We start from the raw sequence: 144,179 nt of genomic DNA, 5'->3' as shown, positions 1-144,179 counted from the left end.
TAGTTGGAATCCCACGTGGTGTTTGCCAATGTGTGTAAAAAATCCCCATTGTCCTTTACGTATGAGCTTATGTTTTTTACCATGGGTGCCAAGACGTAATCCACATATGATGATATGGTCTCATACAGGGAATCAAAGGAAGAGACTATTGGTCTCCCGGGATGGTTGATTTGTGTTTTATGAATTTTCGGCAGAAAATAAACAGTAGGTATTGTTGGATATTCTTTGAACAGATATTGTCATTCATTTTCACTGATTAGAATCTGCGCATGCCATTCATTTATGTTCTTTTGTATCTCCAAGAATATTTTGTTAATTGGATTGTTGCTCAGTTTTTTGTATTTCATGGTGTCTTCCAATTGACTGTACGCTTCTTTGACATAATCTGTTGTGCTTTGGAACACAATATTTCCCCCTTTGTCGGCCGGCTTTATTATTATTTTAGTGTTTTCCATTAGTGATTTTATCGCTGCATTTTCTTTGTAGGTTAAGTTTTAATTTTTCTTGATTTTACATACTTTCTCTATTCCATCTAGATCATTCATGATTGTGTCTGAGAATAGATCTATTTTATTTCCAGGTACTAGTTGTAGGCAATATTTGGACTTGTTTTTCATGCCACTTCTGATATATTTTTTTGTTTCTATCCCCAGTTATTCTAAAATTTGGCCTTCTGATGTTTCTTCCTCATTCAAATCTCTAGCCAAATCAAAAAGTGTTTTTAGATCCAGGATTTGATCTATGGTTAGACTGCATTCATCTGTGTCTTCTTCTAATGTTGGTTCAATTGTTACTTTTGTCTTTTCTTTACTAGCATGAATTTTGGTGAATTTCAATTTTCTTATGTATTTACATATGTCAATTTTCGTGTCAGTGTATTCGTAATGTCTCTCTGGACAAAATGACAGTCCTTTGTTTAATACTGAGCATTCCGCTTGAGATGGGGTGTAGTCTGAGAGATTCATTATCACATTTTTTTCCACATTTATTTCCTGTGTGTTCGATTCCGCAAGGGTTACTGTGTTTTGGTTGCTGTAGTTGCGCTTTGATCTTCGGGTTTTTCTAATGGTGGGAAAGACCTTGAATTGCCTCTTCCACGTCCTCTGCCTCTCCCTTGTCCCCGATTTCTTGACAGACTTTGGTGTACAGTTACCAGGCGTATTTCTTCTAAAAAACTTGTCTTTTTTAAAAAGTTTGTTCCTCCAGCGGTTTCATTTTCACTCACATCTGATTCCCTTGTGGTGTTGCCTACTCGTTTTGGTGGATTTCTTGCATAGTTCACTTTCAGCGTATCGAATCTTCTTGCAAATGTGAGAATCCTTCCTTGTTGATAATCGTTCTCATCTCTTATGAATTTCCTATGTTTTCGCTCTTGTATCTCATCTTCATGTTTTTCAAGCTAGATTTCCATCTCCTTTCCTAATTTTATTGACTCATCCTTGTTCATGGTTCCCACTTTACTTTCTAATTCTTTTATGAGAATGTGCATTTCCTCTAGTTCCAATTCTGCATATTTTATCAATATCCTCATCATGTTCTTAGAACATTTCTTATTGTTAGCCCCATTCATTTAGCATTTCTGTCTTTGTTTCTGGGTGCATTGGCATGGTAAAAATCCTTAAACCTCTTGGAATATGATCGATTTCAAGATATTTTTTTAAAGCCATGTTTTCCCAGCTTTTGCTAATTTCCTTTTTTATATTGTCATTTTAGCTGTAAAAATAGTTATTTTAAAGTAGGATTATGTTTGCGCTGCATATCTGCCCCTTCAGTTGTTTCAGCGCATTCTCCCGTCTTTAGTTGAAACATTGTAGCCATTTTTAGTGCTCGCTTTGCTTTTCTTGCCTCCATTTCCTATTTTTTTAACCCACCACAGTGTATGTAATCTTTGTATTGTTGCATGTTTGGATTATATTGTTTTGGTGCTCTGGCTCAGGTTCTTTACCTTTTGTGAGCTTTATCTGACGCTGACTGAAGGATTTCTACTATAGTGCAACACTGAATGCCGTACCTTTGTGTTTCGGCGGTTTACCAGTGCAATTTTGCCTTCTCACTCAAGTTGCTCCGATAGAGATTCTCCGAGTACAAATTGCGATGTAGCTCCACTCACCTCTCTGGGAGACTCCTGTCCAGGTGGGGCTCCTCTGCTCCGTCCGTCAGCGCTCAACCCGATGGGTGTCTGTCGGTGTCAATTTCCTCCGGTGTACTCTCGTACGGGCACCTCCGACTTGGTTCAAACTGCAAGCAATATTTATCACGAGTCGGAGTGCTCAGCAGCGGGTGCAGACTATGGGTCGGACCATCGTCCGAACATCAATTTTAAAACAATTATTAGTCGCACACAGATTTCCTTCAACTCAATAGATTTATTCTTCAAAACAGAGCCAGTATGCATAACCGACGCATTTCGGCCAGCACAGGCTTTGTCACAGTAGGGAGACACTACTATTACTCGTGTTTTTATAGCGTTTCTTTTTCCTACCTTCCTATCGCATTCCGGGAATGGTTGTTTTTCAAAAATTCAGTAAAAAGCACTTGTAACCCATTGACAGAAAGCACATATTGTTGTATACAATTATCTCACAATGTTTGTGCATATGTTCTCCCTGTTATATGGTGTTGGTTCAAATATGTTTAACTCCAATGTTTAGTACACCGGTGCACTTTAAAACAAAATTATTACAGATTTTCTTGCATTTTGCAACTTACCACTATTTACCTATATACATTTTACACATGTTTGTGTTTGTGCTTGATATTTAGTATGTCTGTGTTCGATCTCATATCCTTTGACTGTGCCTATAGTGGTATATATGTCATATATCAATGTCATCTAGATATGGTGTGCATTTTAGTGTTTTGAGGTCTAGTACCTGATCGTGACCTTCAAGTTACACCCTTAGAATTCTGATTCCTGGATTAGTATCTTTTTCTAGTGCTAGAATGTTTGGCTCTGTGTGTGAACAAGGCAGGGGACCCTGCCGAAACACGTCACAGCACAGCCGCCACAGCTGCGCTGAACTTTATACCTCATTCCCCACCCTGATGGGACTTTCAAATGCAGGAAATTTGAGAGCTGTGGGGGCCAGAGTGGAGATGGAGTACCATTATTGCAGGCATGAACACTTATGGGACATTGTTGCTTTCCTCTGTGTGACCCACTTGGGGATTATTTTAATGCACACAGCACCGGCTGCGGCTACCACTTTGGACATGCACGAACTACTGAACCCATAATGCATTTGAAAGTCCCATCAGGGAATGAGGTATAAAGTTCAGCGCAGCTGTGGCGGCTGTGTTCATAGCCAGTGAGCATGGGCATTTTGCCCGAAACGCGTTTGGCGCTCCATGGAGGAGTAAATGCGCTTTCTCTCAATCTGCAATAAAGAAAGGATTTTTACCTTCACCTGAGTTGGCATTTCCATAGTAAGAGCAACCTTGTATTTGGAATTGAAATGCGGCGAGCCTTCTTCGCGGGAATGCCCCGCCACACAACCTGCAGACCACGGCTCTCAAATTTGGGGCCAGAGTGGAGTTGGAGGACCATTATTGCAGGCATAAACACTTATGGGACATTGTTGCTTTCCTCCATGTGACCCACTTGGGGATTATTTTAATGCACAGAGCACCGACTGCGGCTACCACTTTGGACATGCACTAACTACTGAACCCATAATGCAATTGAAAGTCCCATCAGGGTGGGGAATGAGGTATAAAGTTCAGCACAGCTGTGGCGGCTGTGTTCATAGCCAGTGAGCAAGGGCATGGTGCCTGAAACGCGTATGGCGCTGCATGGAGGAGTAAATGCGCTTTGTCTCAATTTGGAATAAAGAAAGGATTTTTACCTTCACCTGAGTTGGTGTTTCCATAGTAAGTGCAACCTTGTATTCGGAAGATATATATATATATATATATATATATATATATATATCAACAAAGAGAGTTGTCCCCTCAAAGCACCACAACACAGGTAGGTAAAACTTCGGGTTTATTCGGCAGAAGCTACAGCAAAAATGGTCAGAGCACCGCTCAGTCTTTCTCTAGCCGACGCGTTTCGTGCTGTCTCGCACTTCATCAAAGGGCTGAATGACTTGCAAACACCACGCTAGAAGCGAGCACCTGATATCAAAGGAGACCCGCCCTGATGGGCGTAGACAGCGCTGCTGCCTGACGGTCTCTGTAGTGCTCGCACAATTCTCTCAAGTGAGTCCCCTTGGGTGCAGCCTGATAAATGTCAATAAAACCCCAGTGGGTGAGTGGATGTCCTGTACTCATATTGCTGCACCATGTGACTTGTGCCTCCACACCTCCTGGCCAAATCATGCTCCATCTCGGTTTGTGTAGAGCCTTGGTCCGCTTCCATGCGGCGGGGCGCTTTCACAGCAGGACTGGCCGTTACATACCAACAAAGAGAGTTGTCCCCTCAAAGCACCACAACACAGGTAGGTAAAACTTCGGGTTTATTCGGCAGAAGCTACAGCAAAAATGGTCAGAGCACCGCTCAGTCATTCTCTAGCCGACGCGTTTCGTGCTGTCTCGCACTTCATCAAAGGGCTGAATGACTTGCAAACACCACGCTGGAAGCGAGCACCTGATATCAAAGGAGACCCGCCCTGGTGGGCGTAGACAGCGCTGCTGCCTGACGGTCTCTGTAGTGCTCGCACAATTCTCTCAAGTGAGTCCGCTTGGGTGCAGCCTGATAAATGTCAATAAAACCCCAGTGGGTGAGTGGATGTCCTGTACTCATATTGCTGCACCATGCGACTTGTGCCTCCACACCTCCTGGCCAAATCATGCTCCATCTCGGTTTGTGTAGAGCCTTGGTCCGCTTCCATGCGGCGGGGCGCTTTCACAGCAGGACTGGCCGTTACATACCAACAAAGAGAGTTGTCCCCTCAAAGCACCACAACACAGGTAGGTAAAACTTCGGGTTTATTCGGCAGAAGCTACAGCAAAAATGGTCAGAGCACCGCTCAGTCTTTCTCTAGCCGACGCGTTTCGTGCTGTCTCGCACTTCATCAAAGGGCTGAATGACTTGCAAACACCACGCTGGAAGCGAGCACCTGATATCAAAGGAGACCCGCCCTGGTGGGCGTAGACAGCGCTGCTGCCCGACGGTCTCTGTAGTGCTCGCACAATTCTCTCAAGTGAGTCCGCTTTGCGTGGGTAGCGCCCGGTACGCGAACCGGGAAGCGTTCTGGGCAGCGTACTACAATGAAAAAAGAATGAGAGACTTTTCAAATGCAGTATGTTAATTGATTGTTGGTTTTGTTGATTATTTTTTCTTTTCTTTATTTTTTAAGCATTTTTTTTTATTGTGATTGTGTTTCATAATTTATTAAACTTTCTAACATTTCATTGTCAGAAATTTCATAATTATCATGGAATATACATTGTAGTCTCTGAGGGTGTAAAATGTCCTCATTTGCAAGGAGGTTATCTACTGCTTGTACACATTGCAGTAGTTCATTGTCCCAAGTTTCATCGAAAAATTCAATGTCAATTTGATCAATTGTATCAATCAATTCTTGGCTGCTCTCTTGCAGGTCCATTTCAAAAGAAACTTGGTTTTCGCCTTCCATTTTGCCTGAAATTTGGATTAAAAAAATATATATTAGTAGAGATAGGGCAATGTTGGGAATAATTTTAGATAGGCATTTTTTATCAGTGAATTTATCTTTGGGCAGTGTATAGTATCAGAGTGGAAGTAGGAATTTAAAAAAGTGTATGTGATTTAACGTAAGTAAATTCATAATTATACAAGAGAAGCCTAACTCCATCCATAACTATAACAGAGAAGTCTCTCTAAATCTATAACTACTACAGAGGGATAGTATATATCTATCAGAAAAAGTTTACCATATTAACTTATAGTGCACAATATACTTCAGTTTTAAAAATAAAAACTTACCTTTAGAAAGAAGTTGAAGGAATTAGTGAAAATACTATTGAAATGTACAGCAAGAAGTAGTAGTCAAAATGGCTGTGTTTTCTTCTCTTCCTTTATATATATTCAGGTATATAACCAATGAAATGTCAGGTAAAAAAAGTAGAAAATGAAAGTAACATTTTCATTGGTTGTCAATTCCAACACTTCAGATGTGTTTTGTGAAGTAATTTACCTCAGGGTATTTAGAGAGGTCTACAGGCTAAATGACTAAATGGAATTCCAATCAAATTTGTGAAAATGGTAGGGATTGGTATGTAGTATGAGCTAATCTATATTTGGTGAAATTGTCTCCAGTGGCTTTTCTGTGAACTACTTTCCCACCTTTTTTGATGGTGCGCTTCCCAGGGAGCGACCCGGTACGCGAACCGGTGAGCGCCCCGGTACGCGAACCTTAAGCGTTACGGGAGTCCACCATTTTGTGTTTCGGTCGAATTAAGATACAAAATGGAGGGCAAATAATGTTCAGAATGGGTAGAAGGGGGCACGGTAGACTTATCTTGACACCCTAGGTTTTGTGAGGGTGGCTGAGGAGGCTTATATGTGCGGAAAAAAAACATTTTTTTTTTAAATTTCGCGAGGTTAGCTCCCGGTTCGCGTACCGGGTAGTGCCCCGGGGAGCGTACTTTGTTGAAAATTAGTGAAAAATGTTAGAGTAAAATAATAATTGTGAGTGATTAGATGTAGGGTAGCTCTGAGAAGAGCTTTTGGGTTTATGGTACATTTAGGTACTTATAAGTAGGTACCAATGCACATTCTTAATTCAGAGTGAAAACTCTGTTGCCCTCATCTGAGAAGTGAACTCCATCTCCTCTGTAGATATCTTGCATGTAGTAACGCAAGTTATTGTTGTACAGGGAGCCCATTCCATGGTCTCTCATGTAAGCTGAAACAGATTTGTTTACATGCTTCCTCGACTTCTCAATTTGTGGACAAAATTGGTTTGACCACCTCCATTTCTGTCTTTGGCATATATTTGAATATACCAAGGCAGTCTGAGGAAAAAGTGCCATCAATTGCTCAAAGGTGTCCTTTAAAAGCATTTCCAGACCTACCCCAGTCAAAGTGCCCAAGTCATTACCTCCACAGTGCACAATTAACAGGTCAGGTTTGGGCAAATGCATAAAGGTTTTCACCAATGGTATCAATTGGTGACATTTTAATCCTCTGTGGCCAAACCACTTAATTTCCACATCTTGTAAATTGAGGTTAGGTAAATTCCTGTTTTCAACGTACCTTTGAGCCCAGTGAATATAACTATGTCCAACAATCCAGACAGAAAACATGGTGAGAGAAGGTTCTCCTGCAGTCAGATGAAGTGTGGCAATGAAATGGCAGTTGAAAAAATGAGAGTTTAAAATGAAAAAAACTGTGGAGTTTCTGTGTTCATGAAGCAGTAACAGTGATTGGTGGATTTTGATTGCTGAAAACAGAAAGTTAGGGTGCACGGATGTGTTCTTTGAAAGATGTATTTTGAATGGTCAATAAAAAATCATTAAATGAAAGAATGCACTGGATATGCAGGTGCACTGAGAGTTCAGAGTTCAATTGCAACAAAGTTGTGTGAACTTGCAAACACCAGAAGTCTTCCAATGAGGTGGTTGCCATGCAGAAAAGGCATGAAATGGCAGAGGGGGGAAGGGTTTTCATTTGAAAAAAAGTGAGGGAAGAGTTTTGATTGGGTGACATGAGAGATATGTGTGAAGATTTACAGCATTTCTGTGCTTTTGATAGCTGCAGACTCTGGAGTGCATACCTTTTGCTCTGCTGAAGACAAATTGGTGTGTTTCTGAGACTGTTTTCAAACTCAAAGTATTTGCTAAGGTGAGAAAATATTTCTTTAATTTAGATAGAGAATAGTGTGCTTTAAGGAGAAAATTATGAATTATGTGGCGCAAATTGCTTGTAAATATGATCCCACATGTGCATGGAAAATTTAGATTTTGAATGTTTGTGTTACATAGCCATGTTAAAAGTGATACAAACATGCTGCAAAGGCAATCAAAAAACGCTTTTATGTGTCTTAAGGACATTTTAAGTAATTTTCCCATGTGCGGTGTTTTGAAATTATGATTTGAAAATCGTTTTTGGGGAAAAGGAATTGTTTTTAAATTTATGACAAGGACATAATGGTGTATGCTTCTTTATACGGCAATTGACTGTCCCTGATGTTATTTTTCCCATTTTAATGTAAGACCTTTCTCTGTGGCGCAAGTTGCTTGTAAATATGCTCCGACCTGTGCATGGGAAATTTAGATTTTAAATGTTTGTGTTACATAGCCATGTTAAAAGTTACCCAACCATGCTGGAAAGGCAATAAAAAAACACTTTCATGTGTCTTAAGGACATTTTAAGTAATTTCCCTGTGGGCAGTGTTTTCAAATTATGAATTGAAAATCGTTTTTCAGGTAAAGGAATGTTGTTAAAATTTATGTGCGCCATATGCCCACAAATTTCGTTTTCAGGGGTGCAGCAGGGTGTTCTTGAGACACCCCTGCACCTTTGGAAAAATTCCTAATTTGCGATGAGCTAATTGCTAATCGCAAATTGCACCTTCATTCCTATGGGCCTCCTGCTCCATGGAAATGAATGGGTAATTTGCAATTAGCAATTTGCTCATCGCAAATTAGGAATGGTAAAGAATCGCTATTTATTCCTTAAAATTCGCTATTTTGGAAATGCAAAATAGTTATATGATACATATGGCGGTTAATGTCTAACAAGATAAGAAGCTTAGGGATACATTTATGATGACTGGCGCAATGAAGTGGACATCACTTACTTCATTGGTAGAGCTTTACATGTATTATGTCCTCTGTATTCTTCATCAAGCGTAACTTTAATCTGCAATCCTGAGTAGGCCTCACCTTAAACAAACCTCTGGATAGGCCACACCTTATCGTCATCCTGAATTAATCATTTAAAATGCTAGGGACAGATTTATGATAGGTGTATGCCTCTTTTGTGCCACTTACAAAACACTGTCCACGGGGAAATGACTTAAAATGTCCTTAAGACACATGAATGTGTTTTTTTAAAGCGTTTGCAATTTTTTGGGGTGACTTTTAACATGGCTATGTGACTCAAACAGTCAAAATCTAAATTCACCATGCACAGGTGGGAGCATATTTACAAGGAATGTGCTCTATGGGGAAAGGTCTTATAATGTAATATGGGAAAAATGACATCAGAGACACTGAAATGCCTTATAGAGAAGCATACACCATTATGTCCTTGTCATAAATTTTTAACCATTACTTTTCCCCAAAAACGATTTTCAAATCATAATTTGAAAACACTGCACATGTGGAAATTACTTAAAATGTCCTTAATTCAAAATTTGCTATTCCTTATTTTGCGATTGCACTGAAGGATTTGCAAATTTTGCGATTCCTTAAATGCAATGTATCAAACAAAAAATATGTAAAAAATGATATTAAGGATTTGGAAACTACCACCAACTTCTAGTTTGTGGTAATTTGCGAATTCTTTTCAAAAAGCATTTTTTTCCCAAAAACAAAAGGTGCCATATGACGCCTATACATGTCCTTAGGGCATGTATGTGTGCCATATGCCCCCAAATTTCTTTTTCAGGGGTGTAGCAGGGTGTTCTTGAGATACCCCTGCACGCTTGAAAAATTTCCTATTTTGTGATGAGCTAATTGCTAATCGCAAATTGCAACCTTCATTCCTATGAGCCTCCTAGCCCATGGAAATGAATGGGTAACTTGCAATTAGCAATTTGCTCATTGCAAATTAGGAATGGTAAAGAATTGCTATTTATTCCTTAAAATTTGCTATTTAGGAAATGCAAAATAGTTTGATGGTACATATGGTGGTTCATCTGTAACAAGATAAGAAGCTTAGGGATACATTTATGATGACTGGCGCAATAAAGTGGACATTACTCACTTCATTGGTAGGCCTTTACATGTATTATCTCCTCTGTATTCTTCATCAAGCGTAACTTTAATCTGCAATCCTGAGTAGGCCTCACCTTAAACAAACCTCTGGATAGGCCACACCTTATCGTCATCCTGGATTAATCATTTAAAATGCTAGGGACAGATTTATGATAGGTGTATGCCTCTTTTGTGCCACTGTGCGTCACTTTTATGATGCAGCGGCGGTGCTAATTTGCAATTAGCAATTTGCTCATTGCAAATTAGGAATGGTAAAGAATTGCTATTTATTCCTTAAAATTTGCTATTTAGGAAATGCAAAATAGTTTGATGGTACATATGGTGGTTCATCTGTAACAAGATAAGAAGCTTAGGGATACATTTATGATGACTGGCGCAATGAAGTGGACATCACTTACTTCATTGGTAGAGCTTTACATGTATTATGTCCTCTGTATTCTTCATCAAGCGTAACTTTAATCTGCAATCCTGAGTAGGCCTCACCTTAAACAAACCTCTGGATAGGCCACACCTTATCGTCATCCTGAATTAATCATTTAAAATGGTAGAGACAGATTTATGATAGGTGTATGCCTCTTTTGCGCCACTGTGCGTCACTTTTATGATGCAGCGGCGGTGCAAAAGATTTGCTATGAGGCGACAACATTACAAATTGATGCATTTAGGCAGATATGTCATGGTGTAAAAAAAACGTACCACATGAAACCGATGCAGCAGTGATGCAAAAGATGCACCATGTCGCAAGACAGGCCTCAATTGGGGCCATATGTATCAAGCTAATTAGCATTCGCAAAGATCAAAATTCTACGAATTTCGGCCTTTGCGAATGTTAATTAGACAAATGGTATGTATCAAACAAGTTTGATGCAAAATAAGGAGTAGCAAAATTTGCTATTCCTTATTTTTCAATTGCACTGAAGGATTTGCAAATTTTGTGACTACTTAAATGCAATGTATCAAACAAAAAATATGTAAAAAATGACATTAAGGATTTGGAAACTATTGTGGTAAATTGGTGGTAATTTGTGAATTCTTTTCAAAAAGCTTTTTTTCAAAAAAACAAAAGGTGCCATATGACGCCAACACATGCCCTTAGGGCATGTATGTGTGCCATATGCCCCCAAATTTCTTTTTCAGGGGTGCAGCAGGGTGTTCTTGAGACACCCCTGCACCCTTGGAAAAATTCCTAATTTGTGATGAGCAAATTGCTAATCGCAAATTAAACCTTCATTCCTATGAGCCTCCTAGCCCATGGAAATGAATGGGTAACTTGCAATTAGCAATTTGCTCATTGCAAATTAGGAATGGTAAAGAATTGCTATTTATTCCTTAAAATTCGCTATTTAGGAAATGCAAAATAGTTTCATGCTACATATGGCGGTTCATCTGTAACAAGATAAGAAGCTTAGGGATAGATTTATGATGACTGGTGCATCACCAGGGATGTGTCAGTCATCCTGCGCCGCTGTTCCGCCACCCATGGTGTGCTGCATTTAGAATGCGGGGCATCATGGGGCAAAAATGGCACAGATGCGTGACGTATCTGTGCTGTAAAGGTAGTGATTGCTGGAGTTGTATCGCAAGTGCGATGCAGGCCAAGCAAGGCTCAGGGGTGCCCCATCTCCACAATGTTGCGTCAAGACCTATGCCTGCTTAAAGCAGGCGCAGGGTTTTGACGAAGCTTTCTCCTATCTGATTGTAAATACGGCACACCATGGGTGGCAGAGTAGTGGTGCACGTTAACTGGTGCATGCCTGGGGATGTGCCATTTAACATAAATCTGCCCCTTTACATTTAAGTATGTGCAGGACACACAGAGTCGGTGAGGCTTATCCAAGGTTAAGAAGAGATGAGTCCTGTTCACTGAAAATTTAGACATAGTCTTCACCTGCTCAGCATTGATGGACATGGCTAAATAATAGCTGCAAAATATTACTCTTGTTAAACAATTTTACTATTATAATCTCTGAGATTTGTCTCTTACTCTGCAACATCTCATTGTTGTTATCTTTCTTTAAAGATAAAGACAACCTCAACATGAGCGACAATCTGCAATCAGTTGATTTTGACCTCATCATTGAACTTGTAATTGAAACATCAGTGGATGTTGATCCCTTGGATGATTTAAATCCTGAGGATGAAGAAGAGCGTGATGAGGATGCAGATTTGTCCGAATTATATGACATAGGATGGGAAGCTGACCTGCTTGAGCCTATGGAAATATAAACATTTATTTTTAAAATTTATAAAAAGTAAAAAGGTAAACCGTTTAATTTAAAAATAAAGACACCTTCAAAAGCAGGTTATGTGTAGTGTCTTCAATAAAATATTAAAATATGCTCATAAAATTAGATCAGATTCACATATAAAATAGCACAGGTAACATAAATATAAATGTCATTTCTTTTCTGCTATTTCTGTATTGTAAATTTGCAAGGACTAAAAAATCTTCTATTTAAAATGTCAAGTAGTGTGTTAAGTTTTTGATCACTGTTATTGTTTTACTGTTTGGTAATAATGGTTAATAACATTTTTTATTATATTTTACCACAGATTCAACTGCAGATCATTTCAAGATTTCACCATGCCAACAATAGAAAGACAGAGAAAGGCTGCAAAACGTCAAAGACAGCAGGTGAAAGAAAATAAGCAGCAGTCCTCTAACAAAAAGATTTGTCAAGTCACGAAGAAAGCACCGGGTAAGAGCACAAAATATTTCATAAGAAATATGTGTAGTAAAAAAAAATTACTACAGAAAATGTTTCAGTCCATAAAACGAGAAGGAATTCAAATGGAAAGGAAAGGCCAATGAAAAATGTTACTGCTAGAGCAAGAGATAACTCTGTGCATGATAGTAGAAGGAAACAACAGTTTAGGGAGATTCGTAAACGAATGTTCTGCAACAGGATAATTGGCAATTTGTTAAAAAATATTAAGAAAGGTCAACAGAAACTGGTTTTTTATAAGAGAAAAAAAAAAGTTGAGAAAGTTATTGATCAGGCATTTGAAATTAAACGTAAGTTATTTATTTTGATAATCAATAGAATTAGGAAGCTAAACAAGGCAATTTATGATTTCAAAAGAAATAGTAGATGGAAGAGAATAGTTAATCGTAGTAATTTTTGTGAAGTTTTTTCTGGAGAATGGATGCATAGTTCAAGCTGTGAGGCATTTTTTAATGAGGAGAGTTATTTCCAGGATAATGATTTGGTGCATGCAGTTGACACCAGTGGTCGTGCTTATGAAGTGAAAGATGGTTGTCCAGTTGAAAAAGAAAAACTTGTGACAACAGAGGCAGAAGAGGTGTTAGGTAATGAGGTTTTAGGAAGACGTGCTAAGGGTCCTGTGTACACCTGGAAGTGTAGTAGTATTTGCAGTGTGCGACAGGATTCCATCAATTTGCTTTGTGATTTTGTACGGTCATTTAATAAGAAAAGTTTGAAGCAGAAAATAAGGTTGTTGCAAGAATTAGATCCTTGCAGAGTAAGAGAAGTGACAGGTTTGCATGGTCATTCACTGGCTTGTCTTTCCAGGAGAGTATGCCAGAGTGTTTTTCATCATTTCAGGATGCTAGCAGTGCATCATAATAAAGTGAGGAAATTAGTTAGAATGTTGTATTATGCTAAGAGTCCAGCAATTATGCTTAAACAATTATGCGCTGCTCTTTTGCATGGTTCTGAAATAGATGTGAAGAATATATGTGAAGAAATTGAGTTTTGTTACTTTGGAAGTAAAGAGGAGAATGTTGAAATTGAGCAAGAAGAAGAGGGTCATGTGGAAGATAGTGTACAGGTTTCCAGTACAGATAATTTCCAGAGGGAAATTGCGACGTTTGAGGTGAAATCAAGTGAGAGGCCTAATTTCACTTGTGTGTGTTGTCGACGCACTTATTATAAGAATCAGACTAAGTTAGTGGATTTATATGCAAAAAGTGAAAGGGAAAATAATAGTGAATGGAAGGATTTCGCAACATACTTGATGGTAGAAAATTGTTTTGATTTGGGATTGGATCAACGTGTGTGTAGTTATTGTTGTTGCAAATTAAATCAAAACCAGATGCCTGCTAGAGCAGTTCATAATAATCTGGAATTGGTTGAGATTCCTTCTGAATTGAAGGATTTAAATACTTATGAATCTATTTTGATTCAAAGTATCCATCCCTTTCAGGCTATTGTAAGAATGGAGCCAAAGACAGGGAAATTGCCTCCATCAGATTTACAGAGAGGATTAAAGGGAAGAGTTGTTTATTTGCCTCTAGATTTGAAGAAAAACATTAACACAATTGGAGTAGAAAAAGTGGAAGAGGAACCTCTGGTTATCTTAGTTAATGGGGTTCCGACAAAGAATAAGAAAATATGGCAAGATTTAGTAGATGTTAGGAAAGTTAAAAAGGCAACATTGTATTTGAAAAAAAATAATAAATACTATAAGAATGTATATGTTGCAGAAGAGGAAGTAAGTGAGGAAGAGGATAGCGATTTGTGTGCTGGTCAAATTGAGAAAGTAGAACCCTCTACTAGTGAAGAAATATATGAACATTATAGTGTTCATCCTTTGCATTCCAAGGAAGTCAGGGGGAATGCTATTGAGTTGTTTCAAATGAAACAAGCCAAAGGGAGTCCCATTAGTGTTTGGGAGGAAAGTTTGGAAGCTCGGTGTTTCCCACAGCTTTTTCCAACAGGTCAGGGAGGAAGATATGATGAGCGACCTCATCAAATTCCTGCTTCTGAATACCGGACTTTGCGATTGTATGCAGGAGATGCTAGGTTTCGACAATGCATTCCTTATTTGTTTCATCTCCTGTTTGAAAGCGATCTGTCTGGACTGTCATATGCAGTGAACCACATCTTGAAAAGTGGTATACACATGCAAAACATCTCGGCAAGTGACTTTATGGATAAAGTCAATGTCCAAGACAGTATTTTGGATTCTCACCTGATTAATCTCATGGCGTGTCAGCGTGGTACTAATGAGTACTGGTACCGTCGTCATGGTGATTTAAAATGTATGTTGAGGAACTTAGGTACTCCCACATGGTTCCTCACTCTGAGCTGTGCCGAGTATGGCTGGGAAGACTTACTTGAATTTCTACGAGAGGCAAATGCTAACGTAGATAACATCGAATTCAAGACACCCGGAGAACTGTGCTCTTTGGATCCAGTCAATGTATGTAGGTACTTCAATCATAGATTTGAAGCTATGATGTCTTTCATCATGAATAAGAAGAATCCACCTCTTGGAGAGGTGTTGGATTTCTTCTGGAGAAAGGAGTACCAAGCAAGAGGTGCTCCTCATATACATATGTTGCTGTGGATCAAGGATGCACCTAAATTTGGAACGGATCCAGAAGACTCAGTGATGAGTTTCATCCAACAGTATTCTACGTGTGCTGTTCCAAACGCAAAGGAGAAGAAAAGCCTAAGAGAAAAAGTTCTGCGTTTCCAAAGCCATCGATGTGGAAAGTACAGCCGTCGTAAATTCCGAAACAAGGACAAGTTCTACACTAAATGTCGTTTCGGCTTTCCACGACCGGTGATTTCTAAAGGAAGAGTAAACAGTTTGATGTCTTCGCTGCGACACAATGTCATGAAGAAATCACCTAAAAACACTTACAATTTGAAGAGGAACGAAGAGTCCAAGTACATCAACGACTACAACCCGGTGATTTTGTCCATGTGGAATGCTAACATGGATATACAGTTTGTGGCTGATAACTGTATGGCTGTGGCTCGGTATGTGACGTCTTACATCACCAAAAAAGAGAAGACAGAATTGAAGGATATGTGGGAGGACATTTCCCATGAAAAGAGCCTCAGCAAGAAGTTGTACAGTTTCAGTCTGAAGATGTTGTCGCATCGAGAAATCGGAGCGTACGAATGTTCTGACCGGTTGTCTTCAGCAAGTCTCTATGCCAAGTCCAGGAGTATCGTTTGGGCGAGTCTTGGTCTTGCAGCAACGCGTAATCGAGTTCTCAAACCTGTGCGGGAAATTGAGTATTTGGCGGAAAAGGAGCCAAACAGTACCGACATTTTGAAGACAAACATGTTGGATACATATTATCCAAATCGAAGCAGTCACCTCGAGAATGTTTGTCTGTATGAGGTTCTGCAAAATTACATATTCAAGAGGAACATCAAAGAAGATACTGAGAAAGGAGTGTATGCTGTAATAGGAAGTGAGGGATGTCTGGTCAAGCAAAGAAAATGCCACTTGGTAAACCATCGAAAATTGAGTGGCGAATCTCCTGAAAAAAAGGAGTTTTTCTATTTAGCACTTTTGCAACTTTTCAAGCCTTGGCGTGCAGAAGAGGAACTGCTTGGAGATTTCCTCTGTTACGAAGACTCTTTCAATGCCGCCAAGGAGACCATAGAATGTCCTGCTTTTCCCAAATATGTAGAAATGTTGAATGCGGAAATTGAGCAGGAAGCAACGATTGCAGCCGAGATTGCCAGAGACAGTTCTCAGGACAGTCAGAGTTCTGCTTCATTGAGTCAGGATCCACTAGGAGGACCTGTTATTGAAAATGAAGCTGCCACTGCTATGAATGAAGTGGAAAGAGCCATGGCACATGCTCAAGAGGATGCGGTTAACTTAGAAGAGTTGGAAAGACAACTCAACGTTGAGCAGAGGAAAATATATGACGAAGTTACCATGCAAATTGATCATGGATTAAGTCATGATAAGAAAGAGTGCTCATGTACGTCGTTGAAGCCTGTCCGACTGTACGTGAGTGGAGAAGCGGGAACTGGAAAAAGTTTCCTCATTAAAGCAATTTCATGCTATTTGCAGGAAAGGACAGAGTCATCGCTGTCTTGTGTTGTCACTGCTCCAACTGGACTGGCAGCACATAATATTAAAGGGATTACTTTACATCGTTTACTGATGCTGCCAGTGGAGCATGACAACAAATTACAATATCACAAGCTATCTGGAGATGCTTGTTTTGAAGTTTCAAGAATCTTGAGGAAAATGAAACTTCTTATCATTGACGAAGTAAGCATGGTTTCCAATGTCATGCTTGCCTTTGTGCATTTGAGGATGCAAGAAGTTCTCAAAACAGAGTATGATGTTTTATTTGGTGGCAAACACATCATTGTTTTTGGAGATCTTCTGCAGCTGACACCAGTGAAAGGGCAACCTGTGTTCAAAATGCTCACGCATGAAGATACCAGGAAGTGCCTAGGCAGCATTGGCAACGTCAATATATGGTTAAACTTCAATTATGCTGAACTGCATGAAAATATGCGTCAGGCGAAGGATGAAGTTTACAAGACTATTCTACAAGATGTTAGAATTGGAAAAGTGACCGAGCATGGGAAAGAAGCTTTACATGCACGATTACTGTCAAATTTATATCCAGAACAAGATGTTGTGCCTGAGAATATTTTTCAGAAAATTACTGAGAAGAAATCTGGAATATGTTTGATGCCAACTCTTGCAGAATGTGCCAAATTTAACAACAAAATGTTGCATTTAGAAAAGCAAGAGATTGTGAAACTGGAAGCTATTGATAGAGTAGAGCATATGGGATCAACAATTATTTTGTCTGAGAATCTGAAAACAAAATTGGATTCATTAGAGAAGAGTATATCTAAAACTGCAGGTTTTGAAAAGACTCTGAATGTGTGCTTGAACTGCCGTATAATTTTAATAAGGAATTTACATGTTGAAAGAGGTCTGGTAAATGGATCAATGGGTAATGTTGTTGATTTTGTGAAATACAGAAATAGAGATGGAATTGAATTTTTAAAAATTAAATTTGATGGCATTGAGGAAGTACAGCTAATTGCTCGTTGTTCTGCTAGATTTTTGCTTGTAAAAGACTTATATGTTCGCCGTAAGCAGTTTCCTGTTTGCTTGGCATATGCGGTGACAATTCATAAATCGCAAGGTTTAAGTGTAGACAGTGCATTGGTGAATATTGGCAGTTCTGTGTTCAAGGAGGGTATGGCATATGTGGCATTGTCACGAGTTAGAACTTTATCGGGATTGTACTTGATTGAGTGTGATGTCACAAACATTTGTGCGGATCTAGATTGTGTTAAGGAATACAATAGGTTAAGAAGAGAGTATGCGCCACATTTGCCTCAGTATCCTTTGTTTGAGAAACGTGTGGTAGGCCGGAAACGAAGAAATGAGAACAATACTGGGGAGGTTGTAGCAAAAAGACAAAAAGTCAATGAACCTAAAATTACAAGCAGAAACAAAAAGGATTCTGTTGAAGATGTTGTTGGTTTTCAGTTTGAAAACAGTTCTGGTGTCAACTGCTATGCTAATGTAGTGGTTAATGTTTTGTTTTCTCTAAAAAATTTAAAAGAAGAGATTGTGGTCAATTCTGATCAAAGATTTTGCAGTTTGTTAAATTCTGTGTTAGAGAAATGTAGCACTGATAGAAGAAACATAGAAAGTGTGTCTGAAATTCGAAATCTGTTAGACAGATGTTCAGGCCAAACACAATTCTCTCAAAATATTCAGCAAGATTGTCAGGAGTTTTTAATGTATATGCTTGATGTATTACATGCTGAAGGTGTAGATGTAGATCAGCTGTTTGGGCTTTCTTATCAATGGCAGCATGACTGCGAGAACTGTATGGTATCAAGTACTACTAGTGTAGACTCAGAAAGATTTATATATTTAACTTTGCCAGACAGTAAATCAGTCTCCTTTAATAAGCTAGTAAAAGCAGCCGATCACAACATGGAGTGTAGCCAATGTAAATCTGAAATGATGTCCACATTATTTATACGAACATAAGGCCAGTATGTCATTTTAATGTTCCAACGATGTAGGCCTGATGGAACAAAATTGACAACTTTAATTAAAAATTTTGTAGCTTCGCAGTTGTCAATATCAGGAAGGACTTTTGTAACTGCAGCAATTATATATCATGACGGCCCTTCAATAACATCAGGACATTACACAGCTTATTTAAAGTCTAGAAATGGCTGGTCATTCTGCAATGATTCTGTTTTAATTTTCAAAAAAAAATTGCCGTATGACCTTAAAAACTCTTACCTGGTGTTTTTAAAACCAAAATTTTAGGGAAATAATCTCGGGATGTGCTCTGTGGAATTTCAAGAAGTTCTAATGGCTCCTACACAATTTGGCCTTGAGGATAAGTGTAGTTCAGAGACATAACTTCTAACCATAGGACTGGACGTCATGGAGAAATACGTGCACTTTCAATGAGTTCAGAAAAACTGTTTCTTTTTATAAGCTAATTGAAGCAGCCAATCAAAACATAGAGTAGAGGGAATGTAAGTCTGCAATGCTGTCTACTGTTTTACATTGCTTTGTGATTAAAAGTGATGTAGAGAATTAAATAATTGTAGTAGTCATAGAGGTAGTGTAAGTCTGCTTCATAGTAAGCAGTATCAGTGTCATAGGAAATGTAGAACATGACTGAGCAAGAAGGGGAAGATATTACTATTCCAGGATTGTGAAAATGATCTTCAACATTTTAATTCTGAAAGTTGCGGAAATGCCAAATGACGGGATTGGCTTACAAGAAATCCAAGAGTTATAAATGGCTCTGACCAGATTTGGCCTTGTGGAAAATTGTGGAGATGGAGATTTTCTTTCAGAAAGTGGCGGGCTGAAAGTAATAACAGCACAAAAGAGTGTAAGCTGTTCATAGGACATCCTTGGACGTCATGGAAAGTAAGTTAACTTTAAGGAGTTCTGAATTTTGATTTCTGATGTTGTATGGGTTTTTTAAACACAATCATTTTGATTGTAGTTTTTTTTCCCCGCTGTTACATGATGAATACCTTCAAGTCACTGTTTTTAGTGAAATTTGATACATTCTGAGAACAGCAAAAATAAACCATTTAACATGTATAATTAATTCTGTACTGTTTGCATTTATGATGTATATGTAGAACTGTGTAGGAGGCATGGAGAAGGTGAGGCTTCTGTAAGTGTCAAAGTTGTTGCATGCAGTGCTGCACTTCTGCGTATTCTTTCATATGCTAGACTACATCTGCACAATGAGATACCTAAGCAAAGGAAACACAAGTGATGTGATTGTGAAATGAGCAAAATAAATTGCACGTATTTCAATTACATCACCTGTGTTTCCTATCATTACGAATCACATTGTGCAGATCAAGTTTAGGTCTGTCCAGGGAAACATAGGAGATTTGGACTTTGTTGAAGAGTGCAGTGGACATGACTCACTTCATTGGTAGACCTTCACATGTATTATCTCCTCTGTACTCTTCAACAAGTGTAAATCTCATCTGCAACCCTGAGTAGGCCTCACCTGAAACAAACCTCTGGATAGTAGACATCTTATTGGCATCCTGAAGCAATTATTTAAAATTTTAGTGTCTTGCGACACTTTTCTGAAACAACAGCAATGCAAAAGATGCACCATGTTTTAAGATAGGCCTCACTTCATCTGCATCAAGATACTGTTAGTTTAAAATGTATATCTTTAGGACTGTGTAGGGGGCCTGGAGAAGCAGAAGCTTCTGTAAGTGTCAAAGTTGTTGAAAAACTGTTTGTCCTTCAATCTTTTCCCTTGTCTTTTCTAATTTTTAAATACATTTTTTAATATTTTTCAAATGTTTGTTCTCTCTTTCACAGATTGAAAGTATAAAAACAAAAAGTGAGTAATTTAACGACAATTATAAGGTAAATATTTTGTACTGTTTTCGTTACATTTCTATCACATTTAACTACTATTAGTTCCACTGCTTCATTTCTTTAACCCTCAGTTTCCTGCCTTTGCTACTTCCCTCATTCCTTTCTCTATTACCTACTTACTCAACTCCTTCCACTCTTTTTCTCAGTCCCTCTCTTCTCATAGTTCCTCACTCTTGTTCACTCACTGCGTCTCTATTACTCTTAGTGTCTTTGACTGATCACTCTATCACTACTTGTTCATAATGCTTTCTCTGTGTAGTTGAAGCACACTAAGGGGAATATTATGAACACAGCCAATAAAATTATTGCTCTTTTTATTGGCAGAAAACTGGTGCAAAAGTGGTTTTAGTGGCAGTTTTCTGCCACAAAAGCAGCTTTAGCGACACATTTCTGCCAATAAAAGCTGCAAAACTTTTATTGCCTATGTTGATGATATGGCTCTATGTTAATTACATTTCTTTGCTGTTTCAATTAATCTTTTTCTGTTATTTTTTGTTTTCTGTTTTCTATTTTTTCTCTCTGTTATTCCTCATGTTTTAATCTTATTTTGAACATTCACTCACATTCTCCAAGAAACTCTTCTTTGTTAATGTTATACTCTCTTTTTTTTTCTTTCACTTCGTTATCTATTTTGTTTTTCACAATTATACCCTCTTCTGTCTTTTCTTCGGTAAATAGATCTATTAAACAGCATCTCTTCTTTACTCCCTATAGCTGTCTTTCTTTTAACATCACTCTCTGTTTCCTTTCCTTATACTTACACTTTTTTTTTGTAAAAAATTTTTTGGGTTAGCTCCCGGTCCGCGTACCGGGAAGCTAACCCGGAAGCGAACCAAAAGAAATAGAGCTTGCCAGAGTGCTAAACATTCTAGCAATTTTTTTGGAAAGGGAAGGTAGTTCTGAAAAGAACTTTGTTTTTTATATTTTTGTTGTTTTATATTTTTTTTTTATTTTTTGAACATTTTTTTTTTTTTTTTGAACGATTTTATATTTTTTGGGGGTTTTTTGGGGGGGGGGAAACAACAAAAAACAGGCGTTGAAAAGGGCTCAACAGGAGCAAAAAAAAATTACTGGGGGCGGTTAGGGCAATCATGGTGTTCATACGCCAGGTTGAGTGCATTGATGCTCATGTTGCCACAAGCTAATAATGCACGACAGTGCATACATAAGTGAATCATGTGCCCAAAATTTTCTTGAATATTTGGCACAGTTTCCCGTGCCTCTTCTGGTGTTAGAGAAACCGGTATTGTTGGTCTGGCCACAGGAGTTGGTCTTGGATTGTCGTGCATATCCCTTAATTCCGCCCGGCTGTAATTTAGGGGATGTTTCCTTGTCATGTGCCTGTGCATTGTGTGATTTCCAAAGCTATATTTTTTGTCCGTCCCTCTGGACAATTGTTCCTTGCATATCAGGCAGGTGACATACCTCGCGTTGACTTTTTTTTGGCCACGAGGTATTGAAAAAAACTGCCAGATGAAACTGGCTTTCTTTCTGGAAACCCGGGGCAACTCTTCTAAAAATTGTGGTTCTTCTCCCTCCTCATCCATTTCTTCCTCTTCCTCCTCAGTGTTGGTAAGGACCTGGGGAGGTGGTCCTCTCTTCCCATGAGGAGGTGGTGGTGGTGGTGGGGGTCCACCAGCTGAAGCTACCAATGAAGCCATTTTCCAACAAGCAAAATAGGTCTTCCTATCACAATGATGAAAGTCAGAATGAGGAAAGAAGGAGGTGTTTTCATCATTTGGGAAAAAACAATACTTCTCAACCAATGAAAAGTGTTATTTTTAAGTCACCTGACCTAGCCTTCCATCATTATGAAACCAAAAGTGAAATGAACCAATGAAAAGTTTTATTAACAAGTCACATGACCTCTCACGCTCATGTTACGCACTGCGGAACGCGCCCCGGTTAGCTTCCGGGTCGCTAAGCTTCGCGCCCCGGTCCGCGCCCCGGGACACTTCCGGGTGCGCTAACGCGGTACGTCACAAGACGCATTACGCGGCAACGCGATACGTCGCGCTTTCGCGACGCGCCCCGGTTAGCTTCCGGGTCGCTGAGCTTCGCGCCTCGGTCCGCGCCCCGGGGCACTTCCGGGTGCGCTAACGCAGTACGTCATAAGACGCATTACGCGGCAACGCGATACCGTCACTAAGTTGATTTTTTACCGGTTCGCGGACCGGGTCGCGGCATCAAATTGAGCTAACGGGAAGCTTCCCGGTTCGCGGACCGGGAGCGAAACAAAAAAAATATTAAAAAAAAATTATTAATAAACATATAAAATATATTTTGGGATTTAAATAAGAATACATTTTATAGCTATAGATATTTGCTATTAAAAAACCATTGAAATTCACTGAAAAAACCATAGGTTATAAACCATATATAGTTAGGAATTAGCATTTAAAAAACCTTGAAAATTCACTGAAAAAACCATAGGTTATAGACCATATATAGTTAGGAATTAGCATTTAAAATACCTTATTTTACTCACACAAAACCAATGAAATTCCATATATAGTTAGTTTTACTAACTATATATCACGCACCCGCAATCCACTGCTGATGATGTCACATATTACATCATTCATGACATGGTCAGTGACATCACTGATGACATCTCAAATGACATCACTGATGACATCACTGATGACATCTCAAATGACATCACTGATGACATCATTGATGACATCATACAGTGACTGTATTTTTCTGTAAAGTTAAAATATGTCTTACATATTTAAGAATGAGTGGATGTATAAGTGTCTGGATGAAGGATTTAGTAGGTGCATGACTGACTGTATGAGTGAGTGGTTAAATGTGTCTCACTGAGTGCATGGGTTAGTGACTAAACTGTCTTAATTTGTGCATCATTATGTCTGTTGTTCTGTAAACTGCTGCATGTGTTGATCAGTAGCTATATGAGTAACTATATGGGTTATTGATTGGTTGCCCAAGCATTTGTATGGGAGACTGAGTGTGTGTGTGGGTGGCTGGGAGGTGTATGACTCTGTGCATAGATGTATGGGTTCAAAAGTGCATGTGGAAACAGCTGTATGGGCGGTTGACTGTGTGCATGACTGTATTGGTGAGTGAATGGATATCTCAGTGCTACATGTCAAAGTAAGTACATATGTAAAATACAGTACATGTGAGAGTTGACATATATAAATAACTGTGCATAAGAGCCAGTGAATGTGTGAGTGGCTGTATGGATCATTGTGCTCTTGTATCCAGGATTGTATAAGTGAGTAAATATGTTTTAGTATATGTTTGAATAAGTAAGATGTGTATAACTGTATAGTTGTGAAAATGGAGGTGTGATTGAATCTTTGCATGACTGACTAGGTGTGTAAGTAACTCCATGGATGAGTGACAGTCTGTGAGTGTCTGTTTACACTGAGTGTATCTAAGGTTATATTAGAGTCTGAAGAGGTTCATCGTATTATCACATGAGTGATGTCATCAGTGATGTGATCAGTAATGTCAAATGAGATGTCATCAGTGATGTCATTTGAGATGTCATCAGTGATGTCATCAGTGATGTCATTTGAGATGTCATCAGTGATGTCATCAGTGATGTCATTTGAGATGTCATCAGTGATGTCATCAGTGATGTCATTTGAGATGTCATCAGTGATGTCATCAGTGATGTCACTGACCATGTCATGAATGATGTAATATGTGACATCATCAGCAGTGGATTGCGGGTGCGTGATATATAGTTAGTACAACTAACTATATATGGAATTTCATTGGTTTTGTGTGAGTAAAATAAGGTTTTTTAAATGCTAATTCCTAACTATATATGGTCTATAACCTATGGTTTTTTCAGTGAATATATATATATATATATATATATATATATATATATATATATATATATATATATATATATGTATATATATATATCCAAAAATAAAGTTCCCCACTTTCGAAGAGCCACATCCAGGTAGGTTTCAATCGTGTTTTATTCAAGGAAGCTGCATCTTGTAAAACAAAGGTTTATTTTCCAGGTCTCTGTTGCCTGATGCGTTTCATGCGATTCCGCACTTCATCAGAGGCACATCGTGGAATCACCGCTTGCAGCCGAACAGTTTTTAAATGGCAACCTTTAGCCTTGGTGGGCGTTGCTGGGAAAGCGTCACCTCACGCTCAGCCTCTTGGTTATAGTAGTGCCTTAATTAAACTCCAGTGAGTTGCTGCATTCGGATAAAATGTCACAAAAGCGGGGCAGACAATTCACGGCGGCGAGTGCATCCACCCACTTGGTCCCGGTCGAGAAGAGGCCCATCGCCGGTGTGCGGATCCCGAGCTTGCACCATGGGGTGTAAGACGAACAGGGAGGAAGGTGATCTAGCACCTTGCAGGGTAGTGCCCGATCGCTCCAGAATGTAAGCTACAAAGCGGGGCAGACAATTGACGGCGAGTGCATTCACCCACTTGGGAATCATTTGGTGTTAATTTTGGGGACTGGAACAGCACGCCCACTGGGGAACATTTTTTTGCGCACTACAACACCCAGAAGGCTATGCACATGGCCACGCCCACCATGGCAGGTGTTTGCAATTGAGGTATGCATGAGAACTGTGCTTCCTGCCCCTTTTTTTCACAAGCCACTGAAGAAGGGAAAATGAACTTCCTGAAACGCGTCTGGCGGCTATTTGTCACTGATGTGATTTGCTGTCCTTTTGCCTGCTTGCAAGCTGCCATTAAATTTTGTGAGCAAAAATTCAACTTCCTGTGGCCTCTTCACTTTGGGCATCCTGCTATTTTTGGATTTATAATGGCCGGCCCCGGTCGAGAAGAGGCCCATCGTCGGTGTGCGGATCCCGAGCCTGCACCATGGGGTGTAAGACGAACAGGGAGGAAGGTGATCTGGCACCTTGCAGGGTGGTGCCCGATCGCTCCAGAATGTCAGCTACAAAGCGGGGCAGACAATTGACGGCGAGTGCATCCACTCACTTGGGAATCATTTGGTGTTAATTTTGGGGACTGGAACAGCACGCCCACTGGGGAAAAATTTGAGGGCGCACTACAACACCCAGAAGGCTATGCACATGGCCACGCCCACCATGGCAGGTGTTTGCAATTGAGGTGTGCATAAGAACTATGCTTCCTGCCCCTTTTGTTTCACAAGCCACTGAAGAAGGGAAAATGAACTTCCTGAAACGCGTCTGGCGGCTATTTTTCACTGATGTGATTTGCTGTCCTTTTGCCTGCTTGCAAGCTGCCATTAAATTTCGTGAGCAAAAATTCAACTTCCTGTGTCCTCTTCACTTTGGGCATCCTGCTATTTTTGGATTTAAATCGGCCGGTCCCGGTCGAGAAGAGGCCCATCGCCGGTGTGCGGATCCCGAGCTTGCACCATGGGGTGTAAGACGAACAGGGAGGAAGGTGATCTAGCACCTTGCAGGGTAGTGCCCGATCGCTCCAGAATGTAAGCTACAAAGCGGGGCAGACAATTGACGGCGAGTGCATTCACCCACTTGGGAATCATTTGGTGTTAATTTTGGGGACTGGAACAGCACGCCCACTGGGGAACAATTTTTTGCGCACTACAACACCCAGAAGGCTATGCACATGGCCACGCCCACCATGGCAGGTGTTTGCAATTGAGATGTGCATGAGAACTGTGCTTCCTGCCCCTTTTGTTTCACAAGCCACTGAAGAAGGCCTTCCTGTGGCCTCTTCACTTTCGGCATCCTGCTATTTTTGGATATATATATATGTGATCAAGGCTATCTCTAGCCGAAACGCGTCATGGCGGACTGGTGCTGGGCTTAGAATCTAAATAAACAAAATATTGCACCATCCTGGGTCTTGCTGGTTCCTGTTTGTTCGTGTGGTCTTATCTGCTGTGCTTACGGACTCTTGGAACTTGACATATCTCATATATATATATATATATATGTGTGTGTGTGTGTGTATATATATATGTATTTATATGTATATATACATCCCGGGCGCAATGGGATACGGTGAATCTAGAACTGTATTTACCACTTAGAAATGGTGGCATACCTGACTGAAGGTATATGTCCTTTCTCTATGTCAGTCAATACATGTATTTAAAACCTGCCTAATGGTGGCGCCAGCCTCTATTGACAAAGGCGGTAGCTGAAACGCATCTAGAAGTGTGTGTTGAAGCCCAATAAAGATCTGTTGGGCTCATTCCTGTGAGTACTGTATACTTTGTAAAAACTGAGCTAAGTTCTGGGAGACCAGCGTGATCTCCGTCACCCCGCCTAAGAAGCACCCGGTCGTGAGTGAAGGAAGCTGACGGAAAGCGAGCCTGCAATACATATACATACATATAGATATATATATATAGATAGATAGATAGATAGATAGATAGATAGATAGATAGATAGATAGATAGATAGATAGATAGATAGATAGATAGATAGATAGATAGATAGATAGATAGATAGATAGATAGATAGATAGATAGATAGATAGATAGATAGATATTGATATTACCTACTGGCGGTCGCCAGTAGGTATATATAGTTAGGATTTTTTCCCTATGGGATTTTTGAAAATTCTATGTCTAATAACTTTGGCGTTTGTGGACGGAATTGGCTGAAATTTTCAGGAAAATGGCACATTTTGTTTCTGAGCAGCCCCTGAAAATTTTGGGGGGGTTCGTCAAGGGGGGGCCGAGAAAAAAGGGGGGTCCCAAAACGCGTTTTTCCCATGTTAATTTCCATAGGGCGGTTGGCCTCACTTTTAGCCCGAACGGCTGAATGGATTTGCACGAAACTTGGCAAAATTGTAGGGACTGGTAGCCCGATGTGCCTTTTGTAGGTCTCAATATATGTGCTCCAGTGGATTTTGAGAAATTAACATTTAAAAAAAGATATATATCTGTAACAGCGGACCGGGCAGCGCCCCAGGACGCGTACTTTTCGCGCAACGGAGCTTTGTGAAGCGAAGCTGATTGGTTCTCCGGCGTCTGTCAACATTCCAAACAGTCCGTAGCGGCCGCCATCTTGTCTCTCGGTAGGATCGAGAGACAAGAGGAGGCCAAAGCGAAGGGGCAAATGACCATAAGGGGGCATAGTACATTGTCGCTCACCCCCTAGGTTTGATGTGGAGGTTTTAAAAGGGCCCCGCGGGGCAAAAAAAAATAAAAATAATAATAATCGAACAGCTGAATGGATTTGCACGAAACTTGGCAAAATTGTAGGGACTGGTAGCCCGATGTGCCTTTGCTAGATCTCAATATATGTGCTCCAGTGGATTTTGAGAAATTAACGTTCAAAAAAAGATATATATCTGTAACAGCGCACCGCTTCGCGTACTTTTCGCGTTACGGAGCTTTGCGAAGCGAAGCTGATTGGCTCTCCGGTGTCTGTAAACATTCCAAACAGTCCGTAGCGGCTGCCATCTTGTCTCTCGGTAGGATCGAACAGCTGAATGGATTTGCACGAAACTTGGCAAAATTGTAGGGACTGGTAGCCCGATGTGCCTTTGCTAGGTCTCAATATATGTGCTTCAGTGCATTTTGAGAAATTAACGTTCAGAAACAAGATATATATCTGTAACAGCGCTCCGCTTCGCGGAGATAAAATTATATGTGTATTACCTAGCTGTTGCTAACACCAGTTAGCGACGGCTAGTAGAAGATAGCGACCATCTTGGGCCCCACTTTGCATGTGAGTGATATTTATCACTAATGACATGCAAAGTGGGCATGCCAAGATGTTAGCGACTGGAAACAGTCGCTAACATCGCTATCTCCTATTATCAACTTTTGGAAATATTCGAGATAAGCGCGAATATCTCCAAAAGCTACCACCTGCCCTGAGCAGTTCTTAGCCATGTTATCCAATGGGAGGTGGATAACATGGCTAAGAGCATTAGCTCAGTAATGCATGAATATCGCTGAGTTTTCAGCGATATTAATGCATTGCGGTCGTTTTTTATCGTATTTCCGATAAACCTTGATAATAGCAAGGTTTATCTGCGATAATTTCTGACGGTAAAAAAATCGTTGCTAAGCATCGTTAGGGATAAATATCGCTTAACTTTGGTAATATGCCCCAACGTCTGTTAACGTTCGATTCGAAGGAAATCAGGAAGTGTTGAAAAACATTGTCTGCGCCATCTTGTCTTTTTTCAAATGCCACACTTTTGTCGTGCACGGCAGCCATTTTAGATGCCTTGACCAGACCCACTCTGTGCACGCTGTCGATCCTTAGCATGGCTCCCCACCCTCGCAAGCATCTCCCCCAGGCAGTGGTCACCCCCGCTCTCTGTCTTATGCATGGGTAATAAACCTCCCCCCATCTGCGCTGCTCTTCCCTGAGAATCACACCCTGTGCCCGCCCGACACCTCCCTTTCGCCCTATTCACTACCGCACCCTCTGACACTCCTTTTCCTCTGTGTCCGATTGTCCAGGCTGGTCCTAGGGTATCAGCTAGCCCTGCAGATGTAGTTTATGGCCACAGCTGTAAAGAATCACCCCTCTTCAAAGGAGTTATAGTAGATCAAGGCCCACACTCGATGAGATCCGTCACAGCAGAAGCGTTGCTATTATCTGAAAACCATCCTGTATTGTGATTGGGGAGGGGACCGAGCCTGAAGCGGAAGATTCCAGGGATGACTCTTTGTACATCAAAGTTTTTACAATTATGTGTCACATTAAAAATATATAGCACTCCGACAAAGTAGTAAGATTATAAAACTTTAATAATTTATAAATATATACAAGAAAACAAAAATAGTAATAACATATAAACATTTTTAGGGAAAAACAACGAAGTAGCGGTCGGCTGTGCGAATAGTCCCAACGCAGCACAACGTCCAGATTTCCGGCGTGGGGCGTCGCGGGGGGTGGGTCATCAGTAGCAAACTGTTGTGCGAATAGTTCCAAGGCAGCAGAACGCGCTGAAATCTAGATGACACGAAAGTGATGTCTAGTAAGTTGCCACCTAGCAAATAACGGCATGGGGCGTCGCGGGGGGTGGGTCATCAGTAGCAAACTGTTGCGCGAATAGTTCCAAGGCAGCAGAACGATGGCACCAAGGTGATGTCCAGTAAGTTGCCGCACTGGTTTTGGTATCCTACAATGCTGCTCCGAATAACGGCGTGGGGCGCCCCGGGGGAGGCGGCGTGAACGGGCCTCTCCAGGTGGAGTGTCATCTGTTGTAGTGGGGCGCCCCTTTACCGTTTCAGTTGCCATTCCGTCCGTTTTTGGTCCACTGTGTCAAAAGCCGCAATTCAGCTGAGTTGCGCCCACTCTTGCGGTGCAGCGATAGGCGGCTGTCACAGGACTCTCAAAATGGCGGCAGGCTGTTTCCTTTTTGGGCCTGGTCCACTGAAATGGCCCTGGGACACCTTGGAAATCGGACGCTTGTCTGCTAGGTCTTGGACCCCATTCTCGAAATCGTCCCCTCCGCCTTGAGAATTCATCAAAAGTTTTGGGGGCTCCGACTCCTGCAGGCTTCTGGTGGGGAGCGGCTGCCATGATTGCTCGCGGAATGACCACGACTGAGCTACGAGATGGTGGTGCTCTCATGCTGACGCCAGCTTCAGTCTGAAACATCCAGAAACAAGGTGGGGCTTTCATCGTTTGGGAAAAAAAAAAAGTTTTCATCCAATGAAAAGTGTTGTTTTTAGGTCACATGATCAAGCCTTCCATCATTAGGAAACCAAAAGTAAAATGAACCAATGAAAAGTTTTATAAACAAGTCACATGACCTGTTATGCGGCATAGGGTGTAAAATGCGGAGAAAATACGTTGGCACGTGAGGCGGCGTCAGTAGCGGACCGATGTGCGAATAGGCCGAAGGCAACACAACGCGCCAAGATCCGGATGGCACCGAGGTGGTGTCCAGCAAGTTGCAGCACTGGTGTGGCCATCCTACAATGCTGAAAGTCGGCGTGGGGCGCCCCGTTGGCCTGTGAGTTTGCGTCAGTAGCGGACCGATGTGCGAATAGGCCGAAGGCAGCACAACGCGCCAAGATCCGGATGGCACCGAGGTGGTGTCTAGTAAGTTGCCGCACTGGTGTGGCCATCCAACAATGCTGAAAGTCGGCGTGGGGCGCCCCGTTGGCCTGTGAGTTTGCGTCAGTAGCGGACCGATGTGCGAATAGGCCGAAGGCAGCACAACGCGCCAAGATCCGGATGGCACCGAGGTGGTGTCTAGTAAGTTGCCGCACTGGTGTGGCCATCCTACAATGCTGAAAGTCGGCGTGGGGCGCCCCGTTGGACTGTGAGATGGGGTCAGTAGCGGACCGATGTGTGAATGGGGGCGAAGGCAGCGCAACAATATTTTCGGAATAGAAGACACCACTAGGCGCTGAGATGCCAAGATCCGGATGGCACCGAGGTGGTGTGTAGCAAGTTGCCGCACTGGTGTGGCCATCCTACAATGCTGAAAGTCGGCGTGGGGCGCCCCGTTGGCCTGTGAGTTTGCGTCAGTAGCGGACCGATGTGCGAATAGGCCGAAGGCAGCACAACGCGCCAAGATCCGGATGGCACCGAGGTGGTGTCTAGTAAGTTGTCGCACTTCTGTGGCCATCCTACAATGTTGAAAGTCGGCGTGGGGCGCCCCGTTGGCCTGTGAGATGGCGTCAGTAGCGGACCGATGTGCGAATGGGGCCAAAGGCAGCGCAACAATATTTTCTGATTTGAAGACACCACAAGGCGCTGAGATGCCAAGATCCGGATGGCACCGAGGTGATGTCTAAGTTGCGGACCGATGTGCGAATGGGGCCAAAGGCAGCTCAACAATATTTTCTGAAGAGAATACACCACAAGGCGCTGAGATGCCAAGATCCGGATGGCACCGAGGTGATGTCTAAATTGCGGACCGATGTGCGAATGGGGCCAAAGGTAGCGTAACAAGATTTTCTGTATGGAAGATACCACTAGGCGTTGAGATGCCAAGATTCGGATGGCACCGAGGTGATGTCTAGCAAGTTGTGCCACTGGTGTGGCCATCGTACAATGGTAAAAGTCGGCGTGGGGCGCCCTATTGGCCTGTGAGATGGTGTCAGTAGCGGACTGATGTGCGAATGGGGCCAAAGGCAGCGCAACAATATTTTCTGACTGACACCACAAGGCGCTGAGATGCCAAGATCCGGATGGCACCGAGGTGATGTCTAAGTTGCGGACTGATGTGCGAATGGGGCCAAAGGCAGCGTAACAATATTTTCTGTATGGAAGATACCACTAGGCGTTGAGATGCCAAGATTCGGATGGCACCGAGGTGATGTCTAGCAAGTTGGTGTGGTCATCCTACAATGCTGAAACTCGGCGTGGGTCACCCCATTAGCCTGTGAGATGGCGTCAGTAGCGGACCGATGTGCGAATAGGCCGAAGGCAGCACAACGTGCCAAGATCCGGATGTCACCGTGGTGGTTTCATAGTTGAGAGGCACTTCATCTGCAGTGGGGCGCCGAGATCCGGATGGCACCGAGGTGATGTCTAGCAAGTTGCTGTACTGGTGTGGTCATCCTACAATGCTGAAATGTAGTGGGGCGCCCATTTACCGTTTCAGTTGCCATTCAGCTGAGTTTCGGCTGCTCTTGATGCTACAGCGACAGGTGGCTGCAAGAGGACTCTCAAAATGGCGGCCTGTTCTTTGGATTTGGGCCTGGTCCACTAAAATGGCCCTGGGACACCTTAGAACTCGGACGCTCGATTTTTTTTCCTTTCCTGTACATGCAAAAAAAGGTAAATGCCCGGTACGTTACACGCTTCATCTGCCACGATGAACTCTCCAGAGGAACCGAAAAAAAATATAGTTGTGGTAACTATACCATGCATCGCATGGCACCAATTAATTATAGTGCTGCATAAAAGAGAGATTTGGAGGAGAACCCCTGACCTGCTAGTACATTCATCAAAGAAGTGGCACTGAGAGCTTCAGAGGCAAGGGAAACGGTCCCAAATATTTAGAAGAACTTTGGAAAGATTAAAATGACATGTTTAGATTGTGGTAAATTAATTTCATGTGGACAGATGAGTGTTACTCTAATAAATACAGCATATGAACATCATCATAGTCGATGGTTGGTAGAGACATTTTGACTATATCCTGGACCTGCCCGTCCTCGCCCAAAATGGCGCCGGAATAAATGGGACTCGTAACTCCTTGTTGTGTACTGGTTGCAGAACCTTGAAATCACGAGATACGTATGCAGTTTTGAAGCACATGGCGGGCGGGGACGAGAATTGATTGAATATTTCGACATCCCTATTGATATTAAGTTCTGATGTGTTATTGATTACTGTACTGTTGAAAATTCGAATTAACGTCACCCATGGTACTTGCCCGCAAATGTATATCTAGATAATTTTATTGTAACTGGCCCTGTCGTATTTTAATTATAAAATGTACGTCCACCGATTCCGTAACTGTTAGACACCTTAGTTCTTGCAACCTAATGGCCCGCCCGTTACGTTCCTCTACAGTGTAAATGTCTATTTATCATATACGATTACAGTTTGCTCCGTGGCAGGCCCACGTGGTTATAGGCTCGTATTTGTATAATGAAATTTTCACAATAAAGGTTTTTAAAAGAAAACATGGTAGTAGTATATACATTGGTAACGTTTTTAATAATAGTCACTGTTTTAGAATCATTAAAAGGCAAGTGAAATAAAGCAGACCAATTACATGAAGGGTAAAAGGTATAATACGAAGGAACGCAGTAAAGATAAATGGTCAAGGGCTGTTGTGTTTTCTATTCCTGCAACATAAAGTGATCGATAAGAATCTCATATTCAGGCGTATCGGCGACTAAGACAGCAGGTCGACCCTCTTTTGCTCAACGGCTCCGTCATGGGACGAAGAAATGCTCTTTTTCTCGAAAAAAGAATATATTTTACTTGCAGGACAGTTGTAAAATTTCCGGGAAAGTACATTAGCCTGGAACATTATAACATATATTTAAGAAAAAATAATGTTCGGAAGTAATTAAAAGCGTAATTTTTAGGTGATATGACCAAGGCTTTCATCATTAGAATAAGAAAAGTAAAATGAACCAATGAAAAGTTTTATTAACAAGTCACATGACTTGTTATGCTTACGTTACGCGCTGCGCGCCCCGGATGACTTCCGGATGCGCTAACGCGGCGCGTCATATGACGCATTACGCGACAACGCAGGTCCAGAATATAGTCAAAATGTCTCCACCAACCAGCGGTCGAAACACAACCCCTTTCAGCAGGCTAAATAGTTCTGTTAAATGACAACAGAAGGGACAGGCAACAAGAACCATCAGTCAAAGAGGGGAGGGCTAGTTCTTCTCTACCGGGTTACATTGGGGCGCTACCGGAACTGATCGAATTGGTAGTCTACAGTGTTTCTGGATGTTTCAGACTGAAGCTGGGGTTAGCATGAGAGCACCACCATTTCGTAGCTCCGTTGTGGCCATTCCGCAACCAATCATGGCAGCCGCTCTTTATCGTTATTTTGGGCGGGGTGGGTGGCGGAGCCGAGCTGTTTTGCAGCCATCATTGTGTGGAGTTCAGTTCATCTCACTAGTTTTGTATTTGTCATGAGGGGTTGTTCCTAATGTTTCTATTTTAGCGAGGTCAAAAAGAGATCCCATTAGTGGCCTACTGATTTTGCTCGATTCCTTTTCTTTTTTTTTACACGATTTTTCGTTATCTGCAAAGACTAAACAGAGTATTGCGACTCTGTGTTTGTTTGTAAATAGAGAATGAACCAAAGAGAACTAATTCTAAAACAGTAAATACTTGGATAACAGTCAATCAAATGGAGAGAGAAGCAGGCACGACGGATTACAACGGGGGCAAAGGCCTGCGTTAACTACCTTTCACTATCTGCAAAGAGAGAGTACTCCTAATAGAAATGAGGGGGGGGGCACCATTCAAAGCAGATCAGTGTGCATAAACACGAAAATGTTTTCACTTACCACGTACTTGACATTCGACAGCTTATGATATTTGCTATTAAAAAAACATTGAAATTCACTGAAAAAACCATAGGTTATAGACCATATATAGTTAGGAATTAGCATTTACAAAACCTTGAAAATTCACTGAAAAAACCATAGGTTATAGACCATATATAGTTAGGAATTAGCATTTAAAAAACCTTATTTTACTCACACAAAACCATTGAAATTCCATATATAGTTAGTTGCACTAACTATATATCGCGCACCCACAATCCACTGCTGATCATGTCACATATTACATCATTCATGACATGGTCAGTGACATCACTGATGACATCACTGATGACATCTCAAATGACATCACTGATGACATCACTGATGACATCTCATTTGACATCATTCTTGTGCTAATACGATAAACCTCTTCAGACTCTAATATAACCTTAGATACACTCAGTGTATACAGACACTCACACACTGCCACTCATCCATGGAGTTACTCACACACCCAGTCAGTCATGCAAAGAAACAATCTCACCTCCATTTCTTCAACTATACAGTTAAACACACCTTACTTATTGAAACATATACTAACACATATTTACTCTCTTATACAATCCCTGATACAAGTTCACAATGATCGATACAACCACTCACTCATTCAGTGGCTCTCATGCACAGTTATTTATATATGCCAACTCTCACATGTACTGTGTTTTACATATGTACTTACTATGACATGTAGCATTGAGATATCCATTCACTCATCAATACACTCATGCACACAGTCAACTGCCCATGTAGCTGTTTCCACATGCACTCTTGAACTCATACACCTAGTGAATAAACTGCTCACACATCTATGCATAGAGTCACACACCTTCCAGCCACCCCCACACAAACTCAATCTGCCATAGAAATACTTGGGCAACCAATTAATAACACATATAGCCTCTCGTATAGCTAATGATCAACACATGCAGCAGTTTACAGAACAACAGACATAATGATGCACAAATTAAGACAGTTTAGTCACTAACCCATGCACTCAGTGAGACACATTTAATCACTCACTCATACATTCAGTCATGCACCTACTAAATCCTTCGTCCAGACACTTATACATCTACTCATTCTTCAATATGTAAAACATATTTAAACTTTACAGAAACACACAGTCACTGGATGACGTCATCAGTGATCTCATCAGTGATGTCATTTGAGATGTCATCAGTGATGTCATCAGTGATGTCACTGACCATGTCATGAATGATGTAATATGTGACATGATCAGCAGTGGATTGCGGGTGCGCGATATATAGTTAGTGCAACTAACTATATATGGAATTTCAATGGTTTTGTGTGAGTAAAATAAGGTTTTTTAAATGCTAATTCCTAACTATATATGGTCTATAACCTATGGTTTTTTCAGTGAATTTTCAAGGTTTTGTAAATGCTAATTCCTAACTATATATGGTCTATAACCTATGGTTTTTTCAGTGAATATATATATATCTATATATATACCACAGGTTTCACACCAGTTATAGTTAGCTGAACATTTTACTCATACAAAACCATTGAAATTCCCACGTTATACTTAGTTGGACTCACTATAACTCACGCGCCCGCAATCCACTGCTGATGATGTCACATATTACATCATTCATGACATGGTCAGTGACATCACTGATGACATCACTGATGACATCTCAAATGACATCACTGATGACATCTCAAATGACATCACTGATGACATCATCCAGTGACTGTGTGTTTCTGTAAAGTTTAAATATGTTTTACATATTCAAGAATGAGTGGGTGTATAAGTGTCTGGATGAAGGATTTAGTTGGTGCGTAACTGACTTTATGAGTGAGTGATTAAATGTGTCTTACTGAATCAATGGGTTAGTGACTAAACTGTGTGAATGTGTACATCAGTATGTCTGTTGTTGTGTAAGCTGCTGCATGTGTTGATCAATAGCTATATGAGTGGCTATATGGGTTATTGATTGGTTGCCAAAGTATTTGTATGTGAGTCTGAGTGTGTGTGTGGGTGGCTGGGAGGTGTGTGTCTCTCTGCATAGATGTGTGAGCAGTTGATTCACCAGGTGTATGGGTTCAAGAGTGCATGTGGAAACAGCTGTATGGGCGGTTGACTGTGTGCATGGCTGTGTTGGTGAGTGAATGGATATCTCAGTGCTACATGTCCAAGTAAGTACATATGTAAAACACCGTGCATGTGAGAGTGGCATATATAAATGACTATACATGAGAGCCAGTGATTGTGTGAGTGGCTGTATGGATCAATGTGTACTTGTATCAGTGATTGTATAAGAGAGTAAGTATGTGTTAGTATATGTTTGTATATTTGAGGTGTTGTGTGTATAACTGTATTGAAGAGGAAATGGGAGTGTGATTGATTCTTTGCATGACTGACTAGGTGTGTGAGTAACTCCATGGATGAGTGGCAGTGTGTGAGTGTCTGTATAGGTGTATGAGTGCATATGATAGTGTTGTATTGATGAGTGTCTGTATGTATGAGTGATTGTAAGGGTGAATGAGTGGATGTGTGTGTAGACCTAGGAATCAGTGAGTGCGTATGTAGTTACTGGTATTGGTGTGTCAACAATTTCAGGAATGGTAGTTTTTATTTAACACTGGGTGTATCAAAGGTTAGATTAGAGTGTGAGGAGGTACATCGTATTATCACATGGATGATGTCATCAGTGATGTCATCAGTGATGTCATTTGAGATTTCATCAGTGATGTCATCAGTGATGTCATTTGAGATGTCATCAGTGATGTCATCAGTGATGTCACTGACCATGTCATGAATGATGTAATATGTGACATCATCAGCATTGGATTACGCGCGTATATTATAAGTGAGTCCAACTAACTATAATGTGGGAATTTCAATGGTTTTGTATGAGTAAAATGTTCAGCTAACTGTAACTGGTGTGAAACCTTAGGTTTTTTCAGTGAATTTCAAAGGTTTTTTTTAAATGCTAATTCCTAACTATAACGAGTGTTAAACCTATGGTTTTTTCAGTGAATTTCAAAGGTTTTTTAAAAGCTAATTTCTAACTATAACGAGTTTGTAACCTATGGTTTTTAAAGTAAATTATTACGTTTTTAATAGCTATTTTTTATAGCTATTAATTATTATAATTTTTATAAAATTATTTAAATAATGTATATTTTTCTAACATTATTTTTTCTATGTATTTTTCCTGTGTTCTTTTTTTATCTTTTTACCCTGGAGCGCACCCGTAAATGCACCCATACACGTAGCGAGAGCACTATTCCCGCGTGCGAAAAAATATATAATTATGTATTTAAAGTAAATAGTAATGCAAGACATTCAGTAGCATACTCATAAAAGTAGTATTTTTTATTTTTTTTTAAACGTATTTTGACTCTAAACACATTTAGGAAAATCAAGTAAAACGTCATTGTGATGCGCCGCGTAAGCGCCTCCGTAAGCGCCTCCGTAAGCGCCTACGTACATGCCGCGTAAACGCACCCGGAAGCGCTCCGGAGCGCGTAGCGTAAGCGCGTCAAGCCATGTGACCTTAAAAGAACACTTTTCATTGGTTCATAACAGGTTTTTTTTCCAAATATTGAAAGCCCCCACCCATTTCCCTCACTATCACTTTGAACTTGGAGAGATCAAGAGGTGTTCTTTGGATCATCTGCAGCATTTTTTCTTTTTCACAACAATGGCTGGAAGACAACCAACCTCCAGTGACTCAGAAGAAGATTTTTTGCCTGAGGACCCTCCTCGGCGCAAAGTCAAGGAACACTTCAACTGGAAATTTTTTACCTTCCCAGAAGGACAAAAGAAGGTGAATCCGGCAAAGGTGTGCTGAAAGATCTGTGGCACCACCTTATCACGTGGGAATCCAAATAAAAAATACAGCTTTGGGAATTCCACTTTATTAAGGCATGTTGAAAGGAGACACCCCATCAACTATGCAAGGGAGAGTGTCAGGGACCTGGCACGCAATCCCCCAGCAGATGGTGGCAGCACCTCGACTGGTGGAGCAACACCTTCGGGAAGTGAAGCTGCAAGATTGATCACGAATATACAGCCGGTCTTTGCAGGCATCAAAATTTAATGCATGGACTGCGACAAACTGCTTTGCTATGGGGAGCAGAGCATAGAACTTATTGCTCGTAAAAAACAAGACCACCGCTTCTCCACCCACCACAAATGTTTCCCTTTTTTTTTGCTCCTGTTGAGCAGTTTTGGATTCCCTGGTTTTGTTTTTCTCTCCAAAAAAAGCCAAAAAAAAGTTTTAAATCATTCTAAAAAAGTTTAAAAAAAATATAACATAAAAAAAAGAAGAAAAAAAAGGTCTTTTTAGAACTACCTCCAATTCTCCAAAAAGAGCTATATTCTTTATATTTTTTGTTATTTAAAAAAAAAATGTATGTGAAGGGGAGAAAGAGACTGAAGGAACAAATGACAGAAGGGGCGTGAGTGAGGGTGAATTGATGAAGGAGAATGAGGATGTGACAGGACAGAAGGAGTGAGTGAAGTGGAGTAAGATGAGTGAGGGAAGGGGAATGAGTGAGGGAGCGAAGGAAGAGAAGAGAGGGGAAGGGAAGTGAAGCATGGGGACTGAAAGAAGGTGAGTGTGGGAGTTGAGTGAGGGGAAGGGGAGTGAACATGGGGAATGAGGATAAGTGAGGAAAGCGGAGTAAAGCAACGGGGGTGAGGAAGGGTAAGAGAAGTGCAGTGAGGTTGAGGAAAGAGTGGTGATAGAGGGTGAATAAAGGCAAGTGAGTGTGAGATAAGGGGAGTGAGGAAGTGAGGAGACAGAGGGAGTGAAGGAAAGAGTGAGAGAAGGGGACTGAGTGAGGGAGCATAGAAAGGTAAGTGAGGGAGTGTAGGTGAGGTAAAGGTAGTGAGCATGAGGGAAGGGGACTGAGAGAGTGAGGGGACGGAGGTAGTGAAGCTAAGAGAGAAGAAGTGAGGGAAGGAGAATGAGGATGTGACAGGACAGAGGGAGTGAGAGAAGTAGTGAGTGAAGTGGAGTAAGGTGAGTGAGGGAAGGAGAATAAGTGAGTGAGTGAAGGAAGGGAATAGAGGGGAAGAGGACTGAAGCATAGGTACTGAGAGAAGGTGAGTGGGGTATGAAAGTAAAGGGAAGGGGAGAGAAGGATGGGGAGTGAGGGGTAGTGAATGAACCGGAGTAAGGGAACGGGGGTGAAGGAAGGTGAGAGAATGGCAGAGAGCGTGAGTAAAGAGGGGTGAAAGAGGGTGGATAAAAGTGAGTGAGGGTAAGACAAGGGGAGTGAGGGAGTGAGGGGATTGATGGAGTGAAGGAAAGAGTGACAGAAAGGGACTGAGTGAGGGAGCAAAGAAAGATAAGTGAGGGAGTGTGGCTGAGTTATAGGGAGTGAGCGTGACGGAAGAGGAGTGGGAGAGTGAGGCTAAGAGAGAGAGAGTGAGAAAAGTGGAGTGAGGATGTGAGAGGACAGTGAGAGTGAGAGAAGGAGTGAGTGAAGTGGAGTAAGGTGAGTAAGGGAAGGGGAATTACTGAGGAAGCAAAGGAAGGAAAGAAGGGGAAGGGGAGTGAGTGAAAGGGAAGGGGAGTGAGTGAGGGTGTATTCACAACAATAAGTGATGGAAGGTGAGTGAGGGTGAGTGAAGGGGCGTGAGAGAGTAAGGGGACAGAGGGTGTGAGGGTAACAGACAGAGTGAGGGAAGAGGAGTGAGGAAGTGAGAGGAGAGAGGGAGTGAGAGAAGGAGTGAGTAAAGTTGAGTAAGGTGACTAAGGGAAGGGGAATTACTGAGGGAGCAAAGGAAGGAAAGAAGGGGAAGGGGAGTGAAGCAGAGGGACTGGGAAAAGGTGAGTGTGTGAGGAGAGAAAGGGGAAGGGGAGTTAAGGATGGGGAATGAGGATGAGTGAGGGAACTGGAGTAAGGGAACAGGGGTGAGGGAGGGTGAGAGAAGGGCAGTGAGGTAGAGGAAAGAGGGATGATAGAGGGTGGATAAAGGCGAGTGAGTGTAAGACAAGGGGACTAAGGGAGTGAGGACATAGAGGTAGTGAAGGAAAGAGTGAGAGAAAAGAACTGAGTGAGGGAGCAAAGAAAGGTAAGTGAGGGAGTGTGGATGAGTAATAGGGAGTGAGCGTGACGGAAGAGGAGTGAGAGAGTGAAAGGACGGAGAGAGTGAGACTAAGAGAGAGGGAGTGAGGGAAGGGGAGTGAGGAAGTGAGAGGACAGAGGGAGTGAGAGAAGGAGTGAGTGAAATGGAGTAAGGTAAGTAAGGGAAGGGGAATGAGTGAAGGAGCGAAGGAAGGGAAGAGTGTCTGTGTGAAATAAGGAATTATATTTTCTAATTTTTCAATAATGTCACCTGTGTCTGCTCACAGTTTGCATCTCTTAGCTTAAAGGGTACTCTTTGCCTGTGTCTCATCTCACTCTGTGCCTTTGTCTTATCTCACTCTGTGTCTGTGTCTTATTTCACTCTGTGCCTGTGTCTCATCTTACTCTGTGCCTGCCCCATCTCTCTCTTTGTGTGTGTCATTTCTCTCTTTGCGTGTCTCATCTCATTCTGTGCCTGTGTCTCATCTCACTCTGTGCCTGTGTCTCATCTCACTCTGGGCCTGTGTCTCATCTCACTCTGTACCTGTGTCTCATCACACTCAGTGCCTGTGTCTCATCTCACTCTGTGCCTGTGTCTCATCTCACTCTGTGCCTGTGTCTCATCTCACTCTGTACCTGCCCCATCTTTCTCTTTGTGTGTGTCATTTCTCTCTTTCCGTGTGTCTCATGTCACTCTGGTAAATGTTTTATGGTAAAATGTATGGCTTTAACATTTTTGACAAGGATCACACTGAGTTTGTGTGTGAAATAAGGAATTATATTTTCACATATTTCAATAATATCACCTGTGTCTGCTCACAGTTTGCATCTCTTAGCTTAAACTGCACTGTTTCTTGTTGCATTGTGTCTCATGTTTCTATGTAATGCTGGCAAAAAAATGAATGGTGCATATTGCAAATTAACTAAGAGGCCTAACAGACATACGGCCTAAGATTCTCTACTAGTACATATGCTAAAGCATAACTGACTTCAAAAATACATGTATTCCCATATTTTTAAACACATCAACTAAGCAAATTATTCACCAGGATTCATTTAAAATCAAGCTTGACTCACAGTGTGGTCTTAGGCACATGACCAGGATGTTACATGTTATCTACCATGTCTGTCTCTGCCTCCACTATGTGTGATTGTGCTCATACTATCTCTACTGGCAAAAAACAGACCATATATATATATATATATAAACAAGACATAACATTCCTTTTTCATTTCAACAGCACACCCTGGATCTTTATTGCACAGCTTAGAGCGTATTTGTGAACTAAGAGGCCTGACAGACATGCTGCCTACGATTCTCTACTAGTACCTATCCTAAAGCCTAACTGACTTCAAGAATACATGTATTCCCATATTTTTAAACACATCAACTAAGCAAATTATTCACCAGGATTCATTTCATTTCATTTTATTAATACAGTGTGATCTTAGGCACATGACCAGGATGTTACATGTAATCTACCATGTCTGTCTCTGCCTCCACTATGTGTGTCTGTGCTCATACGATCTCACCATCTCTCACCATCTTACATGTTACCAAAAAACATGTAGCATAGTAAATCGTTTTACACACAGAGCACAGCCCATTTAAATGATCACTACATTGCAAGAAAGAAACCTGACTCATTTTCAAAATACAATTCCAATATGCACCATTCATTTTTTTGCCAGCATTACATAGAAACATGAGACACAATGCAAGAATAAACAAGCCCAATATGCTTCTTAATCTTCCCCATAGTGCATACAGCACTCTACCTATATTAAATGAATCATTACTCACCTTTAAAAATGCTTTTGAAGATTTAGAACAGTGTCAGTCACACGCACCAGATTTTCTTAAGCAGAATCTCTGAAATACACCTCAAACACTGCAACCACAAATGGCCCTCATTTCCTATAATTCTTCACACATATCCCTGGACTTAACCAATCAAAATTCTTCCCACACTATTTCAAAACCAAACTGACATTTTAATTAGTTCTACATTTCAACACTTTCAAACTCACATAATATTCACCCATCCCCCAGTGCTCATTCAGCCTGTTACCATGGTAACTCCCACCTAACTCAGCACACAGGTGAAAAGTACATCATACTATGTTGCAAATGAATCCAGCAAGGGTGTTTGAGCTCTCAACATACTAGCTAATCATGTGCAATGTTTCTTTCAATGACTTTTTCTCAACCATTAGAATTACTTCTTTCAAAAAACAAAAGCATGCACCCTAATTTCCAGTGGAGAATTTTAAAAAACCACCAATCATTTCTTCTTTTTCAAGTGCACTGAATCTCAACCACTTTTTTTTCCTTAACTCCTACTTTCAAACTGCCATTTCATTTCCACAACTCATCTGAATACAAGCACATCTACCTTCAAGATGCCTAAAGTCTGGATTGTGGGTCATAGCTTTGTTCACTGGAGTGAAAAGTATGCAGCAAACAGAGGTATTTACAACCTTGATTTACCAAATGTGGATATCATGTGGATTGGCCAGAGAGGATTGAGATGTCACCAATTGATACCATTGGTAAAATCCTTTATGCATCTACCACACCCTGACCTCATAATTGTGCACTGTGGTGGAAATGACCTGGGCACTTTGACTGGGGTAGGTCTGGAAATGCTTTTAAAGGACATCTTTGGGCAATTGATATCACTTTTTCAAAAAACTGCCTTTGTATATTCTAAGATATGCCAAAGGCAAAAATGGAACTGGTCCAACCAATTTTGTCCACAGATTGAGAAAGCAAGGAAACATGTGAATAAATCTGTTTCCGCTTTCCTCAGAGACTATGGTATGGGTTCCATATACCACAACAACTTACGTTACAACATGCAAGGCATCTATAGGAGAGATGGTGTACATTTTACAGAATAGAATAGAGTCTTCTTCTTGAATTTTAGACTCTGCATCGGTACCTACTTGTAGGAACAAAAAAACACCCACATAACACAACAGCTCTTTTCAGAGCTACCCTACCTCTAAGCACTCTAAATTCTTATTTTACACTATTTTCTTTCACTGTTTTCCCCCGTGGTGCGCTCAGGGTACGCGTACCTGGAAGCGTACATGGGAACACACCCAGCGTTTACCCCGCGAAAATTAAAAAAATTATTAGTTTTTTTGCCCTTCAGGGTCCTTCTAGGCCCCCCTCAGAAAACCTAGGGGGTGTCTACCCTGCCCCCTTTTAATCATTTCCCCCTTTTTTTTTAACCTCGTGTGTCTCGATTCTACCGAGACACAAGATGGTGGACTCTCTGGACTGTTTGGAATGTTGACAGACACCCGAGAGCCAATTAGCTTTCCGCTCGCGCACTTCCGTGTCGCGCCGGGTGCGCTCCCAGGTTATGCGTACCGGTAAGCGCTCGAAGCGCGCATATAGATATATACATTTTTTCTAAATTAGTTTTCGTAAAAATCACTGGAGCAATTTTCACCAAATATAGAAAAGGCACTTCTGCCTACTAGTCCCTACAATTTTGCAAAGTTTGATGTAATTCCATTCAACCGTTCGGGCTGTCGCCGTGTCTGAATGTCCTATGGAAATTAACATGGGGAAAACACGTTTTGGGACCCGCCTTTTTTCTCGCCCCCCGCATGATGAATCCCCCCAAAACTTCCGGGGAAGGAGCGGAGCGGAGCTGGCCTAAATTTTGGAAAATTACACGCAAATTCCTCAACCGGCGCCAAAGTTATTCCCAATAGAATGTTGCGGATTTCCTATGGAAACTAGGTCCTAACTATAACTACCTACTGGCGACCGCCATACATATATGTATGTATATATAACACTAACAAACTCACACACTTCCACCACGTGTGAAACAAGGCCTTCAATCAAGAGTGGGTAAAGTTAGATTTTTATTGCAGCAGGTATTCCAACAGCATGGCATGCCACAGCATGTTTCGACCCAGCCAGGTCTAAATTATATACACATTGCGAGGAGCAGTTACTTCTGCTTTTTAAATGTACTGCAACTTCAAATAGTGAGAAAAGACTCAAGTGCAAACATTTCTAAAGGTGCACTGTCAGTACTTCAGGTTTGCATATATATTTATATTCTTAAGATATCAACAATTAAGTTAAATATTATTCTATGTGTCAGTCACTGACATCACCGCTATGTTTTTCATTAATTTATTTTGTTTCTGTTGCACAAAGTGCAGACCTAAGTAGCGCATAGGTGCTGAACCATAAAGATGGACTACATTGCAATTGTACTTACAGTGCTAATAGATATCTTCAGCTTATAAAAATAGAAACCAACCACTGATAATGAAAGAAAAATCTGGCATAATAGTATATAGTATTAAAACTACAAGGCCCTGAATCAATATAGCATTTTAAACACTAATTATGCCTTTATTACGTACTGGCGATAGCCAGTAGGTAATTATAGTTAGGACCAAGTTTTCCTACAGACAAAGTGTTTTTTGTTTTGCTAATGACTTTGGTGCAGTTTGAATAATCTTCACAAAAATTCCAAAACTATTTTGCCACTCACTTTAGGTGCTGTGTCGAAGGTTTTTGGGTGATTTGCGAAATGGAGGCTGAGAGAAAAAAGGGGTCCCAAAACGCTTCTTTCCCATGCAACATCTATGGGGATTTTGCAATTTTTGATCACGCCTAGAGCTCAAACCACTGAACAGATTTACACCAAATTTAGAAGAAAGGTTGATCTTGGTCCAGAAAGGGGAACAAATTGTATATCTAAGCATGCAGACCCACTCAAAAGGGATCCCCAGAGTGGATCCAGAGTGAAAAGCAAGGTCCTGATTGGCGGGTCACATTACAATAGGAAAGTTGTGGCTGCCATTTTGTTTCTTGGTTGTCCGGGTTGGAAGAAAAGTGAAAATAGCAGAAGGGATCAGGATGCAGGTATCTTGACCCCATAGTACAGGTGGAAGGTACCCCAAGGGACCACTCATGGGCAAGAAATTCCCCAAATTATTTTGGGAGCCCCACGTGAGGATCCGTGGACCCACTGTGGCTTTCAGACACCCCCTAGGTTTTCTTCAGTGCGGCAAACAATGTAACTTCACAGTGGATTCGCTGATCCAGAGCATAAGGAAATAATACTACACCTATTCACACACAAAACCCCTTTTGCTCAGGAACAATCGCCATGCCCAGATTGGAGTTGACTGCATGTGGGGGGTTATCCACAGGGCCTCTCCACAGGCTAGGCCCTGCAGCCAACCACCAATGAGCATACCCAAAGGTTGTGCACAGCGGTGATTGGATTGACATATGGTAACTATATATTATTTTACGTTAAAAAATCCACGGAAATTCACAGAAAAAAAACAAAGGCTACAGGAATGTTATAGTTCGGCTCATGTCTTATGGACACAAAACCATACAAATTCAGCAGTTATAGTTATACTTATAATTATATGTATCTGAAAAAATTATATCTAGCACTGTAAAGTAACTTTAGACTACAAGTTATAGTTTCTTAATATAAGCATAAGTATAAATGCTGAATTTGTATGGTTTTGTGTCCGTAAAATGGGAACATAACTATAACGTCCCTGTAACCTTTAGTTTTTTTAGTGAATACCTGTATGTTTACCACACCAATACCTTGATATTTCAGGTAATAATACATTGAGGACCCCTGATTACAAACAAAATTGCAGTTACATGATACAATAGGCACAGGAAAACAAAGGCCGGGATTCACTGTTTTCAGATAATAGCAAAAAATGAGAACTAATTTGCGGGTTCAGGAATTAACAGGCACATTGCTGCATGCAATTTTCTGATTCTAGATACTTTTCTGCACTCATTTTGCAATTGATTTTAGCTCATGGAAAATGGGCACCACAAAGTAGTCTTGCACCCAGTACAATTCATAATGGCGTGAAGTGGCATATCCTATTGAGATACCACTCCGCACGACAAATGATTGCACACAAAGGGGTACATTTATCATTGTTGTTGCACCGCCCTTGCGCCACGCAATGAGGTGCAAGGGTGATACAGCAACAAAATCATATTTATCAAGCCACACAAGGCCACCTGCATGGACCTGCAAGGATTGATAAATCTAGAGTAACACATGGCAGAGCCAATCGCTGTGTTGCATTACTCTGCCCCAAGGAGGTGTTCCATGGGTGGAGCGTGGGTGTTTTAACAGAAATCTTGGATTTAGGAGGGTCGCCCAACGATAGAGGCCAGACAGACGGACTCCACAGATCCTGTTTGTTGTGAGTGATGACAATCTCAGTCTTCTCTGAGTTAAACTTTAATGGTTGCTATTCATCCAATCTCTTATAAACATGGTGTTCTGAAGGAATTCCATGGATTCAGGGGAGTGATTGATGGGGAATAGTAGCTGCAAATCATCAGCATAATTGTAAACTCTGACTTGTCTCTCTTTCAATGAGTGTGCTGGGGTCGAATATACAGATTAAAGAGATGTGGAGACAAAGAAGATCCCCGAGGAACTCCAGAGGTAAGCTGGACCTTGGAAGAAAATAAAGGGGATAGCCGGACAGACTGTGACTGATCCTTTAGAAAAGATGTAACCCAGGCCAATGCCGAATCCTGAATGCCTACGGCTCTGACACAGTCTACCAAAATCTCATGCTCAACTGTTTCAAACGCCACTGACAAATCTAGCAGGACTAGCGCTAGTGTATTACCTCTATCTTTCTTCACTGCACGTCATCAATGATTAAGCGGACAACTGTTTCAGTTGAATGGGCAGAGCGAAAGCCTGCTTTCTAGGAGTCATAGAATGTAGACAACTCCAGAAAAGAAAAGAGGCGTCTGGTCACATGTGCCCTTAGCACCTTTGCCCAAAAAGGTAGTAATGAAATTGGCCAGTAACTTTTCAAGGTAAGGGGATCCTCACCCAATTTCTTTTGGAGAGGGACCACTATAGCCTCTTTGAAAGTATTAGGGATTGTGCCACAACTAAGGGAGTTATTAAGTAAAGTGATAGCTATCTCAGGGCAATGTGAATAAGCCATTTTAAGAATTCTGGGTGGTCATATATCATAAGGAGAACCAAACTTAACTTTAGAGAAAAGAATCTGAAAATCATACTTTCTGATTGTGGAGAAAGTAGATAAATTGACAGAGTTACTATGTATGGTGGCAATCACATTAGTAATGGGAAAAAGAGGTATATTGCCCTTATTATCTTGATCCTCCCTACAAAAAGCATATTGAGCATATCACATAAGCTTTGTGATGGTGGAATGGATAGAGTCACCCTGTCAGGATTGGACAACTAAGACACTATGTTAAGATTTCCTCAGACCTATTTGAAGATGCTAGGATTTTAATGAAAAAGTAAGTTATCTTAGCTTGCTTGAATAATTTTGTATAATCTCTAAGAAGTGGCAGAAAATGTCTTGTACTCTATAGAATAATTTGCTAGCCATTTCCTTCCTGCACGGCAAAGAGTTGACTTTGCTGTTTTTAGGTCTTCTGAGAACCATTTAGCGACTTCATAACAACTAGCTTGTTTTAATTTTCTAATATGGGTATTCTCATTGCTGGCTGCAATGAGCCAGTCAGAGATGTTTTCCACATGGCTGTCTATATCATCCTGAAAAGAGAGAGGAGTAGAGTTTAAGGAATCGAAAAAGGAATCCAAGTCAACTCTAGACCAATTTCTGCAAAGCAGCCCGGGACCTGGTGGAGCTTTCAGAAATGTCAGGTGATGCGGGTCCCAGGACCAGGCCACAATTGTCAATTTAATTGTACCCGGCCCATGGAGGCCAGGTACAGAGTTGTCCTGTCAGTCCCTGGTGTAGAACAGGAGCAGCAGCATATCAGCTCCTACCATGTACACAGTACTGTTGTGGAACAAGATGCAAAAGTACAACAACAGGGTGGTTGCTGACATCAGTCAAAGGTCGGATGGAGTTCACTCTGGGTGCAGCATCGAGTGAAGGATTCGGTTCCCGGACTAGCGACCAACGGCAGTGCTAATCCTTGGAAAAAGGTACTTCTATGTCCAATGGTCTTGGGAAACACTGTAGCTGCCTGAAACTTAGTGGAAGAAAGGACTACACCGAGGGCCCAATGGCCAATAATCCTTCAGACCTGGAGCTTTTTTTACCTGCTGTTTGCAGAGGATCAGTGACACTAGTCCAGGAGAGTCTGAGGGTGCTTAAGCCTTCCACAGGAATCCCTCTGTCTGGGGAAAGCAATAGAGAGCCTAGGACACATTACCACAGGTCCTGTTGTAGCAGACACAGATCTCTTCTGTCCTCTTTGATGCAGGTTTTTCAGAACTGAGGTTCTGGTGTTAGGAGTGTCCCTCACGTCCTAGATTTAGGGGAGCTAGGAGTGTGGGAGCAAGTAACCAATGGACTGCAAGTCCTTACAGCTAGTCCTCCCCTGACATAACTACATCAGGTGGTGTGTGTCATCTTGTCTACCCAGAACCCTATATTCTGCCACTTCTAAAACTGGCAGAACCCTTCTTCATTGTACGGACCTGCCTGCCAACCCTGGATGTATGGCTAGTCTTTTCAGGGTGTACACCTCCTTGACTATCTTATTTCCTACCTGCTTGGGTACAAATGTGCCTGAGGCAGGGCAAATGATGTTTTCTCTTCTGAGAGTAAGCACTGGTGCATATCAGCGGTGTGCTGCCTTTAAAGCCCACCATCTTAACGTACCACTTCACCAGCCTGCCTGAGAGGGAGGAGGTGAGGTCTCCTTCCTGCCCAGGCCTTTGTTCCTGACTCCTAGGAGTGATCACCCTGCCCAGCAGGAGCTCAGACTCCTGTTTTGGCAACAGCAAGTGTGGGTTGCCACCCAGAGCACAGAGAAGCTGGGATGACCATGTAGGCAACCTCTAAGGTTACCACCTGGGTGCATGCCAAATCGCCCTCGACACAAGATGCATGTCACGGGTGAGCAGGCATGCTGTTTGATATCAAACATGACATATTTAGGTAGTACCATAATGGAGCTTCCAACGTCAGGTTTGCCCAGCTGCCAGCATATGTTATCTGATTGACCGTTTATCACTTATAGTGTCCTTTAATGGTAAAGGGCACTATAGGGACATTTAAGCTTTTACTTACCTGCCCATGTCTCTAATATAATGCACCCTGACACTTGGGCTTTAGGAGGCCTTCTTTAGAGGTAACTGATATATATTAAAGGCAGTGTCTTGACTCTGCCACACACAGGGAGGACAGAGTCGAGTTTGAGCAGTGTGCACTGCTATTGCAGTCTTCAATCGCAGGCCTGCTGTCATTAGTTGACATTCGGTCACTTAGAGTGGGACAAACAGTGATGCAGGTCCTATTGATTCCTTTACCATCCATGCCCTGGTTACCCCTGATACAATACACTAGGGACTTATAAGGGGGGTAAAGTCCTTGTCTATTGGCGTTGCTAATTAACACACATAAGTTTTAGGGGGAGAGCATTAGCACTGGAACCTGGCTAGCAGGTTTCAGTGCACTGTCAAAGTCCAACAGCATCTAGTAGTTCAAATGTGGGCATAAGGGGGGGGGGCATCTGCAAAAACCCCTGTTTCCGACAATGGGGCAATGCTGTTCCTGTTACAAGCTCCTGCCGCTGTCCCCCTCTGTTAGATTGTCAGTGGTAAACATCGTTATATTATTGCTTCTGACTGCAATCACCGCATTTGAGTTCAAGCTACAATCATTTGTCAGTGTGTTTTAATTCCTTGCAGCTAAAAGTGTTTGATTAGCTACAGTTATGGCCATTTTATTCTTATGTGTGCTTCAATAATACAATGCTGTCTCCACCTGGTACAAACTTTAGTAAAAGAAGTAGAGATTGTCTTCCTCTAATGAACTAAAGCAGATGGAGATGTCCTGACCCCAGTCTTAGACTCTAATGAAGTAAGGATTTGTTACCATGGCTGGGGAATTTATGTTAAAATGCATTTAAAATGTGTTAAAGCTTGTCCCAAAGCACAGAAGCAAATGGTGCAAAAGAAGTCTTGAAAAAAGTGTAAACTGGAGCCAAAATAAGAGAGTTTGTGCTTCCCTGATGCTGTGAGGTTAAAATGTAATTTTTTAAAAGTTGCCTGACTAGGGGTCATCATACTACATGAGGGATGACGCCATTAGAATTAGATGTCGAAACATATAAATACCATTTGTATAGTGCTGCTACTGCCTCCATAATTTAGGTACTGCCGCTACTATTTAAGTGCATCTGTGAGTAGCACGTTTACCTTATCATTTTGTTTGACCATGTGTTGAAATTTAAAGATGTGAAATGAAGTTACTTATTTTTATAAATATGATAGTTTACATGCATAGCATTTGGTGTAAATTATGGTATAGCTGGCTGCTGTCTTCCATTTCTCACTTCTTCATGTTTTTTTCAGTTTGGTATCTACTGGTTTTATGGATATTTAGCAACCTTCTATACATTACTTCATCTTTTCTTGTCTTTTGTCTAACCCTCACCTACTATATAGTCTTTTCCTCTCCTAGAATTCCACTTTTGTTTACCTGAAGTATTCATAAAAGTTTAAAATACTAATCCAGAAATTTAGGGTAGGCCAATTTACTTGATTTTGCATTTATGAGCACTGTTAACTTTGCAATATTTGCATTATATGTAAACCATGGCCCTTAACCCCTTGCATGCGGGGCTGATTCCCCCGCTGTGCTGGGGGGAGGGGAGGCACGCACAGCGCCCCGGTGCTTATGACGAGCTGAGCTCGTCATGACCACACCCGTTCCTGTAGAACGCTCGCACAGCAGGGGAATTAGCCCAGCGTGCGAGCGTTCCAACAGTCATGACGAGCTCAGCTCGTTATGAGCACACGAGCACCGTGGCTCATGACGAGCTGAGCTCATCATGAGCGTCAAAGGTGTTAGTATGAGCCTGTCGAAACCAGGCTCATATTAACACCTGTCTTAACGTCATTAAATTCTGCTTCACCTAATTCCTAGGGGTCAGTCTTTCCACAACCATTTTTTCCAGGGTTTGGAAGAACCAGACCCAGTTTTATAGTGAGTGTAGAAAATTGGTTAATTGTTGAGAGGGTGAAACTCTACTCAAGCAGCATCCACAATTCTTGTCTGGGTAAACCACAACAAACCCCAAATTACCTTGTGCTTAACCCTCAAGTAGCTTGGCACACAACAGTCACGTTTAACTTAGTGTAAAGTTTTCAATCAGAAAACAGACAGTAATAACGTAAAAACACAAGAGAATTTCCACTCTAATTAATACAAAATATAGTAAAATGTAATAAATTATTTGACAACAAAAATCCAATTAGTTGAACCAAGATATGTAATTGTAAAGATGTCGGCAAAAATAGTGCTTAAAAGCACAAAACGCTATCTGTGATTAACTGGTCATATCCGAAGCGATATGAGGTCCACATCCAAGATGTGTCGTGCAGCAGTGGTTCCTATGAGCTATGAGGGCTTTGATGGGGCCTTGTGTCCATGATGCATCATGCAACAGTGGTTCCAATGAGCTGCAAGTGCTGCAATGCTGGCTAGTGTTGAGCCTGCATCATGATGCTTTAGTTCCGATGAGAAGCTGTGAGGTTCGCGTTGAGGATATGCCATGCTGCAATGGTTCCAATGAGCTGTGCAGGCTATGAAGCTGGCTTGCGCCGGGCTGTATCAGTTGTGATGAGATCACAGCTGTGCTGGCAGAACATATTTAGCCGGCTTTCGAGGGTCCAGGAAAGGAGAGGTACCACATGGGGGTGTTAGGACTCACAGCAGACAAAGTCCATGCGTGCAGGTTGCACATTGGTTGGGGCCTTTTCTGTCCTTGAGGTTTAGATCAGGAGGATATTCAAATATCCCTTGGAGTCACTCCAGGGGTCCTGGGTTCAAGGTGCAGGTCCAGTCTTGCTCACTCAGGCAGCAGAGTAGCAGAGCAGCTGGGAAGTCCTTCTTGCAGCAGAGGAGCACACCATCCTTTTGAGTTTTCTACATGTCCAGAAGTCTACTGAGTTGGGTCCGATGGTCCTCCACTTATACCTGGTGCCCACTTTGAAGTGGGAGATGCTTCTAGAGAGGTGTCTCTTGAGAGCCTCCAGAGGATAGCATTTAATTTGCAAGCTCTGGGAGTGGTACAGAGAACTGAGAAGTCTTAAAGCAGCATTTCCAGTTCCCCAAAAATGACATGTTGTTCTTTACTGATGAAGGAATGAATCCAGAAAAACATGTATTGGCTTACACAGCACAGTCTGCACCAACGAGGGTGACAATTTAAAAACTATTACTAAAGTAAGTGTTATCATGCACTACATTTACCATGATGCATTGGGGCAAAGTGAGTGCTGGAATGTGAGCAGTGTGCTCCCGCCTTCCTTCTGTTTGAAAAGACTCCCTTGAGCTACTGAGTCGACAAGCTTGTGTTGATGCATATATGCCCAGTGAGTGATACAGAGACATGAGAAGACTTTGGACAGCATTTACAGCACCCCAAAATGACTTGTTGTTCTCTAATGATTAAGGAAAGAATACAGCAACTCATGTTTAGAGATATACAGCACAGGCTGATCCAATAAGGCTGAAAATAAAGGACTACTACTGAAGTAAATGGCATCTAGCACTGCATTCACCACGATGCATCAGGGAAAATTGAGGCCTGTGATGTGAGACTCTGTGCTCTCAACATCCTTCCACTTGGTAAATACCTTAACTTGTTGCTGAAACCTTTGGTATCAAACACTACATTTTATGTCAGAGATAGCAGGGACCCTACTAAAAATATTGAAGATTTACCTTTTAACTTTGATGAAGAGCTTTTGATCACCTTTCACATTTAATCTCTACACACCAATATTTCTCAAACTGATGCCTTTGCAGTTCTTGGGCTTATTCCTGAATCTTGACTTACCCAACAAAAGGCTCCATGGCATTCCGCTTGGAATGTGCTAAAATTGCATTGTGGGTGCGAGCCACCACACCAGTTTCATGTTGCAACACCCCCTAAGCCATAATTCAACAGCATGCCAGATTCAGAGAGGAATCCAGGTTGGGCGGTCCTGTGATGGGTTGGCCACAGAGGTTTAGTGCTAAGGCTGATACGTGAGCCTTAGCAATTCACAGCAATGGGAACATCATTGCAAGTTCCTTCAGGGCATGGACTGTTAAGCCTAAACCCTAAAGGAACTAGATATGCATGCATAAAGGGGGGCACACAATGTGCCCTCCTGCATGCATCCCCTGGTGCAGAGGCGCACCGCCATGAAAACTATGGCAGTGAGGAAACTCCTAATATGCTTGGCAGTGCTGCACTAGCACTGCCAGCATACAAGAGAAACCAAAGGGGAAGATGGACGGAGTGTTGAACATTGGAAGCACTCACCACCTAGTCAACTGATCTGGGTTTAATTCATCATCATTCTTTAGATCACTCCACCACCCCAGTTCAAGCTATCCTGGCTGAATTGGGGTAAAACCGCGAACCCGTTCCGAGGATGCTTGTTCCTGGTCCAGGGAGGACCTGGCTTGGCAGTTTAGGCTGGACCATTCCCATGAGGCACAGGGCCAAGACTGATTTGCATATGGCCAGATCTAAACTGGGGTGGGTGGCATGGTGAGCAAAAGAATGATGGATTTAACCCAGTTCTCTTGACTGGGGGTGAATATTTTGATTTGTTCTGCATTCCGTCCATCAATTGTGTGTCTTTTGCTTTCTCGCCCTAAGTGCGCCGGGTATGCCCAGACGTGGGTCCTGGGCTCACTGTGCCACTGGAATCAAGCTATCCTGGCTGAAGAGGGGTGAAACCCGAAACTGGTCCTAGGATGCTTGTTTCTGGTCCAGAGAGGACCTGACTTGGCAGTTCAGGCTGGACTGTTCCCATGAGGCACCGGGTCAAGGCGGATTTGCATATGGCCAGGTCTAAACTAGGGTGGTATGGTGAGCAAAAGAATGATGGATTTAACCCAGATTTATTGACTGGGGTGAATGTCTTGATTTGTTCTGCATTCCCTCCATCAATTAGGTGTCTTTTGCTTTCTCGCCCTAAGTGCGCGGGGTATGCCCAGACGTGGGTCCCGGGCTCACTGTGCCACTGGAATCAAGCTATCCTGGCTGAAGAGGGGTGGAACCCCAAAACCGGTCCTAGGATGCTTGTTACCGGTCCAGGGAAGACCTGGCTTGGCAGTTCAGGCTGGACTGTTCCCATGAGGCACAGGATCAAGAATGATTTGCATATGGCCAGGTCTAGACTGGGGTGGCATGGTGAGCAAAAGAATGATGGATTTAACCCAGATCTCTTAACTGGGGGTGAATTTTTTGATTTGTTCTGCATGCCTTCCATTGATTGTGTGTCTTTAGCATACACAGGGCCTCGGACCCATGCATGATTGCCAGAGATTGTGTATTCCTTGAGGTAACAGCAGCCTAGGATGGTCCTACCGCTCAAATTGTTATGAGGCGGTCAGACCTCCGGTGCGATGGTAGCCGCACTGCCACCGTGCATTTGGCTGTCCATTGGACTGCCAAACTCAAAATAATATATTTATTATTTATTTATTTCTCAAAATAAGGCCCTTTATGTGATAAGTTTGAATATAAATTCAACCATGCTAATTTGAACCTTTTCACAAAGTAGGTATCTCATTAGAGAAAAGATACATCTATTGTAACATTAAATTGATAACGCTTCCATGATTTGGAAATCTACTAAATCTGAATGTATGAATTTACTGAGTGGATAAATCATTGCACTTACAGTTCAACTTGGAGAATACCAATATAAGAACCAGTTTCTAAACCTAGAAATCAAAGGTGATAGTAAATTGATCTATACTACACTCTTTAGAAAATCTACTGAAAGAAACCCTTTACTATTGAATGGTAGATTTCATCCACCATGATATCTTGCCATATGGCCAAATTCTCAGTCTGAGAAAAAATTGTAAACTACAAGAGGACTACTTCACTGAGTCTGTGTCAGGAATATCAATATTATATATATCACTTGTGGGCAAAGTAGATGAGGATTCCTCACCAGGGCCAATTAATTCAGATGTACATAAACATTAGGCATAGGTATAGTTTTTATATTTTAGTTATTTGGTTCATAATATCTTGGATTATGAATTCATGTAGTTAATATCGAATGCAAATCTAATTACCATTTTGGGCCAGATGTAGGTAAACTACATTTACCGATTCTAGAATACCGAATTTTACCGATTCAGTATTTTTGAATCGGTAAATGCAATGTAGCTAAAAATTCGGTAAGTATTACTGAATCGGTACGAATCGGTATTTACCGAATCGGTATTTACCGATTCGGTAATTCCCATTCATTCCTATGGGCCTGGAGGCCCATGGGAATTAATGGGAATTACCGAATCAGTAAATACCGATTCGGTAAAAGGGGGAACACATTAAAAGGTGCCAAGGTGTCACTTTGACACCCTGTTGCACCCCTGAATCGTGCGTGTCTCTCATGTGGCACACATACTGCCACATGGCACAGTTGAAAATGCACAGATTTGCATTTTCAAAGGTATTCAGTATTTACCACCAACTTAGTTGGTGGTAAATAACGAATCCTTAAAGCACATAAGCACTCCTTAATGTGCTTCCTACATGCCATTTACCGAATCGGTAAATTATGATTCGGAAAATACAGAACCGGTAAATACCGATTTGGTATTTACCAAATCATCACCTACATAGCAAATGGCTCAATACTGGTCGGTAAGCCTGAAATTTACTGAATTTCGGGTTTACCGACCGGTAATGAGCCACCTACATTGGGCCCTTTATGTTTAAAAATGGAATTCGAAATGGTGAGTGTCTGATACTTACTTTTCAAACCAAGATGGTTTTCATTTAATGGTTAGTAAATGAGTCAAATGAGGAGAAACAGGAACCAAAGGGTGGCATCTATCTTTGAACTCTAGCATATCATCAGGAAACTTAACTTAAAGAACCTATCTTCCCAGTGGCCACATTGTCAGCTCATGTCTCGCTCAGTAGAAGATGAATTCATGCGTCAACTCTCCTGAGGAATCTTCTTGCTGGAGTACTTCTATCAGCTTTCATATGAACTTGAAGTTTTCCCTAAATGGCAGTATTTTTCATGCTAGACCTTAATGAACTAAAAATGCTTTCTTGAATTAGAGCCCTAATCTCTCATTCCTCGTAAAGGTTATAAACTATATATTTTCTTTCTGAATGTATTGTGAACTTCATTTAAATATTCAAGGCAGTTAAAAATTAGGACATATATCATTATACCTAGATGTCAGACTCATATTTCCCATCATATGTTTCAGCCGAACCGTTTTGTGGGCAGAAGTCACAGAGTTTCATCCTGCTGAATTCCATTGAGTTACATAAAAACTCTGTAAGATTCTGCGGAGTTTCGCCAACAGGCGGAAATATACATGTTGTGGTGCTTGCACTGCAATTTAGCTCCAGTAGCATGTTCAGCATTGAAAAATCTGCAGGAACTGCACAATGTGTTGCGCAAGAGTGTGTTGCCATTTGAGTTGATTTCACTGCCGCTGAAGTATAAAATATACATGAGTGGCAGAAAATCTACTCAAGAAGTAGCCCTCTGACCCTGACTGCTCACGACCGCCTGCATTAGAAAACAACGCCAGAGGACGGCAACTTCCACACGCAGTTCAGGAGCACTGCGGGGAAAATTTGACCATCCGGTGATTGGCAGAATTTGGCCGCAACTTTGTGTTACAAGAGTGAAGCGGAGTCACCAAATTTTTAAATTTCTGCAGGCAGGATGAAAAATGCTGACATTCCTATTCACTAACACACTTGGCTAAAAGGTATATCATATATTGCTTATTATGTAGCTCAATTCAGAAAAATAATTATTAATGTTGTTTGTTTACTCTATTTAGGATTTGAACATGAGTCAAATTTCTACCAGGTACGAGGGATGGTACTAAGCAGTGGTGTTGTTTTTAACAATTTTCCTTAGCCTCTGTGTACTGAAGAATATCTTTTAGCCACCCGGAATCACTAAATGGTCATGACGGAACAGTATCAATGTCTAGAAATCCCTCTGTACAAAACATGAGTCTAACAGACTGGGTAGCCCACATTGACGCACTGCTTCAGTGTCATGGATCTACATTTCTACTCCTCGAGTGAAATCGGTTTAGCTGTTAATGCCCTCCAAAAAGATAGCACTGAGACTGAAACTGAAAATTCAAACTTACGTTAGCAATTATCAGACATTTTTCATCGATTAAATTGCAATCAGTTAAAACCCTTCACTAGATGAGAAAGTTAATGCACATAGTTAATAGGATTTACAACTCAAAATGACTGCTTTAGAACCCATTAAGGCATTTCTAGTTCCTTCTGCGACTATTGCAGCTATCTCAACAACTCAGTATTTGACTCAAAGACCATTAGCAGCTACTGAATGTTTTTCTGGAGACCTTAAAAATGTAGGGCAATCATTCAATGTAAGTTGCATTTTTTGTCTCGTCCAGTGTTGTGTTCTACCCCTGAATCCAAAGTGGCGTTTATACTTTCTTATTTAACTAAGTGTATTGGCCCTTGTCTTTCCTGTAGTTTTCCTATATAGACAACAATTGTATGATGCAGAATATTTTAATTGTGTAACTGCAACAAATGATGGATGGAATGGAGAATGATTCAAACATTCTCCCCCAGTCAAGAGATCTGGGTTAAATCCTTAATTGTTTTGTGCCCACTAAGCCACCCCAGTTCGGACCAAGCCATATAAAAATCAAATCAGTCTTGACCCTGTGCCTCATGGGAACAGTCGAGACTGAACTGCCAAGCCAGATCCTCCCTGGACCGGAAACAATCATCCTGGGAACGGTTTCATATATGTCACCCTTCATCAGCCAGGCTAGCTTGAATCCAGTGGCACAGTGAGCAAGGGACCAATGTCTGGGCATACCCATCCCACTCAGTAAGAAAAATTGTAACTGCAACAAATGATGGGCGGAATGCTGAATGATTCAAACATTCTTCCCTAGTCAAGAGATCTGGGTTAAATCCATTGTTCTTTTGCCCACTACGCCACCCTAGTTTAGACCCAGACATATGCAAATCAGTTTTGACCCTGTGCCTCATGGGAACAGTCCAGATCGAACTGCCAAGCCAGGTCCTCCCTGGACTGAAAACAAGCATCCTGGAAATGGTTTCAGGGTATGTCACCCTTCATCAGCCAGGTTAGCTTGAATCCAGTGGCATAGTGAGCAAGGGACCCACGTGGGATGGTATGTCCAAACGTGGGTCTTGTGCTCTTCATGCCACTGGAGTCAAGCTATCCTGACTGATGAGGGCTCAAAGCCAGAAACCGGTCCTAGGATGCTTGTTTCCTGTCCAGGGAGGACCTGGCCTGGCAGTTCGTACTGGACTGTTCCCATTGGGCGCAGGGTCAAGACTGACTAGCAAATGGCTGGTGAGCACAAACATGATGGATTTAGGCCCAGATCTCTGTACTGAGGTGAATTTATGACATTGTTCTGCATTTTGTCCATCAATTGTTCTTTGTGCATGTGTCACCCCGAGTGGAACGAGTATTTTCAGACGTGGGTCCTCTGCTCTCCATGCCACTGGAGTCAAGCTATCCTGGCTGATGAGGGCTAAACGCCCAAAACCAGTCCTAGGATGCTTGTTTTCACTCCAGGGAGGACCTGGCCAAGCAGTGTGAGCTGGACTGTTCCCATTGGGTGCAGGGTCAAGACTGATTTGCATATGGCAGGATCCGAACTGGAATGGCATGTTGAGCAAAAATATGATGGATTAAGGCCCAGATCTTCGTACTGGGGTGAATGTATGACATGGTTCTGCATTATGTCCTTCAATTGTTCTTTTAGCAGAATATGTTAAGGCACTTATAAAGAGAATTTTTGGTAGACAGTCAATAGCCTAGTTCACAAGTCTAGAGATATAAGAGTTAAACAAGGGTAAAATACATTTGCAGAGTTGCTTAGCACAGTTTCAATTGTTGGTTTTAGAAACAGGATGGCCCAAGGAAAAGACAGAAAGAAAACCTACTGGTACCAAATAGAGCTCATTATTATGATGCATTATAGATTACAAATAGATCATAAATTGATAGTCCTTAAGTGTGAGAAAAGGCTAAGTGAATTCAGGCTTAGGATTTTGAAAGAACCCATCTTGATTCTCCATTAGAGAAAAGTAGACGTTTACCCCCAGAACCCATGCAGATTGGAACCAATGTCAACAATTATCAAGAGAAGAAAAAGAGCAAAGGTCTACGAATCTATTTCTATATTGTATTGTGTTTCTGATACACTTTTGTAAAAGTTGTCTTAAGAAAAGCAAGTATCAGAATCAAGAACATTATGGACCTCGGAAGAATTAGAGGTCTTTCCTCTTTTTTGACCCCAGACGAGTTGGTATTACATACAGTACACATGGTTGCAAGCTAACCTTATACTAGATGTAACATTGCAGGGTCATCAAAATTTGCACTCCCATTTATTTGCTCTTATTAATTCACGACCCAAATGGAATTTTGTTGATTGGCAGTATGCTAAGACGTTAGGTGTTCCTACACTTCAGAAAATAAAACTTAAAGAAGTTAAAGCAGTAGATGGTTCATACCTCACGTCAGTATCCATTACACAAGGAACAGCAGTGTTGATCATTACTTTTTTCCAATCCCATAAACAGAAAAAATGTTTTGATTTATTACATGCCCCCCATTTTCAATTCATTTTGGGGTTTTACATGGCTCACCATGCAACATTCATTCACAGATTAGGCACAGGGTTCTATACAGTTTACTTTCCCATAATATTAATCTGAATGTTGGGCAATATCACAATAGAATGATGTAGAGTTTGCTGCACCTGGGTATTGTTTAGTCCTAGCCACAGTTTCTGAAAATAACATTGAGCAATCAACAAAGTCCACTCTCAACACAGTGCCTCTAGTGCATTATGAATACTTGAATGTGTTCAGTAAAAAAGAAGGGAGAGACATTACATCTCATCGACCTTTCATTCGTCAAGTTGATTTGGAGCCATGAACAGCTATACAATACATTAATTAACATGTTCAGAAACTAAGAATCTGTATAAATCTGGATGAATATCTGGAAAATAGACGTATTTGACCATCACAATCGCCAGCTACATCTCCTCTTTTCTTTGTATTCAAAAATTGGCAAGTTACTCACTTGCATGAATTATAGAGCCTTGAATCCTGTGACAGTCAAGACTTACTATAATTTAACGATATTATATTATTTAATACTGGTTATGCATAATCACAGTAAGAAGAACTGAAAGATGTTCATTATGATTTATCTAAAAGGTGCAAAGAATCTGATGTGTCTAAGAGAAAGAGATGAGTGGAAGACAGCTTTTAAAACTATCAAGAAATATTTTAATACAGAAGCTATTGTGCGTCTGCCAGGTCCTGAACAATCACATTTCTTGGAAGCAGATACCTTAAATATAGCCCCTGGATAATGTCTTTTTCCACAACACCCACTGAAAGGCGGGCGTCATTCAGTGGCTACTTATTCTAGGACAATAATGGCAGCTGAATTAAACTTTACTATTTCTGAAAAGGACTTTCAGTATTATTTTCGCCTTTGAAGGATGGAGACACTTTTTCCCACCTACTTTTTACCTTTGTGTACTCAGGAGTGGATTTTGACCTCCTTGGAAATCAAAACTGGTGTTACAAAGCAGTATCGAAGTCCAGACTTCCTAACACTGGAACTGTGAGTTTCACAGTCTACTACATTATATGAATGCTTGTTTGAACATGGTTAACATATAGGTGGGCAAATAAAAGATCCTGGTTTTAAAAACAATAGGTATTATTGTCCTCTAATGTTAAAATGATGACACTAATAAACTAATGTGCATCTCTGGCTTTACTACATTGTAGGAAATAAGGTTATCAGTTGAAGGAGATTGCAGCCCTACTCAGGTAATCCGCAATCATTGTCAAGGTGAACCTCAAGAAGTCAATGCATTAACCTGTGCTGAACTCTCTGATTGCTTGGCATTAAACCGAAAGATTTTCATTAGGATGTATCTAAAAGGTGCAAAGAATCTGATGTGTCTAAGAGAAAGAGATGAGTGGAAGACAGCTTTTAAAACTATCGAGAAATATTTTAATACAGAATCTATTGTGCGTCTGCCAGGTCCTGAACAATCACATTTCCTGGAAGCAGATACCTTAAATATAGCCCATGGATAATGTCTTTTTCCACAACACCCACTGAAAGGCCGGCGTCATTCAGTGGCTACTTATTCTAGGACAATAATGGCAGCTGAATTAAACTTTACTATTTCTGAAAAGGACTTTTAGTATTATTTTCGCCTTTGAAGAATGGAGACACTTTTTCCCACCTACTTTTTACCTTTGTGTACTCAGGAGTGGATTTTGACCTCTTTGGAAATCAAAACTGGTGTTACAAAGCAGTATCTAAGTCCAGACTTCCTAACACTGGAACTGTGAGTTTCACAGTCTACTACATTATATGAATGCTTGTTTGAACATGGTTAACATATAGATGGGCAAATAAAAGATCCTGGTTTTGAAAACAATAGGTATTATTGTCCTCTAAAGTTAAAATGATGACACTAACAAACTAATGTGCATCTCTGGCTTTACTACATTGTAGGAAATGAGGTTATTAGTTGAAGGAGATCGCAGCCCTACTCAGGTAATCCGCAATCATTGTCAAGGTGAACCTCAAGAAGTCAATGCATTAACCTGTGCTTAACTCTCTGATTGCTTGGCATTAAGCAGTCAGGCATAACTTAGAGGGAAGTGTAAGGTATTTATGCAGCACTCAAACAGTATTCAAGTTAAAACATAGCACACACAAAATTCAGTAAATGTTAATAAATAAAATAACACCAAAACGAACAAAATCCAATTCGTAAGACTAGATGAATTTAATTTCAAAGTTGAAGGTAAGAGTAGCCCTAAAAAGCACAAAGTCCACAAAGTGGCCTTCTGGTCACTCCGGACAGGGACAAAGTCACAAGTTCAGGATGACCATGAAGGATAGTGGACCAGACACAGGGACCATGTGAGTCCTGCTGAGAGTTGTACCTTGTGTCCTTGATGCAAGATTGAGTTGTGTCAAGCGGCATCAGTTTCGAGTGGGAGCAGTGAGGCAATGGTCGACGTTGAGCTTCATCAGTTTCGATTAGGCCACTGAGCTGGAGGTGCAATGTGAGGTCTGCCATCCAACTGCAATGCTATGTCTGCTGTTGTGTTGTGTCACACTTTGTCGGTTCAGATGAAGCCACTGATCAGGAACTGCAATGCACGGACCAGTGTCAAGCTGCAATGCTAGGTGTGACATGTGTCGCTCTGTGTCTGTTCCGATGAATGTGGAGCTCTGATGGAGGGTCTGGTGTTTGTTGGCATCAGCTTCGATGAAGTTGCTAATCAGGTGAGAAGTACACTCTCATATTAACCAAGGGTCCGATACATGAGGAACACCTCTTGGGGATCAAGACTCACTCCAACAAAGGCCAGAAGAAGGGCTTATCAAATATTCAAAATTTCCTAGGCAACATAGGACCTAACTCTGGTTAGGTAAGGGATATGGCTAAAGGATGATCAAGAGCCTCAATGTATCTACCAAGGACAGATATCTAGCTTCATTAAAAATTATTTTTATTCACAAAATTAGCTGTGTTCCACATCAAAAAACAATATATTACACAATGAATAAAAACAAAAAGAACATTGAATCTTAAAACACATGCAAAAGCATGTGGTCGATCTAATAAAAATACACGATTAAAATATAAAACATCACAATGTCAATAGGTTTGCAAATAAGGCCACTGTTACAATTGGAAATGCAAATGTTCATAGCTATACAGGCCAAAGGGTTTCGTCGTCAGTCTCTACGCGCGTTTCGGCGGAAGGCCGCCTTCTTCAGGAGTTTAACTTGTAACTCTATAAGATAGAAAAACACTGGATGTTGCATGTGTAATATAACAGTAATACATTGAGGCTCTTAAAACTGATGCTGAACATATAAAGGTACACTCAAAGACTATGCTCAGTTGAAATTGACCAAGCTACTCAATTAATAAGAGGAAAGATTACATGCTCCAAGAAGGAAAGGAAACAGAATATATATAGTGTCACCCAGTAGTGTGCTTCCAGAAGAAGGGCTGAGCCAGTTCCAGTTGGCTTGGTCAACTGGGCAGATGCAGGTCTGGTCTCTGAAGTTTGTTGTCTCCCTGTAGCTCACACAGAATGCCGGTCTGCTAGCTCTTGGAGTCACTCTGGTGGCCCTGGGTTCAAGGAGTAGGTCCAGACTTCCTTCTTCACCAAATAGTGCAGGTATTCCAGCAGCAGTGCAGCAGAGTATTCCTTCTAAATCTTAGACATGTCCAGAATGATCCAATGAATGGGTCTTTAGATCCAATATTTAAACCTTGTGCCAGCCTTTGGAATAGGAGGATTCCCTATGCTACCTCCACATCAGGTCTGGTTCTTCCCTTTCCCCGTCAAGGCTCCAAGAAGTCTTGAGTGACAAAATATAGGGCAAGGCAGGTGTCAGATTCCTTTGTGTGTGAAGGAGGTAAAGCACTTTGAACTGTAATTAGGGCAGGGTACAGTTCTGTCCTCAGCCACCCTGGGAGGAAAACCCATCCTGCCCACTTTGTGTCACTGTCTGTGAGAAATACACAAACCCCAATAGCAGAGCCATTCAAAGTCCTGTGGCCCAAGACACTGCCAGAAGGCACAAATGGTTAGGACAAGAAAACACCAACGTTCTAGAAGTGTTGTTCTCAGAATTATGACTTAAAATCTGACTACCCAAGAGTTTTAAATAATGATTCTTTCTAGACCAAACTCAACTTTCCTACCTACTTCCAATCACTTATTAAATGTAATTCGGTAACCCAATATTTTCCCATGGAAGAAGTAGGTCCTGCAGTACTGAAAAATTAATGTAATTGATCTTCAAAACCAGGACATGTAAAACTTAAATGTACATGTCCAACCTTTTAAATACACTGCACCCTATCCTGTGGGCTGTTTACGGCCTACCCTAGGGGTGACTTATATGTATTAAAAAGGAAGGTTTTGGCCTGGCAAAAGGTATTTCGCCAGGTCGAAATTGAATTGCATACACAGGCTGCAATGGCAGTCATGAGACATGTTTAAACGGTTACTTAAGTGGGTGACAAAAAGAGTGTTGCTGGCTCACTAGTTGTGTTTCTTTTTGTTTTTTACTCTTTTTCACAAGATGATTCTACTTAATAAACATGACCTGTAAATCAATTAAGCCATATTACCATACTAACATACGTTGCTCCATTTTTGAGACAGAGAGTGATACCTTAAGAATTACAAACTACACAAAAAAAATTCTCATCACCAATTAGATCACATTAATAAACATAAGGGCACTGTAGGAAGGTAGGATCCTTCTGCACGTTTTGCCTAGTGCTAAAAATGTTTTTGGACTAGTCTGACTGGGATCCTGCTAATCAGGACTCTAGTCTATTTGCTTTCTCCCTAAATTGTTATGTTCAGCACTTAAGTACAACCCATATTGTATACTGGGGTACCCTTATCAGTCCCTAGTATATGGTACTATGATACCCAGGGCATAGGTACCCAAGAGGTCCCCCAATGGCTGAAACATGCATTCTGTCAAGCACTGGAGACCATTCATAATAGAACTACAGGCCTGCCATTGCAGCCTGTTTTTCCAATATATTATAAGTGACCCTAGATATAGGAAACCTGTATCTTTAGCTAACACCACTTACTAAAGATATAGGTTTCCTATATCTAGGGTCACTTATATCTAGGGTCATTGCACTTAAAACCTATAAGTCTCCCCTATAGAAGGCCTTCTGAATCCTGAAGGCAGGGTACTTGGTTCTAAGAGAGAGAGTGTCCCTGCGTGAGAAGGACACCCCTGCAGCCTACAGATTCTACTCTCCCTAGTTGTAAGTGAAGCAGCCATATACTATATAGAGGGGCACGGCACAACTACGCGATGACCAACTTGAAAATGGCTGCAACATATACTATCAAGTTTGCTCGGGCCTGCCCTGACTCTTCTGCTTTTGGTGAGTCCCCTGACTCGCCAAAGCTCATATGACATGCACATAGAGTTGCACAGAGCATGCATTCATGATTCCACACTGCACATGCTCTCCATGGGGTTCCTCTCTACTCACCTTGGGTGGTTCTTTGGGGTTCCAGCACTTCTAGGTCCTCTTGACCCTGTCTTGATCCAAGTCCTGGTTCTTATACCACTTTCTTAGTGGACTCCTGGGGTCCACTTTGTATTTTGTGCTATTTACTGTGTTTGTTTGCTAAAGTATTGTTTGCATTCTGTTTATCTCCATGTTGGAGATATTGGAACGTACTAGAGAGTATTATACAATAAATACATATTTTTATAAATACTTGGTGTGTTTTTTTTCACTTAATCTATACTATAAGATTGCATTCTGTTAAAAACAAGCAGCTTTACACTCCTTCTGAACTAAGCCTGAAGGCCTATCACCACAGCTACCACTCAGAGAACTTTCTAAGGTTGTCTAAGACCTCCTAAATCACCATAATGGTTGTCTGGACTGGTGCAAGGGACCCACTTACATAAGTGGACATCATATACCAGGCCAGCTTCTCACAGACACAAATAATTTTTTGGTTGACTTTTGGGGGGGGGGGGTAAAAGTGGCTCTAATTAAAGCATATTGCTCTAACTTTCTAAATTGATATGACAATACAGCCCTGCTTGTTCTTCTACAGTGTTTAGTCTTTGATTTGACTCCCTAACGAAGGATTGAAGTACAGTCAACAGCTAGGACTGAAAATCTGCTATTATTCAGGTACATTTTTTCAAAAAACGAGGTGAAGATTTCCTGGCATAGAATGAGATCCATTTGAATTGTGAGGCTCATTTATATTGATTCTTGTTTCTTACAGCTTTACATATAAATTAATGTGGACGCTGTTTAAAGAGGCTCTTCCTCTTACATAATATTAGAGTCCTTATGGTATGACACATTTTTGCTAATGAAGGGTGCCCTCCCTAAACTATGATCCTCTCTCTCTTTTGTAAATATATGTATATATGAAGAAACCGTCCTCCTTTATTATTCTTCAGTTTTAGAAATTACCCAGTTCTGGTCCTGAGAAGACCTGAAATGACTATGGTTCGAAACGCGTAGACCACTATTATGTGGTTTCCATGTCCAACCAACCAACACTAATATGGAGGATGATTAAGGACATCCTTTGAAAAGCAATTGTGTCTTTCTTTTTCCATATTGGATGCCATTGGAACCCATAGCTGACATCAAGATCATTAAGAAAAGTCGGTCTGGCTTATAATTTTGGACTGGTTGAATACTGATTTGTTCTAGTTTGATCTGTGCCCTTATGTTTACTAAAGTGATTTTATTGGTGATGAGAAAAAATGTTTGTATAGGTTTGTAATTTTTTAGGTATCACTCACTGTCTCAAAACTTGAGTAACATTTGTTAGTATGGCAATATGTCTTAACTGATTTACAGGTCATGTTTAGTAAGTAGAATGATCCTGTGAAAAAGAGTAAAAAATAAATAGGAAGTCAACCACCTATTTTTTCTTGTTCTTGCTTATTAGGCCCATGGTATCTGTAAATAAGGGCCCAACCCCAAATTGTTGTTTTTGCAGGCTCACTAGTAGCTTTTAATGTACAGGATATGGGTACTTGTTTCACCATGTTTAAAGGAAAGAACAATCACTTTAGCTCTGGTTAACAGTGGTAAAGTGCACAGTGTACTAAAATCTAACAGAAATGAGTTCAGAAAAGAGGAGGGTTAAGGCAAAAGGTTTGGAGATGACCCAGCAGAGAGGTCTAAGTCCCAGAAGTGTAAATATAATTTCCTATCTGCTCCCAACCTTACGTTATCATTTAACAAGTGTAATAAGGTAGCCCAATGTTATCCTTTGGGAGAGATAGGTCTTACATTAAAGAAAACCAACTTTAGGAGTTTTTCAATACAAGGACATGTACAACTCAACCCCACATGTCCCACATTTCAAATAGCATGTACCCTGCCCTAGCAGCTGTAGGGTCTATATTAGAGGTGACTTATAGGTTTTCAGTTCAGTAATTCTTTATTCGATGATTAAAAAACATCATAAAAGTACAAATATATACAAAGTTAAAAAATAGACTTATAGGTGTTAAAAAGGAAGGTTTAGGCCTAAAAGGAGGTTTAATTTGCTGGGTCAACATGGCAGATTAACACTGCACTAAAGGCTGTAGTGGCAGGCCTGAGATAAGTTTGAAAGTGCTACTTTAGTTGGCGTCACAATAAGTGCTGCAAGCAACTAGTAGCATTTAATTTACATGACCTGTGCTTGTAGTAGCATATACTAGGGACTTACAAGTACATTAAATGTTCCACTCAGAAGTAGACCAATTTTTGCCATGTTTTAGAAGACCTCACAAACATTGTAGCACTGTTTAGCAGAGGGAAAGTGCAAAGAGTCCTAAAGCACACAAAAACAAAAACAGCAAAAATAGGAGGGATGAAGGCAATCAGTATGGCGGACTACTACCCTGGTGTTAGGTCTAAGACTAAGTAATAACATCAAGAAAGTTATACTTATGAACTGGTTTGTGCATTATTCTATGAGCCTCAAACATGAAAGGGCTGTTTTTTGCATTTAGAAGAAGCAAAAACATACAAAGTCTATGTTGTGTATATTCACATCTCTCTATGAAACACAGGGCTACCACTATTACTGAGAATTGGGGTGTTCGTCAGCTGACCTGTCACTACAGATATGCCGCTGCTCTGAAAATGTATAATCCAGTAACAACAGTGTTTTTCAGTATGATAATGTCACACCCAAACTGATGTTGTTTACTAACTAGTAGTAATCTGAGTCATGCTAATGCGCTTCCCCTGTAACCTATATGTTGGTCAAACCAAATGAACGTTCAAAAACTGATTGATCAGCACAAAAGCAGAATAAAATGCTGTGAAGAGAATGCCCCTCTGGTTTAACATTTTATGGAAAATCAGCATCGGGAGTATGCAAGGACAATAGTTAAGGAGGTCACATTGCCTAACCATGGTGGTGACCTTGAAAGATAGGTAGTACTCAAAGAAGATCACAGTATATATAGATTGGACACAATACAGAAGGTCTTAATGGGAAACTCTGTCTTCAGTGATGTATTAATGCATTAGCTTTTGTATATCATGATATTAATTTAGTATATTTTGTTCTTAAACATTTGTTGTGTACTTTTATCGACATATTATTAGCCAATATTCAATGATATTGCTCCCCATAGCTTCTGCCATACAGTCACAGTTCGAGTTTACCTGTAAATGGAAATCAGCACTTTTATTATCATTGATACCTTAACCTGTTTCTGTTTCCATCAGGCCCGTGAAAGGTATCACTGGTCATCTGTATTATTGCTCACCATTCTACATGACTTGAAATGACTAGCCAATTTCTGCTGCAAGTCCTTACTATTACCATGCTACTGCACTTGTACCTGAGTAAATTCATTGGACCAGTATTGTTTATCATGATATGTTATCACAGTATTTCCACTGACTACACACACCACATTGTTTGGCGGTATATACATTTGCTTTTTTAGTTGATTTGATAAGGTGTGTTCAACATTGCCCACCTTTTTATCTCCACTAGTGAAAATAGTTAATAGATAATGAGGTTAGTGCGCATACCTTTTTTGAGGCACATTTTTTATGAAACCAGAAACTTTTGCAGAGTCCCCCCACTTTATGCCCCCATTTTGACTACTAGATGCTGGTTTTATGACTCAGATTGTGCAAGGTGCTCTTCTAACCAGACCCAGGGCCAGTGCTCTCTGTAAGAGGTACATGATAATTAGATATAATTACAAATGGCAGTGACAACCTACCTGTAAGTCCCTAATATATGGTAGGGCCTGTAGTTTTTAGAGTCCCAGTAGATTTATAGCACATAAGTGTGAACTGCTGTGGTGCCAGCTGTCATTTTAATATCCAGCCCTAGCTGCTAAAACTATGTCCAAAGTCAACTTTGGAACTTACCTACTTCCAAAGTCTTAAACCACTTAATTTCTACATATACATCAGCCCTAAGGGCTACCCTATGTTCCCCCTAAGATAGGGTGCCATGTAAAACTAAGCATGGACATTATAATGGATATTTTATAAGCCCTGGTGATGAAAAAACAGCTGCTAATTTTGCACCATTCTAGTAAAATTAAAAACAGCTTTATTCACATGATATGATAAAATTACCAATTCATTAAAATAATCCATTAATAAATAATAGAAAAATACATCAGACTCATGGTAACTCTATGCAAGCTTTACATTGTGTTCCTGTATCTGATGATTGCCTTTAAAAAAGTAGAGATGGACATAATAATCACTTCATTTTCTAAACATTGAAGCCTCAAAAGTGCTAATCTACATTGTCTAAGGCCCACCATCTTCAAAAATGGGAATTAGAAACCTTTTCCTTGGTAAGGCCTAGTATTTACAAAAAGGAATAAAATGTAATGTAGATTATATTGAGATGTCATCACAAGGACATAAGGACGAATTTTGAAACCAATCATTTGTTTCCGGGAAGGTTACCATTCTATAAAAAGAACCACAGCGAAAACGGGATAGGAGCATGCGACTAAAACTACTCTGCACCTCTATTAAATAAGGTTGTATACCTAAACATGTCGTCATCAAGTGGTTTTCCATGACTGTTCTTTTTTCTTTTTCAATCAGCCAACGCTTATTTTCTAGGTGCTGTAAACAATGTAATTTTAAAAATGTTCTCGATATTGTTTCCAAACTTATAGGGGAATCAAAATATTCAGGATGACCCATATCATATGACAATTGTTTTTCATAACTAATCCAAGGTATTTTTGCCGCCCCATCCAATTTAAGGCAATCCCTAATTATGTCTCTATTCAGGCCTGTTTCCATGGATACCCACACCTTATGCCACAGTAAAAGTGGATTTAATTTATTAATGTCAGATACGTATGTCAGACCAAGTTCCCTGTGGCAGCTAAAAGTCGCAGTTGATATGGGGACCGCCAAAAGATAGCGAAGAAAAGCATTTTCACAACGTTGTATATGTTCAACTTCTGCTAGGCCCCAGATGCCTGCATATTATGTCGCAGTTGATACATATTTCGATTTATAAATGTCTAATAACTCAGGGATTAGTCTACCACCTAATTTTTTTGAAAAATTAATAACAGCGCCTGGAGCTCCTGTGAAAGTTAATTTTCTGGCTTGCATGGCCGCTTTCCATGAGCCAGTCAAAATGTATTCCCAAATACGAGAATCTAGCCGTACTTTCTATTTTTTTCTTCTCAATAAAAATGTCGTACAGTTTACTCTTTTTGTATGCCACAACTCATGGTATAAGTCTTCCTAAAATTTACTTTCAAACCCCTATCTTGCATGTAGATCGCAAAAATAACAACTGTCCATTGTAGACCTATCCGTGTACGTGCCATGATAACTGCGTCATCCGCATATAATAAAATAGGGACTGGAGTATTATTAATAATATGGTAATCTTGTCGGCGATCCATCAAATATTGTCCTATACTATTAATATATAGGGAGAAAAGAAAAGGTGCGAGTATATAACCTTGTCTCACCCCTTTATTTATACAAAATTTGTTAATTTATACAACACCTTAATAAAAGATAGTAAGGGAGGGTCAACATTGATGTCTGTGTGGATATTCCATAATTTGTCATGCTTTACGCAATCGAAGGCTGAACTTAAATCAACAAATGTCAGGAAAAGGTTGGCCTCCTTGGCTAATGAATATTTACCTATAATTAATGCTAAGTTCAGTCCCTGCTCTATCATGCCCAGACCAGCTCAAAACCTGTATTAAAAATTTGATGAGACGCAAGTGTCTTCTGCCCAAATTTGTAATTTACTTAGAATAACTCTCCGAGCAACTTTCATTAGGGCTTCCAATAAGGAAATTGGGTGGTAGCAGCTTGGATCATCTCTATCTCCCTTTTTAAATATGGGGATACCAATTGCATCTGACCATGTGGGGATAAACCTATAACGATTGCAACTTATTAAAACATTGGTTAAGAGTGGTGCCCATAAGGCAATGCTTGACTTGTAAACGTCCACTGGGATGCCGTCTTGTCCTGGCTCCTTCCCTGAGGCGCTCTCGGTTATGGCCCTACTAACTTCCTCATATGAAATGTCAATATCTAGTGGGAGTGCTGTCGGTTGTACATCAACTGCTCTTCCCCCTACCACAAAGGGTGACTAGCTTTGGTCCGATGTTTTATCATTGTAAAGACCCGTGAAGAATTCAACCCACTTTTTCTCAGTAATCGCTACATTTATAACATCAATCTCCCTATTTACAAAAAGGGGAGATTTACTGCACTCCAGAAGCCAGTGTTATCCTTGTTTGTGCTTGCCTTATGGAGGGCCTGCCAGGCTTCCTTTTTCAATTGCAACTGGACTTTTTTTATTGCTAGTCGATAGGAGGATCTCGCCTGTCTAAGTTCTTCCCTACTTCTATTTCAATTTCAAAGGACATTTTTCAAGTGGGTATCTGCCTTGCTACATGCCCTATCGAACCAGCCCCATGCCTTATGTGTCCCCTGTATCTGTTCCCAGGATAGTAGTTTTCGCGCTTCCCCTGTTATTTGAAGGAAGACTTCAAAAAATGTTCTCTCGTGTCTTATTAACTAGTGTATTAAGAAAGACCACTGAGTCCACTTTAGTCCAATTTATAGAATATCCATTTGTGCTAGCGAGAAATAATGTTAAAATTATAATTAATTTCATTCTTGTTAGAGGTTCTAGCAGTCCTTTTCACAAAAAGTTCCAGGGTAATCGGATAATGGTCACTCATTTGTGTTTCACAGGTTTTACAAATACAAATTTTACAAGAATACCTGTTAGACATCAAAGCATAATCAAATATCGAATTACATCCCCTCTCATTAAATGTTGGCTTGAAGGGTACAGGGGGTGTACACAATTCGTTTGCATACCCCAGGTCAAAACGAAAGACTATTTCATTCAGTGAATCCCCCAAGGTTGTGTGAGAAAAATGGGTCAAAGTTTCTTCACAGTCCTTACCAAGACCACAAATACCATGTTTACTATATTGACATAAACAACAGTTGAAATCACCGACCCATATAATGCACTTATCCCCAGACATTGCTTCTTCCATATGGTTCAACATTTGGCACAAATCCCCTAAGACCTTTACTGTCATAGGTTTGGGGATGTTTTTGTAGAAGTTGATTAGGACTGTACTCTTTCTCCCTCCAGACTCACAGAAAATATCTGATAAAACTCAGTCTCACTAACAATCTTCACTTTAGTCACCCTCGACATGTTGGACACGTAGGTGCATAGACCCCTTTTATTTCTCCCGTGCTTACTAAAACTAGCTGGGGTGCCGAATGTTCTAAAGCCATTAATGTGTATTTCTTCGATTACCAATGTTTCTTGAAGAAGGATTAAGGAGTAGTCTTCTATAAATGTTAACCAGTGGGAGTCTCTCACCTAAGATACCAGCCCTGCAGCGTACCAAGACAGTATTTTGCACACTTTATGAGTGTTATCCTTTAACAGCCCTTCCCCTGTAGCAGTAGTAGGTATAATTGTTCCTAACTTATCCCCCGTCGAACTCAGGGTTAATATTTTAACTAGTTTATTATTACTGTTGACATTAGTTTTGGGTACCTGTCCATGGATTTCCTCATTCTCTGTTCCATCATCTTGATACACCATACAATCTCCAATCTCATCATTTGGGGTGATGTAACCACTTCCCTGTATTCTCAAGGTGTTGTGTTGTCTAAGTAGCCCTTCCTCCCTGCTTTCGCCATCCCTTCTCCCATACTGTTCATTTTGTCAATCTAGATCATCCATTGACTCTAACTGGTCAAATCGATTATAAAGTGGGATAGCCCATGGTTTTATTATATCATGACCAAGGTACCTAGTTTGAGTTTTGAAATCTCGATTGCGGGGGATAAAAAGCCCCTAATGGTAGTACATTAATTCCAGTATAGTTAAAGGATAAGTTCCCTATCCTATTAAGGATTAGGCGCACTAACCTTGGATCGCTGAACGGTAAAACTATGCAATCTCCCTCGAGGATTTTTTCTTCGTTTCCCACCCACTTAACCCATCTTGAACTTGTCATATACTACATCACTAATATCAGTATTTTTTCTCAACCAATGCAGAGATTTATTTCGGAGCTCTTCCCATAATTCTTGTTTCTGTGTGGGTATTACAGGGACGTTAGCTAAAATTACTATATATGGTGTTGCTGCTGGCGGTAAATCCAGGCGATCACCCACTATAAATCCTGATGTAAGCCCCTTCTTGGTCGACAGAGGACCATGGCTGGTCTAAGTAATATTATTATTTCCAGCTCCACACTTAATTGGACCATTATTTGCTTTCTGTCTCATTCCAGAGTGAATAGGTTTTTGGGGTGTGGGTCCAGATACGACCTGTACGTTATCTGAATCCAAAATTACAGTGGGTCTAATATCAATAGCACCACTTTGATGGTTCTCTAGGTCAGTATCTAATCGAACACCATCATCTTGCGTGCTTACACCTCTTATTATGTTTTTATTATTTCCTTTTAAATACCCCTCTAGGTTTTACACTCTGTCTATTAGGTTCCCCAGAGTTGAGACCATACAGGTATACAGGTAATCAATTTTTTTTGATATTTTTTCTAGCGCCAGGTTTTGTTCCTCAACTGGCACGTTCAAAGTGGATTTTCCTGTACTACCCATATTTGTACGTGCTGGTTTTTTAGCTGCTGGTTGTTTTCCAGTAATTTTCCTTTTCTTAGTTGTTAATTTTTTTGACCAATTTGCCTAACTGTCCCCAACGGGTTCAGTTACTGATGTACTACCCATGGTCGAGTTTTTAATGCATTTAGATGGTGGTCGGGAATCCTCCTCTAACTCGCTCACCTCTAGATGATCGGAGATTTCCTGTATACACCCGTTCTTACTACCCTGGACAGTGTGCTTCTCATTTATGGAGGTAAGAGGAAGATTTAATATGCCAGGACGGGCTAAGTCTTCCGTTTGGGCCTCCCCGCCTCCCTTTTGCGATGGTCTCCTCCACCGTGTTTATTTGATCTTCCATGGCGCCCATTGCCCCAGTCAGATAAGTCAGTAAAGATGTTTGCCTCGCTGGTTTTAAGTTTGTATTTGTCGTTCTGAGTGCAGGTTCAACTGCATGTCTCAACTTCCTTTTGCTCATGCTTATAGCAGTTTATAACACCCCAACAAAGGAAAGGTAAGGTCTTACTCGTACAGGAGGGTCCCCAGTCCACAGTCCACTTAACAGTAGCCGGCTCGGCCTTGAACGGTCTCAGACGGGTGCCAATGGGCCCGCCCTTGGTCCGGGCTTTGTTCGGACTGCGTCCCGTAAACGTCCCGCGCTGCGGTGGGAGAGGCTGCGCTATAAGCGCGTTGGCCATGCCTCCCGCTCACTCGCAGCAGCTGCGGGATGGTACGGTGCACTCTGGGGATTGCAGTGCTCCCCAGAGTGTGTGGAGCTAGACAGGAGGCGCTGTAGTGGCGGCATAGCCCCTGGGACCCACGTCCCACCAGGGGTCCACCTAGAGGAAATTACGGCGATACAGGCGACAAGTGGGCACAGCACAACAGACAGACAGCAAAGTTCCCCCTTTCTTATACATTATGTCCTTAGGCTAACCTGTGATGGTTTTATTTTGCATTATTAAAGTCTAACTATTGATAGGAAAGAGCTAAAATAATACTTCAAGGTGTGAAAATGATTGTTGCAATAAAACCAGTAACTTGCCATGGTTATATTTATTATCACTACTCTAGTAAAAAAAGTTATAGAACTTGCTTTTCTGATGTGCCTGAATTCAACCCTGTAGCAGCCTCTTCTGATTAGCCAGCCTTTGACAGGCCTAGTCGAGCACTCTTGATAAGATATGAAGTGGCGTGGGCTGAGACAAAGGAGGCATCTGCTGGGAGGAGATCTGCTGCTGCAGAGCAAAAGGCAGAAATCGGGCTGGGTAGCCAAAGTGGTCTTCAAAGTGAGAAAGACACTAAGGACAGGAACTAGGCCCATACCTACTTCATGCACCCCCAGCCAGAGGTGAGCCCCTGTAATTGAATTAGCAGAGGGGCTCAAAGGAGAGTGTTAGGGAAAGTTAGCCACTGCTGTAGGCTGCGTTATCCAGATCTGAAGCTCTAGGAGACATTTTCTCCATTTTGGTTTTTGAGAAACTGTGCTTTCTGGAACAAGAAAATGCCACACTTCAGGGAAAGGGGTCAATGCAAGCCAGCCTGACAAGGATCCTCGCTCAACGCTGAGAGAAAAGGCAAAAAAAAAGTGACGAAGTAAGAAGGTAAAAACCTGACTCGGCCCTACCGCTCCTGTATCCGACCCATGCTCCATTGCGGTTGTCTTGAAACTTTGACTTAGTCCCAGTCAAGTGCGACCGGATGCCGCAAAGTGCCACTTTTAGTTTTTAGGCACCAGAAAGCATTTATTCTTTCAAAATGTATATCTCCGGTTCACTACATTGGATTTTTGTCATGTTCATGTCATTTTAATCATACAAATGTTCTTAATGTTTTTCTTGTCTTGTGACTTACTCATTCACTTTATTGATGTTTTGAAAATGCTTTACATACCTGTTTCCTAAGTTAAGTCTGTCTGCTCGCAGCCAAGCTACCAAAGGTTGAGCAAGGATTAATTTAGTGAAATCTTGACTGGGCCTTCTTTATGATTTGTGGTAATATTGCTAACTGTAGGTACCTACCTGCCCTTACTAATAAACCACCATCCAACACATTCTTTTGAAGTTCTTTGTCTCTATCTAGCATGTTGAGTGATGTGTTTTAAAGCATACACCCACATCGTCATGCCTCATGTCTTCCCTTTTCGGAGATCAATTGTGTCAGCTGAACAATTTTTTCATTCAATTCCCATTTTGTTGGTTCACACGTGTGAATATTATTGAATGCACAACCTCCTCTGTCTGACCTGTAGTTGGTGAGCATTATGCCACTAGAGTGACTGCTAGATATATTTTTCTCAGTCATATCTTACACTCTATGTTCATTCATGCTTTGCAGCTATGTAATTTACAGCTTTTATTACAGTAAGTACACTCCCCCTTTTCCCAACACTTAGGGCCCAATTACGATGTTGTCAGGAAGGCTATCCCAGAGTCATCCGGAGTAGGACCTTCGAACCGACTCGCACTGGGATCCTGTTTAACCAAACAACGCAGTACGATGCCCAAAAACCTTTACTTACCAAACCGCTCAGTCACTCCGAATCCGTCTTCATTCTCTCAACGAAAACTCTCCGGAAGCGCAGAATGGAGTCATACCAAGGCATTTCCAAGGCCGAATCCGACCTGATAAGTACAATGGGTACTTCCCAAGCGCTCAATCGGTCGCCACAACTAACAAGTCAGAGCATCTAAAAGGGGAGTATTTCATCTCCGATTCGCGCCACAACACGATTCCTGTGAATGAGATGGTGCAGCCATGTATCCCATCTCTCACGTCATCCCCATACTGTATGCCTACGAAGAATACTACCACCCCAACTGATGCAATCATCACAGATGGTAAGTCCGACACCTACCCATACACAATAATGCAACAACCCCGCAAAAGACAATACAAGACAAAGCAGGGGTGCTACCACAGGAAAATTTGCGAGGGTGAATACTGCCAGTAATGTAGAGGCAACTTTCTGGGAGAGCAAATACTTCCTGCAATTCTGACCCAAACGGGGGGCTAATACCACCAGCAATGTAGGTTCAAACCTGAGATTGGGGGTAAATAGCCACAGCAATGTAGGGTCAAACCTGGGGTTGGGGTAAATACCCACAGCTATGTAGGGGCAAGCCTGGGGTTGGGGGTTACATACCCACAGCAATGTAGGGGCACACCTGGGGCTGGGGGTAAATACCCACAGCAATGTTTGGTCAAACCTGGGGTTGGGGTAAATACCCACAGCAATGTAGGGGCAAACTTGGAGTTGGAGGCTAAATACCCACAGCAATGTAGGGGAAAACGTGGGGTTTGGGGTTATATACCCACAGCAATGTTGGGGCAAACATTGGGGTTGGGGTACATACCCACAGCAATGTAGGGGCAAACCTGGGGTTGGGGGTAAACACCCACAGCAATATAGGGTCAAAACTGGGGTTGGGGGTAAATATCCACAGCAATGTAGGGTCAAACCTGGGTTGGAGGGTAAATACCCACAGCAATGTAGGGTCAGACCTGGGGATAGGGGGTAAATACCCACAGCAATATAGGGGCAAACCTGGGATAAGGGGGTAAATGCCCACAACAATGTATGGGCAAACCTGAGCTATGGGGTTAATACCCACAGCAATGTAGAGGCAAACCTGGGGTTTATGGTAAATACCCACAGCAATGGGTACCTGAACAATGTACCTTGTGCTCATGCAAAGTGTTGCAATACTTAGAGGAATGGGCAGAGTGGAGATGCTGGTGCTCGATGGGCTGTTGAAAAACAAATAAAGCCTCATCAACTAGTAAATGGTCCATAGAAAATGTGTGAAATACTCAGGTGTTGATACACAAACATGACAGACCAGCCACACACAGCAGCTCAAGGGCTGTATGTGTGTGTGTGTGTGTAAGCTGTCTCATTCTGGAACAACACACACAACGGGGTGGGCTGAAGTCCATAGAGCCCTATGGGTGTTGACTTTAAATAGAAAGTGCCCTGCATAGGCTTGGATTGGCGATGTGTGAAATTGGCCATTGGTCGAAGGGCTGGTGCACCAGGGTCAACTTTGTACCACGGTTGTGTGACCTCTGTAAAACACACCAAGATACTAACTTACTTCACCAGTCCCCACCAGGCCATTAGAATGTGGTGCAAGTATGCTGCCCACTCACCAGCTGTGGTGTAAATTGAGGGTGGAGGACAGCCTTTGGAGCATACTCACCAATGTGCACTGCCTTGCATGTCTTGATAGAAGCAGTGTCACCTCCCCCACCTGACCATAACTATCAGGTCATCACCGTGTGTAGGGAGGTTGCTTTGTATGTAAGGGATTTGCAGGAAGGCAAGTTTTATTTGGACAGTCTAATCTACACACCACCCTCTTTGTCAGCAGCAGTGTGCCTTTGTGAAACATCCCTTGACAGGTAAAAGCACAGAGGCTACAATGAAAGAGATGATCACAGAATGTGTGCTACTTACTTTCAGAGTATCGGAGCATCATTGTGATCTCAATCCAACCATGGGTCCCAAGCATGTTATGCATGTCCAATGAGGGAATGTCATCATCAGGTAGGTACACTTAGCCTGCCAAATACTATTAAAATCACACTTTTGACCGTGGAACTGGAATTGCCATACATACACATATGCATTTATCACAAAGTGAATGCATGACTCCAACACAACACACACTGAAACATTGCAGGGCAACATAACTCCAATGTACACACAAAAGTATGACATTGAGATGCCTCTGTGTACAATAAAGACCAAAGGATATTGACACAGACAACACACTACTCCACAGACCCAGCCACTCTGTACTGATTTCAGTGCCTCCCAATACAACAACCTAGAAGTGGTTGTGTCACATTCGTCTTTGAATAATTTGTAGGCAAAATGTATTGTGGTTTTGAAAGAAACATGGAACAACAACAAGGTGGGATACAGTCACCAGGTGTGGACTGTGGGCACTGCACACAACTCCCAATCTGTATGTGTAGACGGTCATCTTTGGAGAATGTCACTCACAGCATTTCTTCATCAAGCTCCTCGGGCTGTAGTGTGTGCCTCAAAAAAGTCCCATGTTGAATGTGCAGAATGTGTCCTGCAAAGTAGTAGGAGTACTCATGAGTCTCAGGACGGAGAATCCACCAACAGTGTTGAAGGGTCTAGTGCACAGACCATTGTGTAAGATAAGCTGCCAGTACTGGTGAGGATGCCAGGGGGGGTGGCTCAATCTGTGGCTCCCAAACACAATTGACATAGTCATCCTCAAGCCAGGGGATATCAGTACATCTTATAAGGATGAAGGATATGTGCAGAGTGAAGTCTGCTACGTCCACATTTGGCACTGAAATACTGTTTCAAAATATATGAAAACGTCAAAGACAAATTGCCATCAGACTCTAGGGCAGTGTTTAATGTTCAAAATGGGAGCACTCATGGACACACACAAGGGCTACCATTAGCAAACCAGATTAGAGGTTGCAAAATATTGACACTGCAAACACACATTGGAACTGGGTGTAATGTTCCAGTGTCACATGTGTCTTTACATACAGTTCAATGTGTTTTCCGCAGCACAACCAGATATATCATGACAATGAATCCATCTCCCCTGTGTCCCCATACCTTGAACATTCAAAGTCAGAATGCCAACAATAAACATGTTCATGTAGTCTACTGTGAAGTGTGGGGATGTGTTTCTGGAGCGGTCTGACACCAGGTTGCAGAACAAAATACATCCTTGACTTCCCACTTGAGGGGAATATAGCCCTCTAAGCAATGCATTGTCATCCAATGTTCAAGCATCATGACATTTCAATATAACCAATTACCACCTCCATCAAAAGGCAGTAGGCAAGGGCAAGAATGAACAATCAGTGACTACAACTACCTACAAAGGGTAACTCTACACAGCTGCCCATACACAACTCAGACAAGGCTATGCTAGGGGGAGGCAAATTGTCCTATGACGATAATAGGTTATGCATATTTCAGTGTACTCAGAGCGGCATGCACAACAATCAGTCATGAACATTCAGTGGCAGACAGCAAGCTGCTGCAAACACATTCCACATCTTCATCTTTACTTTCATATAACTAATTTACACATATATACATTTCTACATTACCCCATGGCCTGCATAATCCCCATTTGTGTGGTTATGACCCCTCTCAGAGCCATCTCAAAGTACATGCTCATCTCTCAGAACTATCATACACACACACGCATGTCATAAGCACACTCTGGGCCATCTAGACAGAAAATTATGTGTGCCCCACATTCTCAAGCATTGTTCTCAAACACTTCCAAACTGATTCTTACAATCTCACAGTTGTGCTGCCCTTCTTACATCTACACCTACATTCAAAGTACAACTCTTCATCACAATGTACACAACACCTCTCTCATACATGACATGTACACAATGTACTGTACTCATCACCTCTTCATCAGACGTCAAATGTAACATGTCAAATAGACCACTGTCATCACCAGTTGCACCCTCAGTAATGTCTAAGACAGCATCACAGCCCACTCTGACCTGCTCACTTAACACATCAATACATCTCACAACAAGAAACTTACATTGCTCAATCAATAGGTCCTCAGCCATTCGCATATAAACATACACACACCATACTCAATTTAAGTTCTACAGATTGTCATTTCTAAAACAAATGCATCCACAGATTCAAACACAACATACATCAAATATACAACACCTCATATATCACTATTTAGCACCCTCATTTTCACAATTGGGGCATACCCTTAACATATACTTGTCCACTTTGTTGCAAAAGACAATTTCAGCCTTGTCTCACTGTGGCCCTGTCACATCCACATATGACTTCCAGTATCCATACCACAACTGAATTTCGCACATTAACAACCATATTCAGTCATTGGAACTGCCCTGTTACAGTCATCTCTCACCCTAATGACACAGACCACAGCTCTAATCTCCTGCCTTAATCAAACCTTGTCTACCTGGTCATACCTCTATCACATCTACCTATTCCCACCATAACTTGCACAGGATTTGACCAGTCTAACAGGCTTATATGTTTAACCACTCACATTGGGTGAATGTGGATACCTCACGTCTCTTACACAAGATCTGCCTATAAACTTAACTCATACCTTTCACTCTCTGACAATCACTAAATTAGTACTGCCACCATGACGTATGATCTCGACTCTATCTAAAAATTAGAAAGGTAAGTCACTCACCTTTATCCTTGTTTAAGCAAGCTCGGCACATACAACATGAACCTTGGTTAATACATCTGTAGCTAGGCTTTACATTAAAAAAATACATCCTTCCCTGTGTGCCACCTAAGAGCATGGATGTGACACTGGCTCCTGTAGATCTGCACAGTAGATCGACACACCTCACTTCTGTGCACTCACTGTCTACTTGGCTTACCACATGTAGCAATGGGCAATCCAACAGACATAACAGCACTCCTGGTTCAGCTGTGTGTGATGTGGATCAACATCAATCATAAGCAGGAGGGCCTGAATGACATATAAAGTAGAAAGCCATTGACTATTAAGACAACAGACACCTTGCCTAACATGAATCCATGCAGAAAGTGGAGTACTTGGAGTAAACAGGGTCTGAAGACTGTGTGAATACTGCTCACCTTACACTCACCATAGGCTCAGATGAGTACACAGCAATGAAGGATGTTTGGCTACATTGGCATGCCCCCTGTGGCAAGGTTGTCATTGCCACTAGTCTATCAGATCTCAAGAAGACACAGCAATGGGGCCATCACTATCAATCACATACATGTATTTTATCATTACTCTGTGTACATGGGTGGGTCCAAAGTCACAACCATGTAGTCAAGCTCCATATGCACCCAGGTGTATCAATAAGACCCAGGTGTCCTTCTGTACATCACAAACAAATGCACCATGCTCCTCCCGAACAGTTGCACTTTGAAATACTTGCACTATGTTGACATATGAAAGCCTGACCCATGTGCAATTGTGATGTAAAAAAGGAAAGGTATGTGAATTCATGTCACTTTGGCTCAATGCCAAAACTGATGTGGACAATGACACCCAGCAAACATAGCCAAAAATCTGAATACATATTGTCAAAGTGCTCATACTACAAGGACCATATGCAAACCATGCCATACTAACATCATTGTATACTTACACTACAAATTGGACATGTTTACAGTTGACGTAAAAGAACAATTTGAAGAATAAATAAATCTGCAAACACAAATATTTGAATCTGCTTTATTCAGCATGAGAACTGAAAATAATAAATAAATATAGGACAATGGCCAGTCCAAAAATCTCTGAAACATGGGCCAAAGGAGTCATGCCCCTCAAGTCTTGCTTACACAATTTCTGCTAAGGGTCACCTCCCATGGGAGGTGCATCTTGGGGGAATGCCAGGCACCAAAGGTACAAAACCAGGGAGGACTGGGTTGGGTTTTGGGAGGGATGGGATCAGGAGGAGGGTATAGTTCCACTGCTAGTGGCTGGGTCAGATTGAGGGGGGTGGGTCCACTGCCGTGGTAGGCTCAGACTGAGGGGGGCAGCTGTAGTGTGAGGGCTCAATGGCGAATGGGATGGACTTGGTTTTACTATTTTGGGGATGGTTATGTTATGTTATGTTAGGCAGATTTGTAAAGCGCACAGCTGCCCCAGCAAAGGGGCGTCCCTGCGCAGAAACCAGATTAGTATCACTGAAGACAACAGAACAACTTATAACGAAGGAAACAGAAATTTTTGATTGCTTTACAGAAGGGCAAATAAAACTGTAGACTACAAATGGAGATGGGGAGGGAATTCCAGAGTCTAGAAGCCAGCACTCAAAAGGAGCGGCCGCCAGCAAGCGCCCTACTCATCCTAGAGACAACCATCAGGTTCTGTCCCATGGAACGGAGTTGATAGGAGGGAGTATAAAAAGAGTGCAGATCAGACAGAATGCTGGGCGATGAGGAGTTGAGAAATTTAAAAGTGATACAAAGGGCCTTAAATTCGATACGCCTAGCAACGGAAAGCCAGTGAAGGCGATGAATAGCATTAGAGATAGAGCAACGCCTTGGCAAGTCAAGGAGCGCTCGGGCAGCTGCGTTCTGAACCCTTTGAAGTCTAACAATCTCGGTCTGGTAAACACTTAATTGAAGGAAAAGCAAAAGGGAGGGACTTAAGACTGTTTGGGAGGGTTATTTTGGGGTGTGGGAGGTACTGGACTGGTCTGGGGAAGTTTGGGTTGGTGGAGGTGTTTGGAACTTGGGAGACCTGGAGAATTTGTGGGTGGGGGGTTTTGGGCTTGGCTTTTTACATGGGAGGACGGCAGGTTTAGATGTCAGGGCTATGAGAGTGGGTTGCCCCTTTTTCTTGGGAGAGGGTTTGGATAGGTTGGTAGGGAAGAGGCCAAGGTCACATAGGAAGAGTTTCTGAGAAGAGGGGGAAACAGGAGAGAAAAGGGTGGGGATTGTAGAGGCAGAGGTTTGTGAGGTATACAAAGTGTCTGTGGATGCATGTGTGTCATCTGCTGGTGTGTCTGTGGTGATTAGTGTACTGTCTGTCTCCTGAGTGTGTGTGAGGATTTGCCCTTTTGTCTGTGTGCTGCTTGTGGCTGTGGAGGTGTGTACATTTGTTGGTTTGCATGTGCTTTGGTCAGGGAGTGTAGTTGGGGCAGTGGATGGGGAAGAGGTAGGTGGGGATGGACTGCAGGAACTGGGACACTGCTGCAGTCAGTGTGGAGGCCAGAGCCTGATTGGATCTGTGTAGGGCAGATATGTCAGAGTGAATGCCTTCCAGAAATGGCACCATTTGCGTACAAAAAGTGGTATGTGCATGGAGGACATTCAGCACTGATGCCTGCACCACAAAGATCTGACTCAGGATGTCAATGGCCTCCACACTGAGGGCAGCAGGAGAGACAGGGGCAGGGGATGAGGTGCCTGGTACAAAGGAGACAAGTCCCCTGCCACGGGACCAGCCATTGACACAGGGTCTGGGAGCAGCTGGGAGGGTGGAGATGGTATTGGTGGTGGTGGACTTCGATGGAGAGGAATCATCCCCTGTCTCCTCCACCACCAGGGAGTCATCACTGGAGCTTGAGTGTCTTCATATGTTGCAGACTTGCCCTCAGAGTGGCTCCTCTCATCCTCCCCACAAGTGAATCTCTCCACATCTCACTCCGCACTGGACTCAGACTGGCAAACTGCTTCCCCTACATCCATGGCACTGCCTCGTACAATGGCCGGTGCTGATGCTGTGAACAAAATTGAAAAGGAATCACATGAGTCATCTGTATTTACTTGACACATAGGTAACTTCACAGATCCTCACAGTTCACACAACTACATCATTTGACTAGTGCTATCATCTTTTGATACATTTACATACATGGCACTTGTCAGCCGGCAAGTTAACCATTTCTCCCTCACACAAGTTGTTATCTGCAACATTGCGTGTATTAACACAATGTCAAATATCCCACTACGTAGCAGTTGATGTATTGTCTTTTGCACCTGATGGTCTTGTGTCATGACATACCTGTCTTATCTCCTACAAGGGAGTTCAGAGATCACAATGGGAATAGGATTCACACAATTGAATTGGCACCAAACAGCCATGCTCAATATCTCAGATGATATCCACAGAACCTTAGATGATGGGGAAGCCTGACTTCTCATCCTGATTGACCTATCTGCGGGTTTCGAAACAATAAATCATCCACCTTTACTTGAAATTTTGAAGGGCCGTTCTGGCATAAATGGCATAGTACTAAAATGGTTCGCTTCCTACCTTCAGCACCGTTCACAACAAATTAAAATCAACTCCTGTCTCTCTAAGCCAACACAAGTCACACTTAGGGTCCCTCAAGGCTTGATCCTCTCCCCAGCCCTCTTCAATCTCTTCATGGATCCCCTTACAATCATTCTGAAACAAGCAGGAGTTAAATATCAGCTATATGCAGATGACACTCGACTCTACTATAAAATCAAATCTCCCAGTGACATCCGACACCTCAATGTCACACTTACCAAGATCCAATCATGGTTTAATGCAACCACTTAAAACTGAACCCTGACAAAACGGAACTAATACTGTTCGCTACTAAAAGTAACCACCTTCCTATCCAAGATTGGCTCAAGAACCTGGATGCCCTAAACTGCTCTCTCACCCTAACTGACTCGAGTCACTAGGCATTACCTTGGATAAGAACTTATCGATGGACCACATCAAAAACTCTAAAAAAATGTGCTTTACTCAATAAAACACCTGAATAAAATGAAACCTTTCATTCCCCAAGACGATTTCAAGACTATTGTCCAATCCCTAGTCCTCTCCAAACTAGACTACGGGAACGCCATCGTAACAGGGATGCCAAAAGCTCATCTAGCCCCACTAAGGTCAGTCCTTAACATGGTAGCTCATCTCATAACTGGGGTAAAAAACTTTGAACGCATCACACCAACCCTCCACTCCCTCAACAGGCTGCCCATTGAAGGTAAATGTATCTACAAATTGGCCTGCATCACTCACAAAACCCTTCACTAACATTCCCCCAACTACCTATACAGCAAACTGGTTAAAACTGGAAGATACCTATCCTTGAGAAGATCCAAATCACGTCTTCTCATCCTTCTGAAATTGAAAAGGAAAACTACTCAGTTCTGATACTTTTCTGGTAACGTACCCAGGATATGAAACTCACTTCCGATTGATCTCCCATGCAACCCCTCTTTCCCCTGCTTCAAAAGGGGCTTGAAACTCCTTCTAATCCAGAAATACTGCACCAGCCAATGTCAACAAACCTAGACTTCAGTAACCTAACTGACTCCCAGCTCACTTGTCCATCAAGGATAGATGGTTACGGGACTGTTTCAATCTCTTGAGCTTCCTCCCTACCCTTCACTGTATGCCCAATCATATTGTATTGCTCTATCTATCCTCTTGCACCCTTGTATCCTGCTATGTAACATATGCCTAATTATTCTGTTTTAGTTTATATCTTTATGCATCCCAATGTCCTACTATGTAATGCAACTTGTGTTCCCTTGCATAGGTAAAGCGCTTTGATACCCCGGGTCTAGCTAGCGCTATATAAAATGTATAAATAACTAAATAAACACATGGAATCAATTCTGCAATCTTTAGTCATCAAATTGGTAACCATTGGCTCTAATGTCACAGGTCAAAGACATCCTTGTCAAACATTAAGATTGCGTACTCGTTGTATGAGTCATGTCACACAGGGGTCATGGGAAAACATGGTGGCCGGCTAGGAGTGGGTCACAGAAGTTCCCGCGGTGGTAAGCTTTATTTTGACCTCTCGCTAGGATGTTACAATGTTTTTTTAATTAGGAAAAGAACACTCACCACCTGCGCAGTTTGACGGTTAGTGCCTCTCCTTCTTTTCACCTCATTCTGTGGGCTCTTCTGGGGCTGCAACGTAGTCAGTGGCAGCCACGGAATTGCCTGGCCAGGACTCCTGCTAGGCTTGAGCGACTCTCGAGCTCGGCAGACGCCGAAAGGCGGTCACCCAGTGTTCTATCCGGGGGAGTTTTGGCAGAGGCAGCACAAGAGCGGGAAGCTCTGTGCACAGGCTGGTGAACTGTGAAGGCAGTGAAATCCCATATGTGCTGGTTTGAGCCTCAGCAAGGAGGGTGGCAGTGCATGGGATCCAGACAATTGGAGAGCTAACAGAGGAAAAAGGAGGTCGTTCTCATATTAAAAAACAAGCACTTTGAGTTGGAAAGCAAACCAGGGACAATTTGGTGGCAAGAGGGAGGTCTGCTCAACATAAAATAAGGGCATCCAGGCGTTGGACAGTAAGGAGCAGGCATGGGAGAGTAACATGCCCTTGAGCAGATATGACCTTAGAACCTAGCAGCAGGGAGCCCTCTACCGGCTCAAGGTAATGCACAGTTTAACCCCTTCGATGCAAATGACAAAGCCAGCTCGTCATGGGCGTTACCTGTGCTACGCGGATGACGAGCTGGCTTTGTCATAAACAGCGCGATTTTGAAAAATCAGCGCACAGCGGGAAAACGCGGTAGCGCGGTAGAGGTTAAAACAACTCAGGGCATCATAACAGATACCATTAAGAAATTTACGACAACTAAGCCAAGTCAGGGAGCTGGCGATGACTGGGTTAGTCCCAAGAGAGGAAAACACTGGAAGACAAAAGGGAATGTCCTAGTACAGAAGTTAAAAATCATACCCTCACTAAAATCTTTTTTAAAGAGTTGCCAAAGACTTTAATAGTAAAGAACCAGTCATATCCCAGCTAACTAATGTTTTTGTACTCCCCAGAGGGGAAGGTTGTCATGAGTCAAAATAGGTTTAAAATTTTGGCGGACAACTCACAGTCCTTAGAGGTGGCTACTCCTGGCCCCCTGAGGTTGGAGGAGGAAAGTCTATTTTCTTCCACAGGCATGGACCCCCTAGCCCATCAGGCAAGAATCCAAGGAGGATCACAGACTGAGCCAACAACACTTGGTGGTATGGATCAACAGTCTGAACGGGCGGTGGAAACCAGGATGGTGTCTGCATCTTTAACTCAATCCTCGTCCCAATCAGTCTCTGACTTAATCCAGTTATTAACGGCTGAAGTCAGGAGTGATTTGAAACCTCCAAGATGAACCAGATGGAGATCAGATCAGCCTGTAATATGTTGGAAAGGAAGTTAGATGATTTTACTCCCAGGACCTCACTGTTGGAAACCTCAGTGAGAGAATTGACTCTTCAATCTGAGATTAAGAAAGAGATCTCTCTCCTAAGGGGCAACAAAGTGGTTATCCAAGAAAAACTGGAATTTTTGGAGAATAGCCAAAGAAGGAATAACCTTCATTTGTTAAGAGTACAAGAGGGGGTTGAGGGGGATGATATACAAGCATTTGTGGAAAGACTGATTATAGCAGGACCCCATTTGACTGCCTGGAACAAGACCTTATAAATAATTTTCAGAGGGTCCATAGGGATCCCTTTAGGTTAACCCCAAACAAAACAAAGCCTAGAAAACGTTTGGTCCATTTTCACACCTATAAAGTAAAGAAATAAATTCTCATTTAGGCCCTAAAGATGAAGACCCTAACTGTGGATGGCTTTAGTTTTGAGATAAGGTCTGATGTGTCTCAGATCACAGCGAACAAGCAATGGGAGTTAGGTAAATTGATTGACCCCTTAAAGAAATTGGGTGCCACAGCACAATTGATATTTAGTGCTAGTTTGCACGTGATGCATAACAACAAGATGCAGAATTTCCAACATGTTGAAGAAGTGGAGGAATTTATTATGCCCATTTCTGAAGCAGGGATAAGTTAGAGAGTCTTGAGGTGGTGTTAATTATTAATTTCCTCCTCCTTCATTGTTCATCCCTTTTTGAGGTTTCCTTTTCTTCTTTTCTTTGCTTTCCTTCATTTCCTTTCTCCTTTTTCCATGAGCAGATTAACTGCTCTACCGGCTTAATTTGGTATTAGGTTAACTTTTCTTACAACTCTGGGGGGTCTCCATAGGCCTAGGCCATGGAGGAGGTAAAAGGAGGGTTCTCCGTGGTGGGGGGGGGGGGGCAGGGTTCACAGGAAGGGTTAGGTTCACTGGGTGGGGAGCAGTGGGAGTACATATTTTTTAAATGTCCTCTTCGACCAATTATGGGCTCTAGTTCCCCCTTTATACTTAGTTTATGGTGAACAGCATGAGTGCTTGCCAGAATGTACGCATTGAGATCTTATCTTGGAATGTGAACGGGCTGAGAGTGAAGCACAGGAGGACAAATATCTTGCAATACCTGAGAGATGCCCCTGCCCAGATTGTAATACTTCAAGAAACTCACTTGACTAGTTTGGAAATGAGAGAGATTTTTAAGTCTAAGGGTTGGGTGCAAGAGGTCAATTTTTTACCAATCAACAGTTAACTATAAAGGGGGTGGCAATCCTGGTTAAAAATATATATATATTACAATAGAGGTCAGCAGAGTGGATAAAGCAGGCAGATGGGTTATTGCCAAACTAAGGTGTTGCCATTAGATATATACAGTAGTCAGATACTATGGTCCAAATCTAGATGATCCGGTTCCATTTAGTCGGTTGTTGACAGAGTTGTTAAGTTTCCCAGATCCAAATATTTTAGCAGGGGATTTCAACTTGGTGCTTGAAGGGAATTTGGACCGATCTTCTAAGAGTAGAGCAGTAATAAACATTAAAATGCGGTCCTTACTAAAAAGATCAATTAAGCAGCTAGGTTGGTGTGACATATGGAGAGAGAAGATATGGGTTTTGAAGAGCTACACATTAAACAATTAAAGAATATGGTCATCAATCAAGAATCAACTTTTTATTATTATTCAAGAGTTAAAGGACCACGTACAAGAAGTTAGGCATTTAGGAGCGCATCTGTCAAACCACTCTGCTGTAGCCTTGGTTTTAGTTCTATCCAAAACTGCAGTACAGAGGAGATGGACAATGGGTCACACTATATTATCGGACGATGCTATAGTTGAGAAGTTAGGTATAGACTCCCAGGAGTTTCTTTGGGTTAACATGGATAATGCACCACTGGGGGCATCTAGGACACTTACAAGGCCTTTATGAGGGGGAAGATAACTTCTATCCAATCATATAAAAGTAAAAAGTATAGATCAAGGTAGCTGATATTGAGTGTAATATGCAGTGGCTGGAACAGCAGTTATCAGTGAGTGGGATAGATCTGGGGCAGGGGCCAATACAAACTTCTCCTCAAGCCCTTAAGTTGGATCTTGCAGGGGTAATTGAAGAAAGATTATGAAAAAGATGGCAAGCAAGTAAACTCGCCAACTTTGAATATGGAGAAGGGTGTGGAAAGTTATTAGCTTGGAAAGGGAAAAACGATCAGGCGAGATGTTTCATAAAGGAGCTTAACCCCTTCGCTGCTGCCGTCGGCCGTTGGACGTCACGCAAGCTACCTCCCTGGTGCTGCGCACGTCCAACGGCCGACGAGGCCGCACCCGTTTCTTCGAATGTTCAGAACTGGCGCTGAACGTTCGAAGCAGCAAACGGGTTAAGAATGAGGTGTCAGGAAACTTTCTTACGTCTAGGGAGGGAATAGAAGAGGCCTTTTTAAACCATTTGAGAAGGGATACTATGAGGATTTGTTAACAACAGAGGAAGAGGTGAGGGGCTGGTTAGGTCAGGATATCACTTGTCCAGTTACTGAAGCTAATGGAGATGCTATAAACATCACTATGTCAGAAAGCGAGATTAGGAAGTCAATCATGGCAGGGAAATCAGGTAAAGCTGCAGGCCCGGATGGTCTTCCCTCCGAGACATAAAAAACTGGGGGATATTCTCATACCGGTAATGGTGAAGCTGTTTTTCGCTATATTTGAGAATGGAAGTGAGATCCCTGTTCCTGGAACGAGGCCTTGATCCCTAAACCTGACAAACCACTAAATGTCTGTGACTCACACAGCCCCATTTCAATATTGAATTGCAACTATAAAATCTTTGCAAAAATACTTGCAGAAAGGCTAAATGGGGTAGTGGGGGTCTGTTGCATGAATAGTCGAAGAGTTTTGTGAGGGGAAGGGGGATCCAGGATCTCACTTACAATTTAATTGAAGCAATAGGCGTAGCATCTGTCCATAAAGTTCCCCTGGCAGCTATTACCTTGGATGCGACTAAGACCTTTGAAAGGGTGAACTGGTCCTATCTCTAGGAAATGTTAAGGTTGCCTAATGTGGGTAAGAACTTTTGCAGGACAAAATAATTGATATATAAAACACCAACAGCTAGGGTACTGGTTAATGGAAATCTCTCAAGGCCTTTTAAAATCTCAATGAGAACCAGACACGGGTGTCCATTGCCCCTTCTTCTGTTTAACTTATACATTGAGCCCCTAGTGGTAAAATCCTGAAGGAATACCTTCCTTTAGGATTAGGGGTTGTGATAGAAAGGTTGGTTTGTGTGCGAAGGACCTAATTATTTATATTTCTGATTTGTGTGTCTCAGTCCCCCTAGTATACGAGATATCCTCACAATTTGGGCGTATTTTTCGGGCTATTAGGTAAATGAGCACAAAACGGTGATAATGGCCTGGAATAGTAACTTACAGCACAATTGCATTAAAAGGAAAATGAGATATCTAGGTATTAAAATTATTTAAAAAATTGAGAAAGTCCCAGAAGTTAATTTTCACAATGTCAATAAGGAAATTTGTAAGTTATTATTAAGTTGGTCTCATCTGCCGTTGACAATCTTTGGAAGAGTGAATTTGGTGAAGATGACAATTCTCCCTATTCCAGAATATCCCCATGGTTTCTAAGGAATAGTGGCTTAGAAAGGTACATGCCAAGATTAGTAGCTTTATTTGGGCCTCAAAGGGAGTTCGAATCACATGGAAAAACCTTAGACGGAAGAAGGACAAGGGGATTTGACTCCCAGACTTGTCTTATTACGCCTGGGTTTTTCATTTAAAAGGTGGTTTTTAATTTACCCGATGGCTCATACATTGGGAAAATGTTTAAGGTGATGTTATCTGATGTGAAGGGGGACAAAGAAGGCTTTATTTACAAATATGGGGACCCCAGTTTTTACAAGAAAGTATGTCTTAAGACTTTACAGTGTTTTGCAGTTATGTGGTATAAAATTAGAAAAAACAAACAAATCTTAGTTACTATAGCGGGCTGGCTCGAATTTGGGACACTCTTGGTTCCCCAGAATGGACCATGGATAGCTTGGCCATCGCATTAAGGTAGGCAGGGGCATTATGTTTGGATCAGTTAGTTGAAAACGGAAATCTGATTCCCTGGGCAATGTGGCAGGAGATTACCAATAACAGGCAATCAAGCTTCAAATATCTGCAAATAAAAAGCTGGTATCACTCTGTTGGGGGGAACATTGGTTTCTAGAATGAACTAGAATCTTTGATGGTCGGCAGTACCACAAGAAGAAAGGTACTGGCTCCTGCTGGATATATATCGAATGGCAATGTTACATTACCAATGGACCTGTGGGGAAAAAGATTGCCGGGGACGCAGTTAGACGAATTATGGCAAGTATCATGTATAATCCTATACTCTACGGTGCACGCCGCAAATTTAAGGAGGAACCACTTTTTTTGTCTTCACAGGGCCTAATGGACCCCTCTAAGGCTATCCAAGTTGGGGAAAGGTGCCACGCCGAAATTTCCAAAATATGGTCAGGAAAAGGGAGATGATATCCACATGTTTCTGGAGTGTCCTGTGATCCAATGTTTCTGGACAGGTGTGAGTAACTGTATGTCTGTGATACTCGGTGAGACACTTCAGGTAAGCATTGTTTTTGTCCTTTTTGGGTCCCAGAAAATTATGAAATTATTTCAACCAATGCATGAAAGCTGGTTTTCTATTTGATGCTTCTTGCTCGCAGAGAGATTTGTTGAAATTGGATAACAACCACACCCGACCAAGGTGGAGTGGATGAATTCTGTAAAGTATATGAGTCGGTTACACAGGGAATCAGAATATAAGAGGAATGAGTTTTGGGCTCCTTTTGAGAACTGGTTAAAATCTTCTGATGGACTATAGTCTTATGACCAGGCCTTTATACCATATTAGTTCGCTACTCCGGTGGTTGTCTCCACAGATGGCTGTGTTGGATGGAGTAAAGCGTTCCACCCTTGGCTCAAAACAAAGATCTCTGGCTGGTGCTACGTCAAGAGGGGGGCCGAGAGCATCTTCTTTCTTCTGTGTTTTTATGGCAAATGCGGACTAAAAAAAACTGTGAGTCATGTCACACAGATAACAGTTACTGCGCTCATTTGTCCAGTAACTCAGTTTCTCTACTGTCGGGTCATATATCACATATCAGACTCTTATTGAGGATTCACAATGCTTCTGGTGGAATACCATGCCACTGGCTCATCTGTACAGACTATCACTACTGCCATCCTTCATGAGTCCAGTCAACAATGTGTACCAATCCTGTCTACACAGCAGATGTCCCCATTTGTATGGCCCAATTCTTAATGTCCCTCACTTCCATTGGCCATATTGCACACTTCCTAAAAATTGATTGCTCTTCTTTTCCATCTCGTTTTTGTGACTTACTTCAAAATGATGTATATTTTACATCTCTCAGGCTGATAGTGATGCATCATACACATGGTTTATAAAGCCCCAAGTATGTGTAGTCAACAGCATCTAAACATATTCCTACTTTTGTGAATCTGTATCTGACATCAAACCTCACATTTTCAGCCATTTTTCAACCAGTTACCACCTGTGTTTATCAGTGAATGGCATGTGTTGTCACTTGCACAGAGTCAGAAACATGGCCTCACTCATTTGAATGGAAAGAATGGAATCTTCCACACAATCATGGGACAGGCCAGTGTGACTGATGGCCAGAGTTAGCATACCTGCAATTGACCCATTGGATACATTTCATAACACTGAACACCACGGCTCAGACCTAACATTGGCACAATGAGCATACACAACTCACTAATGCCTCAATATTGATGTCACCTGCTACAGAGATGTAAAGCATGGCCTCTTCACACTGTTTTGCTCCAATTACAACATGCTTCACAGATTTGTGGAAATCACACTGAGAACAGGGCATACATTAGTCAATGTGCTGGCATATGTTGGGCATTTGCATTACTCCAGTTTACCGGCATGCACATGTTGTTGGTGATTTGTGGTGATCACATGAGCATTGCACTACTGTCACTTCCCTGAACATAACTGGCTCACATCTCCCTGATGAAAGGGGCATAACCAGGCATCAAAATATTATTGTATGCATATTACAAAAATGATCAGTGGGTTTGGCTGACTTACCACTTTGAAATGGGGCAGCAGGCTAATGTATTGTAACATGCATGTTTAACAAAGGTGTGCAACAAGGCACATTATCACATCCCCTCCTTGCTGCTGTCTGGCTTTCAACTGCCCATCCATTGCTAGGATGCAGAGCATGTGTGGGGTCAGTGTTCGGCACCCGCCTCTCTTGCGAGGAGCTGACACGCACAGCTGGACTTCTGTGATCTTCTTGAACAGCCATGAAGTTCCTGCCACCTCCTATAGCAATGACGGATGTGCCAAAGCTCCAACCCCATGTCTCACACCTTACAGGTGATGGTCCTCCACAGCTTGGCCTTTTCCTGGGGTTTGTCCTGTAAGGATGACATGGTGTCAGACCCTTAGTTCACATGCAACATGTTTCAGAGTCAGACACCTGTACACATTGGTCATGATCAGTTTGGCAACAAGGTCTAAGGGCACGTCATATGGCATTATGTGCAGTTGTCCTGGATTCAATGATGACTCTGTCCCATGAGAAAACTGATAAGATGTTAACCCCAGGACACACACTTCTACAGCAGTGTACAAGCGCACAACAATTATCTGCACACTTTTAAACATACATAAAACATTTTATAGGCTTGCCAATGAGATTCCTAATGCTAGTATAGCATGGTGATTGCAAATGTACAATGAAAATGCAGTGTGATCATCACTCACCTGCTCCTCTGGTTTGCCATAGAGCTGGACATACAGTGGGAGTAGGGTGTCCAAAAGGGCTTAATTCTCCTACTCGCTGAAATCTGGGACCCTGTCCAGTGTACGTGCCATAGTAGCTCCCAGAGTATGTGGTAACAGCAGCAGAGAGATAGGGAGATGCAGGAATGATGCAGGTAGTGCAGGCAAGTGAAGTCTCCAGGGAACATATAGACTTATATCTAAAAGGCAGAGGTGGCCTTAATTCCATGCGGACAAAGCTATAGATCTGTGTCGGTCGCATTATCCGAATCAGTCCAATGCACAACATTTCTTGCAAACAACACGCCTACTGCGACATCCAAAAACTCATCATCGGACAGCGCTTGACTTTGATACATTGGTGATGGGACATTACCGAGTCGGTTTCCACGTGATGATGGCATGAACAGAAACGCATGTCTGTCACCATAAAAACCAACAGCCAATGCCTGTGACTGAATCGTTTCGGATGCGGCTACCACGTCCTTTGAATACTCATCCACATCTGTCACCCTAACAATCAACAGCCAATTGCTGTGACCGAATCGGTCTGTATGTGGCTACTGTGTCCTTTGAATACTCATCCGCGTCATTCAGCATTACAACTTGCAGCCTGTGGCTTTGATCGAATTGGTTCGGATGCGTATACTGCGTCCTTTGAATACTCACCCGGGTCGTTCAGCTCCACAAGTTACAATCAGTCATAATCGGTTAGGATGCGGCTAGAACATCCTTCTAATAATCGGTCGGCAGGGCAGACACTCCTGTAATTGATGTATTTTTGTGCATTACATGTGTAGAGACAGTTATTTTCATGAAAAAGTGTATTTTTGAATTAACAGTTCACACTCCCATGAGGAGCTAACCTTGAAGGGCACATGACACACTGTTTGTGAGGCTAATACCAACATTAAGACAAAACTACTAATTTTACCCTCCTAGGCTTGTCACAGTGCCAATGTGTTTTGGAGGATACATATGTTTTTTCTTTACATATTCTCTGCTGTAGTGGACTGTGTAACCCAGTGTGCTATCTGTGAGATTTTTGACTGCAAATTTTGGGTGTTGAAGTCATAGAGAAAGCTTTTACCTTTGAATGAGTAGACTGTGACATTAACCCTTTAGGTGCTGCCGTCGGCCAACGGTCGTCACGGGCACTACCTCCCCAGTGCTGCGTGCGACCGCTGGACGTCCAGTTCAGCACTGGATAATGGACAGCGCAGCACTGGGGAGGTTTGTTTACTAGCTCCTAAGGTGTTAAGCAGCCACATCAGCTTGTGCTTTTTTTTTAATTACTAGTGTATCTTTGCGTCCCAGACTTAATTGGAAGATGGTGTAATATATGCAACACCTACATTGTTCATTATCTGTGTATGTGATTGTATGTGTTTGGCAGACATGACAACATGACGGTGTCCACCCTGTGACGGTGGTATGCACGATTCTCATTGTGAGACGCTGTGTGTATCTTGTATCCCACATATCTGGCATTACATGATTATATTGTGGGTAGCCCTGGGTGGAGTTCCTGGAGTTGCACTATGCGGAGCTACGCAAAGTGCAAAAAAACTGTAGCACTACTCGGAGCTCCGCAAGTGGCGGAGTTCCATAGAAAAATGGTGTTTGCGGTGATTGCACAGTACGGATGCTTGTTCGCACTATGTAATCAGTGCGAACTGCACCTTGCACAGCGCAAGCGGTCCCTTATTTCTCTTTTCTGCTGCTCGAGTAGATTTTTACTCGAGCAGTGGCTTTCTCAACGCGAACAAGCAGTTTCTCATCGCGAGCACTCGCGATGAGAAACCGCATCACCACGCATTGAGAAATCTCGCCGGGATGTTTTTTTCCATGCTCGCGCTCGCCAACTCGATGTTGACGACCGCAAACAAAGAAAAATCTCACCGGGTAGTTGATTTTCCTCGCTCGCGCTTGCCAACTTGACGTTACGTGAAGTGCGGGAAACTCCACAAACTCCACAAGCGGAGCGGAGTTCACCACCCAGGCTTAATTGTGGGTACATTTCAACCATGTAATTGTTGTAACAAACTTATCTCTTGGCTTATTTGTTGGGGAGTTTTGGAGTATATGATGCCTGATCACATGAACAGTGACAGACAGTAGATACTTTTTACAGTACAGCACTCTAATTGCTTTGTTACCATACCTTGGTAACGTATCTGGGAAAGGTACTAATGATGTGATATATATATCTAGGGTTAGCTTTTTTCATAGAAATTTGTATTTCCAATGTTCTGTACCATTATTGTGTTCAGATTTCATGTTCAGTTTGTTTCAATGCATGTTGCTTCATACATTGTAAACTGACACCAACTCTGGTTGCACTCTACACATAGGTATCGCAGATGACCTCCAGTCTACAGGCCCTTCCCCGACCTCCAGACAATGGAAGAACTGGATGCAATCAGAAGATACTATTTCATCAGGTTAATTATTGTGGAGTTGTCTGGGCAGTTGGCCCAGCATTTGCAGCCTGGATGCCCATATCCGCTGAGTCCCAATGTGAAGGTGATGGCAGCCCTACATTTCTTTCCAGAATACAGTGGCAACATTTGGTGGCATGTCCCTAACCATGTTCAGCCATGTTCTTCGAGATGTGTTGGAGGCATTGCTACATTTCCTGGACCTCTATATTAAGTTCCTGACATCTGGACAGCTGACAAACATGAAGGGGGAATTCTATGCCTTTGGATGGATACCACGTGTCATTGGCTAAATTGATAGCCCCCACATTGCTTTGATACTACCACAAGCCAATAAGCAGACATACAGAAACCGCAAACATTACCACATGATCAATGTCCAGGTGGTACGTCTGGCTGACATGATGATCTCCCACATCTGGGTGGGAACAACCCTACAGATGTACATTTGTTTGGCCTGTTTGACTTTTATTTTTGTGACTAAGATTAGTCCTATTGTGGAGCTAATGGTTTTATATTTTCTATTGCCAATTTACAAGGGAGGAACACTTATGAAGTTTCCTTATCTTCCCCTGTGACGCAGGGCTATAGATTCCTTGAGTACGTACTGGAAGTTCTTCTGTGTGCTCTCCTGATTGCTAGTGAGAATTATTGAGGGGCATGTTTTTCTGATCAATTGTTATGCCTTTTATATATTACAGGAATTATACTAGTACTTTTCTTATCTTTGTCAACAGGGGCGTATTACCATTAAGCCTGCATTTATTTTCCTTTACAGGTATTAGGTGGTTCCTACTTAAATTTGCATATTTGTGGTGATGGTTTAGGATCTAATGTGTGTATTTTTCTTTTAGGTCTCCTACCCAGCTGTTCCGTTCCCTTCCTTCCCTCACTTGATCAGATCACAATTCTCTCTTGTATATCAGCAGAATTAAGACGAACAAGAGGTGGATCCATAGTTGAGCATTTAAATCGACTCCGAGGTATCTGCAGATGACAGAGTTGGCCACAAATCACATTAGTGCTTTGTTGTCCACCCACCATTCCCCAGTCTCAGACATCTTGCTAGTACGTTTCCACTCACTCACAGATAAAGATAGTTCAAGATGGTCTTGTTATGCTGGTTGTAATGAGTAGTGTTTACACTGATTCCATGTCCCATCAGGCCCTGTCCTCCACACACCCTTCCAGCCAGGCCAAACCGCACACTTGTCACTATGCCTACCTCACAGTGAGTGGCAATGTACCATCAAGATGTCTGACACTGGTGCGTGTTGTCAGAGTTGATCACAATTCCCATGTTGGCCTTGTGCTCCAGACACCAGTCCCCAGCGTCAGCCATCATAGCAGCACATTGCCAATCACGTCAGGAAAGCAGAGTCCCAGGTAAGTTATTGAGAATGGGTAGGAAGTTGGATGTCTGACAGAGCCTGATGGTAGTTGTAGTGACAGCAAACACTGTTTCTCCCAACAAGCACAGACAGCTCATCTGGGCCAATAGCTACCAGACAGTAAATGGGAGTGTACTAACAAGATGGCTGACACAATTGCATGGCGTTTAGTCCACAGGTCCTTGATGGGAGTTGGCTTCAAGGCCAGCCCCAGTGTCAGCCACTTTGACAGTACACTTTTCCTCACTGTGAGGTAAGCATAGGCACAGAGGAGTTAGCAGGGCGGTGTGGGAGTATAAGTATTTGAAATGGCTAGAACTGCCATCAGGCCTTGACCTCCACATACCTTCCCACCTAGCACCAAAAGCCTACCTGTAATTCTACTTCCCTGACAGTGAGTGGGAATGTACTTTCAAGATGTCTGTCACTGGTGACTGGTGCCTATTTGTCCACAACTCGGATCAGGGCACAGTTGTCCAGACTCCTGTACACATTGCCAGCCATTATTTAAGTACATTTCCACGCTCTGTCAGGTAAGCATGCTTTCTGGGTGTCTGTTTGTACTGGGAGGGAGGAGGAATGTTTGTACTGACTTAAAGTCAGTACAAATAGGAGTTAAACTCCCATCATTCCCTGTCCTCCACACACCTTGCCAGGCAGACCAAACAGCACACCTGGAAAAAAACAGTACCAGAAAGTTAATGGAAATGTACTCTGAAGGTGGCTGACACTGGGCATTGTGTTTGTGGTACAGGGCCATGATGGTATTTGCCTTCAAGTTCAACATCATGCAGCGGTGTCAGCCATCTTGCATGTACACTTCCCCCACAATGGCAGGTATCCATATACCCAGACGAGCAATTTAGGATGTGTGTGAGGACGAGTGTTTACTGTCACTGCAACTTCCATCAGGCATGGGCCCCATCTTCCCACATAGCTCCTACAGCACACCAGAGAGAGTGATGTCCCGACAATGAGGGGTAGTTTACTCTTAAGATGTCTGACAGGGGTGCCTGTTGTCTGAGTTGGCCACAACTCCTTTCATGGTCTTGTGCTGCAAACAGCAGTCCCCAGTGTCAGCCATCTTGCCAGTAAATTTCGAGTCACCATCAGGGACAACATAGTCCCAGTTGTGCTGTTTGAGCTGGGTGGGAAGGGGTGTGTATGACAGAGCCTGATGGGAGATGTAGTTACTGAAAAACTCATCCCAGACAGACCAACCAGATCACCAGTGAGAGTGCTGTCCTGACAATGTGGGAAGTGTACATTCAAAATTTCTGACATTATTGCATGTTGTTTGAGTTGACTACAACTCCCTTGGAGGCCTTGTGCTCCAGACACCATGCATCAGTGTCAGCCATCTTGCCAGTATATTTCCACTCACTTTCAGGCAAGCATGTTTCCAGGTGGCCTGTTGGTCGGTATGGGAGGAGGAGTGTTTGCTGTGATTGCAATTCCTATCAGGCCTGTGCCCACACCCACCTTCTCAGCCATCCCAACCATCCTACCTGTGACTCAGCTTTCCTGAGAGTCTGTGTAACTGTGCTGGCAAGATGTCTGACAGTGGTGCATGCTGTTTGAGTTGACTAAAACTCCCATGGAGGCCTTGTGCTCCAGACACCATGTAGCAGTGTCAGCATATTGCCTGTACATTTCCACTCACTGTCAGGCAATCATGGTTCCAGCTGGGCATGTTGTTCTATTTAGAAGGAGGAGTGTTGCTGTGACTTCAACTCCCATCTGGATTGTGCCCACACCCACCTCCCCAGCCATCCCAACTAGCCTACCTGTGAATCAGCTTTCCTGAGAGTGTGTGTAACTGTGCTGGCAAGATGGCTGATGCTGGTGACTGGTGTTTGGACCACAAAGCCTTGCTGTGAGTCCCGTAAGTAGTATGTATACAATAGGAATTTAAGAACGTTTAATTTTCATTGCAGGTATGTTGTTTGTCAATATGGCATACACATCACCTGCTCATTTACTCTAGTATTTGGAGAGTTTGAAAACAGTCATTTGTATCACTGTATCCTTGACAGTGATGTCTTTTGAGGTGTAATTGTTAACAATATTGGAATGTTCAATAAGTTCTCTCCAGACTGTGGTGCTTTTGTGATTCCATGGACACCCTCCGGTGGAACGATGTCACACACTTTTTTCCTCCCAGGAAGTGTAGTGCACATTTGGTGCAGGAGGGCCACTGCCTGTCTGCTGACTCTAGGTGTGTTCTCCGGCCATCAGTCTTTCTATCCTCCTTCGCACATCATAGTACCTGTTCCTGATATCATCCAATGTGCGCAGGCAAGGTGCTAGTGTGTTCACCTTGTTGACTATCCTTTCCCACGTCCAATTTTTATGGGACCGGGGTCTGTTGGACATGGTTCCCAAGTAACTGTGACTCTAATTCATCTACAAATTTTTCCAACTCATTATCTGTGAACCTTTGCTGCTTCTTTGGGGCAAAGTTGGGGGTGAGTGTGAATGTGAAGGTGAGGTTGACTGTGAAGGTGAGGGTGGGGGTGAATATAAAATAGAGTGAGTGTTTGTAAGAATTTATTTTTAATAAAATCTGTGCAAGTTGTGTGGTGGGTGGTGTGTGTGTGAGGCAGAGAGCAGGGAATGTGGACGACTCCCGATACCTAGCATCTGTTGTGTTAGATCAAGGGATTATGGTCATGTGTTTGGTCCTTTATAAAGGTGGATTGGTGGGTGTGGCTAATTTCTTGAATTTTTATTTGGCATTGCTAATGCTTGTTTATACTGTATTTGACATTTTCCATTTGACATTTTTAACACAAACAGACACAGTTAAGTAACCGTGTCAGATGTATATTTCATCGGTTTCGCAGGGTTAACTGAGTCTCGTTCCTAACAGAAATACTATTCTCCTGTGTGTTGTGGAATAAGTCAGTCGCATTGGGCTTATTTACGGACGATTCAGTCGGGCGAATTGCGTTCTGAATAACTCGGTGGGATTTAACATGCATTGCATCGTGTTCCATCTGAAAAGGTTCAGAAACCATTCTGGAATGGATTGGGTAGGAATGCTTTTCTAATTAGATCATAATTGGCCCCTAATTGTTCTTATAGGAAAATCCATGCATTCTATAATATCTTGTTCCTTTTTTAAGATGCCTCTCATCATCGTGACCACAAAGGTGATTTGACAGTAACTTTTGGTTACACTATGTGCATATTTGGGCTCCACAATTAACTTGGCTGTACTGCACTTGTATAGTGATTCATTTCCCCCTGACCACTTGGATATTTTCTTACAGGGTGTGCTCCACAATTGTTGTCATTCTGGTACAAGTTCTTTGTTTACTTTACCACTTATTAGGGTGCTACAGCAATGGTTTGTAGTGTTTCCATTTTGGTATGGCCTTATTCTCTAGTACATGCATTTTTTGCCCAAATATTTTTAACTTCCTAGGCCTGTTTACTTCTAAAATCATATAGAATGGTGGTAACTTCAATTAACATTCTTGCCCTGATGATGACCTCATCCGATTCAATACTTAGAAAGCTGAAATGTTGACAAATTATGTATAAACTGACATTATTCTTTAACATAAGATTCAAGAACCGCTTCTTGTTTAAGCGGCCTGTATTACAAAATTCTTTTTTTAGTGCTGTTGCTTCAGGTTTTATATAGTTGAGCACTAGAGTCACTTTATCATTGTGCCAGCTGCACCTTTATGGTTTCTTTCATATTTTAATCCAAAATATTGTTTGTTTCAAATATAAATAATTATTTTGAATAACAAATATGATGTGGTATCCTTCAGCAATAAATGCTACTTAACAAATTGTTTTTTACCATTTAAATTATATTAATCACATTTGGAACAATTATTTTTGTTTACATACAACGTCAACCTCAGGCAGTGAAACATCTATGTATTTCAGCCTCTCAAACAGCCATATTTACAAAGGTAAATTTGGTCATAAACTTAAGTTTATGACCAAATTAACTTGTGTACACCTGCCAGGAATTTACAAAAGGATTCCTAGCATTTTTAAAACTTTCATGGGGACACCCACAGATTTACTCCAACCTGCGGAGAAGATTTGCTACCCTTTAGAGTTCATAAACCTTCAAGGAATACACAAGGAAATATGTGCAAGTTACAGGTTTCCATGTACATTCCTTGGAAAATCATATGATAGCAAGTTTGGGAATCCACTCCCCCTGCACAGAGATCGCCATGGTAGAGAACTCCACACAAGAGGAATTGATTGCTCTGTTTAAATGTATAAATGCCACTTTATTTCTCTGGGAAAAATAATTTTCTCTGTAGCCTCTATGGAAAAACTCAACCTACATCACACCAAATGTGTGGGGGTGATCCCTTTCCCCTTCCGTTTCCCCTTCCCATTTTTAAGGGGCGCTACAAGAGTCCTGTACTTTGGTAAATCGTAGATTGTTTCTGATGCGGGAAGGGTGCATAGTTAGCTTGACAATGACCACAAACTTCCACATTAGTAGATGATCTCAAACTTTCAAGGTAAGCCCCGCTTTGAAGCATCCACCTCCCAACACTTGATTGGCATTATGGCCACAGAGATCTTCATACCCGTGGCCCCCATAGAAATACTTTTGTCTACTAGAAATGCCGGTGTAAATTCCTGGCAGATATTAAAAAGGTAATTGTGGCCCTAAACGTAAGTGTACAATCACATTTACCTTTGCTAATAGGATCACTAAATTAGGAACAAGAAATCCCAAAGGAAAATACACTGGCTTTACCTTAATGTTTATTCCTTGTGAACATCATTTTTTAAGATGATCTAGTCATTATTATTGTTTACTATATAAATGTATCTATAAATGAAACATCAGTATTGTCACTGTTGTGGCATTTCCACTTTTCTAAATCTAAATGTATATTATTTTTGGTTTTGCTTTGTTTTTTCAGTGAAACCAAACAAAAGTTAAAGTAACTTTATAGTTAGGTGAATATGTCAGTGACAACATTAACGTTTTGAACTAAAAAAACACAGAAATTCACCAGTTAGAGTCAGCAGAGATAACTTTAACTTGCATTGCGCATTACATGTTCAATGAACTTATTTGTGACATCACTGATGACATCTCAAATGACATCATTGAATGAGTGTGTTAGTTTATTTTATAGGTTACTTAGTGTTGGGTAACCACTGTATTACTAATCTACCTAATTTTGTACAGCCGGTTTCAAGCTAACCGGTGTAAGTGTTTACAAAATACATGCTCTTAATATATCATAGCTGCAGAGGTGTTGAGCATGTTATAAATCTTTGCATTGAAGAGTAACTTTGTGTGCAGGTGAATGTTGATGACCAGCTCTCACCATGTTCCACACAAGTTTGTGGGCTCTGCAGAAAAAGATTGCAACAGGTTAAAGATTTTCCGTACTACATACTAAAAATCGTAAGCTGCCCTGAGTTATTAGACAGATTCATCTCAGCATGAAAATTTCCACGTAACTTAGAACACTGTGTACATGAGGTATGCACTGTGTGTCTGTGCTTCTTTTGCTTCAGAAGCCGGCATATCAGTAAAGTATTCACCACAGTGTGAAGTCTTCAGGTAGTATGATCTTTACGACCTTCAGACCTTGGTCATTTTAAGAGAATAGTGTCTTTTTTGCAAAGTGCTGCATATAGTGTACAACCTTCTTAGTATAGTAGATTCGTAAAAAAATACTCTGTAATATATTTCTCGGGAAAGTTTCACAGTCTGCAAACAGTGTGATACAGAGTAAACTCCCGCCATTGAGTCACTACTGTTTACAGTACTCACTTCTCTACTCATTTCAACTTAATTTCTCAATGTAGGTTCGATGACAGTCAGGAGTCAGATACTTGATACAGATAGAAACTGCCCATTGTAGAGCATTCATTTTGGATCAGACATTGAGTATTTTGAGGAACTTGGCTTCCTCTGTACAGCTGTATCCATGTCTCATTTATGACATCATTGGTGACATCTCAAATGACATCGTTGATGTCATCACTGATGACATCATCGTAACTTCTTTTGCACACCTTGCTCTATAAACAGGTATGTCATTAAAGCAATGAAAGAAAGTGCAAAATAGCTCAGAATAATATGAAGCATCATTAATGCCATCACAGATACAATTCTTTTAGGTGTAGCAAGCATGTGCTATGTAAAAAGTTGACCCTATACCATACAGTTCAGGGCAGCCTATTTCACATGAACAATCTACAACAGATATATGGAAAATAAAGTTAAATGCACAATGCTAACTATCACTACCCTATGGTGACTGCCACTGGGTAAATATATATATTAGAGATAGTTAGGATCGTGTTTCCATATGAAATGCATGTATTGTGTGTGCGTCTGTGTGAGTGTGTGCGTGTGACAATTATTATGCTCCACCATATTTTATATTACTTATTTGAAATTGGAAATGCTGTTGCACAGTAATTTTAAAACTGATTTGTGTTATAATATTATGAATCAAAAGTACATCCAGCTCAAAACTGTACAGACAAATAAAAGGGGCTTGGAATAAATATTAACCTAGAGCCTCGGGATCAATTGGGCATGCACATGGAGAAGGTACTTATTCATTCAAAACACACGCAAATAATTCATTGCATATTCGCAGACTTAATCATGTATTTCAATGAAAGTATCTTACCTCAATAAGCATGACTAAATTTACATTTAATCTGGGCAATTTATGTCCTGTCCAGTATAAATCTAGAAATGATTTAACCACGTTTTTATTTATCTCCGTTGGATGAAATATTCTCCTTTACTGACCTTTAATAGCTAATTAACTTTTTGCGCTTTTAGTTCAAGCGGGCTGGAGAGGGTGAGGAGGCAGGGAACAGGAGCAATAATAAAATTTTACAATCAAGCGAGGTGTCAGTCTGGAAGTTTGGCGGCTGGTGATTGATAAAATTCCACTTTCATAAACACAACGGCATGGAAGCATTAATCAGAGCGAGCATTTAACAAAAACCTAATAAACAGGGAAGTAATCAAGGTATCATTGTCGTTTTGACATTGCCTGAAAAATGCATCTGTCATGACAGAGTGTGATCAACAGAAAGAATCATCCACAAAAAACACATTAGCCTGGCACTTCCCACAGCAACTTGTAACTGATTTGTAATGTTGAAGTTAAATTGTAAATTCTGCTTACACAATACAGGTATTATCAGCCAAAGGGAGAGTACGTGTATATAAACAGCACAGTGTTTGCATTAGTATTTTAGAGATATGTATGAAAGCAAGGGCAATAAGGTAGCGATAATGACCAAAAGAAGGTCAATTTATGACTTTAGAACATGCTTTCTGGGAGAAGCAGGGATTAAGAAAACTTCTTAATAGGCCTAAGAAAAGCTAACATAATCTATGTGTTCTTGTCAGTGTAATTAAGATAATATATGTGCTCTTGTCTGTGTAATTAATAAAAAAGAATCTGGTGGGGGAGGTAGAAGCATGTAACACAGGATACCCTCTGCTTCCTTGGTTAGCGTTGTGGTAATCAAAAAGTGTGCACAAAGCCCTTCACACAGGCAAACCAGAATACCTGGCCGCCAAACTCAAAAGGGCCGGCCAGTCCAGGAATCTTAGGAGTTCCAACACGCTCCTTCTCATTCCATTGAAATCTCGGAAACACAAAACCACAACTAAATCCTTTGCGGGAAATGCACCCAAGATCTGGAACTCCATACCCCCCCTCATTAGAACGACCACCTCTTTCCCGAAATTCAAGACCCTACTCAAAGCCCTCTTCCCAGAACGCTCCTGATCTCAACGAGAAGAACACTTGATACACCGGATAGAGTTCGACTCCGCACCACAACCTCGTCGTGGTCGAAAAACAGTTGTCTCCGAATTATAACCACCGGGATCGACAACCACACCTCGTCCTACTTGATAGACACCCCTGTCGCTGTCAGCAAGCTAACTCTTCTGGAGGAGTGTGGCTCAATGGTTAGAGCGGCAGACCCTGATGCAGAGTTCTGGCCAGGGACCAGGGTTCGATTCCCGCCTCGGCGGGGTCTCGGGCTTAATTTCCTCGGACCTGTTAATTCTCGCCTCGGTGCCTATTCTAATCACGGGCCCCACGCTGCAACTCTGGGCAATAGCTTGCTTAGCCTCCACACCGGCCCCAACAGCGCTAAGGATGCCAGGCTTCACCCTAGGGGTGCCCAGGAGTGGACACTTCACAGGGAAAGCCAAGAGGGGTTCCACAGCGGTATGAGTATCAGCGCCAGGAAGCCAAATAGGCGACACCGCAAGGTGACCGTCTGGTGACAGTGCGTTCTATAAGTACCATGACATTTACATTCAAACCCCTCAGCCGCGACCCTCCCGTTTGACCACAAAATCTGTATGGTCATTTGCTTGTAATGCTCTTAAGTTTATAAGCTGTGGATTCTGCCTCCGCCGGTAAGGCACATAATTGTACTTGCTGTGAAGCGCTCTGATACCCTCGGGTCCAGCTAGCGCTATACAAAACTTTTAAATAAATAATAATAAATAAACATTCTCGATGATTAGAGTCGCTTCTAAAATAGTAGTGCGACCCTCAATGCCTCAGTGGTATATTCTCACCACTGCAGTACTAATAGTCAAGTGCGTCATCATCAGGTCTCGCCTCCACCAGGAGACATGAGTGAGAGATATGGTGGGATCTGTGCAAAAGGAAGTGATTTAACATTGTTGCTGACTCCAGAGGAAATATTTGTAATTATGAATCTGGGACAGCCACAAGGTTAAAAGAAGAGTGATATATGAAGGGAAAATTAATCCGTCCTACACATCCTATGGGTGAGCAAAACAGGTCGACATTTTTCAGCCAAATTGCTTCCTTAATTATTCAGGGGCGTCTGCTGGCGCCCCCTGATACATAAAATACAGTGTCCATTGTGAATATTCCTAGTGCAAAATATTTTACAATCCGGGTTTTTAGTGTTTCCAGTGAGTATACCATCACACAAACACAGAACACCCAATAACGAGAGGGTCATGGAAAACAATTCATAAAACTCAACAAGTATTGCTAACCAAGTTTCATTGTGAATTTCTTTGAAGCCAGAGTGAGAGTAGGAGTGTCTCCCTGTAGTCATACTCTGTTATGTTGAGTAAAGACAAGTGAAACATAAACTCACCACATTAGACTGCATCATCCCATATCAACACTATGGTAATGCCAATTGCTCATTTATCCCACTTATCCTTTATAGTATTTTTTACAGCATTTGCTTAATAAATAAAACCATATATATATGTGGTTCCACCTATTCCATTAACCATGCTAAATGCTTAACTAATCTTCTCTTTAGGGTCAGAGTGATGCGCTGCTCCTAGAGAATCAAATGGCCCTCTAACCTGATTGATGCTGCCTATGCCTGCCAAATATATCCTTGTGGCCCTTTTTGTTTGTGGGTTGCCTTAAGGCAAATGTGGCATCTCCTCATATCAACACCACTGCCAGGCCCCTTGCTCTTTTTTCCACTGGTTCTTTGTAGTATTTTTTATGGCGTTTCGATAAATAGAACCAAACACATAGATGGTTCCACCAGTGCCGTTACCTCTGCTTAGGGGTTAGCCACCCTTCTCTTTCGGGTCAGAGTGGTGCGCTGCTCCTACAGAATCAAATGGCTGTCTAACCTGGTTGATCCTGCCTATGCCTGCCAACTGTGTCATTGGGACCCCGTCTGAATATGGTTCTCCTTAAGGCCAATGCTGTAGAGACAGGCATATTTGTGGAAGTCCCCGGTGCTAAACAGGAGCATCTGGTGTGATGCTGACAAACCAAGTCTTAAATACTCCCACTTACACATGCTTGTGAGAAAGCGAAACACCACCCTTCCTTCCTCTTCCCCATTTAATTACATTGTCTGTCAAGGGAAGGACACCGCTAAAATTTGCGCAGCTCGCAGCCCTGCGGAGATGTAGATAGGACAGTGACACTGCCCTTACAAGTTACAAGTTTTTATTTGGTTTGGTACTCCACTGAGGACCACAAATAATATAAAATTCAATTCTTACAGCTTTTTAAAAGTTCTCATGTTAATACAAAGATAAAAGAGGTTTTAAAAATGTATGAAGTTTATAACAAACTAGTTCATTAGGGGGAGTTTTGCAAGCGATAATCAATTCCTTGACGGTGGTGATACGGCATCTGAGATATATAGGATACAGATGTTTTGCTCTCGCCGCTACTACTTTTAGATTGGGGCATATGAACAGTAGATGCTCTAAATCCTGCTCCCCGCCGTTACATAGGCTACATATTGGTGACTCGTTTTGATGCCATTTTGATGTTATAGTTTGGGTGGGTAGAATGCCCAACCGGAGCAGGATCATTAATCTCCAAGCACCGTGAGTGAGATTAAAATCTATGTAGTTCTGGGTTTTCATAAATACCACTGATTCAGCAAATTTTATATAAAATTAGTTTGGCGCAATGCGATGAGTCAAGGTCAAAGCTTAGTCTTGGGGTATAGCAATTTAAGAAGAGTTTCAATTGAGGCGGTGTCCAAGTCAGCAACAGATCAGTACTAATATTCGCCAGTTTGAAGGCGAAAGACATGTTTTTATAAAATACGTGCTTCGTAGAATCATTATCAAAAGTCTCTGTTTTAAGCAGGGAGCAAAGTGTACCATCCTTTGCATGGAGCAGGTTGTATGCCCACCTAATGATGTTTGCGATACCTCGAGAGTAAGAGCTCGTGAGCGATAGTTCAAGGCGGAGTGCTTGTACTGGTATAGACTGCGCTACTTTTAGCATTTTCCTCAAAATGTTTCCTTCTTTTAGGTCCAGGAATGTCCACTGCTTTATAGGTATGTATTCCAGGGCATACGATAAAACTGAAGGGATCTTCACACTGTAGACTTTAAGCAGGGAGGAAAAATGTCTATTTCCAGAGGCCGCATATAACTTTAGCAGCGCTCCTGCGTGTACCTCTGATTTTCTCGACAAGTTTAGAAACTAGCGGTTGTTTTTTAGCGACTTAGTGAAGATCCTACCCAGATAGGTATATTCCTCAACTTCTTCGATTTTATCGTCACCGAGTCTCCAACAATATTTACTGCTTTTTTTCTTCCCTGAGAAAGAAACTATTTTTGTTTTGGCTAAATTAGGTATTAGAAAATTTTCCTTAGTATACTTATACAGGGCATCCAGATCGTTTTGTAGTCCAAAGGGTGTTTGGTCCAACACTATAATATCGTCCGCGTAAAGTAGGGTATGAACTTTTTGGGCAGCTACCTTTGGTGGGAAGTTTAGTTCTCGCTGTAGATGCTGAGGCAAATCACTGAGATATAAGGAGAACAACAACGGGGCAAGGAGGCACCCTTGCTTGAGTCCGTTAGGGGTTGGGATCGGGTTAGTCAGGCCCTTTTCCCTCCCCATTCGTACTTGGCACCAGGTGTCTGTATGCAGTGCAATTATAATTCGTAACAACTGCTCAGGGATTCCTAATTTCTTCAGATTTTTCCATAGGGTCACTCTATCCACTCGGTCAAACGCTGTGGTAAAGTCGATGAATGCTGCATACACAGGCTGGGATTTAACTACCACATATTTGTCAAGGATAGTTTGTAACATCGCCCTTGAAATGCCCGTCCAATCTGATGCATCAGATATCATGTGCGCTTCCTATAGGTAGCTTGTGTGGGCGCCATCTTAAAGAGGGTCCCCAGAGCTCTTGATCTCTTGCTACCACTACCTAAAAACATACGTTTTGGCTGCTACAATTGTATGGCATAGGCCCATGGATCTTTTGTGAAATATGCTGCCTCTGAGTATTCACGTATAAAGGGCTGCTCAATCAAGCCTCCCTCTCATCTTTGTCTGAACGAAGATGATGATGACCTCACTCATGGCAGGTGATATCCAATTAGTAAGTGGATATCTTTATCATGTGGTCCTTCCTAATCTAGACTGTAGGGACCTTTTTCTTCATGCACTATCATACCGCCATGTTGGAAAAGAGTGCTAGGCCTTATTATAAAATTGTGAGTCTTCCCAACCTGTCTGCACTCTCCATATATGTTATAAAAAGATAGTCTTGAGGCCAATCCATGTTTAAATGATTTAAAACAAAGGTGTTAGGGTCAAGTCATTCACCTTGTCTTTCTTTATACTTCTAAATGAATATTTATATTCTATTTGATAGGAATGTCTCCTATATATTGCTCAGTTTAATTGCTACCCAAATAAGGTCTGGTTCAATCTTGCAGAAGGTACTCAAAATGTGGATTCAAAGGCAGTTCAGCTGATGCCAGGGGATATCATTGTTTAATCTTATCTCATGACTATGGATACGATATATCCATTTCTGTTCACGTCTAAGCAGGAAAACCTTCACATCCTTGACATTACAAGAGATAGTAGGTTTACCCAGTACTGCCCATTTTATGTCATCTTCTTCAACAATTGTGATGTTATTTTGGTCTGGGTTTTTTTTGCACTTGACCTTGCTTTTATGTTCCATTATTCTGATAATAATCTTATGGCGTTGTCATGCCTATGTATAGAAGGTTACAGGGATGGCGAATGAGGTAAATTACATTGTCTGAGTTGCAATTAGTATGCTTCATTTGAATCCATGGGTAACTCAAGCCCACGTTCACTGTTTTGGAGTTTCTTGTTAACGGGCAAACACTGCATTAACCCCACAACGTGTGTTTCTTCTCCAAAAATTCAATATAGTGAGATCCTTCACAAACCCTACTGCGCTGACTCGTACTCAGCCCACCTCCCAGTCGCTTTGCGACAAACTCCCTAAATTCTTTGAGGATAAGATTGAGGCTATCTATTCCTCTTCCCCCTCCCCAAAACTGCAGGGCAAAATAAGAAACTCACTACCCTCTCGCCCCAGCTACCCACCCTACTCGATTTTGACACCATATCTGAGGCAGATTCTTTGGCCGAACTAACCAAATGCAAATCAGGCTCACCCAAAGACCCCTGGCCTGCCAAGCAATACAAAAAACATGCACCTCTTCTCAACCCCTACCTTAATATCATCTGGAATAACTCACTCAGAACGGGCTGCTTCCCTGCCAAATGGAAACATGCCTCCTTAGTTCCCATCCTTAAGATTCCCAACCTGGATCCAGACAATCCCAGCAATTACAGGCCAATTTCTCTCTTGCCTGCCCCAGCTAAGATCTTGGAAAGACTGGCACACTCCCAGCTGTCGAAATACATTGAAACCAATGGTCTTCTCCACGATTCCCAGCACGGCTTTAGATCGGGCCACAGCACCGAGTCGGCCCTTATTGAAAGGGCCGACTCGGTGAGGTGGACGCTTGATCAAGGATCGAGGGCGGTGTTGGTGCTGCTGGATCTTTCGGCGGCATTTGACACCGTCTCTCACAAAATCCTGCTGGGAAGACTGGAGGACCTTGGGCTGGGTGGCACTGTCCTGAAATGGTTTTCATCTTACCCTTCAGACCGCACACAGCAGGTCTTCACACCCCCTTTCTCTTCTTTGGCCAGACCACTCAAATGGGGAGTTCCACAGGGCTCTTCCCTGAGCCCGCTCCTCTTTAACGTGTATTTCACCCCTCTGGCCAAGCTGATTGCACAGACGGGGATCAAATCTACCTCCTATGCTGACGACATCCAGCTTCTTTTCACTTTTGACTCCCATTCCCCCTCTGCTTTTGATCCTCTGAAATCCTGTCTCAGGGACATCTCGAGCTGGATGGACACCAATTCCCTCCGGCTCAACGCCGGAAAAACAGAGATCCTTTTTTTCAATACACCATCCCCCCTGGACTCCAGTATATGGTGGCCAGAAGACTTGAGCCTAGCCCCCATCCCTAAAGACTCGGTGAGAAATCTCGGAGTCCGCTGGGACACTCAACTTAGCTTCAAAAATCAGGTGCAAGCAGTAGCAACCTCCTGTTTCGCAAAGATTAGAACAATAAAACGCCTCATCAACTACCTGCCGGCAGACTGCCGTAAGACTGTGATCCAGGCACTGATCATATCCTACCTTGATTATGCCAATGCCCTCTACCTTGGCATCACAGCGGGCCTCTGCCACAAACTCCAGATGGTTCAAAATGCCGCCGCACGGCTGGTTGAGAGAATCCCGGCCAGACACCATATCACTCCCCATCTCCGTAAGCTACATTGGCTTCCCATAGCAAAAAGATGTGTGTTCAAGGCCATGATACTGGCCTTTCGAGCTTCAAAAGGTAAGGGATCGGCACACCTCAAAAACACCCTCCGACCGTATGCCAACTCCAGGACTCTACGGTCCAATACCCTCCATTTCCTGGAAACCCCCCGATTTAAGCGATCTCGGACTGTTTGCAAAACCTTTGAGGTCTGTACCTCTCAGTGCTGGAACAAACTTCCATTAGCCTTACGCACTTGTCAGACAGAACCAGTCTTCCGCAAATCCCTGAAAACACACCTATTCTCTTACTAAATCAGGATTTCTGCCCCTTTGACCTCTCTTTTCTTTCAAAGTTCAGCGCCGGGACGCCCCGTTGGGGCCGCTGCGCGCTTCATAAAACTCTCAAATAAATAAATAATAAAAATTGTGATGTAATTTTGGTCATTTTTATTTTTGCACTTGACATTGCTTATATGTTCCATGATTCTGATTTTGATCTTACGGGTTGTCATCCCTATGTATAGAAGGTTACAGGGATGGCGAATGAGGTAAATTACATTGTCTGAGTTGCAATTAGTATGCTTCATTTGAATTCAAGGGTAACTCAAGCCCATGTTTACTGTTTTGGAGTTTCTTCTTAAGGGTCAAACACTGCATTAACCCTACACCGTGTGGCCCCCCCATTGGAGGCAGGTCACATATTCTAGTTTCAGGACTAAGGCCAAAATGTTGTGGCCTCGTGTGGAAAAGTATATCTCTAATGCTACTTTTTTTTAAAAAAGAGAACATTGGTTAGGTTCAGGTTGTTAGAGCTGAGGATGTACTACTTATTCGTGATTATCCATTTCACACAATTCGATGCTGCACAAAAGGTTGTTACAAAACTTGTTTTTCCTTGCTCTCCAATTAGGCATCTCTGTTGTAGTTCTGGGCTCTTTTCTGTGCCAATTCAAAACATGAAGTGGATTGTTCTTCTCCTCGAATATTTTACAGAGTTTCTGTGGCTCTTCCTTAAAGTCCCTTATATTGGGACAATTCCTGCCTTTTCTCACTTGCCTTTCCTTCCGAATCCAGGAAGGGCAAAGATTTGTTAGGGATAGTAGAAGTGAAGTGTAGAACAGATTCCTGTCATTCAACCATTCCAGGAACTCCTCAATGGAACACAGATCACCCCTCTATATTAGGAGGATGTCGTTGATGAACTGACACCAGAGCCCGATTTGTTTCTCCACGGTTTGTTGGGAACAAAAATGAGCTCTTTCTCAAATTCTGAAACATACAGACATGCCAGGCTAGGTGCAAAGGTGTTCCCCGTGCACATGCTGTGGGTATGGAGATTGATACTTCCATTGGATGAATGACCTGGAGGTGCCGCAAGCTATCCTAGATGAACTATGGGACTGGGCCATGAATATGACCGAGTGGCCGCAGGCATCTCTGCATTTGCAGTGGTTCAGCTATCTCCTGGGAGTCTGGACGCATAGACTCAGAAGCCCCAGCACCAGGACAAGGTGTACCGTATGCAGAGTGACAGGGAGAAAGCCCTCAAAGCTGTGGCGGAGCTCATTCAGGACAGGGGGCGTCATAAATCTTGTGTGTCACTGAAACTGGGGCCACCAACTGACTGATGGACTCAGTGTCAACCACTGAGCATTGGACACTTAGTACCCTCCGGCCTGAAGGCTGAGTATGGCATGCCTTTCCATTATTTTGGTTTACTGTTTGATGATGGGATTGTACCCTTGCTGTGTGCGCTGTTGTGGTCCCTTCCTTTCCCTCTTGCCCCTCCCTCTGACGGCGCTCCACCTTGCGCTGTGATGTGATGCCCCGTGCCAGACTACCCACTCACCTCAATGAAGCTGGGAGACTGGGGGACAGATGTGACCCTCCCCTTCCCCCACGTCACCCTCACTCCTTGCCTTACTGATATCACAGTGATGGACAATGGCTGCTCCTCAATCCCCCAGCTACACTCCAGGTTCATCATGGGTGGTGCGCTCTTGCCTCATCCCTGTTTGTTCCCCTCACCCTCCGCTTGCCGGGCTTTCTCCTCTTCCTCGGACACCCATTGTTATCATTCTCTCAGGCGTCCTCCCAGCAACTCTCTGGGGCACTCCCTCTCTCCCTACCTCCTTCTTGCCCTCTGGCTTCTCGGGCCTAGCAACTCCTCAGGTTAAGACCAACTGACCAGTTTTAGGGCATGTTGCCTTGCGATTTGGCAAGTATAATTAGGTTTGATTGTTTTGCTCTCCCCTGCCCATCTCTGTTCTTCCACCTTTACTCTCTTGCTTTGCTTCTTTCACCTGTCCAGTTCCAGTGCCTTCCCTACCTCTCTTGCGTGCCACCGCTCATCCTCTTTCTCCGGACCCATGGGTGACCCTTTCCCTGGTCCAGCGATCAGCTGGTCTGTCTACAAGGTTTGACAGGTCACACCGACCCCTGTGCTCCCCACCTACCCTTGTCCCCCTCTGGGCACCGACGCTTTCAATGCAGACCACCCTGAATGTCCTCTCATGGAATGTTAAAGGCCTTACACACTATGTGAAGTGAAAGAATGTGCTTGCGTACCTAAACTCTAAGAATGCTGACATAGCTCTCCTCTAGTAGACGCACCTCACTGACACGGAGGCAGACAATCTCCGGTAGGACAGGGTGGGTAAGAAAATCCCCAGTTACATCCCTCTGTGGACGATTGACGGCCTGGCTGTGATAGAGCGCGCAGGTCACCCGACTCAGTTTACCATACTCACCTAGGCCCATAAAACAACATAAAACAACATAACTTATCGTGAGTTTAATCAGGTTACCTGTGCACTTACTCTCATCAGTGATTTATAAATTTCATTAGGACCTATACCATTGACTTACCAATCCTTGTCATCGGTACCTAAAGACCTAAGGGATCAAAGGTGCTAGAATTATAGGTAGAATAAGAACATTTGCACTCATAAAATAACCACAACTCGGGAAAGGTTTAAACTCTTTATCTAAATTTCTTAAAAGTCTTAATCCAAATATTAAACATCAGAAAACTTACAGCTAACTGCCAGAACCCGGTGAGAGTCATCGATCTCTCCAACAAAGTGCTTCACCAGCACTTCAGCTCTCAAACCTCGATCTGGGTTTCGAACCTTCTGACAGAGGGCTCCGCCAGCACCTCTGCTCCCGATCACCTATTGAGTGCGTTGGGTCAGTGACAGGTCAGCAATTCAGACAAGTCGGACAAATTAACTAGCTAAGCCTACCCTAGTTATATTATTTTCCAGGTCAGTGTACCACCCCCCAATGTTGCAAGTGTAAAGATCCCCAATTTTGATTGGACAAGAGAGAGGAGAGGTCATCACACCATACCAAAATGAAACTTTTAGTATGAATATTAATGTTTGCGTTCCCGCCCATCAATTTATTTTCCAATGCACTTTTATTCCACCCGGCAGCGAATGTGTCAATAATGATTGCAATGTAGTTCATATTTTAGATCAGCTTGCTTCACAGGGGTCAGGAGTTGAAGTTCCCAGGCGCATCTTGGTCTAGACTGTCCCTGGCACTCATTCAATGCCATGACTCGATGGTTTGCAGACTCTGGTGCGCAGGCTCAAATGTTTCAATATGGAGTGCAGTGGGTTTCAAAATGGAGTATTGGGTACATTTCAGGTTCAGAAGCGTGATTACATGAAAGAATAGAAAATAAGTCGTTTTAGAACAAGACTAAGGGCTAGATGTAGGTAATTGCAATTTACAGACTCTAAAATACCGAATTTTACTGATTCGGTATTTCAGAATCGGTAAATGCAATGTAGGTAAAAATTTGGTATTTGTTACCGATTCGGTAAAATTCGGAATCTGCCATTCGGAATTTACTGAATCGGTATTTACCGATTCGGTATTTACTGAATGGATATTTCCCATTTGATATTTGATATTTGATATTTATTAGTTTTTATAAAGCGCGTCTATCGCTCCGGAAGGAGCATCTTGGCGCTGAGCAGAACAGAAGAAGCCAACTGGGCGTGAAACAGGATCAGAATCAGATGGCTGCGAGGACTGAAGAGTCGAGCTGAGAGAATATCCATGTCTTCAGGAGTTTCCTGAAGAGGCTTTCTGAGGGGGCATGCCTGAGGTAGGAGGGGAGGCTATTCCATGCCTTTGCTGCCAGGAGCGAGAATGTCTTTCCGCCCTTTGTTTTGAGCTTAAACCTGGGTATGGCGACCAGGTTGGCTCCTGATGACCTAAGGGAACGTGATGGAATATAGTGTGGGAAGCGCTTAATGAGATAGGAGGGGCCTGTGTTCTTGGTGGCTTTAAAAACTGTGACAAGAAGTTTAAAAATAATTCTTTTGGGGAGGGGCAGCCAGTGGAGAGTGTTAAGGGCTGCGGAGGCAGAAGACCTTCGGGGGAGTTTGAGGACAAGCCTAGCCGCTGCGTGCTGTACGCTCTGTAGCTTCTTAAGGGTAGACTTCTTTATGCCTGCCAGGAGACCGTTGCAATAGTCAAGCCTAGATAGAATCAGGGCAACGGCAACTGATTTCCTGGCAGAGATAGGGAGAAAGTCGAAGAATTTCTTGAGTTGTCTGATAAGGTTAAAACAGCATCCCGCCGTGATGCGCACATGATCGTCAAAACTGCCAAAAGGCCCATAGGAATGAATGGGAAATACCCATTCGGTAAATACAGATTCGGTAAATACCGAATTGGAAAGCAAATAAAAATGAATCTTAAGTAGACAGCCAATCAGGTGCTACCACCCTCCCCCTCCCTACCAGGAAGTGGCTACACAGGCAGCTGCAAGTAATTAGAAACTTCTGGAGAGGCTGTGAAAGCTGAGCTGAGTCCCTGAGCCACAGGAAAAGTTTTGTGCTTTTAAACTGTGAAAATGGCAAGCACCAGTGAAAAGGAACTTCCAGAGAGGAAGAGAAAAATAAAATTTAGCACCATGGATCTGCAGGTCCTGGTGGAGGAGGTGGTGAAGGAACACCAGAAATTGTTTGGCAAGCTGTCCCTGACTGTGGCTGAATCTGCCAAAAGGAAGATTTGGCTGGAAATACAAGCAAAGGTGAATGACGTAGGAGTGACTCCAAGGGACATAGATGACCTGCAAAAGAGGTGGTATGACCTGAGGAGCCTGACTAAGAAAAAAATTACAGAGCTCCACAAAAAAGGCAAACAAAGCTGGAGGAGGGAAGAACCGTGCACCCCCCCTGACTGAGCTGGAGGAGCTGGTGGGGTCCACCATTGAACCAGAGAGTGTTTGTGGACTGGGAGATGCAGACAGCTCAGCCAGAGCTGCCACCAGAAAATCCCACCCCATCACCTTCCCTTTTCCCTATGTGACAAAGTTAACCCCAGTCCAGTAGAGGTAGCACTATACAGGAGCAATGCATTATTGGACATGTAGTCATTAAATGTCATACAGCACAGCAAGCATCAAGTTAGGCAAATCATATCAGACATAATCAAGCGCCGGCAACATGTACAGTGTTTCAGTGAGAATCATTTAATTGTAGAGGCTGTGAGGCAGGAGCACAGAGCTAATGTACGCGTATATGTCCACAGGCGAGACCTCTCGCAGGCGTACCAGGGAGAAGGAAGGCACGGCACCAGAGAGGGATGACAGCCAGGAGGCAGCTACAAGTGCAGAGAATGTCACAGAGGTCACAGGTGCACCAACAACACAGCCACCATCCCAAGACCTTGAAATGTCTCCACATCTGCAGGCGTCCCCACAACGTTCAGGATCCCCTCTGCCACTGTCCTCACCTGAACTTCCTGCGTCACTGCCTCTGACAACACCTGCATCACAAAAGAGCAAGAGGCATGGAGTTGCCCCACTAGTCCAAATGGAGTCATCAGAAGGTGACATGGAGGGGGATGTCACTCAAACCTTGGCTGGGGAAGGAAGCACTGCCACACAGCAGTCCAGTGCAGAGGGTACCCGTACAGGTACCAGACACCACATGCCCAGAGATAGCAGTGTTGCAGCACATGTGGAAGGTCCCAGTGTCCTCCGTGGGCTGGAGGGTAGCATGGTCAATATTCAAAGGATGCAGGGGGAAGGCCATCCTGTCTTTGCAACGCCAGATGAGGAACCTGAACACAAATATGGAAGACATAGGGAAGGGCATCAGAGAACTGGTTGATGTGAACAAGGAGATGGCTGCAGGGATGCGGGACATGACACAATCGGTGCAGCTTCTGTGCAGTAAACTGGACCAGGACATGGTAGCAAGGCGCAAGGAGAGGCAGCATGCGCAGCAACAAAGTAAGGCAATGAACCGCCTGGCCACAGCCACTTCCCTGCTATGCAGGCGATGCATCAACATGCAAGAGGGACCCACACACAACAGCAATGAGGTGTCTAGGGGCATTGCTAGGGTGACCAGTGCTGTAGAGGTGCTGATTAATGCACAGGCAGCACAAACTGCTGCTCTGGATGTACCAGAAAGTGAGGAAAGCACCAGTAGGAGCAGCATGATAAGCCCCCTTGTTGTTGAGACACGGAGGAGCAGCAGGCGCCATGGTGAGCCAACAGCCCAAACACACAGTGAAGAGAGCCAGCCACTTACATCTGGCACTGGAAGGCGTGGGCCGAAATGACTTGTACAGTAAATGGGGAAGTGACCCAGGACTACCATTATTAAATGGATTACATTTGTGTTGCAAATTTGTGCGTTTGAGTACCTGCGTAGTGCCAAATATTAAACTACATTGGGTGCATACTCTACCTGTATGTGTCTCTTTACTTACTTAAAAGTAGTTGCGTGTGATCTCTGCCCGTCTGTGTCTGCCATCAGTTGGTGTTGCAACTCCTGCTGTGTTGGGTTCAGGCATTGCATGTTCATCATCATGGTCCTCATAGTCGCTCAATTCCACCTCGGTGCCCTTCTTAGTAGCAAGGTTGTGCAACATTGCACAAGTTGCAATCATCTTACAGCAGATGATTGATGAGTACTGCTGTGCCCCTCCACTTTTGTGGAGGCAGCGGAACCTGCTTTTTAACAGCCCAAAAGTGCTCTCCACAATGTTCCTAGTAGATTTGTGTGCCACGTTGTATCGTCTCTGGCTGGGGGTTGAAGGGTTGAGGTAGGGTGTCAGGATGAAAGAGCGGACGGCATAAGCACTAACCCCTATTTTAAAATGAGAAAGCCATTACTCACATGCACACATACACATACCTCTGCAATATGTATCAAGGGAGTGTCACACAGTGTTTTACCTAGCAGGTATCCTTCTCCGAATTCCCCCGCTGTCAGGCGTGTGTAGATCCCACTGTTCTGAAAGATGTAGGAGTCGTGGGTACTTCCTGGGAACTTGGCCACTATGTCCGTGATAATGTACTTGGCATCACAGATTACCTGTACATTGATTGTGTAGGTTGAATTCCTGTTTCTGTAAATGTACTCTGTGGCAGCAGGTGGGCATATTAGGATGTGGGTGCCATCAATACAGCCGATGACGTGTGGGAAACGTGCAATTTGATAAAAGTCAGTCTTGGTCTTGAGCAGTTCCGCATGGGTTTCAGGGAAGTTGATGTAATGATGCATTCTCTGCATCATGGCCTCTAGGAACTTCCTGAAGAAACGGGACAGGCAGCTCTGGGACACCCCACCTACCGCAGCAATCACACTCTGGTAACTCCCAGATGCAAGCAGGTGTAGGCTACACAGCACCTGCACATGGGGTGGGAAGGCGTGCACACTTGGGGTTGGGTGCTCCAAAAGTGGGTGCAGGTCCCTGATCAAGTCCAGGATGGTGTGGGGGTGTAGCCTGTACCTTTGCAATATCTCTGGCTCAGTTAGTTGAAATAGCGTTATCCTCTGCCTGTAGACTTGCTCCTCCCTTCTCCAGACCCTCTCTCCTGCTGCCTGTAGCCGTAGCCGCCTTGCTATCACGTAGAATGCCACCATTCTGGTCACACTGTTGCATTTTGGGCCCTTTTTTATAGCCTGCACCTGGTTACCACCTGCTTTCAATCCATGGTAAATACCGACTTTTAAATACCGAATTTCATGAAATTCTGTATTTTAGAAGTTACCTACATCTCAAAACTAATTTTTTTGCATTTCTTATTTACCGATTCGGTAAAATTACCGATTCGGTAAAATTACTGATTCGGTAAAATTACCGAATCTGTAACATTACCGAATCAGTAAAATTACCGATTCTGTAAAATTATCGAATCGGTAACATTACCGAATAGGTAAAATTAACGATTCGGTAAAATTACGACTCGTATTTACTGAATCGGTATTTTTTGTGACCCTACATCTCAATATCCAAATACCGGTCGGTAACGGCCGAAATTCTGTATTTTCGGCCGTTACCGACCGGTATTTGGCTACATACATCTGGCCCTAAATGAATGCACTGTGTACCACTTATCTCTACTCTATTCCCATTACTTTATATTTAACTATTGCGTTAGAGTTAAGCAGAACGAACAGCTTAGCAAAAGCAGCAGTGCAAGCTTCATGCATGCTGTAACACAGAGCAGCCATCTTAGTTCTAGTGCGCAGAAGCAAAAGATTCCCTCCAAAAGCAGGGAGTACGTCATGTCACGTGAGTGTGACAGACGCATACGCAGTAAGAAATCCTGCATAGCAGCGGCCATATTATTGCAAGCGGATTATCGTTAGTAAAAGCACATATGCAAGCTTCACTTAGATGTCATGTAATGCAACATGAATAGGACAAACATGTTTATTAGTACATTAACGTTATGTTGAGAGGACTGAATACAAGCAAATCGCATTACGTGCGAATCCTTGCTCCATCAAACCCCTTTTTGATGATATTTCATCACTAATTAATAAAACAGATGCCATCTTTTCACATTTCACCCAGCTCAATTTCTTCAAACTTTCTACTTTGTTTCTTTTCATTGTTTGTGTGAAAGTTTTTCACTTTCTTGTATATATTTCCATTCAACTCTTCTAATTCAAGCTCATCAATATTTCTCTTTTTCCGTCTCTTATTCACTGTATATGTCTTTTTGTGCTTCCGACATTTGCAACAAATTATAATCCCTAAAATCAATAAGCCTATTCCCACCATTGGCATCAGTATTCTAACTACAAAACATTTTCCTACATTAGAAAGCCAACTACCTTTAGAGGAGAGACCATCGGTAAGTCTCTTCCATTCACTATCAACCTCCAGTGGTTTAAAATTAGTAATATTTCTTACATACCTTTTAATTTCAACACTTTTGTCAGGTATGTAAGTGCAACAATGTTGCGCTTTCAACATTCTACAGACTCCGCCCTCTTCTGCTAATATTGTATCAAGAGCAAGTCGATTTTGTAAAACCATTGATCTGATCGCAACCAATGCGATATTGACCATTAAAAACCCTCCAGCAGTATCAGTTGATAACCGATCCACTACTGTTGACAATTTGCAAATTATTTGTGTTTTCAGAGCCACTCCCACTGTAGGTATCAATGCACTAAATATATCACCTACTATTACTCCAAAACCAGCTCTTTTGCTACGTATTAATCCATTAGTTTCTTCGTTGTTTCCAGTGATTTTGTTTACACGATATATCTTTGGGAAGACTATTCCAAAATAACAGCTTCCATACCAATGATCTGGCAGTTTGTAATAAGCTTTGTTTCCACATATAAAATAAATTCCAGGAAACACAGGTTCAGTTTCATCTTGAAAACCCCAACCCCTAACCCCCAATTACCTTATAATTGTGTTCACATTCACCGGAACCAATAAATATATTGTTATAATAACTAGTTCTTTCCCTTTGGAGACATAGTTTCCCCTTCTTTTCGAAATCCAGCAACATAGCAGCATGAGTCTTGCCATTTGGGGTAAACTCTATATTTTCAGCCGATTTAGGAATCTTATGATTCTTATCATTTGCCTTTCTTTGGAAATTCTCTCTCCTTTTCTCAACCATATTCAAAAATATTTTCTCTTTTCCACGTAATAAGCATGTTAAATTATTCTTGTGTGCTTCATTTATATCTATTGTACCTATAGTTAGAAAGTATTCACCCATATAACATGTTACATCACTCTTAGTATGTACAGGATTCAGGTTACTACGTATAGGAAGTTCAGATAATATCACATCTGAATTAGAATAATATTACTGCAAAGGTCCTTTCGTATAGAATAAACTAGCTAAAATACTACATGAAATACCATATGTTAGTGGTAAATGATGGTAAGTCACACCTTCGGCTAACAAAGTGGGTAACTTCATACAAACATAGCAATCTTCTACATAGTGTACTAATAGGTTTGCAAATACATTTAAGTGAGTTCTGTTTTTAATTCCAGTATAATGTAGTCCTTCCTCATCTGATGCTTCTAAATCTACCTTCTGTTGTTTAATGCTTAAGTGCTTTATCTTGTGTATCTAATCTTCTAGGTGTATCTATCGTTTGTAACTCATTAGTATTATTTTTCATGTCTCTACTCAGGTTTTCAGGTTTTAAAGTCTTTATTTTGATAATAAAATCATAAAAGACAAAGTTTAAAAAAAAATTTGGGGGCATTTTAACCACTAGACAATTGATTGGGAAAACAATAACCATATTGTCATATTGCATTTCAATTAGACTAAAATCACAACTAAGAATAATTATTAAACATCCAAGAATTGAAAAGACAAGAATAAACCTGGCCTTAAAAAAGCTAAAACATTCAAATCACAATTTACAGAATTAATACGATCATACACAATACAGCTAATGTGAGTTCCTTCTAGCCCTTATAGCCCACGCCCAGCCTAAGAATTTAGCCAGGCATACCACAAACACTTCTGAGGTATTCGTTTTTAGGACCCAGATCGCCTCAGAAGACCTTCTATATGAGAGGCGCTGAAACAGGGGCTTTATCCATTTAGTGCGAGGCTCTGAATATAGCGGGCAGGCAAACAGGAGATGACCCTTGGTTTCCTTTTGGCCAGGGCACCAACAACAGGAGCTTGTTGTTCCTTTGACCCAAGATGATGTAAAGGAATTCAACGGCAGGGCTCCTACTCGAAACTGATGATAAAGTTTCTTGTCCAGTGGTCTGGTGATGGTATCCCAATAAGTCTCACGGGAGGGGTCCAGCTTGAAGCTTAGGAATCTTCCCGTAAGACTACCAGAGCTGGAAGCAGTTACCAAAGATTGGCGAACCGAGGCCCAGTATAATTCCTTGAATTCTTTTTTTGATGGAAAGGTGTTGGAACCAGGAGAAGCCCACAGGTGTTCTAATCCCATATCTTGTAAGCTCTTCTTTACAGAGCAAAGCCAAGGGATTCTTCCAGAACCCTCCATCGACCTCACTTCTGCTAACTCCTTTGCAAAAAGAGTAAGATCCGGGGAAGTCCACAAACGCCTCCAGAGAGCCACTACTCTAAATCTTGCCATGTCGTTAATTGGGAAGCAACCCAGATCTTGGCAAAGAGGTATCGATGGAGAGGATTGAGGTAGCCCTACCAAGTTCCGAAGGAATTTACACTGGGTCCTGTAGAGACTCGAGAGATCCATGAATCCCCAAAGGTCAGCGCCATAGAGTATGGCAGCATTTATTTTGGTATCATAAATTTTCAAAGCAGGGATAACCCGTTTTGTTATGGATCTCTTCTGTTCTCGCAAAAGACAGCCGGTGAGTTGGGCAAATTTAAGCTGTTGAGCAGCGATTTGCTCTTTCCATAGCAAGCGGCGGTCCAAAGTGACCCCTAAGTAGGTCATGGTTTCAACTTGTTCCAGGTTGACCCCACTCATAGTTACATTGCTACGGACAAAGTTGTTCCTAGTAAAAACCATGAACTTGGTTTTCCCTACGTTTATCTGGAGGTCATTTTTCACACAAAACTCCTCAAAGCAGTTCAAGGCCCGCTGTAAGCCTTTCCGTGTCTTAGATAGGAGTAGAGTGTCGTCAGCAAAGATAAGCATAGGGAATCTTGTCCCTGCCAATGATGGGGCATCGGTATGGATTGCTGAGAAAAATGTTACTACCTGGTCAATAAAAAGCAGGAAAAGTGTGGGCGCAAGGACACACCCCTGACGGACTCCACGGGTGACTGGGAAAGAATCTGTACATTGTCCTTGGCCTCCCCACCTCACCCTTGCATAGTTCTCTTCATGCATTTTAATGATTAACTCAAGTAGTTCTCCTGGTAACCCAAGATCCCTCAGTACCCGCCACAATTTGCCCCTAGGCACTAAATCGAAGGCTGACTTCAGGTCTATAAATGCGGCAAAGATGGTTCCACCGCCGAGCATAACCACCTTCCAGAAAATTAAACAGAATCGAAACACCTGGTCAATAGTGCTCGTCCCTGATCGAAAACCTGCCTGCATAGGTGACAATATGTTTTCCGATTCCATCCACCCTTGCACTCTAGCCAAAATCATTCGTGCGATGACCTTTTGGAGGCAGTCGATTAAACTAATCGGGCGATAATTGCCCGGATTTGACCTGTCTCCTTTTTTATGTATTGGGAGAATCTCTGCCCCCTTCCATGATTTGGGAATACTTGCACCTTTTGCTATCGCATTGGCTATGTTGGTTATATATGGCACCCAGAGGTTGGTATTTGCTTTAAACAGGTCTGCGGGTATAAGATCCAACCCCGGTGCTTTCCCCCGCTGAGTCAAACCGAGGGCAGACTCCGCCTCATTGTTGGTGAAAGTCAATTTTTCCCCACATGTAAGCGTTATGTTCAACTTATCCAACATAGGCGGAGGATCAGAGCCCTCCATACTAAATTGGGTCGAATAGTGTTTTATCCAATCTTCTGGGGACACATGATTGGTTGGAGTGCGGGAATCAACATCCTTTCCCCATTTTACTATATCCCAAAATTTAGTCTGGTTGTTCATCTTGGAAGCATCCAAGAGATCGGCCCAGTAGCCATCCTCCCACTCCCTTTTAGCTTCCCACTGTACTCTTTTGTACCTGGGCCTAGCCACCTTTACAGCACACATATTTCTAGATTTGACAGTGTTAACAAGATTACTGTGTGCTTCCCTACATTTTTTTTTGTACCACTTTTCCCGAATACCGTGTGGTCGTACTGTACCCTTCTGGCATGGCTTAGAAAGAAGAAGCTTGAGCTGGTCAAAACAACGTACATGCAGGTCCATAGTGGTGTTAGGATCTAAAGTGCCCCTCCCTGTATCCTCCAACATCATTTCATTTAATGCATGCAAAACCACATTCTTGATATTAGTCTGTAGGGTCTCATCTCCTGATAGGTTGGACCATTTCAGCCTCCTGCGATCATTAGACAGGACAGCAGCCCCTAACCCTAGGGGAACTGGGTCTTCCAGTCTTTCCATACCATGCAACCTTAATTTAAGTGACAGGGGATTATGGTCGCTTTCTGGACGAGGGCCAACTTCCATATCGACCATCAGTGACAAAAATTCCATTTTCAAAAGGAGGTAGTCTATACGACTCTTCCTCAATCCATTGTCAAAACTAAAGTTGGCACCAAGGTCTGAGAGAGAGCGTCCATTTGCTGCCCTTAACCCCCAAGTAAGGCATAATGCAGTCCAGTTCAAGGCAGCCTCTGTTGCTTTGACAGTTTTACTAGTCAATAAATCGGGTATGTTCCATGTTGCATCCTCAGCGGACCCCCAGCTATCCCCTGCGACATAGAGCGGCTCAATTGTACAGTTCAAATCACCCGCTAGAAGAATTAAAGTGTCTTTGCTCAATCCAGCTAGAAGTCTGTCCAGGACATCCACAATTGCAGGGCATCTACCCCCAGGGAGGCCACGTGAATAGATGTTGATAATAATCATATCCTGTCCACCTCCCTTACTCAATTTGATGGCCAATAGGTCAGGATTATCCTCATAAAGTTCAGTGACGTTATATCCCGATGCCTGTTTTACCCACGTTATCAGGCCCCCTGATGCTCGCCCTTTGCTACTCTTAATTGTGGGTTTAAAAAAGTTTATGAAGCCTGCCTTATGAATTGGTTCGGGTGCCCAGGTCTCTTGTAGTACCACAACGTCATATTTATCAACAAACTCAAGCCAATCCTCGGAGTCCATGCGACCCTTCACTCCCGCAACATTCCAGGACACTATATTAAATGTTTCTGGGGTGGGTTCTGTTGTATTCTGTGCGAGATTAGCAGTGGGCAGGGGAGTCATAGGGGTAATTCGTGTAAACATGTTTCTCTCCCCTGATTCTCCTTTACCATTTTTATTAAGGCTTTCCCCCTCTACCAAAGCCACTGTTTTTTCCACTGCGCCAGATACAAACTGATCGCTGGATTCGAGTACCATTGGGGCTTGATGTGATGTATGTGCCTCATTCCCACTAACATCAACAGGTTTATTCTTCATTCTAGGTACTTGCAGTCAGTCTATCTGCTCCAAGTCAGACAGGGGCCCAAAGTGGTTAAAACGTAGGGGGTACTGCTGTATATGAGGTGATCTTAACCCTTGATACCTCCCATCTCTTGCTCTTGACTGGGTTCGGCCTGGGGGGTAATTGCTATGTCTATGTGGGTAAAAATACGCAAGACCCAAAGATTGTACATCACCCTGGCGGGCAAATCTGGCTTTCCGTCGTATAAAATCAACCACCCAGGGATCTTTAAATGAAATTAAGATACAGTCCCCTTCCAAATCTTTGGTACCATTACCCACCCAATCTACTCTTCTTACATAGAGGATTTCTGTTGCAGATGATGGTGGTAAGGGACGGTACTTATTTAGCCAAAATATCGCCTTATTACGCAGGTCCCCATGTGTCTCCTTAATACCATCTCTTAAGGGGGCAACACCAGTTAAAACTATAGTGTATTGGGTTGCCTCCGGTGGTAGGTTTATCCGAGGAGCTAAGCTCATGCTTTGTTTGCCCACAAACGGCGTCCTAGTAGGCTGATGATTAATTTTTTGCCTGCTAGATGGCTGAGCTGGGGTACTGTATGATGGTTTTACCCTGGCATCTGACGTGGATGGTTCCACTCTGTCAGAATTGGGTTTAGCTAATCCTTTTTTCTTAGGAGCATGTGCCAGGGAGCCTCCACTTGTGGTACTAGATGTATCAACTGACCTTGCCCCTGCTATGAGTTTATTAATAGCTACCCCTGTTGGAGCTGACTTAGTTACCTTATTTCCTGGGGAATTACTGGCTGGTTTGGTTTTACATAGTGTCTTATTGCAAGCCGCAGCAGCAGAACTGGGGGTGGATAGTTTTTGCAATAAACCCAGATTTGTGTTAACTACGGTCTCCAGAGCATCAATTTTGGAAGTCATCAACCTTGTTCACTCCAAAACTGGGAGCAGAATAGTTTTAAACATGGCCTCAATTTTAACCAGGAGAATTTCATCACTGTTGAGGCATGTTGGGCAAGGATTAGATGACCCCAAGGGGGTAAAGGAGGGACAATACACATTAGGAAAACCCAGGGGTGGACGTGGGACTGGTAAAAGAAGACTACGTGTATCATTCAGTTTAGGCTGCTTTAAATCTTTTGCCCCCTCGGGACTCGAATCGTGCTTTCTCTTGCAAGATATCAATCTCGGGCTCATAAGATCGTCCTCGAGCGGGGTAGATGAAATGGAATCATTAGATTGGGAATGATTGTCCATATTATCTTCGTTGTCTCCAGTGTTCTTGGTTTCATCCCCCTCCCTTGACTGGGAAACATTTGATTTCAAAGCATCAATGACCGGAGATGTAAGTAGGGCCACCCCCTCTCCATCCACATGGACTATTGCCTCAGTCTCAATGGAATAAATGCAGTTAGATGCTGCATGGGGAACGGGACTTTTGGCTATTGCCAAGCCACCCAACGAAGAGCGCTTACCAGTAACTAAATCTAGGGACAACCTTTTTTCCACCATTTCTATTTCTTTCTCCAATATCCCTGTGGCTCTAGTGATAAAAGCGTCCGGTGGGCCAGAAACAACTCCCTTGGATGTTTGTAGCTGGACTAATCGTTCTTTCCCTGATCTCAAAGGCATAATGGTTTCCAACTTGTTTTACCTACTACCCTTAGAGTGCAGTGTATCACCCTCCCTTTCAAGGACAGTCAGACTCAATGCTCCTCAGGGTCCCAAACAATAAGGGTAGAGTACATATAACTTGAAAATCAATTTTGCCTGGGGTCCAGGCCCAACCCAACCATGTCCGACCACGGACGGCCACAGACGGTCCCGCCCTTGTCCCGGGCTTGTCCCGGGCTTCTCCCGCGCGCTCCCGCGCAGCGGTCAAGTGACCTCCCTTTATTGCAGTGAGGAACGATGATGGGCGGGGGGGCGGGGCCAACAGGGAGAGCAGCCCAGGTGTAATCAATCGGGCTCGCAGGGTCTCCTGGTAGCTGGAGTCCCTGCCTCGAGACTCACAGCCCTGCCGGCAGTTCCACGCACCCCAAAGTATCTAACACAGCTCCTGGTTAATGTGGAGCGCTGCGGGACCCGCGGAGCGGGTCCGGCGAGTTGTAAAAAGCCCTCACAAAGTCAGGGGTTAATAACAGAAAAAAGGTGGCGTCAGTTGAAAGGCAGCAGCAAAATCCTCAGTCAAAGGGTCCCACCAGCTCGAAGAACAAGACCCGCTTTTCACTCCGTGGTCGGGGGGCGGGGCCAACAGGGAGAGCAGCCCAGGTGTAATCAATCGGGCTCGCAGGGTCTCCTGGTAGCTGGAGTCCCTCCCTCGAGACTCGCAGCCCTGCCGGCAGTTCCACGCACCCCAAAGTCTCTAACACAGCTCCTGGTGGATGTGGAGCGCTGCGGGACCCGCGGAGCGGGTCCAGCGAGTTGTAAAAAGCCCTCACAAAGTCAGGGGTTAATAACAGAAAAAAGGTGGCGTCGGTTGAAAGGCAGCAGCAAAATCCTCAGCCAAAGGGTCCCACCAGCTCGAAGAACAAGACCCGTTTTTCACTCCGTGGTCGGGGCCAACAGGGAGAGCAGCCCAGGTGTAATCAATCGGGCTCGCAGGGTCTCCTGGTAGCTGGAGTCCCTGCCTCGAGACTCGCAGCCCTGCCGGCAGTTCCACGCACCCCAAAGTCTCTAACACAGCTCCTGGTGGATGTGGAGCGCTGCGGGACCCGCGGAGCGGGTCCGGCGAGTTGTAAAAAGCCCTCACAAAGTCAGGGGTTAATAACAGAAAAAAGGTGGCGTCGGTTGAAAGGCAGCAGCAAAATCCTCAGCCAAAGGGTCCCTACTCATTATGAAAGGATAGCTATTGTCAGTCCTAACCATACTATGAGTACTATCACTATACTACATGTGCATATTCTACAGCATGTTTTTAAACAGTTTCTTTTCGGTCTTCCATTATTAATATGATCAGCCATTTCTGACCAAGGAGACTTAACCCCTCTTTGTAGCTTTTACACAGTCATTTAACCTGTGAAATTTTTCGAATGGGTCTCACTTCTCGTCAGTCTGATCAGCAATTAATTTGTCATCCCTTTCGTCACTTATTTCTAAGTTCTCGAAATCTTTAAGGACGATGTAAGTCCATTAAGGGCATTTGAATTTATTATTCAGTCTCTTTAAACGTGGACTTCTCCTTCTTGGTTGTACTGTAGATTGTTCAGTTTGACTTGTTATTTCATTTACTTGTTCTGGTTCTTCATCTATTGTCTTTAGACAAAATCTCAGTCTTTTGACAAACCTAGGCCACTTGTCTCCTTTCCTGAACCTTTTTGCCGGCACTGTGCTCTGGCCTTCTTCCAGTGCTCTCTTATTTTCATTCAGTTGTGGCACATCTATTTTAATGCTGTCTTCTGTATTCCTCTCTATCTGACTAGGTCCAGGTCTTATTTCTGTTTCTTCTGCCTGGTTATTAATCTGGCCTTGTTCAGGTGTTTGCTGAATTTGACTCTGATTTGATTCACCTTCTTCCTGAGCACATTTTACTACTCCTATCTAGTCCTGCTCAAGCTCTTCAAACCCTTGATTTTCTTCTGCCTGAGCTCTCGCCCCATTACCTATCTGTTCTTCCTCAGACTCAAGAGTTCTTGGTGGAGTGTCATTTGTCTGAGTATTCTGATCTTTCCTTAGCTGGTCCTCCTCAGAATTACTACTGCCTTGAATTTCTGTAATGTGAGTACGTTCTTCTAGACCTATCTCGTCCTCACTATCACTCTGACTGTCTAAATAAGCTTCACTTCTAGTTCTCACGTATTCTGCAGGTATATCAACTACTGGAATCCAATCATCTTGACTGGTGCTTGGTTGTTCCTCTTCAGCTACTTCAGGATCGATATCTTGAGACCCCTCAGCTGCACTACCTTCAGCTTCAGTTTCATCAGGTTCAGTCACTCTTTTTGTGTGTCTAGCATGGATCCAGTGTGGAACTCCTTCGCACTTTACAGCTGTGGTGGTAACCAAAATTACTTGTTGTGTTTTTCCCCACCACTGTGCAAGGCAAGATTTTCGAGTATGTTTCTTTAGCACTACCCAACCACCTGTGTTCAGGTCATGTGCTGGAGTTGCTTGTCTGGCGACAGCATCTTCCCCAACCTGGTGAGAGTTAGAACGCACTTGGTCAGCCAGTTCTTTGCAGTACTCCAGTACTAAATCATCAGATATATTTATCAGCTTGTGTCCTGGCACCCATGCTTGCCTCATTGCTCTTCCCATTAGAATTTCATGAGGACTCAAGCCTGTGTTCCGGTCTGTAATACTTCTGAGTCCCATCAGAACAAGAGGTAAGACATCTGGCCACTCTAATTGGGTAGATTCATACATCTTTCCCAATCTCGACTTGATTGTGCCATTCAGTTGTTCTACCACTCCAGAAGCCTCTGGGCGGTATGCACAGAGCAGCTTTTGCTTATCGTTGAATGCTTCACAGATTAGGCCAATTATTTCATTATTAAAATGGCAGCCTCGTTCTGATTCAATCGTTACTGGAAAACCGAATCTAGGTATGAGTTCTCTGAGTAGGAGCTTGGCTACAGTGATGCTATCATTCCGACGTGTGGGGTAAGCTTCCACCCATTTTGAAAATAGGCAGACAATGACAAGAATGTATTTTAGTCCTCCACAAGGGGGTAACTGAATGAAATCAATTTGCAATCGTATGAAGGGACCCTTTGCCCTCCCAATCTTTCCTGGTAACACTACAGTTTTCTTTCCAGGATTCATTTGTTGACAAATTAAACATCTATGGCAAAGTGCTTCTGCTATGTTCCTGAATTTCACATTGAACCATGACTGTCTGAACAAACGTATCATGGCGTCTCTTCCCAAATGGGAATCTCCGTGGAACATCCTAGCCATAGGAGCAAGCAAACAGTCTGGTAACACAGACCTACCATCAAGGTAAATAATGACACCATCTTCAACCCTTCTCTGACAACCTATCTTCCTCCATTCTTCCTTTTCTTTTGGTTCTGCTTCATTTTGCAAGTCTCTCACCTCTTCCCACATTCTCACACCTTCAAGCAACATAAGTTGGCAGCTGTTTTCACCCACTTCAATTTTCTTGTTTATATCCATTTTAAATTTGGCGCAATGTTGGGCTAACTGGTCAGCATATCGGTTACCAGCTGTCACTTTGTCATTTCCAGATTGGTGAGCAGCACACTTGACCACAGCCACTTCTTTTGGCAATTGGATTGCTTCAAGCAAATCTTTTACATAATGATAATTTTTAATAGGAGTACTTGAAGAAGTCAGAAACTCCCTTTGCATCCAGAGCTGGCCAAACTCGTGCACAACCCCGTAACCATACTGGCTATCAGGTAAATGGTTACTTTCCAACTTTTCCCAAATTTGCAGGCTTTTGTTAATGCTACCAATTTGTGTACTTGTGCAGACTTGACTCCGGGTAAATAGGATGCTTCAACTGGACCCCCCAACGTGCACACTGCATAGGCAGCACTCAAACCTCCTTCTCATGTGTCATGCATGAGCCATCTACAAATAGCTCATATTCAGAATCAATTAATGGCTCTTCTCTTATGTCAGGACATGGTTTTGTACTGTAATTGGTCAGGTCGATACAGTCATGTTCGACTTCTCCCTTCACCTCTGCAAAGTGTGAATCAGGTAGCAGTGTTGTTGGGATCAGAATATTACATCTGGCAATGGTGATGTTTCCTGCACCTACAATAATTCGCTCGTACTTAGTCAGCCAACTAGGAGTGAGGTACTGAGTCTTGGTCCTTGTTAACAAAATCACAACTGCGTGTGGAACATACACTGTCACTGGATGTCCCATAACAATGGACTCACTTTGCTCAAGGCTCATGCAGGTTGCAGCTACTGCTTTCAGACATCCTGGCAATGAAGATTCCACTGGGTCTAGTGTGGAGGAAAAATATGCCACAGGACGTCTCATCAGACCGTGAGTTTGGGTCAAAACTGAAAGTGCAAAATTATCTTGTGTGCCACAGAAGAGTGCAAAATCTTTTGAATAGTCAGGCATCCCTAATGCTGGAGCTGTACACAGACATTTTCGTAGTTTCAAAAAAGCTGTCATGCTTTCATCATCCCATTCCACTGGGTCTTTTGCTCTTTTCTTTGTCATTTGTATCAATGGTTTTGCTAGGACTGCAAATCCCACAATCCATTGCCGACAGTAACCTGCAACTCCAAGAAACATTCTGATCTCTTTCTGAGTTTGAGATAAATTCATGTTTTTGATTCTTTCTGAGGTAACCCTTCTGACACCTCTTTCTATCTGGTGCCCCAGATATTTCACTGATGTGGTGCAAAACTGTAATTTCTCAGGTGACACTGTATGCCCTCCTTCACCTAAATGATTCAGTAAGGCAATGGTATCAACAACACAGTCATTTCGAGTTTTTGACGCCACCAATAGGTCGCCTATATACTGGACCAGGACTAACTGTCCAGGCAGCACCAAAGACTCAAACACTTTTTCAAAATCTGATTAAAAATCGATGGACTCTCTGTATACCCCTGAGGAACGCAGTTCCAGATGTACACATGACTGTCGAATTCAAAAGAAAAAAGAAATTTGCTATCTGGATGCAATGGAATCGAGAAAAGTGCATGACACAAATCGATCACGGTGAACCATTCAGCTTCCCACGGTATCTGATACAGAATCACTGCAGGATTTGGCACAACTGGACAGCACGGGACAACAATCTTATTGATTTTGCGGAGGTCTTGTACGACCCTATACTTGCCACTCAGTTTCTTTATGTCAATTATGGGCGAATTACATGGACTGCTCATTATTTCTTGAAAAATACCTGTTTCAACCAGGCGCTTTATTTCTGCTGCAACTCCTGCTCTAATTTCTGGGCTCATTTTGTACTGTCGAGTATGTGGGTATACTGCACCTTCTTCAACTGTCACTTTTATTGGATCAACAATTGCCATTAATCCTACATCTTTTCCGGTAAAACTCCACACATTAGGATTTACAGCATGCTGTAATTCTCCTGGTAAATCTTCTATAGTTAACTTTTTATTCTCAGTTTCTTGTTTTGCTAACATAAGTTTATAAATTCCATCTTCATCTGGAGTTTGAATTTCAACACCACTTGGGGTGCAATAGATGGTGCAAATTATTTTGCACAACAAGTCTCTGCCTAACAGGTTTACTGGACTTGAATAACATAAAACAAATCTGTGCATTTCTTTAAAATTGCCTATTCTAACTTCCATTGGTTCTGTAACTGGGGTACTAATGTGTTTATTAGAAACGCCCACTACTTGGATCGCTTCTGCCGAGAGGGTTAGGTTTGGAACGTCTGCTGTTCTCACAGTAGACCGGGTAGCACCAGTGTCCAATAGAAAGGTGATATAATTTCCTTCAACCTTTCCTTCAATGTATGGACCTGACTGATCTACCAGCAAGGAGGCACCACGTATGCACTCCTCATCCTCCCCTCTCAGGCACCGTCAGTATGTTTCCTCACTAAAAAACATATCACTCAAAAGAAATTGTGATGTTGCTGTGTCTCTCCTTTCACTTCCCTCCCAATTTGTGATATCCACACTCTGGTGTGCTTTGCTCCTAAAATTTGGCATAGGTGCAAGGGGTAACTGGTTTTGTATTACCTGCTGCTGTTGTTTCCGTGGCATCTCATTCTGCGTCTGTGGATTCAAATCAGTAGTTTGCATGTTACTGTTTTGCACAGCCTTACACTCGTTCTTCCAGTGCCCCAATTTGCCACACCCGTGACAGGGAAACTTCTTTTTGGCTTCTTCTCTATTGAATTTTCCCCTTGGCTTACCCCCATTACCATCACCCTGAGTCTGGTTATTGTTTACTTGGCTCAATTGAAGCTCCTGTTGCTCTACTAATTTCACTTGTGCCCACATTACTTTTTCCTTTAATTCTTTTCATTTATTGTCGAGTTCATCTTCACAATTTTTTGCATATTTAAGGATTTCATTAATCGGCTTGGCCTGCCAGCAAATTTTATGATCTTTAATCCATTGAAAAATTTCTGTCCTTAATCCTGACACAAACCGATAGATGAAATGTGTCATGTCTTTCATATCAATATTATCTAAACCACTATACCGTTTTCAATACTTGTAACAGACGTTCATAATATGCATGCACAGATTCATCTTTATTCTGAGTGGTTCTATCTAACCCAGTGCAATCTGTCTCTTTTGCAGGCACCTTCCCTTTGATGTAGAGTATTACCTGGTTGTACTTTTTCATAACCTCATCAGAAGGTGCCCCTGTCTTCGGATCTCTAGGATACTCACCACAAGGCCAATCAATAGCAATTTTACATTCTGTCCACAAATCTACAGGAACAACAATGACAAATAATCCATCTAAATCTTTCGAAAGACATTTCGAAACCCTCACAAATCTCTCAACTTGTCTGTACCACTCCACAGGTTTCTCGCGAAGAAATGACAAAATATCCTGTCGGGACAATGGGACTTGTACATAACCTCCACCTGGTACCTCTCTCATGGGACATAACCTTTCCGCCTTTTCTGCTTCTTTTAACACATATTCGGATACAGTTTGTTTTGATCGGGCCTCTTCTTTTTTCTTTGCCCACCTAGTTTTCCATTTTTTCTATGTCACCCCATTTCTGCAATGACGCCATAAATTCCCTAATTTTTACTTTTCTAGCGGACACATTCATATTTTCCAAATCTTTGTCAGAAAATTCAGCTCGATATGGTTTCTGTAACACTTTAGATTTGCCAATGTCAATTCCCATATTAGCTGCCATATCCATTAACTTTTCATGAAACACTCTCGTATTTCTAGTAATACTTTTGCATATGAACAATAATTCATCTTCGCTGAATGTATTTAATCTGTCCAATCCCACATTTCTAGCCATATTTTCTTCTAATTCGACTCTTAATTTAAATATATCCAATCCTTTTGGCTGTGACTTTGGTTTCTCTATTTCTCGTGCCCATCTCTCTATTTCTTCTGGGGTTACTACTGTGGCATTTCTTGTACCTGAGGATGTCTCCATTTGTACTTCTTTAGAATATATAGGAGTAGTTTTCCTGACCGAGTCACTCACTGGTTCTCTTATTGGCAAATCCATCAGGGAAATCACTGACTCACATTCACTCGCTTGATCATCAACTATTAAAGGTTCTTTTCTTGGCTGAACTACAGGTGTAGCTAGAACGGGAGTTTTAGGACTAGCCTGCTTATCTCCGTACAAAGGAACAACTGGGCCAATAGTTACCGGAATTGTTAGGGCTTCAAGACTTGTGTTTAATTGGAACATTTTTGGAATCAACTCACTTCTTTGTTTATTTAATGCTTCTCTTTCACTGTCATGTAGTACTTTTTCTAATGAAGTCTCATGTACCACTTGCGGAATCAGAGGTGGTTTCAGGAACAGAGCATTTGGATTAACTGTGCTTGGCTCCTCATTATACGGTGGTGGATTTTTCATCAATAAATCCACCAAATAATCATCATCTGACTCACCACTAGTCAATAAATGTTTCATTTTCTCAGTCTTTTTACTTCCTGTAGGTTCTTCTAAAGTTATTACAGGATATAATCCTTCCACTAACATGGACTGTCTCCATTGTTTCATTCGCTAATCTCTTGTCTCTTTTGGAAATCGGGGATAAAACCTACTCCAATTCCTGTTACTCCTGGGTCTAGATCGCTCAAAAGCCTCAGTTTCCCATTCCTACTATGCCTCATACTGAGTTAATCTAGGTCTAGGATCTAATTCATTCATGCGTGTTCTCAAATTGTACAAAACTCTGCCATTAAACGTACCATTTTCTGGGAATGCTAAAACACCATCATCTCTTGTGTACTCCATTCAATTTTCTAACCACACACAAGTGTGATTGCCCCTTTCGACCATCATGTATGATGCGGGCATATTTGGTGGTGGAATAATAATCCCTTCTCTTGTTTTAATTGCTTTATCTTTCTTGAAATAATTCTTAATTCTTTTAATGAATGACATTTTTCTTTTCTCCCCGTACATGATATCAGGTCTTTCTCTTATAAACTGTTCTTGTGCAAACCCTAGATATCTCCTATCAGGTCTACCTCCTACAAGCGGACCTATGTGCCACATATAACACAAATCTTTAGGATAACTCTCAATTTGTTTACAAAATTACTTCCAATACCAGCACGTCTCTTATTTTCAGTGACCAATCAAAATTTAGAATTCAAATAAATTCAACCAATGGTTGTGTGGCTTTTCTCGTGAGACTAGTTCTCACGCTCCTGTACTCACCCCTCCTTTACAATTATTACCTCAGCTACACGCTTGCTGTCTCAACCAATACCAGCGTGGCTCTGAGTGACATCAGCTCAGCTCCGCAACTGACGCCCTCTTTTGCAAGGTAATACGAATACTTAATTTCTTTCACTTTTAATGCAGATTTCAGTATTCAACAACGTAAAAACATTTGCCACTGTACCTGAGTGACTAATTCAAAAGGAAAGTTAAATTTCACTCACTACGAGTAAATCCCATCCTCTTACTCTTCATATACTACGAGTAGATCCCTTCCGTCTACCCTTCACACAAGCATTAGAGAACCTGTTACTTCTTCAGACTCATCCCTTCTGGGAAATACTAAGGCCAAAGTTTCACCAGCGAACCCCTTTGCTATCAATCAAGCTCAGACAAACCTGCTACTCCTTCCATGTGACCCTTTCTAGGTGATATCACACAAAATGTTTTGCTAGCGAACTCTTTGCTATCTTTTATTCACACTTCATTCAGAAAAACCATAAATAGTGCTTTCGGTATTACCTAACCATGCACTTATTTTCCTACAGGTAAGTGACCTCCCTGCAGTGTGGCTTCCATTTACCACCCGCTATTCTGCCCCCGGGGATTCCAGACAAAACATATCACAGGTACGAACAATTTTGGTTAATACATAAATCAATACAATCAATAATACAATTTCAAATATGCAAAAATATTTTTCATTAACCAACTAACTACAACTAACTACCTATCCTAACTAAACCCTAACATACTGCTGCTACCAAAAGAAATAATGATATTGCGAGCAGGTCACCCGACTCAGTTTACCATACTCACCTGGGCCCATAAAACAACATAACTTATCGTTAGTTTAATCAGGTAACCTGTGCACTTACTCTCATCAGTGATTTATAAATTTGATTAGGACCTATACCATTGACTTACCAATCCTTGTCATCGGTACCTAAAGTCCTAAGGGATCAAAGGTGTTAGAATAATAGGTAGAATAAGAACATTTGCACTCATAAAATAACCACAACTCGGGAAATGTTTAAACTCTTTATCTAAATTTCTTAAAAGTCTTAATCCAAATATTAAAAATCAGAAAACTTTCAATCAGCAAAATAATGATTAGAATGAAAATATGCAGAGATTTTATAAAGTAAACTTTACGCATTTGACATTAGGGTGGGAAAAGAGAAGGAAATAATACAATGACATACCCACATTGAATATTTATCTAATATGGCGTGAAGAACTAACCCTGGCCACGGGTCAGTTTAAAGGACAGAACCCCGTAAGTGCAGGCACCATAAAGGCAAGCAGGTGCAGATCAGAGTCAGGACAGGTAAAGCCAATCTGGATCAGGACAGGACCACCACAAGCTAAGACCGGCACCCGCAGTTAAAGTTGCAATGCCTGCATTACTCCCTCTCTGCAGCTAACAGCCAGAACCCGGTAAGAGTTATCGATCTCTCCGACAAAGTGCTTCGCCAGCACTTCAGCTCTCAAACCCCAATAGTTGGTTTCGAACCTTCTGACAGAGGGCTCCGCCAGCACCTCTGCTCCCGATCACCTATTGAGTGCATTGGGTCAGTGACAGGTCAGCTATTCGGACAAGTCGGACAAATTAACTAGCTAAGCCTACCCTAGTTATACTATTTTCCAGGTCAGTGTACCACCATCCAATGTTGCAAGTGTCAGGATCCCCAATTTTGATTGGACAAGAAGAGAGGAGAGGTCATCACACCATACCAAAATGAAACTTTTAGTATGAATATTAATGTTTGTGTTCCCGCCCATCAATTTATTTTCCCATGGCCTTTTACTCCACCCGGCAGTGAATGTATCAATAATGATTACAATGTAGTTCATATTTTAGATCAGCTTCCTTCACAGGGGTCAGGAGTTGAAGTTCCCAGGTGCATCTTGGTCAAGACTGTCCCTGGCACTCATTCAATGCCATAACTCAATGGTTTTCAGACTCTGGTGCGCAGTTTCAAAGGTTTCAATATGGAGTGCAGTGGGTTTCAAAATGGAGTACCAGGTACATTTCAGGTTCAGAAGCGTGATTACTTGAAAGAATAGAAAAGAAGCAGTTTTAGAACAAGACTAAATGAATGCACGGTATACCACTTATCTGTACTCTATTCCCATTACTTTATATTTAACTATTGTGTTAGAGTTAAGCAGAACGAACAGCTTAGCAAAAGCAGCAGTGCAAGCTTCATGCATGCTGCAACACAGAGCAGCCATCTTAGTTCTAGTGAGCAGAAGCAAAAGATTCCCTCCAATAGCAGAGAGTACGCCATGTCACGTGATGGTGACAGACGCGTGCGCATTAAGAAATACTGCATAGCAGTGGCCATATTATAGCAAGCGGATTATCGTTAGTAAAGGACATATGCAAGCTTCACTTAGATGTCATGTAAAGCAATATTAATAGGACAAACATGTTGATTAGTACATTAACGTTATGTCGAGAGGACTGAATACAAGTAAGTCGCATTACATGCAAATCCTTGCTCCATCAGCTGCATCCCGGAAACCTGGTGTGACATTCCTAATTTGCAGAATTCTGCCCCACAGGGGACTTAAATCCTGGCAAGACCCAGAGGGCCGCTCTGCTTTTGCCAAACTAAAGATCAGTGGAAAAGTTCTCTGTTCTTCAATCCCATATATGCACTGATGGGACTGAAGTGCTCCTTCTTTCTTCCTCTCAGCAGAGTTCTTACTGAAATAGAAACCACAGATTTTTTTATAGGGAGTGGCTGGAATTTGGCTTGGGACACGGTCTTGGACCATATGGACCCTATCAACATGGTCCGTAATGTGGACCGGGCTCTCCTCAGAAATATCAGAGTGGACCATGGCATTCCAAATGTGTGGTGCCTTCTGATTCCAGCAGACAGGGAATGCACCTACTTCTCCTCAGTAGATGGCAAACAATCATGGTTGGACCCCTTCCTGGTGTTCCAGCCTCTACGCCCCCTTGTCTGCGAGACCTGCATCATGGAGGGCGCACTATCAGATCACTCCCCCATATGCCTGCTGGCTGGTCTGGGTCTCATGCAGCAGATCCAGACACCCTGGCACCCTAACTTATCCCGCTATAATCACCGAGAGGCCAAATAACTCAAATCCCACATCTGTATTTATCGCGAGAATAATATAGGCTCGGTCGACTCAGCTCTGACCCTGTGGGCGTCGTCGAATGGAACTATCATATGCTAGCTGATGAGAGAAGCTGCCCTGTGTAAAAAGCGGAGAGAGGAGTCGCAGAGGGTGCTGGAGGGGGACAAAGCCCACTTCAAGTGCATTTACACAGCCCTCCCCTCTTTCCCGCCAAAGCTGAATATGCACTCCAGAAATTGAAGTACAGGCATTAAAATCAGGGCGAGAAGGCAGACAGGCTCCTGGTCGTGCAGCTGAGGCAAAGGACATCAGTAATGGCCATCCTCGCCATTACAACTGACTCCAGGGACCTCGTCACCATACCTCTGGAAATCATAGATATGTTTGCCTCCTATCATAGGGTCCTCTTCTACCCTGAAATGGTCCTGGATGTGACCCAGGTCACCTCCTTCCTGGACACTGTCTAACTACCCTCCCTCTCACATGAGGGCAACAAACTGCTCCAGGATATGATTACTAAAGAGGAGATTGCGCACACAATCTCTAATCTACCCTATCATAAGGACCCTGGGGAGCATGGCTTCCTAGTTGAATTTGACAAGTGCACCAATACAGAAGTGGTGGACTTCCTTCACGAGGCCTTTACAGAGGCTGACCGGTCAGGGTCTTTGGGTCTCCTTGCCAACAAAGCCCTCATCTCGATCCGCCCCAAGCCAGAATGGACGCCCTCCTCTACTGTAGTTTCTGACCCCATCTCTCTCTTCAACACGGATGTCAAGATATTGGCCAGCATACTGGCAGCCCACTTCAAACAGTTTTTTCCCTCCCTCATCCATCACACTCAGATAGGGTACGTACCAGGCTGCTCATCACACAACCATATGCAAAACTGGCCCATGCAGTGTGGATGGTGGTGAACCTGCCGAGGTAGGCCATGGCTCTGTCGTTGGATTCCAAGAAGGCCTTCAACAAGATAGAATGGGAATACCTATTCATGGCGCTCCAGTAATTCGGTTTCGGCATGGATTTTATCTCCAGAGCTTGCTGGCTGTATGACTCCCCCTTGGTGCAGGTCAAATGTGGTGGCCTCCTCTGGATTCTTTTGTAGTCCATCAGGGTATGGGCCAGGGATGCCCACTCTCCCCTCTGCTGGTTCTCCTTGCCATGGAGCCCCTTGTGGCAGCTCTGCACCATTTGGACCAGATTGTGGGCATACCCAAGCCTGGGGGGCCCTTAAAGCTCTGCTTATACGAGAACATATTCTGTTCACCCTGTCAGCACTACTCTCTTGTACTTCCACTGTGCTGGAGACTATTGATGCCTTCACAGCCATATCTAGCTATATGGTAAGTTGGGGGAAGAGCGAGGCCCTCCTTGGGGTTACCACCTGTGCAGCCATTGCTGGGTATCCATTTCAATGGAAAGCTGCCCGTCAATGGAAAGCTGCCCGTTTGGAGCATATGGTGATGGATACGTTGGACCCACTTATAGAGCGAATGTGGCTTGATTTTGAAAAATTGTTCCATCTCAACTTATCTTTGTGGGGACGGGTGCAGACTTTGAAGATGGTGACCCTCCAGCAGTTCACCTATATGTTGGGTGTGCTCCATCTCCTAAAAATCCTCATGGTGCCCTGGCAGCTGGACAGGGACATCAAATCCTTCACCTCGGGACAATGAGCTCTGTCTGGGTTTTGGGAAACTCATCACCCGTAGGTCTACAGAAGGTCTAGGCATCCATTTGTGGAGCATTATTGAATGGCCTTCCACCTGGCGCAATTGGCGTATTTAAATACTCAGATTCAAGATCCCCCGTTGTTGGTCGCGATAGAGAACCCGCTTGTGGAAGGCCTGCTGGCCACCAACAAGAGGTACTCTCTCTCTATCTGGCCAATGCCTCCGTAGCTGAGCCTCTGAAGTCCATGTGCCAGGCAATGTACAAGACTTGGACACAGGCTCACAAGCTTTTCTCAGTGGATGCACACCTTCATGACTAAGTGCGCATTTGGCACAAACACGGTATCTGCTTTTCGTGGGGCCATGCTGAATTGTGGGCCCTGGCTTGCAGTAGGGATGCACACTTTGACTTATCTGCTCTCCTGGGGTGAGCTCAAATCCTTTGTGGCATTGCAAGAACTCAGCTTGCCTCTTACCCAACCATGGCACTTCATACAACTGCATCATTGCCTAACAAGTAGACTTGGCCCACAGCCCTGGTCTGTCCCTGCCTTCCCAGTCCTTGCCCACCTTAATACTTGGGGGCTAGTTGTCTATGAAAAGAACTTCCCATGGGAGCTTTAACTCCACCGAACTGACAGAGCTGCCTGCTCCCTTTCCACCAAGATGTCAAAAGGGAGTCTCTCCTGTTTTTGGCTCCAGAGATCTGGCCTTCATTTGTTCCTTTGAACTTGGACTTGCCTAGGCCAAGTACAATGTGAAAAGTTAATTAGTAGAGCTGGGTGGAACTCATGAAGTTTTCCTTAATGGAATTGCACCAAGTTACCAAAAACCGCCACAAGATTCCACAGAGTTCAGCGAGTGTAAGACTTCCTGTCTGTTGCGCTGTTCACACTGACTTTTAATACTAGGAGCTTGTCCTGCACTGTAATATCAGCACAAATGGTCACCATGCGGTGCATCATAGAGTCCTGCTTCTTTCTTCTCCCCGCAAAAAGAACAATTGATGGACAGAATGCAGAACAATGTCATACATTCACTCGAGTACAGAGATCTGAGCCTAAATCCAACGTTCTTTTGCTCACCATGCCATTCCATTTTGGACCCAGCCGTATGCAAATCAGTCTTGACCCTGCACCCAATGGGAACAGTACAGCCCGAACTGCCAGGCCAGGTCCTCCCTGGACTGGAAACAAGCATCCTAGGACCTCTTTTGGGCTTTCAGTCCTTATCAGCCACGATAGCTTGACACCAGTGGCACGGAGAGCACGGACCCACGTCACTCGGGTGACAAATGCAAAAAGTACAAATGATGGACAGAATGCAGAGCAATGTGAGCTGCAACTTTCTCAATGCGAGGAGAAGTAACCTGCCGCAACCTCCCCAATTGAAAAATCTCACTGGTAAGCGGTCTAATACTTTTTCTCGCTTGCACTCACTAACTCAACATGCAAGGAAAAGTCTGCCACGTGGCGATTGGCCAGGTTTTTGCCAAACACCGCCCTCCAAGTGGAGGGCAGAGTGGGTAGAACTCCGGGAGTTTACTGCCTACCCCTATTAATTAGCAGGTGCATATTTCCTCCCCATCGCTTGCTTGTCCAGGAATTTTGTCAAGCACTGTTAATGGCTCTACTGTGTGGGAGAGGTCTTTTATTCTCTGACTTGCCAGTAAAGTAATTTACTTGGCCCAGAATTGGGGGGGCCAAGGCTGGAAGCTGTTTATGATTGAGCCACAAAAATATAATTCTCAATGTGCCATAAGAAGTGTTGTCATGACGAAAGTGACTATGGCTGTACACTACAGATGCATGTTTACTCTATGATTGATACTTCACTGAATACTGTAAGCTTAGGTGGGAAGAAACTTTACTTTGATGCAAATTTTACCTCTAATGTGTAATTCATTTAAGCACCACAGACTTTCAGGAACAACCTCAGACCTACACTGTGAATACCTACTCACATTATATGGCTTACACTAGGTTAGTAACAGTCTTTAATGAGTCCCTTTTGTGACAGCCTGCCTGTTGG

Source organism: Lissotriton helveticus, chromosome 11, assembly GCF_964261635.1.
Source record: "Lissotriton helveticus chromosome 11, aLisHel1.1, whole genome shotgun sequence".
In the NCBI taxonomy this organism is placed as follows: Eukaryota; Metazoa; Chordata; class Amphibia; order Caudata; family Salamandridae; genus Lissotriton; species Lissotriton helveticus.
The sequence above is the reverse complement of the archived record's forward strand: the minus strand, read 5'-3'. Positions refer to the sequence as shown.